The sequence below is a fragment of the Salmo salar genome, chromosome ssa05 (genome assembly GCF_905237065.1).
Source record: "Salmo salar chromosome ssa05, Ssal_v3.1, whole genome shotgun sequence".
In the NCBI taxonomy this organism is placed as follows: Eukaryota; Metazoa; Chordata; class Actinopteri; order Salmoniformes; family Salmonidae; genus Salmo; species Salmo salar.
The window spans coordinates 35,801,486-35,937,935 of NC_059446.1; the positions used below are offsets into that span (position 1 = coordinate 35,801,486).

Consider the following 136,450-nt stretch of genomic DNA (forward strand, 5'->3'; position numbering starts at 1 on the left):
AGGGCCAGAAGTATACAGAATGGTATCGTCTCCGTAGAGGTGGATCAGAGAATCACCCGCAGCAAGAGCGACATCATTGATATATACAGAGAATAGAGTCGGCCCGAGAATTGAACCCTGTGGCACCCCCATAGAGACTGCCAGAGGTCTGGACAATGGGCCCTCCGATTTGACACACTGAACTCTATCGGAGAAGTAGTTGGTGTACCAGGCGAGGCAATCATTTAAGAAACCAAGGCTGTTGAGTTTGCCGATAAGAATGTGGTGATTGACGGAGTCGTGTATATTGGTTCCTAACTTCCCTGAAAAGTTGCATATCACGGGGGCTATTTGATGCTAATGCAGAATGCCACAGGATGTTATATCTGTTCCTGGTTCAACATTTTTTGAATGGGGCATGCTTATTTAAGATGGTGAGGAAGGCACTTTTAAAGAATAACCAGGCATCCTCTACTGACGGGATGAGGTCAATATCCTTCCAGGATACCCGGGCCAGGTTGATTAGAAAGGCCTGCTTGCTGAAGTGTTTTAGGGAGCGTTTGACAGTGATGAGGGGTGGTCGTTTGATCGCAGACCAATTACGGATGCAGGCAATGAGGCAGTGATCGCTGAGATCTTGGTTGAAAACAGCAGAGGTGTATTTGGAGGGCAAGTTGGTTAGGATGATATCTATGAGGGTGCCCGTGTTTACGGATTTGGGGTTGACCCTGGTGGGTTCATTGATAATTTGTGTGAGATTGAGGGCATCAAGCTTAGATTGTAGGATGGCCGGGGTGTTAAGCATGTCCCAGTTTAAGTCACCTAACAGCACAAGCTCTGAAGATACATGGGGTGCAATCAATTCACATATGGTGTCCAGGGCACAGCAAGCGGCAACGGTGAGAGACTTGTTTCTGGAAAGGTGGATTTTTAAAAGTAGAAGCTCACATTGTTTGGGTACAGACCTGGATAGTAAGACAGAACTCTGCAGGCTATCTCTGCAGTAGATTGCAACACCGCCCCCTTTGGCAGTTCTATCTTGTCGGAAGATGTTATAGTTAGGGATGGACATTTCAGGGTTTTTGGTGGTCTTCCTAAGGCAGGATTCAGACACGGTTAGGACATCCGGGTTGGCAGAGTGTGCTAAAGCAGTGAATAAAACAAACTTAGGGAGGAGGCTTCTAATGTCAACATGCATGAAACCAAGGCTTTTACGGTTACAGAAGTCAGCAAATGAGAGCACCTGGGGAGTAGGAGTGGAGCTAGGCACTGCAGGGCCTGGATTAATCTCTACATCATCAGAGAAACAGAGGAGGAGTAGGCTAAGGGTACGGCTAAAGGCTATCAGAACTGGTCGTCTAGTACGTTCGGAACAGAGAGTAAAAGGAGCAGGTTTCTGGGCGCGATGGAATAGATTCAAGGAATAATGTACAGACAAAGGTATGGTAGGATGTGAGTACATTGGAGGTAAACCTAGGCATTGAGTAATGATGAGAGAGATATTGTCTCTAGAGATGTTTAAACCAGGTGATGTCACCGCATATGTGGGAGGTGGAACTAAATGGTTGGTTAAGGCATATTGAGCAGGACTAGAGGCTCTACAGTGAAATAAGACAATAATCACTAACCCGGACAGTAATGGACAAGGCATATTGATATTGGAGAGGAATGCGTAGCTGAGTGATCATAGGGGTCCAGTGAGTGGTTGGGCTGGCTGGAGACACGGCGATTCAGACAGCTAGCAGGCCTGGGCTAGCAAGCAAGCAGAAGGACCTTAGAGGGACGTCACGACGGAGGAAAGTCTGTTTTAGCCTCGTGTGCAGTGACGTCGATAGACCAGTCATGATGGATTAGTAGGGTTCCGAGTAGCAGAGGGGTCCAAGTCCAATTGGCAAAATAGGTATAGTGGCCCAAGAAATTGGCCAATGGGTCTATTCAGCTAACAGTCCAATTGTTCTAGACAGCTAGCGGGCCGCGGCTAGCAGGCCAGCAGATGGGCATTCAGGGGACGTCGCAACGGAGGGGCCTGTTGGAAAAAAACCCTTGTGCAGATTACGTTGGTAGTCCAGTCGTGATGGATAAGCAGGGCTTTGTTGAGTAAAAGGGGCCCAGGCCAATTGGCAAAATTGGTATAGTGGTCTGAGAAATTGGCTGATGGGCCTATTAGCTAACAGTCCGATATGCTCTAGACAGCTAGCAGGCTAGCAGATGGGCATTCAGGGGAAGTCACGACGTAGGAGCCAGTTGAGTACCCCCTTGAGCAGATTACGTCGGTAGTCCAGTCATAAAGGATCGGCGGGGTTCTGTGCCCGGTACCAACAGTAGAAGGGGTCCGGGTATTGTAGCCCAGGAGTGGCTGATGGGCCGCTTCAGCTAGCCGGGAGAATGGGCCTAGAATGGGTTAGCTCCAGGCTAATTGGTGCTTTCTTCGGGACAGACGTTAGCCAAGAGTAGTCACTCGGATTGCAGCTAGCTAGCTGCGATGATCCAGGTGAAAAGGTTCAGAGCTTGCGGTAGGAATCCGGGGATATGGAGAGAAAATAGGTCCGTTATGCTCTGGTTTGAATCGCGTTGTACAAACTGGCAAGAGCTTTCCGAGATAAAGGTTAGCTGATGACCGCTAGCAGTGGTTAGCTGACTACTAGCTAGTAGCTAGTGAGCTGGCTAGCTTCTGTTGGGGGATTCAGGTTCAGAGGTAAATAAAAATACTTTAGACAAACAGATCTACACCACATTGGGTGAGGCGGGTTGCAGGAGAGGATTTTGAAGTTGAGGTTTAGAAAAATATAAAAAAGATATGCGAAGAAAAATATATATACATGGGACACGACAAGACGAAGGACAAAGACATCTGACTGCTACGCCATCTTGGATTAGTACAATGAGGGCTGCGGGGTGTGTCCTGAACATTTCATTAGGAAGTGGAAGGTAATAGGATCTAGAATTGAATACAATCTCCAAGCCTCTTTCAGTTATTATTTTCATCATGATCACTTTGATTGAATATGAAATATACACTGAATGTACAAAACATTATGAAAACTTGCTCTTTCCATGACATAGACTGGTGAATACAGGTGAAAGCTATGATCCCTTATGGATGTCACCTGTTAAATCCACTTCAATCAGTGTAGATGAAGGGGATGAGACAGGTTAAAGAATACTTTTCCAGCCTTGAGACATGGATTGTGTACAGTACTGTATGTAAACGATTTAAGTGCCTTTGAATGGGGTATGGTAGATGCCATGCGTACCAGTTTGAGAGTGTCAAGAACTGCAACACTGCTGGGTTTTTCCACAATTAGCAGTTTCCGTAGAAAAAATAAATACTGAAATATCACATTTACATAAGTATTCAGACCCTTTACTCAATACTTTGTTAAGGAATCCTTGGCAGCGATTACAACATTGAGTCTTCTTGGGTATGACACTACAAGCTTGGCACACCTGTATTTGGGGAGTTTCTCCCATTCTTCTCTGCAGATCCTCTCAAGTTCCTTCAGGTTTAATGGGGAGCATTGCTGCACAGCTATTTTCAGGTCTCTCCAGAGACGTTAGATCGGATTCAAGTCCGGGCTCTGGCTGGGCCACTTCAGGATATTCAGAGACTTGACCGCTGCCCCAGTCGGAGGTCCTGAGCACTCTGGAGCAGGTTTTCATCAAGAATCTGTCTGTACTTTGCTCTGTCCATCTTTCCCTCAAACCTGACTAGTCTCCCAGTCCCTGCCGTTGAAAAACATCCCCACAGCAAGATGCTCCCACCACCATGCCAGGTTTCCTCCAGACGTGACGTTTGGCATTCAGGCCAAAGAGTTCAGTCTTGGTTTCATCAGACCAGAGAATCTTGTTTCCCATGGTCTGAGAGTCCTTTAGGTGACTTTTGGCAAACGGCTGTCATATGCCTTTTTCCTGAGGACTGGCTTCCGTCTGGCCACTACCATAAAGGCCTACTTGGTGGAGTGCTGCAGAGATGGTTTTCCTTCTGGAAGGTTCTCCCATCTCCACAGAGGAACTCTGGAGCTCTGTCAGAGTAACCATCGTGTTCTTGGTCACCTCCCTGACAAAGGCCCTTCCCCGATTGCTCAGTTTGGCCAGGCAGCCATCTCTAGGAAGAGTCTTGGTGTTTCCAAACTTTTTCCATTTCAGAATGATGGAGGCCACTGTGTTCTTGGGGACCTTCAGTGCTGCAGAATTGTTTTGTTACCCTTCCCCAGGCCTGTTGTCCGGGCCTCTGGCAGTCTCTATGGGGGTGCCACAGGGTTCAATTCTTGGGCCGACTCTCTTCTCTGTATATACTCATGCTGCCAAACATACCCTCGTAAAACTGACCATCTTACCGATCCTCGACTTTGGCGATGTCATTTACAAAATAGCCTCCAACACCCTACTCAACAAATTAGATGCAGTCTATCACAGTGCCATCCGTTTTGTCACCAAAGCCCCATATACTACCCACCACTGCGACCTGTATGCTCTCGTTGGCTGGCCCTCGCTTCATACTTGTCGCCAAACCCACTGGGCCCAGGTCATCTACAAGACCCTGCTAGGTAAAGTCCCGCCTGATCTCTGCTCGCTGGTCACCATAGCTGCACCCACCCGTAGCACACGTTCCAGCAGGTATATCTCACTTGTCACCCCCAAAGCCAATTCCTCCTTTGGCCGCCTCTCCTTCCAGTTCTCTGCTGCCAATGACTGGAATGAACTACAAAAATCTCTGAAACTGGAAACACTTATCTCCCTCACTAGCTTTAAGCACCAGCTGTCAGAGCAGCTCACAGATCACTGCACCTGTACATAGCCCATCTATAAATAGCCTAAACAACTACCTCTTCTCCTACTGTATTTATTTATTTATTTATAACCTTTGCACCCCAGTATCTCTACTTTGCACACTCATCTACTGTCAAATGTAACATTCCAGTGTTTTAATTGCTATATTGTATTTACTTCGCCACCATGGCCTATTTATTGCCTTTACCTCCCTTATCTCACCTCATTTGCTCACATTGTATATAGACTTATTTTTATACTGTATTATTGACTGTATGTTTGTTTTACTCCATGTGTAACTCTGTGTTGGTATATGTGTCGAACTGCCTTGCTTTCTTGGCCAGGTCGCAGTTGTAAATGAGAACTTGTTCTCCACTTGCCTACCTGGTTAAATAAAGGTTAAATAAAAAATATATATAAAAAAAATCTGTGCCTCGACCTAATTCTGTCTCTGAGCTCTACGGACAATTCCTTCAATCTCATGGCTTGGTTTTTGCTCTGACATGCACTGTCAACGGTAGGACCCTATATAGACAGGTGTGTACCTTTCCAAATCATGTCCAATCAACTGAATTTACCACAGGTTGACTCCAATCAAGTTGTATGAACATCTCAAGGATGATCAATGGAAACAGGATGCACCTGAGCTCAATTTTGAGTCTCATAGCAAAGGGTCTGAATACTTATGTAAATAAGGTATTTGTTTTAATTTGTAATATATTTGCTCACGTTTCTAAAAACCTGTTTTCACTTTGTCATTATGGTGTATTGTGTGTAGATTGATGAGGATTGTTTGTATTATATCCATTTTAGAATAAAGCTGTAATGTAACAAAACGTGGAAAAGGGGAAGGGGTCTGAATACTTTCCGAATGCACTGTATGTAATAATGTAATTTTTTATATATAAAAAGTGACCCATCTTTATTGTTGACACTGGTATAGGATAGACCAGACTGTAAAAAAAAAAGAAGTAGCTAATGTCGTTCCCCAACAGGCCTATAATGACAACAAATCCCAGCGCAACACCTCCTATGCCATGTTCATGACAACTGGGATCTCGGAAAAAATACCAAGTAAAATCATGACATCAGCGATCTTCAGGTCGGAAAGTTGGAGCTCTAGAAAGAGGCTCGAGTTCCAGAGTTAGAATTCCTAGTTGGATGACTATTCAAATAGTTTTTTCCCCAGTCGGAGCTCGTTTTTTTCAGAGTTCCCAGTTATTTTGAACGCTCGGATGTCGGAAATGTCTGGGTACCGAGTTCCCAGTTGTTTGGAACCCGGCAATAATCACTGCATCTTCAACGGGCGGAGTTTATAAACGTGGGAGCGTTGAGGGGATTAAGATTAGTTTCACGGCAGTAACACCAGCTGGATCATATCCACATTAAGACATCCGGTTTTCGGATTTTGCTTTCAAAATAAAGGTCTGTGGTAAAACACTGATATGAAATCAATATTTTTTGCATCTTTGCAAGTGCATAATGTTTAAATTATGTAAATCTAAGAATATTATAAAGAAATATTATAAAGAAATATAAAGAATATTATAAAATGGAGCACATTGAGAAATGATTGGAGCTTAAGTTAATGAATGTCACGAACATAATTAAAGCCTACTTATAAGAAGTATACAATGAAAAAGAAAAAATAAACATTTATTTTTCTCTATACTATGATTTGAATTGTGACCAGTGTAATAGGTGGAGTAAAAGTCCAGCAACACCCCGTATTACTCAGAGACCCATGAATTGACACCATACATACTTTCTACAGACCCTAGTGAGTATTCTCTACAACAATTTTCCTGAGGCACCTAGAATATGTTTTGCTCTATAAACCAATATGAATTCCCATACACAATGATTTACATTGTGGCCGATGGAATGGGTGGAGTAAAAGTCCAGCAACAGTCTATATTATTCAGAGCCACATGAAATGACACCATATATACATTCTACAGACCCTACTGACTATTCCCTACAATACTTTTACCTCGGCACCTAGAATAGTTTTTGCTCCATAAGCCAATAGATATTTAATATACAGTGATTTGCATTGAGGTCATTTATTTGAACTTGGAACATGTTTTAATACCCAAATATGAATCATTGTTCATGTTTAGATAATTGTTTTTTTTACCATATTATCATGAATGAATACAGGTTGTTGACACTTTTCTTCTATTACGTAGAGAACTCTTATTTAAAACATTTCCGAAATTCCATGACCCGGAAGTTCATTTTTAGTGCTGCTGACGAGTCGTTCATATTATACCGTCAATGTACGAGACGCTGATGACGCTAGTGGGGGCGGGGCGGGGGCGGGGGGGTTGGAGTAGAAAATATATATTTGACAGGGGTTTGACTGACGGAAGATAAGGGGGCAGTAGTAGGCGAGAAAGACCTGCGTATGAATCGAAATTGAAGTTACTTTTTGTATGTCGGTCACATTTTTTTTTTGTGACTGGTGCCGCGAGTGGAATCGTATGTGATGATTAATTCGGAAAGACACAGCAACAGGGCATAGAACTACAGGATGTCGCGGACAGTTTCAGTTTTTTGGATGGGGAAGCACGACTAGAACAGTAAAACGCAACGCGGAAAATATTTAAAAGGGATAATGCGAATGGTTAGAAGAGATCGAATTCAAACAAAATGGAAACAATGTAGCATCGCTGCGGCATTCCATATAGCTATAAGCACTACTAGAGTAGAAAATAGAGAGCTAGTTAACAAATATAAAGGCAACGTTACTTATTTATCAGAAAAGCTCAAACAGAGTATAGTAAACTGGTTTAAATAAAAATAGTTCGTTGGTGTCCCCAGCTACCAAAGAAGAAAAAACTCAAATATGCTACGGAGAAGACTGAACCGTTTGGTATGTATGCAATACACATGGCTAGCCTGCCACCCGGCACTCAAGTTTAAGCAGCATTTGATAGCTATAGCCAGGGGTATATTCACTAGGAACGAAACGGGGAGGGTCCTACCTGAATTTGTCCAGTAGAAACGTTTTTCGTTTGGAGTAAACGGTTTCCGTTGCAAAACGTTTTGGACTAATGATTATACCCCTTCCAACGTTAGCGGATTATCGCTAGTTGAGTATATAGACAGTCTCATTTTGTTCATCTGTCAAGCAATTATCAAGATAGCTGAAAGCACATTGGCTATGAGAGATGCCACTTGCTACCAATGAAACCATGCTTGCTGGCAGTATTACCAACGTGCTAACTATCATTTGTGTAACTAGACTGTTAAAGGTACAGTAGCTTATTGGCTACACTTACTATCATGGCATTGACACTATCATCATGTTTTACATATCATTGTAACAAAATTTAACCTTTTTTAGCTGAACAACACAAGCATTCTTTGTAGCCTACAGGATTTGTAGTTATGAGTCACTGTTGTCAATTGAAGTAAAACATTGCCTGATTTGAGCAATTTTTGCATTTAGTGGAAATTGAAAGCTGAAGTTTTCAATGCCTTGTATTGAAGCTGGATCTGCAAAGTTTCCCTCTTTGCATGGACCTTTCTCACCCAGAGTGAACAGTAGTTCACTCTGGGCACAAGCTATCAACTTTCTGGTAAATTAGTCTTCTCAGATGGTCAGTTAAAAACAATTGATCTTGGAGAACAGGTTGTCATTGCCTTTCCACTTGAATGTGATATTAAATGTTAATTTACAGTAATTCAATTACTGTTACTCTGTTTATTTTGGTCCTGTATTTAAAGTAGCCAATCCATCATTGGTTTCTGTTTAACTAAAAGCTGCTCTTCTGTCTTGGTTGAATTTCAGTTGTCAGTGAATTTCAACCATATGTTTCATTCTGCACATTACGGGTTTTATAGTCCTTAAATTATCGGTGGTTGATGGTCCTCATCAAAGATGAAGCATGGATCAAGTCCTTATCCACAGGCACAGTCACAAGCTTCAGTCAATGAACACATTTTTACTGCCTTTTTATAGTCCTACCCTCCAATAACCTGTTGTCACTATTAGGTTTTATCCCCCAGATTCAATGTGAGCAGTATAGATACTGGCGGTGAAGGAAGAAAAGCAATATTATAATTATGCAGCCTGACCCTCTTCCCAGCCTTTTTAAGTGTTGCCAGGTCAGCTTATTTTTTTTCTGCCTCCTGAGCTGTGTGCTCCTGTAATTTCATTTTTGTGTGAGCTGTAAATAACGTTTTGTGTGGAGCTGCCAGCCACGCTGTCATTGATGCGCATTGTTCTGTTATATCAAGCTCTGGTTTTCTGCCTCCTAATTCACTCCTCACTCCCGTTCGCTCAGGGGGAGGGAGGACTGGAAAAATACATTTTGAATGGTCATCCAACTTGGAATTCCAAGACGGAACTTGGGCCTCTTTCTAGAGCTCCGACCTGAAGATCACTGACGTTGTGATTCGACCTTGTTTTTTTCCCGAGTTCCCAGTTGACTTGAAAGCACCATAAATCCAGAGAATGCCAGACTTTGACAAAGTTTGACAAAATGTGCCCACAAGAAGGCCACCTTCCTGTTCAAGTGAGCACAGCACAAGGTAAATCCCCAAATGTCTGCTGCATAAATTATGTAATATGCCAGGGAGATACGTTTTCTTTAGCTAAGAGAGTAATACTAAGTGTAGGTTGTGTAGTAAGCTGTTAGTAGTCCATGTGCCTCACCTTAATAATTTGGTCCCTTTCCCTCATAACTTAGCCTACTGTTCTGACTTGGTGGTGCGCATGTAGCCTAAAGCCTGTTTTAGAGAAATGTAGTAATCTAATATTGTAAGTAGTGATCGACCGATTAATCAGCGTTTTTGGATGCCGATTACGTTGCAATCCACGAGGAGACTGCATGGCAGGCTGACCACCTGTTACACGAGTGCAGCATCAAAAGGACCTTGTGGCTGCAAAGAGCCAAGGTAAGTTGCTAGATAGCATTAAACTTAGTTTTTTTTTTTTAATAAGATATCTTCACATAATCACTAGTTAACTACACATGGTCAATGATATTACTAGGTTAACTAGCTTGTTCGTCGTTGCATGTAATCAATGCGGTGCCTGTAAATTTATCATCGAATCACAGCCTACTTCAACTTCGCCAAACAGGTGATGATTTAACAAAAGCGCATTCGTGAAAAAAGCACAATGGTTGCAATGTACCTAACCATAAACATCAATACCTTTTCTTAAAATCAATACACAAGTATATTTTTTAAACCTGCATATGTAGTTAAAAAAGAAATTCATGTTAGCAGGCAATATTAACTAGGGAAATTGTCACTTCTCTTGCGTTCAGTGCAAGCAGAGTCAGGGTATATGTAGCAGTTTGGGCCGCCCGGCTCGTTGCGAATTGTGTGAAGACCATTTCTTCCTAACAAAGATCGTAATTAATTTGCCAGAGTTTTACATAATGATGACATAACATTGAAGGTTGTGCAATGTAACAGCAATATTTACACTTAGGGTTGCCACCCGTTCGATAAAATACGGAACGGTTCTGTATTTCACTGAAAGAATAAACGTTTTTTTTTTCAAAATGATAGTTTCCGGATTTGACCACATAAATGACCATAGGCTCGTATTTCTGTGTGTTTTATTATAATTAAGTATATGATTAGATAGAGAAGTCTGACTGAGTGGTGGAAGGCAGCAGCAGGCTCGTAAGCATTCATTCAAACAGCAGCTCTTATAAACAGCGCTGTGCTTCAAGCATTGTAACTTCAAGCCTATCAACTCCCGAGATTAGGCTGGCAATACTAAAGTGCCTTTAAGAACATCCAATAGTCAAAGGTATATGAAATACAAATGGTATAGAGAGAAATAGTCCTATAATTCTTATAACTATACCCTAAAACTTCGTAACTGGGAATATTGAAGACTCATGTTAAAAGGAACCACTATTTTTCATATGTTCTGAGCAAGGAACTTAAATGTTTTTACATGGCACATTTCCTTTTCCAACACTGTTTTCCATTATTTAAACCAAAATGAACATGTTTCATTATTTATTTGAGACTAACTAATATAATACATAAATTAAATCTAAGTTAAAATAAGTGTTCATTTTTCACTCAGTATTGTTGTAATTGTCAATATTACAACATTTTTATTTTATATAAATTGCAGATTTTAATCGCTATCTGGTTTTTTTGGTCCTCCAATAATAGGTATTGTTAACGGCGTTAAAATCATAATCGGTCAACGTCTAATTATAAGAGCTTTCATTGTCTGCTTATATGCCTCCTTTATTTATCCTACGGTTCTGACTTGGTGTACAGGGAGAATACTGTAAGAACGGCCCATGTTCTGAATTCTGTCGCTGTACATTTAAAAAATGCTGAACAAATAGTTATATTGACTACGTCCATCCTAGCTCGCGCATTGTCTTAATAGAAATTACGCATTGCCTCTTATCCGCTCGTCGTCCCCTTATGCCATAGTTTGTAGATCAATTGTCAGTAGAAACTACATTTGTTTAAGCAAGTCAGCCATATCAGCTATGTTTGTAAAAAAAAAAAAAAAGGCAGTAAATAAGGCTGAATGAACTGTTTCGCTGACAGACAAGGCTCCGCTGATAGCCTGGTGTAGCAGTGGTAAGAATTCACTTTATGGTGGCAAAAAAAATAAACTGCTGTTGGAACAGCTTTATGTAGGCCATAACAAATTGTGGTCACCTTTTTTATAGTGGAATTCATGTGTTGTGTCGTGGCTTTGCTGGCATGCATCTAAAACATATTTTTTGTTTACCCCACCAAGATTTACATACTAAAATCGCCACTGTCGTCAAGGTATTCCATCACCCAGTCTCTGTTCCCAAGTACTTTAGCTAGCAATCCTCAGTAGTCAGTGCTACTAACCACCACCAGGGTAACTGGAGCGGACAATGATGCTGTCTACGCAGTCAGGTCTCTCAATTCAAGTACATACAGTTGAAGTCGGAAGTTTACATACACCTTAGCCAAATAATTTAAACTCAGTTTCACAATTCCTGACACTTAATCCTAGTAGTGGGTCAGGAGTTTACATGTACTCAATTAGTATTTGGTAGCATTGCCTTTAAATTGTTAAACTTGGGGTGAACGTTTTGGGTAGCCTTCCACAAGCTTCCCATAATAAGTTGGTTGAATTTTGGCCCATTCCTCCTGACAGAGCTGGTGTAACTGAGTCAGGTTTGTAGGCCTCCTTGCTCGCACACGCTTTTTCAGTTCTGACCACTAATTTTCAAGCCTCCCTGTTTTTCCTCCAAACATAACGAGGGTAATTATGGCCAAACAGTTCTATTTTTGTTTCATCAGACTAGAGGACATTTCACCAAAAAGAACTATCTTTGTCCCCATGTGCAGTTGCAAACCGTAGTCTGGATTTTTTATGGCGGTTGTGGAGCAGTGGCTTCTTCCTTGCTGAGCGGCCTTTCAGGTTATGTCAATATAGGACTCATTTTACTGTGGATATAGATAGTTTTGTACCTGTTTCCTCCAGCATCTTCACAAGGTCCTTTGCTGCTGTTCTGGGATTGATTTGCACTTTTTGCACCCAAGTACGTTCATCTCTAGGAGACAGAACGTGTCTCCTTCCTGAGCGGTGTGAAGGCTGCGTGGTCCCATGGTGTTTATATTTGCGTTCTATTGTTTATACAGATGAACGTGGTACCTTCAGGCGTTTGGAAATTGCTCCCAAGGATGAACCAGACTTGTGGAGGTCTACAATATTTTTTTCTGAGGTCTTGGCTGATTTCTTTTGATTTTCCCATGATGTCAAGCAAAAGAGGCACTGAGTGTGAAGGTAGGTCTTGAAATACATCCACAGGTACACCTCCAATTGACTCAAATGATGTAAATTAGCCTATCAGAAGCTTCTAAAGCCATGGCATCATTTTCTGGAATTTTCCAAGCGGTTTAAAGGCACAATCAACTTAGTGTATGTAAACTTCTGACCCACTGGAATTGTGATACAGTGAAATAATCTGTCTAAACAATTGTTTGAAAAATTACTTGTAATGCAGAAAGTAGATGTCCTAACCGACTTGCCAAAGCTATAGTTTAACAAGAAATTTGTGGAGTGGTTGAAAAACGAGTTTTAATGACCCCAACCTAAGTGTATGTAAACTTCCGACTTCAACTGTAGCTTACATAAGGACATCTGTTTTGCTGTTTATTTGTACAAGGACTTCAAAGGACAGCACAGCAGAAGTGCGTTCAGGATAATGTGCAGGCTTTTGTCACAATGGTGCTTTCAAAAGGCATTATCCTTCATGCCCTCGGCTGATTTTCATTTTCTATTTGTAAAACACATATTTCTAGCAATTATGAAATGAAGTGCTTGTTATTCTGGAGAATTCTATGCTTTCATTCTGGACTTTTTTTTAAATGTATTTTTTTTCTGTCCTTCATTCCTTCCAGATGTGAGAACTTTAATACTTTCTACCCTAGATGCAGTATGACAATTTCCCCCCCCAAATAGTTCAAAATAGAAAATGGACTTAAGCTTGTGTTCATCATGCTTCCTTAGAAAATGTCAGGTGACGCAGACCTCTGCGATCTAGTAGTGGAGATGGTGGGGCTCACTGAGTGGTTGTTTCAACCAACAGTGGTTCCTGAAGTGTGAGGGCCTGGGCATTTTGTCAGTTTTGTTCCCCCTGCTGCGCATCTCTCTCTCTGTTGTGGTGTGAGGTCCATCTAACTGGCTGGGCTGCTGCAGTATCAGGTTTTTTCAGCAGGCTTGGCTGCCCATCCTGCTGTAGGTGGACATACTGACTGTTCTTGGGCCTGGCCCATCTCGGCCCTGCTGCCTCCACGCTGCTGGGACCCAAGCGCTAATAAGCAGGCCCTTGCCTGGCAGGGGATGTTGTCTTGTATCAGGGCTTTCCAGGCGTGCATGTCAAACAGAATGTGGGAGCCTCTACTGGGATGCATTTTACACAGCCAGTTAGAAGCTGCACATGTTCCTCACTGATGCATAGTTTCTCGGCTGAGGAGGAGCCTGACTGGATGATTCCAGATGCTCACTTTCTTGCACAGCCAGCCAACTCAATGTTTACTGTTCACTACACTATTTAGCAGTCTCTTTTCCAACTTTTTCATTGGACTATGTGTTGTGGCATTTAGACATTACTCATGGTCCACACAGACACAGTGTATACCATTTAGCATAAGCTTTTATCCAGTCTTGCAGTCATGCGTGCATACATTTTAGGTATGGATGGTTCGGGAATCCAATCCACTATCCTCTATACCACATCACTTGTTGGGAAAGAGGGGGATAGTTGGTCCAGTGATGAGTGAGAACTGGCTGTTGTGACTGGGGCCAGCCTTGGGAGGAGTTCTGGGGGGGTAATGGAAGGAGTGCTCAAGGAGGGTAAGAGTGCACAGAGAGGCCAAAGGCCTGGGCAGCCGTGGTGTGATTTAAAAAAAAAAAAAGTTCTGGCCTTTTTTCATCAGGAGAGCGTATTGAATAGAGCTGTGCTTTGTTTTGCCGCCATCAGTCTTGGGCTCCAAACTTGCTGATGGACAGAAGTGCTTACGCCAGATGTATTTTTCTCTGTTCTCCCTGCTCCGTTCTCCACCCTGTAATGAAAACCCAGCCACTGGAGCTCGTCTGCACCACACAGCAGAATAAAAAAAGTATATTTAGGTTGATGGAGCACAGAGAGCCTGGCCCTGCGTGACTGAACCTGAGGAAATGAAGGGGAATACAGTGGGTTTTCCTGTTGTAACCCCTGCACTCCCTGTCTCACTGCACCTAATGGACAGGCTTTCAGGGGGCTGAGGGCAACAGGGGGAGATAAGGGAGCTACGGGTGCACCGTTGCTTTTTGTGGCGGTTTTCCATCTGCAGTCTAAAAGCAAGTTTCAATTCTCAGTTTGTACCTTTAAATAATTCACTCCACTTCATTTATTTTAAATTATCCTCAACTCTCCTCTCCTGGCCTGCGTATCGTCGTCGGGGTAGCGACACTTAAAATGCATTCTCGTCATCCATATATTTATGAAGGTTCATCCAGAGAATCCCTCTGTCGTGCTGCAGCGCCATCATTACCCCAGAGAGCGTTCGCAGTGCCATGCGAAGAATATTCTGAAATATGTGTGTGGGGCAGGGTTTCCAGACATTTGACCGGCAACATTTTAATTTACCGGATCCATATGCATTGGTTGCGTAATGTGATTAGGACAACGACCAACGGTTCTTAGAATGTGAAATCGCATTGTTTATGGTTAATCTTAACAGAACATCCAACTCGGATGCAACGGCTTGCATCATTCTTATAGAATTTTGAAAACGTTAAAATGCATAGTCCATAAGGCTAGGGGAAGCTTTCCCTAAAGTCAATTAAATTGCCAAAATTATACAGGCTAATTAGCTTACTCGTTTCTATAAATAAAATCATTCTAAATAGGATACTACACCAGAAAGAATAATTTGGCCACAGAGGATCTTTAGCTTCATTTAACACTTTTTTTTTTTGGGGGGGGGGGGGGGTTTAGTTCCGACTCAGTGAAAAGCAGAGACACCCAGCCAGAAATAGCGCAATATTTCAACACACAATCGTGGAAAAAGTTAGGAAAACAAATGGCTATTGCTGTAAAGAAAAGACAATGAACAATTCTCAACTTAATTGAGCGAAAAGTAGCCCATCTTATTGGCACCAGTGGGGAACATCGGCCATATCTCTGAGTGTGCATATTAACTGTCTTAAGCATTGGGTCAGTACCATTTTTATTTTTGGACGACAATTTCCTCCTCCAGGTTAGATGGACGTCATTTTGTCTCCCCTTCTCGTAGGTCTACTATATGGATAAGACGACGTAGTTTTTAATGATTTCTGTGTCAGCAGAGTAGGCTACTGTATAATTTGTCAAATAAAAAAAATATTCTGCTAATGTCTGTGTAGTATAATTGCATGAAATGTGCTTATAAAAGGCCAACATTTTCCTGTACAAAGAGAGCCTACACGCTGCATTAAAGTATTGTTTTTGCGAAGAGTGATTGCATTTATATTAGCCTAAACTATAACTATCCAATCTAAGCCTACTATTCCAAATGTGATCTTTTACATAAGTCTGCAAATGCAAGGATGCATGGAATGATGTATTATAAAGTTGAATTTTTATGGTGAAAATTAGCTTCCCCAAACGTAAAACCCACATGCCGCCTATGTTAGAATAACCGCCAACATGTATTTTCCTCAGCCAACAACACGATTAACGAACAGAAAAATCCCTACCCTATGTCAATCTACTATCCCCCGTAGTAGAAAAGTTTACCTATTCTATTGGTCAGTTAGGCCATTTATTTCTCGCAAATGAATGGACTATTCCAAACACTCTGGGACAGTTGTGGGATAGACCCCACATTTATACAACCAGTTGGCCTAGGCTACATCATTGTTTTTTTTCAAGCTATGAGGCTCATGACAGATCAGAACGTTTAGGCGTAAAATGTTGCCAAACTATTTCTTGACACTATAAGCGCAACACTGCCTGTTGGGAGATGTAAATATGCTCCAACTAGCATGGGTTACTAATATGACTAGGATTGTGCCTTTTGGCTACTGGACAAAGAAAGTTGATTTGAAAACCAATAGAACATGAGATTTAAAAGGCTACTGGTTTCAATGGCATATGGGAAGTCTTTATAAAATAATTGCCTGTACGTTGGCTAGGCAGCTTTGAAGCAAGGTAAGACATGCCTACATAAATGTCGTAAAACGTCCAGGTTTCAAACAATTAAGTGTGTTTTCAAAATGCATACCGCCTCCAGCTCATTGCAAAGTGGTGTGACGTGCTGAAGCCTGCTTAGTTGCCTATGCACTTGCGTGCTTCAATGACCAGCCATTTGAGAACTAAAAATAGTACCTCTTTTTAATCGTGGCCATTCGTTTTATTTCTTCTTTCACGATTGCCTTTGGAATTGTTGCTCAATGATTGGTCTTATTAAAGCACATGTTTCACTCCAGCAGCAACAGACAGCTGTTTGAGCTGCGTTAGCAACTCTCGCGCTACGTCCACTGGTATTTTGAATCGATGAACAGGCTCAAATGCATTATTTTACAAAGGGATTTTTTTTTTTTAGGTGGCGCCAATTTCTTATTTATCGGCTTTTAAAATGTATGGCCCAAAAGCGGGAACCGTGGTGTGTGAATACACTACCTGGACAAAAGTATATCTGGACACCTGCTCCTCGAACATATCATTCCCGAAATCATGGGCATTAATATGGAGTTGGTCCCACCCCTTTGCTGCTATAACAGCCTCCACTCTTCTGGGAAGGATTTCCACTAGATGTTGGAATATTGCTGCAGGGACTCGCTTCCATTCAGCCACAAAAGCATTAGTGATGTTGGGCGATTAGGCCTGGCTCGCAGTCTGCGGTCCAATTCATCCCAAAGGTGTTTGATGGGGCGGAGATCAGTGCTCTATGCAGGCCAGTCAAGTTCTTCCACACCGATCTTGACAAACCATTTCTGTATGGACCTTGCTTTGTGCACGGGGGCATTGTCATGCTGAAACAGGAAAGGGCCTTCCCCAAACTGTTGCCCCAAATTTGGAAGCACAGAATCGTCTAGAATGTCATTGTATGCTGTAGTGTTTTCTCTTCAATTGAACTAAGGGGCCTAGCACAAACCATGAAAAACAGGCTCAGACCATTATTCCTCCTCCACCAAACTTTACAGTTGGCACTATGCATTCGGGCAGGTAGCGTTCTCGTGGCATTCACCAAACCCAGATTCGTCCGTTGGACTGCCAGATGGCGACGCGTGATTCATCACTCCAGAGATCCAATGGTGAGGAGCTTTACATCACTCCAGCCGACACTTGGCATTGCACATGGTGATCTTAGGCTTGTGTTCAGCTGCTCGGCCATGGAAACCCATTTCATGATGCTCCTGACGAACAGTTCTTCTGCTGACGTTGCATCCAGAAGCAGTTTGGAACTCGGTAGGGAGTGTTGCAACCGAGGACAGACGATTTTTACATGATACATTTCAGCACTCGACGGTCCCGTTCTGTGAGCTTGTGTGGCCTACCACTTCGTGGCTGAGCGCAGCCCCCCAGTTCTATAACCGCACAATGATTTACTTTCAGAGCAAACTCTCATGCCGACACAGCCAGCATCATTCGGCCACAGGGAGAAAAACGAGTCTTTGGTCATGAAGGAGTGGAAGGAGCGGCCCCACTAAAAGCATGGCCTGTAGTACAGAGAAAGGAAGGAGCCACATACAGTACCTGTCAGAAGTTTGGACACCAACTCATTCCAAGGTTTTTTTTTTCTTCTTTTGACTATTTTCTACATTGTAGACTTTTATAGGGAAGACATTAAAACTATGAAATAACACATGGAATCATGTAGTTACCAAAAAGTGTTGAACAAATCAAAATATATTTATATATGAGATTCTTCGAGGTACCCACCCTTTGCCTTGATGGCAGATTTGCAGGCTCTTGGCATTCTCTCAACCAGCTTCACCTGGAATGCATTTTAATTAACATGTGTGCCTTGTTAAATGTTAATTTGTGGAATTTCTTTCCTCAATGCGTTTCAGCCAATCAATTGTGTTGTGACAAGGTATGGGTGGTATACAGGGCCATCTTCTATTTGGTAAAAGACCAAGTCAATATTATGGCAAGAACAGCTCAAATAAGCAAAGACAAACAACAGTCTATTACTTTAAGACATTAAGGTGTCAGTCAATGCGGGACATTTTAAGAACTTCTGCAGTCGCAAAATCCATCAAGCTCTGTGATGAAACTGGCTCTCATGAGGACTGCCACAGGAAAGGAAGACCCAGAGTTACCTCTGCTGCAGAGGATAAGTTCATTAGAGTTCCCGGCCTCAGAAATTGCAGCCCAAATAAATGCTTCATAGAGTTCAAGTAACAGACAGATCTCAACATCAACTGTTCAAAGGAGACTGTGTTAATCAGGCCTATATGGTCAGGTTGCTTTAAAGAAACCACTACTAAAGGACACCAATAAGAAGAGACTTGCTTTGGCCAAGAAACACGAGCAATGGACCTTAGACCGGTGGAAATCTGTCCTTTGGTCTGAGTCCAAATTTGAGCCTTTTGGTTCCAACCGCCGTGTCTGTGTGAGATGCAGAGTAGGTGACCGGATGATCTCTTCATGGTGGGAACCACACATGCAGCATGGAGGAGATGTGGGGGTACTTTGCTGGTGACACTGTCTGATTTATTTAGAATTCAAGGCACACTTAACCAGCATGGCTACCACAAGCAGCAATACGCCATTCCCGTCTGGGTTGCGGCACTATCATTTGTTTTTCAAAATGACAATGATCGAACACAACTCCAGGCTGTGTAAGTGATATTTGACCATGAAGGAGAGGGATGGAGTGCTGCATCAGATGACCTGGCCTCCACAATCACCCAACCGCAATCCAATTGATATGGTTTGGGATGAGTTGGACCGCAGAGTGAAGGAAAAGCAGCCAACAAGTGCTAAGCATATGTGGGAACTCATGACTGTTGGAAAAGCATTCCAGGTGAAGCTGGTTGAGAGAATGCCAAGAGTGCATTTCTTTCATCAAGGCAAAGGTTGGCTACTTTAAAGAATATCTTTCTCTTTTTTTTGGTTATAACATGATTCCATATTTGTTACTATATAGTTTTGATTATTCTACAATGTAACAAAAATAAACCTTGAATGAGTACAGTTGAAGTCGGAAGTTGACATACACCTTAGCCAAATACATTTTAAACTCAGGTTTTCACAATTCCTGACAGTTAATCCTAGTAAAAATTCACTGTCTTAGGTCAGTTAGGATCACCACTTTACTTTAAGAATGTGAAATGCCAGAATAATAGAGTGATTTATTTCAGCTTTTATTTCTTTCATCACATTCCCAGTGGGTCAGAAGTTTACATACACTCAATTAGTATTTGGCAGCATTGCATTTAAATTTAACTTGGGTCAAACGTTTTGGGTAGCATTCCACAATCTTTCCACAATAAGTTGGGTGAATTTTGGCCCATTCCTCCTGACAGAGTTGGTGTAACTGAGTCAGGTTTGTAGGCCTCCTTGCTCGCACACGCTTTTTCAATTCTGCCGACACATTTTCTATAGGATTGAGGTCAGGGCTTTGTGATGGCCACTCCAATACCTTGACCTTGTTGTCCTTAAGCCATTTTGCCACAACTTTGGAAGTATGCTTGGGGTCATTGTCCATTTGGAAGACCCATTTGCGACCAAGCTTTAACTTCCTGACTGATGTCTTGAGATGTTGCTTGAATATATCCACAATTTTCCTCCCTCATGATGCCATCTATTTTGAAGTGCACCAGTCCCTCCTGCAGCAAAGCACCCCCACAACATGATGCTGCCACCCCCGTGCTTCACGGTTGGTCATTATGGCCAAACGGTTCTATTTTTGTTTCATCAGACCAGTGGACATTTCTTCAAAAAGTACCGTCTTTGTTCCCATGTGCAGTTGCAAACCGTAGTCTGGCTTTATGGTGGTTTTGGAGCAGTGGCTTCTTCCTTGTTGAGCGGCCTTTCAGGTTATGTCGATACAGGACTCGTTTTACTGTGGATATGGATACTTTTGTACCTGCTTCCTCCAGCATCTTCACAAGTTCCTTTGCTGCTGTTCTGGGATTGATTTGCACTTTTCGCACCATAGTACGTTCATCTCTAGGAGACAGAACCCGTCTCCTTCCTGAGCGGTATGTCGGCTGCGTGGTCCCATGGTGTCTATACTTGCGTACTATTGTTTATACAGATGAACGTGGTACCTTCAGGCGTTTGGAAATTGCTCCCAAGGATGAACCAGACTTGTGGAGGTCTACAATATTTTTTCTGAGGTCTTGGCTGATTTCATTTGATTTTTCCCATGATGTCAAGCAAAAGAGGCACCGAGTGTGAAGGTAGGCCTTGAAATACATCCACAGGTACACCTCCAATTGACTCAAATGATGTAAATTAGCCCATCAGAAGCTTCTAAAGCCAATGCATCATTTTCTGTAATTTTCCAAGCTGTTTAAAGGCACAGTCAACTTAGTGTATGTAAACTTCTGACCCACTGGAATTGTGATACAGTGAAATAATCTGTCTAAACAATTGTTGGGAAAATGACTTGTAATGCAGAAAGTAGATGTCCTAACCGACTTGCCAAAGCTATAGTTTGTTAACAAGAAATTTGTGGAGTGGTTGAAAAACGAGTTTTAATGACCCCAACGTAAGTGTATGTAAACTTCCGACTTCACCTGTAGGTGTGTCTAAACTTTTGACTGGTACTGTTGATGTTTGCTGTTTTTGGCTGCATGATGAAGTAAGCTGACCCCACTCACTTCAAGTACATAGCTTACATAAGGATATTTGTTTTGCTGTTGTACAAGCGTTTCAAAGGACAGCACAGCAGAAGTGAATTCAGGATAAGATCACTTTTTTTTGGTTTTTTTATATTACTTTTTTTTTTGTATTTGTTTTTTACAATGGTCCATTCAGTAGCCAATATCCTTTGTGCGCTCGCTGTCTGGTTTCAGTTTCTATTCATTAAACATGCATTTCTAGCAATGATGTAATGAAGTGCTTTTTATTATGGAGATTTCTATGCTTCCATTCTGGAGAGTTGTCTCCTTCATTCCTTCCAGAGTATGTGAAAACTGTAATACTTATGGTTCTCCCGAGTGGCACAGCTGTCCGAGGCACTGCATCGCAGTGCTTGAGGCGTCACTACAGACCCGGGTTCGATCCCAGGCTGTGTTACAGCTGGTCATGACCGTGAGACGCATGAGGCGATTCACTATTGGGTTAGGGGAGGGTTTGGCCAGCCGGGATTTCCTTGTCCCATCGCGCTTTAGCGACGCCAAAATGGCGGCCAAGGCGGCTGCAAGCTGACCCTGTCGCCAGCTGGATAGCGTTTTTTTTCTGACACATTGGTGCGGCTGGCTTCTGAGTTAAGTGAGCAGTGCGGCTTGGCAGGGTCGTGTTTTGGAGGACGCATGGCTCGCGACTTTCACCTCTCCCGAGACTGTAGGGGAGTTGCGGCAATGGGACAAGACTGTAACTACCAATTGTATACCACGAAATTGGGGAGAAAAAGGGGTCAAAATAAAAACGTTAATACTTTCTACCCTAGATATACAGTGTGACCCCCCCCCCCTTCCCCCAAATGCAACTTAGGATAATTGCGCTTGGTGCATTATAAAAGATGGACATCTGAATTGCTTTAGCTGAGATGCAGATTTTTTATTTTTTTTTTAAGCTCGTCAGCATTAAGATGCAAATATCTCCCGCCATATCAGATGGCTCCCTGCGCCTGACGTGGCGACGGGATGAAAGCCACCGCGCAGCACATTCGAGTCAGCCTATACAATACGCTTACGGCAACAGCATCAGACACCTTAACCAGGCATTTTAATGTCTGCTGCTCCTAACCCCCCCCCACTCTCCTTGTACGCACTTGGTTGAGGGAAAATCATATTCCAGTAATGGCTGTGCTACTCTAAATTCACACTTTTTAATTATAGATTAGTGTGACTGGTGCTGCTTGAAATATGCTTCAGTTTTCCCGGTCTTTAAATATGAAGTGCAGAGAATTTCATCCAAGACCCTGGAGAATAATTCATTAGTCACCCCTTCCAGTACTGACTGAGTCAGGCTACAGCAGGGCTGGGAGACCAGAAAGTTGTGGACTCGGGTTCAAGCTGAATAAAGGTTGAGTCATTTTCCTCTTCTAAACAGGACGGTCTTGTGAATAACAGTGGAGATCTGTAAACTAGGCCTAGTTACAGAATAAATTGACGCTCAAAATTGAACTGGACAGCTGAACGAACACACCTGCACTAGAAAAGGCGGACTTGGAGCCATCCCATTCTGAGCCAATGTTGCTGTAGGCTAGATGTAAAAAATAAAAAGAGGGAAAACCACGAACGCCACAATTCGAGTGTTAAATCATCAGAGAAATCCATTCTTTCGTTTTGGCAGGTCTTAAACATTTATGAATCCAAGATAATTTTTTTCTCAAAAGAACATTGCATATTTTCAGTTTTATATTTCTAATCTGTAATTAGTAGCCTATGCTGTGGAACCACGGTTATCCTTGGAAAAAGTGATATTTTTAAGCAGAGCCCATCCGCTAAGTGTCTGTGTGTTGGCTATATGTAGTCTGTGCTGCATACTAGGATTGGGCTATATACAGGGATACTTAGACATACCAATGGTTTTGGGTTGGGGGCCACCCCACCTTGTGACTGTGTGTGTGCTACGCCACTGCTTAGAACTATCTAAGATGTTCCAAATTATATTCAGCATTTGGTTTGATAACATGCTGGCTAAGTGGCTAGATGGCAGACTCAAGCTTCTTGGTTATAAAATACACAATTAATCCCCTCCTGGGTCAAGATCCATGTTACCTAAATATTAAATATTTTTATAACTAAAAATAGTGCCCCTTGTGTGCACTTCTGGTAATACCGTATGGTTTCGAAACGGTTTGAAAAACTTGATACCGCCCAACCCTACTGCATGCTCTTGGACACATTTTTGAGGAACAATATGTCCCGAGTGCAGACTGGACTACAACAGCCTTTGGTCAGCATTGTACAAAAGCGCTTATGCATTTCCTGCTTTTTTTTAAATAAAAACAAATGTAACACTTGTCCCTAGTTTTTCCCTAAACATTTTCATGTCCCTCCTTATTCAGTTTCATCAGGAGTAGCGCTCGAGGCAGGAGACTGCATTGCTTTTATACAGTGGCACTTGAATTTCTCAGCTTCTCATTAGTATTTACTAGGGATGTGCGTCTCTCCCTTTTTTCAAGACGATTCGATACGTATGTAGATGCATGGGTGCCGATATGATACTGGAATGATATGTTTTTGTATGAAACGCTTCGGTTTGATTAGAGGAGCGAATCGATTTGGGTTCGACGCGATACAAGTTGATGCACTAACATTTTGTTGCATGAGCACATTCATAATCCGTGTGTGTGTGTGTGTGTGTGTGTGTGTGTGTGTGTGTGTGTGTGTGTGTGTGTGTGTGTGTGTGTGTGTGTGTAGGCACCTGAACTGAGCCATAAAGGAACCTGGGCATGTACCACCCCACTATCGGTTAGGGGGGTGATGGTGCTCTGAGCATCGCCCACTAATACATTTGTACAGATTTAAAAGTATTACAGCTAGTGATGTATCAATATTTATCTTAAATTAGCTATGACATTAGCCAATGAATATGTAGCTCAACTTTCCATTTCAGCTTTACTCTGTGTATAAAAAAATGACCATTTATGGCTACTGATTGTTTCAAGCAAAACTATTGCTGACGCTGAACCTGAACAAACGAAGTAAGATGTAGTGTTGGCTAAGCCCTGATCAGCATGTATAGCCAGATGAGTTGTCTGGCTGTAGCTTAGGGTACATTTTTATTCCATTAAAGCCTAATATTGCCCAAGCCATTTTATGAACATTTGAATGCTGACGGTGACGTGCAGATGTGGACAGATCAGGAATAGGCCTACCTCTCGTTGGTCAGCACAGTTTGACTAGGCTATTGATTGCCTAGGATTGTTCGGCATGCAAAATTACTTGTAGATCAATTACATGCTTAGTTAAACACTAAAGGAGAGGACGCAGTTGTCACTCAAGTTTTAGAGTGTAAAAATAAATGAATTTTGGCAACAACAAAAAATTGGAACTGGCGATTCGTCACGTCTTGAATCGATTTCCTGAGTATGCATGCTACATTTGGATTGGTTTTGGGTCCCATAGACCGACGCACTCATACCTTATGCATACAGTTGAAGTCGGAAGTTTACAAACACCTTAGCCAAATACATTTAAACACAGTTTTTCACAATTCCTGACAATTTAATCCTAGTAAAAATTTCCCTGTATTAGGTCAGTTAGGATCACCACTTTATTTTAAGAATGCGAAATGTCAGAATAATAGGAGAGTGATTTTATTTCAGCTTTATTTCATTCATCACATTCCCAGTGGGTCAGAGGTTTACATACACTCAATTAGTATTTGGTAGCATTGCCTTTAAATTGTTTAACTTGGGTCAAATGTTTCGGGTAGCCTTCCACAAGCTTCCCACAATAAGTTGGGTGAATTTTGGCCAATTCCTCCTGACAGAGCTGGTGTAACTGAGTCAGGTTTGTAGGCCTCCTTGCTCGCACATGCTTTTTCAGTTCTGCCCACACATTTTCTATAGGATTGTTGTCACAGGGCTTTGTGATGGCCACTCAATACCTTGACCTTGTTGTCCTTAAGCCATTTTGCCACAACTTTGGAAGTATGCTTGGGGTCATTGTCCATTTGGAAGACCCATTTGCGACCAAGCTTGAACTTCCTGACTGATGTCTTGATGTTGCTTCAATATTTCCACATAATTTTCCTCCCTCATGATGCCATCTATTTTGTGAAGTGCACCAGTCCCTCCTGCAGCAAAGCACCCCCACAACATGATGCTGTCAACCCCGTGCTTCACGGATGGGATGGTGTTCTTTGGCTTGCAAGCCTCCCCCTTTTTCCTCCAAACATAACGATGGTCATTATTGCCAAACAGTTCTATTTTTGTTTCATCAGACCAGAGGACATTTCTCCAAAAAGTACGATCTTTGTCCCCATGTGTAGTTGCAAACCATAGTCTGGCTTTATGGTAGTTTTGGAGCAGTGGCTTCTTTCTTGCTGAGCGGCCTTTCAGCTTATGTCGATATAGGACACATTTTACTGTGGATATAGAGACTTTTGTACCGGTTTCCTCCAGCATCTTCACAAGGTTCTTTGCCGTTGTTCTGGAATTGATTTGCACTTTTCGCACCGTAGTACGTTCATCTCTAGGAGACAGAACCCGTCTCCTTCCTGAGCTGTATGGCGGCTGCGTGGTCCCATGGTGATTATACTTGCGTACTATTGTTTATACAGATGAACGTGGTAACTTCAGGCGTTTGGAAATTGCTCCCAAGGATGAACCAGACTTGTGGATGTCTACAATATTTTTTCTGAGGTCTTGGCTGAGTTCTTTTGATTTTCCCATGATGTCAAGCAAAGAGGCACCGAGTTTGAAGGTAGGCCTTGAAATACATCCACAGGTACACCTCCAATTGACTCAAATGATGTCAATTAGTATATCAGAAATTTCTAAAGCCATGGCATAATTTTCTGGAATTTTCCAAGCTGTTTAAAGGCAGTCAACTTAGTGTATGTAAACTTCTGACCCACTGGAATTGTGATACAGTGAAATAATCTGTCTAAGCAATTGTTGGAAAATTGACTTGTCATGCAGAAAGTAGATGTCTTAACCGACTTGCCAAAACTATAGTTTGTTAACAAGCAATTTGTGGGGTGTTTGAAAAACTAGTTTTAATGACTCCAACGTAAGTGTATGTAAACTTCCGACTTCAACTGTAGGTCCCCAGTTAAAATGGTTCTGTGAATCTTTACACCCCTAGTACGCACATCCTGTGTGATTCACTTGTCAATCTCCCTTTTCAAGAAAAATCATTTATTTCTTATGGCCAGCTGTTAGGCCTATTGTCTCACAACAGGGATGTCTAAGGTCTTGGAAAAACATTCCCCCCCATAGTCAGCAGCACAACATCTGTCAATAGCTTACTAGACTGCTCTAGGTGGATCCCAAAGTGATGTCTTGCATAGTTTCCTTCCCCTCCGGTGTAATGCAGGCCAGTCCACAATACACGTACAGTTCACTGTCCGCTTGCTGCAGTTTGCTGTGACGCTACTGGAACAATGGGCCTTTTCCATTCAACAGCAGCTCCTTAGGACGAACCGGTCCTTCAATTTCAAATTTCCATTGTCCTAATAATAAACTGTGGTGCTACTCAGCACTGTCTGCGAATGGCAGTCAGGAGAGGCATAGGAACTACAATGGCCCTTTTGTGGGTGAACCAGTGATGCCGGTGACACCATAGTGTCATGATGGTACGACGTCTCTAAGCCACATAGTCTAAACTGTAGGCTAATCATAGACGCAAGGTTTGAAGTCTGTTGGAAACCATTGGCTGGAGCCTGTAAAGGAATCAAATCCAATGTTTATTTGTCACATGCGCCCAATACAACAGGTGTAGACCTTACAGTGAAATGCTCTTAACATATTTTTCTTAACTGCATTGTTGGTTAATTTGTTAACTTTAGTTTAGTAAATACTATAAAGAAAATAACTAAGGACCAGATGAGTAGGTGAATGTGTGATTTTTGAAACTGATTGAATAGGTGAAAGCAAGTGCAAGAGGTAGTCAGATGGTGAAGGTGGAAGTGCGTGAGAGAGGAGTGCCAGCACAAGTACTGCAGTGAATAGCAGCGTTGGTGCCTCGTGTTGCCTGTTTTCAAACATTATGCACTCACTGTTACCTAGCAGATTTGCTTTATAATTGAGCAGATTTGCTTTATAATTGAGCAGTTTTCGCACTTACAGTGAGGGGGAAAAAAGTATTTGATCCCCTGCTGATTTTGTATGTTTGCCCACTGACAAAGAAATGATCAGTCTATAATTTTAATGGTAGGTTTATTTGAACAGTGAGAGACAGAATAACAACAAAAACATCCAGAAAAACGCATGTCAAATATGTTATAAATTGATTTGCATTTTAATGAGGGGAAATAACTATTTGACCCCTCTGCAAGACATGACTTAGTACTTGGTGGCAAAACCCTTGTTGGCAATCAGAGGTCAGACGTTTCTTGTAGTTGGCCACCAGGTTTGCACACATCTCAGGAGGGATTTTGTCCCACTCCTCTTTGCAGATCTTCTCCAAGTCATTAAGGTTTTGAGGCTGACGTTTGGCAACTCGAACCTTCAGCTCCCTCCACAGATTTTCTATGGGATTAAGGTCTGGAGACTGGCTAGGCCACTCCGGGATCTTAATGTGCTTCTTCTTGAGCCACTCCTTTGTTGCCTTGGCCGTGTGTTTTGGGTCATTGTCATGCTGGAATACCCATTTTCAATGCCCTGGCTGAGGGAAGGAGGTTCTCACCCAAGATTTGACGGTACATGGCCCCGTCCATCGTCCCTTTGATGCGGTGAAGTTGTCCTGTCCCCTTAGCAGAAAAACATCCCCAAAGCATAATGTTTCCATCTCCATGTTTGACGGTGGGGGTGGTGTTCTTGGGGTCATAGGCAGCATTCCTCCTCCTCCAAACACGGCGAGTTGAGTTGATACCAAAGAGCTCCATTTTGGTCTCATCTGACCACAACACTTTCACCCAGTTGTCATTTGAGTCATTCAGATGTTCATTGGCAAACTTCAGACGGGCATGTATATGTGCTTTCTTGAGCAGGGGGCCCTTGCGGGCGCTGCAGGATTTCAGTCGTTCATGCGTAGTGTGTTACCAATTGTTTTCTTGGTGACTATGGTCCCAGCTGCCTTGAGATCATTGACAAGATCCTTCCGTGTAGTTCTGGGCTGATTACTCACCGTTCTCATGATCATTGCAACTCCACGAGGTGAGATCTTGCATGGAGCCCCAGGCCGAGGGAGATTTACAGTTCTTTTGTGTTTCTTCCATTTGCGAATAATCGCACCAACTGTTGTCACCTTCTCACCAAGCTGCTTAGCGATGGTCTTGTAGCCCATTCCAGCCTTTTGTGGGCCTACAATCTTGTCCCTGACATCCTTGGAGAGCTCTTTGGTCTTGGCCATGGTGGAGAGTTTGGAATCTGATTGCTTCTGTGGACAGGTCTTTTATACAGGTAACAAGCTGAGATTAGGCGCACTCCCTTTTAAGAGTGTGCTCCTAATCTCAGCTCGTTACCTGTATAAAAGACACCTGGGAGCCAGAAATCTTTCTGATTGAGAGGGGGTCAAATACTTATTCCCTCATTAAAATGCAAATGAATTTATAACATTTCTGACATGCGTTTTTCTGGATTTTTTTATTGTTGTTATTCTGTCTCTCACTATTAAAATAAACCTACAATTAAATTTATAGACTGATCATTTCTTTGTCAGTGGGCAAACGTACAAAATCAGCAGGGGATCGAATACTTTTTTTCCCTCACTGTAGTCATCCCCATCTCTTGATGAATTCCGTTTGCATTACAGCCGCCACATTTGAAATGGGCTACTTGTGTTTTGACTATGTATTGTTCACTAAACACGGTTGTTAAGCAAAACGTAGTTCAGTCAGTTTGTATATTCTTGGCTGTCTGTTTTTTTTTTTTTTTTTTCCTTCATGTTATCCTTGTGTACTCATTGCACCATTTCAATCTGCTTTCTTGTTCCGGGGTTTCCTCTCTCCCGTTTCCCTGTGGCTGATGGCAAGTTGTGTACTAGCCTAAATGGCAGGTGAGCTAGCCTTGTAGTGACCTAGTCTCCTACTCCCTTGGAAGTAACCGCTGTAATATAGAGTAGGACACCTTGTCTAGATAAGTGGCTGTTTAGTCAGACCAGGCCTAAACAAGTTAATCATAAATCGAGACCTGGTGACGCCCTACACACACACACACACACACACACACACACACACACACACACACACACAGGCCTACGTGAGTGTTGTTTCCTGTGGGGCTAACAATGAAGCTGCTGTACTGGTGTTTACATTGGCGGTCCTCTATTTCCTCTGTATGAGGAAGTTGCTTCCTTTAATCTACTTTTTTTTTGTTCCGTCTGGAACTATTTGAAATAGATGCTCTGATTTTAAATATTAACACTGCTATGGTTCAGCGCTGCTACCTTTGCACTCCGAGTAGTCAAACGCGGGTGTCGTTGGGGCACGTGCAGGACATAAAGAAGTACACTAGTTGGTCTCCAGTGTTCCCTCTCTCCATGGCCTGCACTTCACACGTCATTAGACGTGCAAGTAAGAGATTGTGACATTCCTTATGAGGCTTATACAGTATCAGCAACAAGCTTATGATTGCATTTTACAATAGAGGGCTTTGAGGGGACTGGCCATGTTTTGTTCTCTTGTATTTAGTTTACACAACCAACAAGGAATACATCCTAGACTACATTTAAATCCTGATGTTTTTTACCTTAAACATTAAGTGTCATTGCTAACTTTTTTTAAAATTGACTTTGTCTTAGAATTCTTATTTCTTAATTTTTTGAATTGCTGCAACAGACCTGTTTATGTAGCAACCAACAGCTGATTTGCTCACAATCATTCACCATATCCAGGCAAATAACATGCAAAACAAATCCAGAGACGCCCTCTGTTCTACAGAATATACACTGCTCAAAAAAATAAAGGGAACACTAAAATAACACATCCTAGATCTGAATGAATGAATGAAATAATCTTATTGAATTATTTTTTCTTTACTTAGTTGAATGTGCTGACAACAAAATCACACAAAAATAATCAATGGAAATTCAATTTATCAACCCATGGAGGTCTGGATTTGGAGTCCCACTCAAAATTAAAGTGGAAAACCACACTACAGGCTGATCCAACTTTGATGTAATGTCCTTAAAACAAGTCAAAATGAGGCTCAGTTGTGTGTGTGTGGCCTCCACGTGCCTGTATGACCTCCCTACAACGCCTGGGCATGCTCCTGATGAGGTGGCGGATGGTCTCCTGAGGGATCTCCTCCCAGACCTGGACTAAAGCATCCCCCAACTCCTGGACAGTCTGTGGTGCAACGTGGCGTTGGTGGATGGAGCGAGACATGATGTGCTCAATTGGATTCAGCTCTGGGGAACGGGCGGGCCAGTCCATAGCATCAATGCCTTCCTCTTGCAGGAACTGCTGACACACTCCAGCCACATGAGGTCTAGCATTGTCTTGCATTAGGAGGAACCCAGGGCCAACCGCACCAGCATATGGTCTCACAAGGGGTCTGAGGATCTCATCTCGGTACCTAATGGCAGTCAGGCTACCTCTGGCGAGCACATGGAGGGCTGTCGCCCCCCAAGAAATGCCACCCCACACCATGACTGACCCACCGCCAAACCGGTCATGCTGGAGGATGTTGCAGGCAGCAGAACGTTCTCCACGGCGTCTCCAGACTGTCACGTGCTCAGTGTGAACCTGCTTTCATCTGTGAAGAGCACAGGGCGCCAGTGGCGAATTTGCCAATCTTGGTGTTCTCTGGCAAATGCCAAACGTCCTGCACGGTGTTGGGCTGTAAGCACAACCCCCACCTGTGGATGTCGGGCCCTCATACCACCCTCATGGAGTCTGTTTCTGACCGTTTGAGCAGACACATGCACATTTGTGGCCTGCTGGAGGTCATTTTGCAGGGCTCTGGCAGTGCTCCTCCTTGCACAAAGGCGGAGGTAGCGGTCCTGCTGCTGGGTTGTTGCCCTCCTACGGCCTCCTCCACGTCTCCTGATGTACTGGCCTGTCTCCTGGTAGTGCCTCCATGCTCTGGACACTATGCTGACAGACACAGCAAACCTTGCCACAGCTCGCATTGATGTGCCATCCTGGATGAGCTGCACTACCTGAGCCACTTGTGTGGGTTGTAGACTCCGTCTCATGCTACCACTAGAGTGAAAGCACCGCCAGCATTCAAAAGTGACCAAAACATCAGCCAGGAAGCATAGGAACTGAGAAGTGGTCTGTGGTCCCCACCTGCAGAACCACTCCTTTATTGGGGGTGTCTTGCTAATTGCCTATAATTTCCACCTGTTGTCTATTCCATTTGCACAACAGCATGTGAAATGTATTGTCAATCAGTGTTGCTTCCTAAGTGGACAGTTTGATTTCACAGAAGTGTGATTGACTTGGAGTTACATTGTGTTGTTTAAGTGTTCCCTTTATTTTTTTGAGCAGTATAATTTTTTCTGACCTCCAATAGCACCTGCAGTCACAGGCTTTTTATACTGTTAGAGTACATCATGATATCAGGGCCCACTCTTCCTAGGTCTCCACAAGCCACTTGTCATGTGCACTCACTCACAGAGACCAAGTGACAACAGCCTGTATCCACTTTAGGAATGTGTTCAGGAGCTCATAGCTGCTGCTGCTCTCTCTTCCCCCTACTTGACCTGAGCAACCCCGCACCCCCAGCTAGCCTTCTGTCAATTTCACTTGGACATTCAGGCGTCGGAAGCAGCAAGCCCGTCTATTTCTCTGGGCAGCTGATTACATCATTTTAAAGTGTGTCCTAACGCGCTTGTTTTTTTTTTTTTTTTTTTTTGTGTGAGAGAGGGTAACTGTGTGCCTGTGTGTTTGTGTTGTAAGTTGGCCATAAAGAGTGCTACTCTTCTCCTTCGCTGAGTGGACCCAGGTTAGTTTTGTCTGTGTGGATTGCAGTGTGGCTGTGATAAAAGCACCATGCTGTTGTCATCTGCTGGTCTCCAGGAGTAGTTATCTGCTGTGCGTTTCGCATCGTGGTGGCCGACTGCCAAGCAGGCATGGCTTTTCAGGAAGGGGAGGAGCGCTCTGCTCAAAGTTAAACCATGCACACTACACTGCCAGAAGCATAATCAGTAGAGGCTTATCTTGAGTGCAGACAATGTACTATATTATACACCTATAGGCTAAGCAGCAATATGAAGGTCAAGGAAATTCAGACGAAACGCTTGATGCAAGCCATTAGGCTGTGCTTGAATTTGTCTTGGTTGCAGCACCATAACCGCACTGCATTTAATGACAGCAGAGTCAGAAACAAGTTAGTCTCGGAACCCAGGCCAGAACCAAATCTCGCATGTAAATAATATTAAGTTTATCACGGGTGACTAGACGCGTTGGTACGTTAGTGAGGCATCAAAACAACTCAAGCTGCCCTTGTACACTATCTCGCCAGTTCATGTATTGAGAAATTAATTAACCAAAATTCGAAACTAGTCTGTAAAGACATTTAACCTATTCTAGGTATTTGGGGGGGGGGAGAAAGGCCTTTATGTATTTTTTTTTGTTGTTGTCCGTAACAGGAACGTTGTGATTTCACTGGTCAGTTACTGGTGAGATGTTGTGACAGGGCACGGTGTTGTCAGACTGAAGACATCATCCGGGGTTTGGCAACGGCTGAATACAGCATTCTGTTGCCTCTGTTTAGAATGGCTTGCGTTTTTCTTTCCGTACCAGCCCGTGCCCGTTTTACAATGTGTCCCTAATTTCCTTTTTAAAGCATCATCTAATGATGTTAAATTGGGAGCTCTACCCAATCCTCTAATGCACTGTTTATTTCCCAGCAGTTGTGTCTCGGCTCAATTGAACGTTCCATGCTTGTTTTATTGATCTCGTCTACATATTGTAACTAATGCGTTTTCATCTACTGTCGAACATTGACGCCCTGGCAAATTTTACTATAGGCTTGCTTTTGCAGCCTTGCATTATTGGCTTTGAACTGCCTTGTCTGCCTATAATTCCATCAATTTGTCTTTTTCCTTACATTAGCCGTCCCATATGCAGTTGAACTTTACATACACCTTAGCCAAATACTTTTAAACTCAGTTTTTCACAATTCCTGACATTTAATCTTAGAAAAAAAATCCTTGTCTTAGGTCAGTTAGGATCACCACTTTATTTTAAGAATGTGAAATATCAGAATAATAGTAGAGAATAATTTATTTCCGCTTTTATTTCTTTCATCACATTCCCAGTGGGTCAGAAGTTTACATACACTCAATTAGTATTTGGTAGCATTCATTCCCTTTAAATTGTTTAACTTGCGTCAAACGTTTCGGGAGCCTTCATCAAGCTTCCCACAATAAGTTGGGTGAATTTTGGCCCATTCCTCCTGACAGAGCGGGTGAAAGAATCTGTCTGTAAACAATTGTTGGAAAAATTACTTGTGTCGTGCACAAAGTAGTTGTACTAACCAACTTGCCAAAACTACAGTTTGTTAACAAGACATTTGTGGAGTGTTTGAAAAACGAGTTTTAATGACTCCGACTTCAACTGTATGTATGTATAAGGAATAGATATATAGATAGCGTGGCCTCAGGTGCACTGTTTTTTGGAGATGAGTATTGCGATCACATAACAATGCAAAAATGTATTTGGCCCCATGGTCATTGACTTAATTTCAGTTAAAACATTCAAAGCAGCTGTCCTTATCTAGCAGACCCTTGGGGCTTCTCACTGGACCTGTCCTTTTTATAAGAATCCATTTCATTTTATTAAGACATGATTTGTATTCTCTGAAGTGTCTTTATGTGTTGGTCTACGTCCAGGAAATCCAGTTTGGCTGTTTCAGTAACTTCTTCATTTGAACTTTAAATCCCCAGTCTGTGTTTACATACTGTGGCCGTAACCTTGGGGCAGCGTTTGCAACAACTTTGCTCTCGTGGTTAATTACTCCCAGAGAGACGGATGCAGATAGAAACATTTTTTTTTTTTAAATAGGATATCGATAACTAACCCACAGAGGTCTCTGGCTGACTGGCTCAGTGGCTCTACAATCGAAGCTGAGCTCACTGGGATTCTCCGCTTCAAGGCTAATTTGTTTTGTAAATTGTTCCTTTTATTTGCAGCGAGACATTTGCATTGTCCAGGGAGGGTAGTTGTGTGTGTGTGTGTGTGTGTGTGTGTGATTTAGTTTCTGTGCTGCCCTTTACCCCAGTGTTCTGTCTATAGGGATATGTTGTCTTCACTTGTGTTGTCAATCTTTAGTGGTGTTATTAGGATGGAAGAAGCCATTTTGAAGTGTACTTCACTGAGTAACTGGAGGATCCCTCAGAGGGGGAACTGTTAAGAATAAGATGAGCTTTGGCTCCCTAATCCGTAGTGTGGTCTACATAAGGTTTGAGTTACTAGGCCTATTTCCTGTTTACTAAAAAACCTGGATGTGTTTTTGTCCCTGGATCCGGTTGTGCTTCCTCCCTCCCTCCCCTCATTTCCCTGCCACCCGGGTCTGTCCTGGTGGCTGTTGGAGGAGCGGTATGCTATGCCTGTTGTGCAGTGGATTACAGGTTTGACGGACACACTGGGGTGCGAACAACACTGCCTGTCTCTCATGCCTGACAGAGCATTATGTAATCTCTTGGTTCTTCCCGGACTGGGAAGCAGAAGTAATGTCTGCATCAGAATTTCTCCACAGGGAGAGATTTGCTTTGGGGAATTTCACTCAACTTTTTAATGAGAAGCAAGTGACTGCATAAGCGTCTGTCTTAGGTAGGCTATTTTTCCTCATATGCATAGCTAATGAGGCTCCACAGACTCAAGTCTGTGCTTTGATCTAACCTGCCCCCAGTATAGTCGGTGGACGGCTCTGTATCCAGATGGCCTTTGTTCACACTTCCAAGGTACCGTGGCACTGGTCCAGGATGAGATCAGCTGTCTGTCAGTGGCGGCTGTGAACAGCACACATGGCCCTGGCCCCAGTGCATTAGAGATCCTGGAGCTGGATAGCCTTAATAATTCCCTCCATCTGGAATAGCTGTGGAGCTCGTGCTTTTAGCCACCACAATGTATGGTCTGGGGCTTTGGGTGGGTGGGGGGGGGGCTGTTGTTGAGTGGAGGTGCTATAAGAGTCAGTGGTTGGGAAATCATTGGCCAGAGGTAAAGACGGGGTGTCGTCTCCAGTTAAGTGGAGAAAGGAGGGTGGATGGAGGAGTACTAGCACACCCTGTCTCATCTGTTCCCCTGAGAAGGAGGTGGCTGCTCAGCCCAAGCCCATGGTAAAGAGAGCGAACGAATGCCCTTGATAAGTTGGTTCTCCCACGTGGCCTGCCTGCATAGTCCCTGGTTGGCTGGGGGGGAGAAGAGTTTTCCTTACACTCTCGCTCTTGCCTTGTTTTTCACCCAGGCTGTCATTTTAAGGAAGATGAATTACCGGTTTACCAGTGACCTTGTGCTGGGGGAAACGGGAAGGCTGGTGTTCTGCCTGCTGACCCTGTGTACCGAGGTCTCCCACCCTGACTCTGTCTTCTCTCTGACATGTGAGCAGTCATGTGGCCTTGGTCAACAGAGCACAGTGGGTTGGTGTCATGGCTCATCCTACATAACTACTGCTGTACACCTTTTCTATTCACATACTGTCCATAGTGTGTGTGTGTGAGCTAATTTGACACAATTCTTAAAATTTTGCCGTGGGGTTTTGTACTGTGTATTTAAATGCTGTATTCGCCACATCTCATTCTAATATCTATACTACTGTACATCACATTTCAGTACATAAAATAAAAAAATGTATGCATTCACGACTAAGTCGCTCTGGATAAGAGTGTCTGCTAAATGACTAAAATGTAAATGTAAGTTACTGTTTATAGATATACAGTTGAAGTCGGACGTTTACATGCACTTAGGTTGGAGTTATTAAAACACCTTTTTCAACCACTCCACAAATTTCTTGTTAACAAACTATAGTTTTGGCAAGTCGGTTAAGACCTCTACTTTGTGCATGACACAAGTCATTTTTCCAACAATTGTTTGGACAGATTATTTCACTTAATTCACTGTATCACAATTCTAGTGGGTCAGAAGTTTACATACACTAAGTTGACTGAGCCTTTAAAGAGCTTGGAAAATTCCAGAAAATGATGTTATGGCTTTAGAAGCTTCTGATAGGTCAATTGGAGGTGTACCTAATGGATACATTTTCAAGGCCTACCTTCAAACTCGGTGCCTCTTTGCTTGACATGGAAAAATCAAAAGAAATCAGCCAAGACCTCAAAGAAATTGTAGACCTCCACAAGTCTGGTTCATTCTTGGGAGAAATTTCCAAACGCCTGAAGGTACCACATTCATCTGTACAAACAATAGTATGCAAGTATAAACACCATGGGACCATGCAGCCGTCGTACCGCTCAGGAAGGAGACGCGTTCTGTCAACTAGAGATGAACGTACTACGGTGCGAAAAGTGCAAATCAATCCCACAACAGCGGCAAAGGACCTTGTGAAGATGCTGGCGGAAACAGGTACAAAAGTCTCTATATCCCCAGTAAAACGTGTCCTATATCGACATAACCTGAAAGGTCGCTCAGCAAGGAAGAAGCCACTGCTCCAAAACCGCCATTAAAAAAGCAAGACTACGGTTTGCAACTTCACATGGGGACAAAGATTGTACTTTTTGGAGAAATGTCCTCTGGTCTGATGAAATAAAAATAGAACTGTTTGGCCATAATGACCATCGTTATATTTTGGAGGAAAAAGGGGGAGGCTTGCAAGCCGAAAAACACCATCCCAACCGTGAAGCACCGGGGGTGGCAGCATCATGTTGTGGGGGTGCTTTGCTGCAGGAGGGACTGGTGCACTTCACAAACTAGATGGCATCATGAGGGAGGAAAATTGGATATGTTGAAGCAACATCTCAAGACATCAGTCAGGAAGTTAAAGCTTGGTTACAAATGGATCTTCCAAATGGACAATGACTCCAAGCATACTTCCAAAGTTGTGGCAAAATGGCTTAAGGACAACAAGGTCAAGGCATTGGAGTGGCCATCACAAAGCCTTGACCTCAATCCCATAGACAATTTGTGGGCCGAACTGAAAAGCATGTACGAGCAAGGAGTCCTACAAACCTGACTCAGTTACACCAGCTCTGTCAGGAGGAATGGGCCAAAAATTCACCCAACTTATTGTGGGAAGCTTGTGGAAGGCTACCTGAAACGTTTGACACAATTTAAAGGCAATGCAACCAAATACTAATTGAGTGTATGTAAACTTCTGACCAACTGGGAATTTGATGAATGAAATAAAAGCTGAAATTATTCTCTCTTATTTTGACATTTTTAAAATAAAGTGGTGATCCTAACTGATCTAAGACAGGGGATTTTTACTACGATTAAATGTCAGGAATTGTGAAAAACTGAGTTAACTTATTTGGCTAAGGTGTATGTAAACGTCCGACTTCAACTGTATTTATATACTGAATTCTTGGCAAAGCTCTGTCTAATACAGTGCATTGGGAAAGTATGCAGACCCCTTGACTTTTTCCACGTTTTGTTATGTTAGTGCCTTATTCAAAAATATAGTAAATAAAATGTTTTCCTCATCAATCTACACCAATACCCCACAATGACAAATCTAAAATGGGTTTTTGTACATTTTTGCAAATGTTTATTTTTTTAGTATTTATATATATATATATATATATTTTTTTTTACATAAGTATTCAGACCCTTTGCTATGAAACTCGAAATTGAGCTCAGGAGCATCCTGTTTCCATTGATCATCCTTGATGTTTCTACAACTTGATTGGCATCCAACTGTGGTAAATTCAATTGATTGGACATGATTTGGAAAGGCACACACCTGTCTATACACTGTCAACTGTGGGACCTTATATGTCAGCAGAAAATATTGTGGACCTGGGTCCTTCCCTGTGGCTCAGTTGGTAGAGCATGGTGTTTGCAACGCCAGCATGGTGTGTGCAACGCCAGGGTTGTGGGTTCGATTCCCATGGGGGGGCAGTACAAAGAAATGCATGAAATGAAATGTATGCATTCACTACTGTAAGTCGCTCTGGATAAGAGCATCTGCTAACTGACTTAAATGTAAAAATAAATAAATGTAAAAGAGCAAAAACCAAGCCATGAGGTCGAGGGAATTGTCTGTAGTGCTCTGAGAAAGGATTGTGTCAAGGCACAGATCTGGGGAAAGTTACCAAAATATTTATGTATTGAAGGTCCCCAAGAGCGCAGTGGCATCCATCATTCTTAAGTGGAAGAAGTTTAGAACCACTAAGACTGTTCTTAGAGCTGGCTGCCTGGCCAAACTGAGCAATCTGGGGAGAAGGGCCTTGGTCAGGGAGGTGACCAAGAACCCGATGGGCACTCTGACAGAGCTCCACAGAGGAACTCTGAAGATGGTTGTCCTTCTGGAAGGTTCTCCCATCTCTGCAGCACTCCACCAAGTAGGTCTTTATGGTAGTGGCCAGTCGGAAGCCACTCCTCAGTAAGAGGCACATGACAGCCCGCTTGGAGTTTGCCAAAAAGCACCTAAAGGACTCCCAGACCATGAGAAACAAGATTCTCTGGTCTGATGAATCCAAGATTGAACTCTTTGACCTGAATGCCAAGCGTCATGTCTGGAGGAAACCAGGCACCACTCATCACCTGGCCAATACCATCCCTACTGTGAAGCGCGGTGGCAGCCTAATGCTGTGGGTATGTTTTTTTCAGCGGCAGGGACTGGGAGACTAGTCAGGATCAAGGGATGGATGAACGAAGCAAAGTACATAGATCCTTGATGAAAACCTTCTCCAGAGCACACAGGACCTCAGACTGGGGTGATGGTTCACCTTCAAAGAGGACAAGGACCCTAAGCACACAGCAAAGACAATGTAGGAGTGGCTTTGGAACAAGTCTGAATGTCCTTGAGTTGCCCATCTCAAGGACATTGCTTATGTAAATGTGATATTTGAGTTTTATTTTTTTTTAATACATTTTCAGATGTCTAAACCTTTTTTTTTTTTGCTTTGTCATTATGGGGTATTGTGTATAGATTTGTGTGGGGGAGGAAACAATGGTATCCATTTTAGAGTAAGGCTGTAACGTAACAAAATGTGGAAAAAGTCACGGGGGCTGAATCCTTCCGAATTCGCTGTACAAAATGTATGTGGATTTGGCTATTTCAGCCAAACCCTTGGCTGACAAGTGTATACAATCGAGGATGCCACCTTTCCAACAATACAGTTAGTAAAATGTCTGCCCAACTAGAGCTGCACCAGTCAACTAAGTGCTGTTATTGTTATTTGGAATCGTCTAGGAGAAACAACGGCTCAGCCGTGAAGTGGTAGGTCACACAAGATCACAGAACAGGACCGCAGAGTGCCGTAGCATGTAAAAATTGTCAGTCCTTGGTTGAAACACTCACTACCAAGTTCCAAACTGTCTCTGGAAGTAACATCCTCACAACTGTTTGTTGGGCACTTCATGAAATGGGTTTCCGTGGCCGAGCAGCAGCAGATGAGCCTAACATCACCATGCGCAATGCCAAGTGTCGGCAGGAGTGGTGTTAAGCTCACCGCCATTGGACTCCGGAGCAGTGGAAACGCGTTCTCAGGAGTGATGAATCACGCTTAACCATCTGGCAGTCCAACGGCTGAATCTGAGTTTGGCGGGTGCCAGGAGAACACTTCCTGCCCGAATGCGTAGTGCCAACTGTATAGTCATGGTTCGGGCTAGGCCCTCTAGCTCCATTGAAGAGATCTTGACGCTACAGCATACAATGACATTCTAGACGATTCTGTGCTTCCAAGTTTGGGGAACAGTTTGGAGAATGCCCTTGTGCAAAAAGCTAGGTCCATACAGAAATGGTTTGGGGAGATCGGTGAAAGAACTTGACTGGCCTGCACAGAGCCCTGACCTCAACTCCACCGAACAACTTTGGGATTAATTTGAATGCCAGCTGTGAGCCAGGCCTAATCGCCCAACATCAGTGCCCATCACTAATGCTTGTGGCTGAATGGAAGCAATTCCCCGGAGTAATGTTCCAAAATCTAGTGGAAAGCCTTCCCAGAAGAGTGGAGGGTGTTATAGCAGCAATGCAGGGACTAACTCATATTAATGCCCATGATTTTGGAATGAGAAGTTTGACGAGCAGGTGTAATTTCTACTGCACCGTTCTTAGTATATCTTGTGTAAATTCATCCTGTATTTATTTATTTATTTTATATATACGTGTGTAGATTGCATTTGGATTACTGTTATTTGGGTTGTTAATTGGATTTGTTTCCTGACATTTCTTCATTATTATTATTTTTTTTTAATGTAATTTATTTATTTTTTTTACCTCCTTTTCTCCCCAATTTCATGATTTACGATCTTGTCTCATCGCTGCAGCTCCCCAGCGGGCTCAGGAGAGGCAACGGTCGAGTCGTGGGTCTTCTGAAACATGACCCACCAAACCACGCTTTTTAACACGCGCTCGCTTAACCCGGAAAGCCAGCTGCACCGACGTGTTGGAGGAAACACCGTTCGACTGACAACCAAAGTCAGCCTGCAGCCAACCGGCCCGAACCCCAGGCTGTAGTGACGCTGCAACTGCGATGCAGTGCCTTTAGAACGACGCCTCACTCGGGAGGCTGATCTTATTTTTTGTTTGTTAATGAAATGTTTGATTATTTGTGTACAGTTTGATGTTTTACTGTATTGTTAGGTGCTAGTGACATAAGCTTTTCGCTGCACCCGCTATAACATCTGCTGAAATGTGTACATGACCAATAGTTTGATTTTGAAATGAGGCACCGCCTCCTCCTCAGTCTATATCTGCGCTGGAGATGACTGCGCTCATAAATCTGGTGTGAGCAGTCGCTTCTCCCCAGGGGGCAGCGCTTTATAACTGGCTAATCATCAATAACTCTCCACCTTAGAGGGAAGAAATGAAACTCATTACAGGACTAGTGCACCCTCCATTTTGGCCAATTGACCCATGTCATACTTGCCGTTGTCCCCTGTGAGACCTTGGCTTGTGTTAAACAGCCTTTTTGGTGCTCCACTGCATTTTGAAGTTTGGAAAGAGCCTTTGTAATTATTTCTGCACCTCCGTCTGGTTAATATTATATTTTGGTTCATGGCCTTGATTTGAATTTATATTAAAGACTAGAAAGACTAAGCAAGACTTGCATGTTAAGGAAAGAAATTCTTCCTGGTTTGTGGTATCGTAGAGGTGAGCGCGGTATCACTGTTTTCATTTTTGTTTTGTTTTCCTCCCCATGTGTTAATGTGGACTACATCTTCATTTACCAACCTTGGAAGTGATGCGCAAGACCTCTTTGTGTTGAACTTGATGCACATTTCCCCCAGTGTTTAGTCTACTGGCTCATTGTATTAGGAGACTGTATACAATATACATTTCTAGCCTCTATGTTCCAGTGTTGAGTCTAAATATCTGCTGAAGCAATATATTTACTGTGTGTGTGTGGCTTTGAATTTGTCTTCTAATTCTGTCTCTCCATCTCTGTACAGTTTGGTAGGGACGAGAGGAGGGTAGACAGCAGGACCATCTACGTAGGCCACCGGCCCTGTCCCGCCACCGACGCTTTCATCCCCCCAAAGTTCTGTGACAACAGGATTGTCTCTTCCAAGGTAAGATATACTTACACCATCGACCTGCGGTCTGCACAACACCGTAAAACGGACAAGTAGATGCTTGTCTGCGTTTTGACGTTTCGGCACATGCTTGAATATTTTCACCTGTCCCACTCTCACCTATGCACCACCGACTCTCCCTCCACGTCATGAATTCCAATGGCAGTCTTCTCTAGCTCCCTCTCCACATGCTCGTCTTCCTCCCCAAATGGAAGGCCGTTATTTGTCTCGGGAGAGCTCTGTCTGTGGCCGTGAAATGCACTGCTACTATTTAATGTACCAGGAGGCAGGGTGGGCGATTCAATATGAGCCCCCCCTCCCCCCAAATCAGGGCTAGGGGTGTGAGTCGGAGGAGGGCTGGCTGGGGGTTTAGAATCATGTAGAGGAGGGGGAGGAAGGACTGGGGGGAGAGTGGGATTTATAGTAGCGCAGAGGGTCCCACTGGGAATGGGCCAATCAATGTCTCTCGTCCTCCTGTGTTACCCTGGCTGTAGTGTTTACACTTCTACCATGCGCCTGCCTTTCATCATTCTGTTCCTTACAGCTCCTTCTTTCTCCTTTCCCCTCCTCTACTCACTCTGCGCCATCTCTCGCTCGCTTTATATTCTCTCCCTCCCTGCCCTCTCACTCATGCCCCCCCTCTGATTACTTTCCCCTCACTCTTTTCTCTCTGGCAAAATGAGATGGTCTCTTTCTGCTACTGCTGCATTTAAGCACTGTCTCTATGCAAAGACATTCCTCTACATTCCCCTCTCAACACTGTGTGTGTGTGTGTGTGTGTGTGTGCACATGTTTTAGTCCGGCGTGTTAGTTACTACCGGGGCATTGTTGGGCCGTCTCATGGATTTGGCAAGATAAGTGTTGCGTCAGCTTCTGTGTTGAATATCAACTGTTATGCCCACTTAAAAAATGTTTTTTTTTAAAAACCATCTGCCACCAACTCGATAAGGTAATCTGCTCTCTATTCAGCGCTGGGTGAATTAAGGAGATAAATCTCTAATCCGAATCAACGGAATACCTGCAGGCCCCCGAGGGCTGAGAGGAGGACTGGGTCACAGGCAGTTTAGAAAGGCAGCACTAGCGCCGTCTCACTGAGTACAGAGACCGAGCCGGAGTGGAAGGAACTGATGAATATTGAATGCCGCTAATCCTTTTCCTAGCTTAGCCTTTCTTCCTATAGCCTACTAGTCCTCTACCCTGACAAGAGGTTGATGTCAAAGAACAGAAAAGTATTGGTTTGCAGAGACCGGGGATTCACCGGGTAGGCCTATGTTGTGTTTGGAACTTGTGCTTTTCATTCTCATGTCATTTCACTGGTGCACTCTCTCACTCCCTCCTTGTCTTTCCAGTACACGGTGTGGAACTTCCTGCCAAAGAATCTGTTTGAACAGTTCAGAAGAATCGCCAATTTCTACTTCCTCATCATCTTTTTGGTGCAGGTGAGTTGTGCGTGTCTGGGACTTCCAGTCAACTATGTGTGAGTTGACTGGAAGTGTCTCTGTGTGGCAAGTGTGAAATGGTTCCAATGTGTGCGTGCTATCTGGGTGTAACTGACTGTTTATGGCATGTGGGGAAACAGTCAGCCTGTGGTCAGGCCTGTGTGTGCTTTGAGAGTGAGCCTCTGTTTGCCTGTGTAACCTATTTGTGGCAGTTGTGAAACGGGGACTGCGTGTGTCTGTGTGGCCAGAGCTGTACATGGTTTGTGTGTATCTAGCCCTCTTCTCCTCTGCTGAGTGGAAAGTGAGAGTGGGCTGAGCTAAAGCACTGGGTGACGTGTTTATCCCTCGGCTTGGCGCTCACGGCCGCTCCACTCTGTTCCTCCACCTCTGCGCTATCAGGCCCAGAGATCTGCCCAGCGATGTTCCTCCCCCTCATCAATCTGCTCTTCCTCCCCCCCTCGCTTTCTTTTTCTTTCTCTCTCTCTCGCTCTCTTTCTCTTCCCCCTCCTGACCTGAGGAGATGGAAACTAACCACCTCTCTCTCTAGCAGCTGTAACTTAAACTAAAGGTCTAAACAGCCCATCCCCAGTGTAAACAGGCTCAGCATACAGAGGGCTGGCTGGTATAAATACAGTAGCCTACCGGTAGTCACTGATGTTCCTGTCAGACAACTGGCATGGCAATTCCACTGGAACCCCCATGGGGACTGTTTTGGCTCAATTCCACTGGACGAACCAGAAGGAACTAGGACTAATGGGATCTGGGAAGCAGCAGGCACAGGGTTGGCGAGATGCTGTAGTCCTGAAGTCTGAGCTTGTTAGTCAGTTGACAACAGTTCATCGCCTCTGCTGTCTTTAGCGGAATCATCAAATTTTATGATTTATATACAACAACTTACAGTGAAATGCTTACTTACGAGCCCCTAACCATTAATGCAGTAAAAAAAAAAAAAAATACAGATAAGAATAAGAAATAAAAGTAAGAAGTAATTAAAGAGCAGCAGTAAAATACCAATAGCGAGACTATATACAGGGGGGTACGGGTACAGAGTCAATGTGCGGGGGCACCGGTTAGTTGAGGTAATATTTACATGTAGGTAAAGTTATTAAAGTGACTATGCATAGATGGTAACAACAGAGAGTAGCAGCAGTGTAAAGGGGGGGGTCTCAATACATAGTCTGGGTAGCCATTTGATTAGATGTTCAGGAGTCTTATGGCTTGGGGGTTGAAGCTGTTTAGAAGCCTCTTGGACCTAGAACTCTCTGCTACCGCTAGCAGAGAGAACAGTCTATGACTAAGGTGGCTGGAGTCTTTGACAATTTTTAGGGCCTTCCTCTGACACCGCCTGGTATAGAGGTCCTGGATGGCAGGAACCAGTCAGGATGCTCTCGATGGTGCAGCTGTAGAACCTTTTGAGGATCTGAGGACCCATGCCAAATCTTTTCAGTCTCCTGAGGGGGGAAATAGGTTTTGTCGTGCCCTCTCCACGACTGTCTTGCTGTGCTTGGACCATGTTAGTTTGTTGGTGATGTGGACACCAAGGAACTTGAAGCTCTCAACCTGCTCCACTACAGCCCCGTCGATGAGAATGGGGGTGTGCTCGGTCCTCTTTTTCCTGTAGTCCACAATCATCATCTCCTCCTCAGCCGCTTCCTGCTCTTTTATTCACTGACCTTTACCTGTTTGAGTAGTGTATCAGAGGGTTCATCTCGGTGTGCAGTAGATGTACTGGAGTGTGTGGTAAATCAGTGTAGTGTGTACACGTTAGATTTGAAGGAGCATTTGCAACGTAAATGTGCAAACGCGTGAGTCATGATTTTGTAAGAAGTTGTTTGCATGTGTATGTGGCCGTCTATGTGTGTGTGTGTGTGTGTGTGTGCGCGCACTCGCGTTGTTTACGCAGCCTGGTATGTGGTTGTCTTCTACTAATCCAGCCTTATCCTTACCGTCCAGTTCCCCCCCACACACAGCCTACCATTGTCACTTGGGGGGGAAAAAGGGAGACGCACACATACGATACATGCACGCACACACACTTTCACACCTGCGCCTTTCAATTCCCCAGAGGCTTCATGCAAATGAGCCAACAGAATCCAAACACACAACCCCCCCCCCCCTTTCCTTTTATCTCTATCTAACATGCTGACCAGACCGCTCGCGCCCAACCAACTATACTAATTTGGGGACAGGATGAAAATCATAAATGTATGGCAATTTAGCTAGCTTGCTTTTGCTAGCTAATTTATCCTGGGATATAAACATTGGGTTGTTATTTTACCTGAAATGCACAAGGTCCTCTACTAACAATTAATCCACAGAAAAAAAGGGTAAACGAAGTTAGTTTCTAGTAAACTCTCCTCCTTCAGGCAACTTCGTCTTCTCTGGACTTTATATGGTGGTTGGTAACCAACTTTAAAGTACGTTACCACCACCAACTAGACTGGAGTGTGGACCTCAGTTCATCATTCAATCACCCACGTGGGCACATGCTCGTAAAGAAACGAGGAGATGGGAGAGGCAGCACTTGCAGCAAGTCTCTGACTCGTTGAAACGCTTGCGCACGCGTCAAGAGCGATGTGGTCAGCATGTTAGTGAGTCGCTCTTCTCTCTGTGCGTGCCTGCGTGCGCGCAAGTCTCTCTCCATTAGCAAGTGTCTCTCTCTCTCTCCATTAGCAAGTGTCTCTCTCTCTCGGCCCCTCGGCAAGTGTCGGGGTTTTCTCCTCGTGGCAGTGTTTCGCTGTCAGCGCAGACTGCAAGTGGACGAGGGAGAAACCTGCCCCGGTCGCGAGTGTGTGAGTGTCTCTCGCTCTCGGCAAGTCTCTCTCCTTTGGCAAGAAGTCTCTCACTCTCTCCACGTTACTGATTGTCTATCTCTCTGCGCTGCTGACTTAAGCAGCCAGGAAGCCCTCCTGTAAGCCCTCCTGTACTTATGAGAGCCTCAAATAGACTCTGGCTCCCTGATTTAAAAATAAATGTTTAAAAAAATTAAAAAAGCACCACTGTCCTATAAATAGCTCTGCATGCCTTTGCTGCCTGCCTCCTGATGGAATGGGAGCGGGGTTGGAGAGATGGATGGAGAGAAGGCCCCTGCCTCCCCTGCCCTGGGACCTGAGGGACTGTCACTCACTCTGACACACTTCTTCCCTGTTCAGATGTAGGGCTCTTTATCAGTGTCAGAGATCTAACCGACCCGTCAGTTCGGTGGAGGTGTCCTCCTATAGCAGAATGCTTGTTCCTATTAAATGACTAGGTTTTGGTGCTGTGTGTGTGTGTGTGTGTATATGGAGGTACGGGTGTATCAACATTTGAGGAATGGGCCTGTTATTTAGTGGTTATTTGCAGGAGTATGGTCTGTAGTTGTGATTAATGTGTGACATTCAAGTTTGGTGGAGTGTAGAAAATGTACGAGGGAGGGGAAGGGAACAACGCTCAGGTGGTGGGGGGGCTATGGGTGTGGAGTGTTTGTGTGATATAGTGCACTCTGTAGTGGCCACTCTGCAGTATTGTGGCGCGACCTAAATCATGCCTTGCGGTCGGGTGGGACTGACCCTGTCGGACGTACATCCCCCGGCACTTTCAGCTGCAATACAGCCAGTCACACTTTTAATATCATTAATTGGCCTGGACTGGCCACGTCTAGCCCACTCCCAGCCCACTCCCTACCTCCAGATGGGCTTTTATTACATCGAAAAACGACATGCGCTTTCGACCGCTCCCACCATCTATCACCTGCCTGGGGGGGCAGCATTAGTTACAGCTGCATAGTCTTGCTGATGGTGGAGAGGGTCCGGGCTGGGCCTGGAGAGGCGAGAGGGGAGAAGTATTCAATAAAACTCCTGCATCACACGAGGGAACCGGCTGGTCCACTGAGGAGTCTCTAACACTGAGACCTGCCACCTGGGTCAACCCAGCTCCACACATTATATTAAAGTCTTCTCGCTGCCTCTATTTCTGGCTGGGAACACCTGGAGCCACAGAAGAAGAGGAGAGGACGGTTTCACTCTCACATTCTCCCTCCTTTCTTTGACTGACTCCCAGGGAAAGAAACAATGGAGAGTCTGTTCCCTGATTCTGCATTCTGGCTGAAGGTTCAATGTGCACCAGTCCATTTCGGCCTTCTAATTGAATTATTAACTGTAATCACAGCAGTCGGCACTCAAGTGTGTGTGTGTGTGTGGAAAGATGTGTTGCTGAGGGAGCAGCGAGTTCTCTTTCACTTCCTCATTGTCAGTCCGCTCACAGGCTCACAGGGAAACACCTGAGAGAGGGGCTCACATCACATCTCCTGCCTCAGCTGATACCCATCTGACATCTTGTACAGCTCATGCTCTGAATGCCAAATACGCGTGTGTGTGCACAACTCTGTGTGTGTGTTTCGTAACAAGCGCCACTTGCTCAGTGGGAGCCGCTGTCGCCTGCTGAAAGCCTCTGGCGTGCTGCAGGATCAGGGGAGCGGGGGTAAATCCGCCTTGTGACAGCATTAAGCGGGAACTTACACAATGGCTGTGTGTTGTTGGGGGCTGTTTTTGCAAGGTCAAGCTTTTCTCTGTGCTCCTGAGCTGCTAGTTGTTTGGGATTACCTGAGTGGCCCTGTTCAGGCACCCTCTCTCTCTCTCTCTCGGCTCCAGGCTCATTAGTGGCCAGATTCCTGTACGTGAGCGCACACACACACAAGATTTCTGTAGTGCCCCTGGCCTGCTGTCCAGCACGGCTCTCAGCAGCCCAGCAGGACAGGGCCTGCTCCGTGTTCTGTTGGCACCAGGCAGGCAGCAGGAACCAGCCCCCGTGTGGTTTTAGATTAAAGACCACTGTTGCCCTGGCCCACTTAATTAGGTGTCCTGCAGGTCCAAGCTGCTTGGGTTCTTCTCCTACTCTGTCTCGGTACAAAATGTCTCTCTGTTGGACGGAGAGAGGAGAGATTAGGTGCTGTGGAGCCGAGACTGGCACACACACACACACACACACACACACACACACACACACACACACACGTGCGCGCGCATGCGTATACTCAGGCCGACATGCACTACAACCTGTATTTATGTGGGAGTGCCCCGCCCGTGTGCTCGACGCATCTGTTGTAACCTGTCCAATGTTATTCTTTTTCCATACAATGTATTCTCGTCTAAGAAATGGCCTTGGAAATGACTCTTTCACTGCACCACTCCTGAGACATCTCCTCTCTCTTTTTTAAAAAACAAAGCGTTATTAGACCTATTAGTAGAAAAGTATCTTGTCTTATCATAAGGCTTTATTATCTGAATGGTATAGTCCATAATGAGTCTGTTATTCTTTTCTACAGGTGATTGTAGACACCCCCACCAGCCCAGTCACTAGTGGCCTGCCATTGTTCTTCGTCATCACAGTAACAGCCATTAAACAGGTAAGACATGACACTGTCGCCATTTTGAATTCACTACCCCCGACCCCACTTAGAAATATAACAATTACTAGAATGAACATACCCATTCTAAACGGGCTTTTCACATTCTACAAATTACATTTCTATGGTCCCTTTTATAGCCCCTCTATGCATCTCTCCGCCGCCTCTCTCCCACGGTTTTAATTAAATACCTTTCCCTTTAAATGCGTATATTTTGGCGGGGTGAAATATTGAATCATTTCAAATGCTTTGTTCTTTTTTTCTGTCACAGCCAAAGTAATGCTGGCTGTGCAGGTCAATGCCAGTTGTCTGGAGAACATGACCAAATGGTGTGACAGTCTCTAGTATATTGTCTCTTTGTCTGCTGCAGCTGTGTTCCAGCTTTTTAGATGTATTGTTTTAGGGATTGGCTTTTCTGGTGGCCTGCTGCTAGGGCTTTTTGAAATGCACAATGGAGGGTGGACTTCCTATATGGGACACATTGATGGCAGCTAGCGATGCTGCTACCTTTATCCAGGCTTTGAAGTGGGACACCAGGGGAGGCTCTCTGTAGACTGGGCGAGGTGAACACAGACCTGCAGTCAGTTCCGTACTAAAAAGACGTGTGTGTGTGTGTGTCGCTCTCCCTCCCGTCCTCCATCTCTCTCAGGGTTATGAGGACTGGCTGCGGCACAAGGCAGACAATGAGGTGAATAAGTACCCGGTGACGGTGCTGGAGGACGGCCGGAGAGCACGCAAGGAGAGCGAGAAGATCAAGGTACCTTTTCAGCAAGTCCCCTGGAAATAAATATCCCCTTGGGGACGCGGGACGGGGTGGAGGGGAAGGAGAGGTAGTTGGCATCTTGGCATGTTCCAGTGTTTTTCATAGTGTTGCTGCACTGTACCATATGGTAACCTTAAGTAGGTAATTGTGAATGAAGGAAGGTGGATGGTATTTCAGTCATGTATAGATTTACAATGCTCTTATGCCCCAGGTATTTCAGTCGTTTAGATTTACAATGCTTTTATGGCCCAATCCCAAATTGACCTCTAGACCTCCCTATGCACATTGGAACTGTGTAGATCTGTGTGGATTTGACAGGTATAAGCAATTTGGAAACGGCTCCACCTTTCCCTCGTAGGCTAGGACGGTGGAAGTTTCACCATTGCGTATACCAAGCCAATCCTCTCAGACCTTCACATGTGCATAGGGGACTATTGGTGGATTTGGGATGGGCCTCGCCTCTACGTGTTCTATGTTCCACTAGGTCGGGGATGTGGTGGAGGTGGTGGAGGATGAGACCTTTCCCTGTGACCTCATCCTGCTGCAGTCCAGCCGGGAGGACGACACCTGCTTTGTCACCACGGCCAGTCTGGACGGGGAGTCCAACCATAAGGTGGAGTGCTGCTGCAGGAACACCAGTGTCATGGTGCTGTTGAGACGTGTGGTCTGTAGGGGCATGACATCGCTTTCAGTCTGCCATCACTCCGTTCCTCTCCTCTTCCAAATCCAGGCATTTGTCACGTGCTTCGTAAACAACAGGTGTAGACGAACAGTGACATTTTTACTTATGGTACATTGCCAACAATGCAGAGTAAAAAATAGATTATAGACAGTGTATGTCTCAGCATATGTGAAAGTGTATGTTGGCGCGTCGGTGTCAGTATGTGTGGTGTTACGAAATGGCTCGTAGCCTGTAACAAAGAGGGAGGCAATGCGGAGATAAAGAAATAACAAACATATTTAGGAAATAAAGTGAACTATATCCAAGTAAAAATATGTGTGTGTAGTCAGTAGTGTAAGTGAGTGGATGTGTGCGTAGATGGTGATAATGAGGGGTGTTGAGGTACCAAAACAAATTAACACAAAAGCCCCAAAATGCCACAACCAAAAAACGGTGTGTCTGGGTGGAGAGAGTCCCAGGTGTGTCCCATTTTACTGATGACCCTCCCAGTTCCGCCCACCGACATCCTATTAAGCAAAACAAGAGCAGAGAGAAAGAATACGGCCGTCACTGTGGGAGGGCCGTCACTGTGGGAGGGCCGTCACTGTGGGAGGGCCGTCACTGTGGGTAGAGTCCAGTGTGTGTGTGTGTGTACATAGTCAGTGCAGAACAAGGTCAATGCAGGTCATCTGGGTAGACCTCTGATTAGCAGTCTTGTTCAGAGCAGTCTTATGGCTTGGTGGTAGAAACTGATCAGGGTCCTGCTACTTCCAGACTTGGTGCACTGGTACCGCTTGTCGTGCAGTAGCAGAGAGAATGGTCTGTGGCTGTAGTCTTTAACAGTTTTTAGGGCATTCCTCTGACACCGCCTGGTATAGACGTTCTGGATGGCAGGGAGCTCGGACCCCAGTGATGTACTGGGCCGTACGCACTACCCTCTGCACTGCCTTGCGGTCGGATGCCAGTTGCCGTACCAACCGGTGACACGGCCGGTAAAGATGCTCTCGAAGGTGTAGCTGTAGAACGTTTTGAGGATCTGAGGGCCCATGCCAAATCTTTGCAGCCTCCTGAGGGGGAAGAGGTGTCGTTGTGCCCTCGTCACAACTGTGTGGGTGTGTGTGGACCATGATAATTCCTTAGTGATGTGGACACCGAGAAACTTGAAGCTCTCGACCCACTCCACTACAGCCCCGTCGATGTGTGTTAGTGTGCGTGACTGTGTGTGTGTGTGTGTGTGTGTTGCAATGATGACCTGAAATAGTCAGCACTCACTCTCTCTCTCTCGGTCTCTCTCTCTCTCGGTCTCTCTCAGACACACTACACAGTGCCAGACACAGAGAAGGGCCTGGAGTCTCTCAGCGCCACCGTGGAGTGCGAGCAGCCGCAGCCTGACCTCTACAAGTAGGCTCTGTCCTCCTCGCGTGTTCCTCACGCAGAGCTCTGAGTAGCAGTGCTGATATCGGATCAGTTCTCCCCCCAGTCTATACAATGATCTGAAAGCCAATACTGATCATAGATCAGCACTTCTACTCCGAGAGGCTTTGTGAAAACTGTCCCTGGACTGTAAAAACATGTGCACACTGATTTGTTAGGTGTAGGGTTTTAATCAACTGTCAATCGGGAATGTCCCGATGACATTTTAATAGCAACAGTGTCATTAGGTAGAGTGTTGGCACGCTATACGCTTTCTAGCTCTCTGACAGGTTCTTATTAGCGGTGTTGGACTGTTAGTAAACCTGATTTGTGGAAGAGACTGGCCAGGAATTGAAGGGAAAGTTCAGTTAGATTTGGCCCGTGCTGCATAGAGGAACAGACCCAGTCATTTGAACAGCTGTAGTCTCTCCAGAGACTTAGTGGTTTGGCGCCACCTATGGCCAAGGAGCGGCCGTTACAGTACAATTTTGGCGCCATAAATACATCAGTGACGTTTCAGACAGCCTAAGGAACTGAAGACACCAGATGCTGCTCCTTTTCACAATCAATAAAACAGAGTTGCAGTCCCAGCGTGCTGTCGGACAAACCACCCATCATATTAGCTCGCTCTTAATTGGTGCAGTCTATGCAAAGTCCTGGTGATCAGCATATGGCGTTGTGATAGTTTTACATCTGACTAGTCCCTGTGCTGCAGATAGTATTAGTTATCAGTGTGTTTCTTTCTGATAACAGAAAATATTCAAATTGACCATTTCTAGCCCATTACACAGTTGCTTCAGTTCAGGTCCATCGTGAGATGAGATCAAATAGAGCATCTGCCATTGGGTAGTGCATTAATGAGGGTCTGTGTTTCTACAGGTTTGTGGGGCGTATGCACATCTACAAGAATGACCAGGAGCCTGCTGTGAGGTAAGCGTGCTGGCCAGTCCCCTCCCTAGTTACCCCCTCCTCCCTAGTTACCCCCTCCTCCGGTACCGCAGTCCAAAAAAAAAGGAATGAAAGCGTAGTCGTTTAAGCACTCTTGTCTTTTCCCTTTTGTATAACCACCAAATCATTATTTCATTACATTTACATTTTACATTTTAGTCATTTAGCAGACGCTCTTATCCAGAGCGACTTACAGTAGTGAATGCATACATTTCATACAATTTCATACATTTTTTTTTTTTTTTTCTGTGCTGGCCCCCCGTGGGATCCATAACTCCAAACGAGCATGAAAGTAATATTGGACCTGGCCCAGACTCAGGGCAGCGCTTCCAAAGTGCTCTCTGAAGCGTTTGTCAACGGGCCGCTTTGTAATGATCTTATAAAAGATGTCGTTCTGTGTCCTTCACAAGAACATTTGGGGCAGAGTAGACGTCAACTCAAGACTGCACTTATCCATTGATAGTATTAGGCAAGGGCAAGGGAGGGGTCTTGGTATTTTTGGAGAAGGTTTGCGACTTTCTCTTTGTGTGGTGTTCCTCAGGTCTTTGGGTCCTGAGAATCTCCTCCTGAAAGGCGCTACCTTGAAGAATACTCAGAAGATTTATGGTGACTCAATTGTTTAATGCAAATGAGGGTCTGAATGATGGTCACCGTGTGAGCCTGTCCTGACCAACTCTCCTTCTTCTTCTAGGAGTTGCAGTGTACTCTGGCATGGAAACCAAAATGGCTCTGAACTACCAGGGGAAGTCCCAGAAGCGATCTGTGGTGGAGAAGTAAGGGCGGGCAAAGATAATTAGAGAAAAGGACAATCGGATGTATCAATGAGGGGCTATAATTGGGGTTTAACCACAGGGGAACAAAGCCGTGTTGTAATACTCTAGACCGGTCTCAAGACCACATGTTGAGTGTCTCGGTCTTGTGTCGGATACGTTTGTACTTGGTTTTAACTCGATCTCGGACAGTGAGGACTCTTAATTTCTTCCTGAGACCAGCTGAGTAAAAAAATTATCAGCTTCCATTCAGTCAGCGCATAAAACTGCTTTGCCAGGCCAAATATATATATTATATACTCCTTTCTTGAAACATGAATACAGTGTCTTAACAGCTTTTATATCTATTATAGACATGTTACAGCAGTGGTGAACTTATAGGCTTTCAGTGTGTGACGACAGGTTAGTACAGTGGAGAACCTATAGACCGTGATTCTGAAAGGACATCGAGCGTAATACTAGCTCACTCATGTAGGAGAGTGCACTTTTTGTAAAACACAAAAGGCCAGCCGTGTAGTGGAGGGTATACTCCGGTATAAGCTGTCTACCCACAGTTCAATGCAACTATTACTTCCCTTTTTTTTCAGTGGGTATTGCGTATACTCACTTCTTAATCCCTGCTGATGCGTAACAAAGTAGTGGATGTATACGGCTTATCGCTTATGTAGTACAATAGAGAAATCCTGCACAAAGTAGCCTAAACAATCGCAAAGCACGTGACATATATTCACACGCGTGCCGCATATCATCTGCAGGCAGCAAGTGTGCAGCTCTCAACTGGTTTTGGCACGGAGCAGTTCACAGAAGAATGATGCGAGTAGGGAAGACGTTTCAACTTTATATCGACCAGTAAATGCTAATTAAGGCAACAATGGGTATGCGAACCAGGTTTTTAAAAAGTTTAGTCCGAAGTGTTGATTAGAAGACTATTTGTAATGTGCATTTGTCATCATGCGCTGTTTGCATCAGGGGCGTAGACATGGATGGGCCTGGGTGGACAGAGGCCCACCCATTTGGGAGCCAGGCCCTGACAAGCCCACCCAATCAGATTGATGTGGTTCAAGCATTGTTGTGGACTTAGACCGTTAAAGTTTAGTATTTTTCTATTAAAACAAATTGTGATTTTTGAGAGTGAAAATCTGAAAAATTGATAGGAAAACTCATTAAAAAAACAGAACACAGGATATTTCACACAAGGTGTCTTTCCTTCGTTAGGTGGGCCGTTTGAGAACATTTTTGGCAAGATCTGAGTGTACCTGGCACCACTATACCACTGCATAGGGCCGATGGAATGAGAGCAGTCACATATAGCATGATGTTAAAGGATAAGCAGTCCATAAACTCTGACATAGTAGGTCCCAATCAGAATACAAAAACACAACCATTAAGCATTTCCCAATTGAATTGTACAACTATTACTTCACGTAAAGCACACAAAGTAACGTTTTAACTACTTTGCAGATATGAAAAGGACAATCATATTATCAGCCACAAATATCAAATTCCCAGTTTATGCTACAAAATCAACTTTATAAGCGTTTTTAAAAATAGGTTCTATTTGATTCAGCGTTCCATAACGTACACTAAGGCATTGTTGGCAGAATACATGGATGCAGTTCAAGGCACGATTGATATAATTCACCATTAGTTGATCTTGTTGTTGATGTGCATAACTGATGGGGAGAGGGCCTACCTTTTTTCATGGTTGTTTGATCAACGGGACTGTAAAGTTCTCAATTGAAAGAGGACTCCCGTGGTGTTTACATATTTACACGAATCCATTCAGATGCTTTTTGTGGCTTTTGGCGAATGCGTTCTAATGGTCTGAAGTCGCGCTGTTGTAACGGCCTGTAAATACACAGTCCTGTTCCAAGTGAATGATGGCAGCCCGTGTGGCTTGTTTGTATAAAGGCCTACTGTAGTTCTGATTGGCTATAGCGCACTGGTCTGTGTAGACTGCAGTGTCTATTAATTGTCCAAACGCACGGCCACTTTCCCGCTCTATATTGCTATAGAATTTTCACAAATGCCTTTAGTACACGTAATTCCCAAACGTTATAAGAATTTATGAAAATTACCATATCTACAGTGATTTGGTCGCTTGTCAGAAAATGTAATTAAAAAAATAATAATAATAGTCATTCTTCCTAAAATGTCATGTTGCTAAAATGCTGTTAGTTCCACTGTAAATGCAACGATGTTTCTTTCACACAAGTTATTTTCAAAGAGATGGCTGACAACAGCAGGCTGCAATAAACACAGTTCCACTCACTAGATGATCATTTGAAACTTAACTTCTTGTTGAAAGTTATTCTTGAAAAGGGAGAAGCTAATAAACTAAAAAACAACATCCTCCTTTGATAACACCTGCTGCAGCCGCTGCACACTAAACTGTTGGATTTCAAGGCAGACGTTTTTGTAAAAACGGTCCCGCGCATTAAGTCAAAATGTGATAGGTTGATTCCACTGTCACTCCAAAATGTTGTCCTAATACAGTTGAATGGCAGATGCCTTTATCTAGCTTCTGATAGCTGACTTAGCTAGATTTATCTCTCCCCGGAGACCAACAAAGAAAAATCCTGATTCAATCTTTTTTTCCTCTTCAGTGTTAACTCTTTCCTTTACAACAAAATCTCACAAGATTAAATCAGAACATCATTGAAAATAATAATATAATTGTCATTATATGAATAATTATTTTATAAATCCTTAGGCCTTCTCTGAAGGCGTAGGAGGGCTTGTTCCCCACTGTGTTTAGGTTAGTAATCATTTGTGACTGTTTTCCATCAGCATGCATTTTTTCACTATTTTGAATGTCTAAAGAATCTGTATGTTCTGAAAGATGAACACAGAAATACTGGACATTTTGAACTTTATGGTGGTGATTTGACAAAGTTTACTCGTGGTCTTGAATTGGACTTATATTTTTCTGGTCTTGACTCGGTCTCGGACCCCTTGTGTCCCCCCTCCGCCAGTCTTGGTTTCGACCCACCAGACTTGATTTGCTCCGGTCTTGGTCTTGAATTGGTCTCGCTTTAGGTGGTCTCAAACACAACACTGGAACAAAGATCAATTGAAGGAAGCTGGGGCAGTTAGAAAGTTGATTAGGTGTCCCTTCACACAAATATCAGAGGTGTGTGTGTGTATATATATCTACATATATAGATATAGATATAGATATAGATAGATATATGGAGTAGATATATATGGAGTAGATGTTTCACAAAGTGGATGTATATTTTCAGGTTGTTAATACTCGTGTTTCAGATCTATCAATGCCTTCCTGCTGGTGTACCTGTGTATCCTGGTGAGCAAGGCCCTGGTGTGCACCACGCTCAAATACGTGTGGCAGAGCCAACCAGGCCAGGAAGAGCCCTGGTACAACCAGAAGACGCAGAAGGAGAAAGATGCCAACCTGGTGAGGCCTTCACGCAGCTAAAAATACTTTACACAGACAAATATAGTTTAATACCGAATAATGCACTCTGCTGACTGTAGTCAGTCTCAAATGCAACTTAATGCCTTATGGTGAGCCTTTTAGGCACATTTCATTGACCCAGAGTCACATTACACCGATGGCTTCTAGCACTGCATTATACGAGTGTGTTTTTTTCTACAAAGGGCACTTCAGTTTGTGGAAGTGTTTTAACACTGTTCCCTGTGTTCACCCCTCTCTCCCCCAGTACCTGAATATGTTTACTGACTTCCTGTCGTTCATGGTGCTGTTCAACTTCATCATCCCCGTGTCCATGTACGTGACGGTGGAGATGCAAAAGTTCCTGGGCTCCTTCTTCATCTCCTGGGACAAGGACTTCTTCGACCCCGAGATCCAGGAAGGGGCTCTGGTCAACACCTCTGACCTCAACGAGGAGCTAGGACAGGTCAGGAGTTAAAGATATGGAACCAATTTAGCGTTGATAAGACCCAAAACCACTCTTCCAAAGGAGGTAGTTATCATTGCAGATTCCCACCAAATTTCTGTAGCTAGTTGGCCAGATATCCACCCTGTTTGAATACTTTGATGCATCATTCCTTTCTCCTTTTCTTGAAGTAATCACTTATCTTAAATGACTGGATTTGTGAAAAGCTAGCTATATACTGCAATGGAACTCTCAGTTACCCAGTCATGTTAGATCAGTGATTACCTCAAAGGGAAGAGGGTAAGTGGAGATGCATTTCAGTATTCAAACGAGACCGTAGGTTTATTAGAGATCTAGGGCCTCTCTGCTCTCGGCCCCAGTCTTTGGTGGAATGATGACCCTAAACCCACATGAACAACATTCTTCAAATGGTCTAACTGGTCTTAATATGCCTTGATTGGCTGTGCCTTCCCAACTCCAACCTCCGACTCAAACAGGGGTGTTGCAGATCAGTCACGGTTGGTTTGCCCGATGATTACTTCAATTAAAGATGATGCTTGGTCAACGAGATTTATGCGGTGTAACTCTCAGGGATTAATTGCCCATTCTTATTGTTCACAGCCGTTAATTGCGCAAAGTTTTATTGAATTTTTTTATTAATTTTTTTACAACCCTGGAAGAGTCTCACATGCCTGTCCATTACGCCAATTCTGTTGCAAAATTGTTTTTTCCCCAATAGAAACCCTCGTTTTAGTTACAAAACGTTCTGTTTTGCAACTGTTTGGACTAATGAGTACACCCCTGATTCTCACTATAGGTCCGAACCTGAAATGTACTGTGCTGGTGCAGATATTTTCTATTCACATTGTCCTCTCCAGCATGGTTCCAGGAACTATGGTAGATGCCTATCCAAGCCAGCCCAGTACAGATTGACTTGGCTTGGTTTGGCTCCGTAGTGTGGCTCTCTGAAAAGCCAACTTACATTTACTCCTGAGACGCTGACCTGTTGCACCCACTGTGATTATTATTTGACCCTGCTGGTCATCTATGAACCTCTAGAAGAACGATCTGGCCTTAATGGCCATGAACTCTTATCTCCACCCGGCACAGCCAGAAGAGGACTGGGCACCCCTCAGAGCCTGGTTTCTTCCTAGCTTCCTGACTTTCTAGAGTATTTCCTAACCACCTTGCTTCTACATCTTGCTGTTTGGGGTTTTAGGCTGGGTTTCTGTATAAGCACTTTGTGACATCTGATGTAGAAAGGGCTTGATTAAAACATTTTGATTGTGTGAAAATGGTATTTGTCTGACCCTGCAGTTTCCCATTGTGTCCTCTAGGTGGAGTATGTGTTCACGGACAAGACGGGCACTCTGACCCAGAACAGCATGGAGTTCATCGAGTGCTGCATCGACGGCTTCCAGTACAAGAATCGTGACTCGAGTACCGAGCTGGACGGCTTCTGTGTCACAGATGGACCCGTGAGCATGCTGCAGCAGAAGGCTGGCAGGGTGGGTGAAGGACTAGTTATCTGCCCTCCCCCTCATCACTGTGCCAGTCAGGCATGCCAACATAGGGGCATCAAATGGCCCAGTGTGCTGGTGGAATCACAGAGGTCACCTGACAGAATAACAAGCATCACATGTGACCTAACATAACCTGTGACAGATCCAGTGTGATTAATGGCCAGTAGTTTGAACTCTGCAGCCCATAGACACAGAAGTTGTTAGGTCGTGAAATAATGTAAACTGTTACTGTGCCATATAAAAGTACATACCAAATGGTGTATTCATTCTAACATTCATTTGCACACTGTAGAAAAAAAACGTTTTGCAACAAAAACAATAGTTTCTTATTGGACAAGTTCAGCCCATTTTGCGTTTTGGTTCTTAATGAATGCACCTCTGGTAAATGGCACACAGTACAATAAGTAACGTGCGTCTGTGTGTTTTCAGGAGGAGGAGGAGCTGTTCCTGCGGGCTCTGTGTTTGTGCCACACGGTGCAGGTCAAGGAGTCTACGGGTCAGGAGGACGGCGTTGGGGACCGGGTGGACGGCGTGCTGGACGGAGAGATGGTCCACCCTGCAGAGCTCAGGGGCTTCATCGCCTCCTCACCCGACGAGGTGGCACTGGTCAAGGGAGCCATGAAGTAAGGGACAGGGCCTGTGCCACTGTTATTCATCAATCAATCCATCACACAAATGAACTTCCATGTGGATTTGGTTTGATTAGTGTGTTGTGTAATCAGTGCGGCTCACTTTCTTGTCTTTGTCGCCATCTATAGGTATGGTTTCACGTTCTTAGGTATGGAGAGCAAGAACATGAGAGTGATGAACAGAGAGAAAGATGTTGAAACGTAAGTCAACAAGTGATGAGTTTTGATTCATGTTATTAACGGATTTAATTTATCATTCAACATTCTCCTTTTGATTGACATGGCCATCTGATTTCCCCTCGCAGGTACGAGCTGCTTCATGTGTTGAACTTTGACCCCGTGAGAAGGCGTATGAGCGTAATAGTCCGATCCAAATGCGGTGAGATTGAAATGAACCGACAGCTTTTTTAGTCTATTAGCTTTTAGTTTTGTGTGTTGTAACCCCAGTCCTGACGTGTCCTGGCTGTGTTGGTTGCTCAGGGGACATCATGCTGTTCTGTAAGGGGGCCGACTCCTCCATCTTCCCCCGTGTCAGGCAGGAGGAGGTGGACAGGATACACATGCACGTGGAGCGCAACGCTACGGTGGGTCTCTGCCCCATTCGCTTCACTAACTTCATGTTTATACAGTGACTTTGTACGTCTGTGCATTTGTCTAAGGTCTCCCAGGAAGGCTACCATTTTTTGTTTGTGTACATTGATTTAAGACGAACGTTTTACGGTCCTAATTTATTTACCAGATGCAACAGGTACATTGAAAGTCTAGATTTCGCACATTTATAAAACGCACAGCTAGAGTGTTTGCTCGTGTTGACTGGTAACTTACGACTTGTGTGTGTGTGTTTGTGCCATATCTCAGGAAGGCTACCGGACGCTGTGTGTGGCCTACAAGCTGCTGAGTTCTGAAGAGTACGCCCAGGCAGACGCAGGGCTGAGGGAAGCCAGGCTGGCCCTGGATGACCGAGAGGAGAAACTCATGGCTGTCTACAACCAGGTGGAGACTGGGATGAGCCTGATCGGAGCTACCGCTGTGGAGGACAGGTGGGTGGACACAGTCAGCTCAGGGTTAACTCTCAGGCTGTGTCCCAGATGGCACCCTATGGGCCCTGGTCACAAGTAGTGCACTAAATGTGTGGCTCAGTTGGTAGAGCATGGTGTTTGCAACGCCAGGGTTGTGGGTTCGATTCCCACGGGGGACCAGTATGAAAAAAATGAATGAAATGTATGCATTCACTACTGTAAGTCGCTCTGGATAAGAGCGTCTGCTAAATGACTAAAATGTAAATGTAAATAGGGGAATAGGAGCCATTTTGGACACAGCCATTCTTTAGAGGCAAACGGATCATTCATGTGCGGAGGTAAAATTGTGGGTGCGGTGGGAGTTGGGTGCATTTGTTTTCTGTTCTATATGTATTCAGTCATTCTGTCAGACAGACACGTGCATTCACTGACTGTCTCACACACCGGCTCTCACACTGCCTCATATTTCAGTCTCACTTAGTCATCACTCATTCTCTCTGACGCACCCCTTCTGTTATCTTTTCACTGCAAACTGCCACTCATCATTCACGCTCCCTCTTCCTCTTCCTCCCTCTGTGGCCAGGTTGCAGGAGGAGGCAGCAGAGACAATGGAGGCCCTGCAGAGGGCTGGCATGAAGGTGTGGGTTCTTACGGGGGACAAGATGGAGACGGCCAAGTCCACGTGCTACGCCTGCCGGCTGTTCCAGAGGGGCACGGAGCTGCTGGAACTGACGGTGCGAACCCTGGAGGACGGCGGGAGGAGGAGAGAAGAGCGCCTGCATGAGGTGCTGTTAGACTACCACAAGAGGGCAGTGCAGGACGCTCCACCGGTTAAGACTGGGGTCACCAGGTCAGTGCCAAGTCTAGGGTTGGAGGTTTTGAAGGAGGGTCGTTGGAGTTACTTACAGTTCAATGTTACTACTTTTGATCATTTTATTGGTAGTAAATTGATAATCATTGGTAGTAAATTGATGATAATTTGGCGTAAAATGATAACAATTGGGAGCAAATGATGTCTTGGAACTATTAAATAGTTTTGCTCTCATTTCGATTAGTCACAAGAAAGCTCTGCGTTCTCTTTCCCTCCCAGGAGCTGGTCTTCAGCTAAGCAGGACTACGGCTTCATCATAGACGGAGCCACTCTGTCCTTAGTGTTCAACGCCTCTCCTGACTCCAGCCACTACAAGAGTCTGTTACTCCAGATCTGTCAGAACTGTACCACTGTTCTGTGCTGCCGTATGGCTCCCCTACAGAAGGCCCAGGTGAGGCGTTGTCATGGGCGCTTGCTGATAGATTAAGTAGATTTAACTCTATATGGCTACAGTAGTTAAAGGTAAACCAGTTTGAAGTCTCACAACAACAAAAAATCTGTATTTACCCACATTACACCTGGTAATGATATTACAAATGGCTGAATACGTTTGCATCTAGGCGTCTTGTTCTGAATGCAGAACCAAGTGGGATTTAATCAACTTTTTTTCCTCACTCTCTTTCCGCTCTGTTGTTCCTATATAGATCGTGAACATGGTGAAGAACTCTAAAGGCAGCCCTATTACCCTCTCCATCGGAGATGGAGCCAACGATGTCAGTATGATCCTGGAGGCACACATTGGCATCGGTGAGACGCTGTGATATCGCCATAGATTCAAATTATGAGTTGTTTAATATTGGAATGGTTTCCAATTAAATTCAGTGAGATGTAAAAGTGTGTATTTTCCCTGGTCTTCCGTGTCTCAGGTATAAAAGGTAAAGAGGGTCGCCAGGCAGTGAGGAACAGTGACTATGCCATCCCTAAACTCAAGCACCTGAAGAAACTGTTACTAGGACACGGGCACCTCTACTACGTTCGGATCGCCCACCTGGTGCAATACTTCTTCTACAAGGTAGGGGGCAGCACCGACATGTAGGCACCATAACTTACTGTGCTTATGTTAACTGAGGATCATGACTATTGGTCACATCAGATGAGGTACAGGTTCGGTCATTGTTTGGAGCTATAAAACCTAATCCTGTGTTGCCGCCAAAAGAAAAAGCATTAGATATGAGGATTATGTGGGAGTAATATGCAGTGATTTGTCTGCCATTTAAATCCTTGGGCGGGCCGCCTAAGCGTTTTTTTCGGTAAGCCTAAATCCAGAGTGTAAAATAAAAAATGTTAATTTTCAGGATGGAAAAACACTTTGTCAAATGAAACAACTAAAACAGATATAAAGTATGTATAAAAGATAATGGAACTATATATTTTTGAATAATATAATCTTTGAGAACAAACAATTACCAAAATAAAAGCTAGACAGTCAGGGTGAATTGCAAATTCCATAAACAATGAATTTAGCAGTACTGATTTTATTATCTTTGAGCAAAAGAACACAGAATTAGCCATGGCGAATTGCAGAAAGTAGCTTTAAAACGGCAATATCTTCTCTCCGCTCCATGGAGAACTGTGTAGAATTGCATGACATTGGCTTAAACATGCTAATATTTTTCTACTCTACCATGATGGGGGCCTCTAAAATGTTATCTTAAATTCAGCTGAATAGAGGATGTGAGCAGAGTGGAGTGTGTAATTTGAATGGAGCAGATTTAAAAAATATTGGCGCGTCAGTCTTCTTTCTTGCTCCAATTTCACCATGGTACTACTCAGCCACGAACTCGGGGCATGCTCTGCCCAGCATTTTCCATTTCCTTCATCACTGTTTTTAATTAGGTCTATTCTGTTGTATTTATTTATCCTACCCCACCGCTAATGTGTAGAGATGAGTCGACCGAGAAATAGATCACACAGTCTGTGTAATTTGATAGCAAGGCAACGAATGAGCCCAGCAGCAGCACCGGACACGTTTAGATCTTTATATAGGCTATTGTAAAAAATAAAGAGTAGGTTTTTGTAACTGTGCCAAAGTTGTCTATCAACTGTAAAATGTTAGCTCAACAGAGCCACAGTTGTACAGAGTAAATCTTCTGATGTTGATAAAGGACACTGCTCAAGCCCACGTGGTTTAGATGACACCCAAGTTCTCCACCACCAAAGAACATGTCCATTACCTTTTGTGTCTAACCTCAGGCTCCTTTACCCCTCTCACTTGCTTACAGAACCTCTGCTTCATCTTACCTCAGTTCTTGTACCAGTTTTTCTGTGGATCTTCCCAGCAAGTGAGTACTGCACCGCGTCCTGCTGAGGCCCCTCTCCCATCTCTGAGATTCAAAGATGCTCTAAACATGAAATAGCAGAGTGTCCCATTTGAATCCCCGCACCTTCTCCAGTCTATGCCCATATTCTTTCCCTCTGGTTGACCTGACACTCCCTCTCTCCTGGATTGCCTGCAGTCTTGTGTGTGTGTGTGTGTGTACAGTACCAGTCAAAGGTTTGGACCCACCTACTCATTCCAGGGTTTTTCTTTTTTACTATTTTCTACATTGTAGAATAATAGTGAATACATCAAAAATATGGAATCATGTAGTAACCAAAAAAGTTTGAAACATTATTTATTCTTCAATGTAGCCACCCTTTGCCTTGATGACAGCTTTGCATAATCTTGGCATTCTCTCAACCAGCTTCATGAGGTAGTCACATGGAATGCATTTCAATTAACTCTCTTGTTAGGTTGTGGAATGTGTTTGAGCCAATCAGTTGTGTTGTGACAAGGTAGGGGTGGTATATAGAAGATAGCTCTATTTGGTAAAAGTCCAAGTCCATGTTATGGCAAGAACAGCTCAAATAAGCAAAGAGAAACTACAGTCCATCATTACTTTAAGACATGAAGGTCAGTCAATCCGGAAAATGTGAAGAACTTTTAAAGTTTCTTCAAATGCAGTCGCAAAAACCATCAAGTGCTACCAGCCTCAGAAATTCAGACACATCTCAACATCAACTGTTTAGAGGAGACTGCGTGAATCAGGCCATCATGGTCGAATTGCTGCAAGGAAACCACTACTGAAGGACACAATAAGAAGTAGAGACTTTCTTGAGCCAAGAAAACGAGCAATGGACATTAGACCGGTGGAAATCTGTCCTTTGGTCTGATGAGTCCAAATTTTGGATTCTAACCGCCGTGTCTTTGTGAGACGCAGAGTAGGTGAACTGATGATCTCCGCATGTGTGGTTCCCACTGTGAAGCATGGAGGAGGAGTTGTGATGGTATGAAGGTGCTTTGCTGGTGACACTGTCTGTAATTTATTTCGAATTCAAGGCACACTTAACCAGCGTGGCTACCACAGCATTCTGCAGCGATACACCATCCCATCTGGTTTGCGCTTAGTGGGACTATCAATTGTTTTTCTACAGGAAATTTACCCAACACACCTCCAGGCTGTGGTAGTACTATTTGACCAAGAAGGAGAGTGATGGAGTGCTGCATCAGATGACCTGGCCTCCACAATCACCCAACTTCAACACAATCGTAATGGTTTGGGATAAGTTGGACCGCGGAGTGAAGGAAAAGCAGCCAACAAGTATATGTGGGAACTCCTTTAAGACTGTTGGAAAAGCATTCCAGGTGAAGCTGGTTGAGGGAATGCAAAGCTGTCATCAAGGCAAAGGGTTGCTACTTTGAAGAATCTAAAATATATTTGGATTTGTTTAACACTTTTTTTTGGTTACTACATGAAACCCTTGAATGTGTGTGAGAATATATGGCGTTCATATTACATGCACGTTATGTATACAATATGACTAGTACATTACATAGTACATCCCTTGGTTACATCAAGTAAGTCTTCGCCATTTTAGGCAATGTATTCATTCCTTTGGCACATGTTTAGGTCTCGCAGGAGAGGGTACACATCTCTTAGTATACACGGCTAACTTCTGATATGTAAACTCGGTCTAAGCATCTCCGTTTAAAAGATGCCCCCCAGCTTAGACCTGCTCTCTCAGAACCATCTGTGTGCATATATCAAAGGATGTCTTCGACATGTAGCCACACAGCAACAGGCTCGACGCTATAGAGCCCTCTTCCTGTGTTAGGTGTTTGTGTGTTTGTCAACGCGTGTGCGCGAGAGTGAGCTCTCTCTCTCTCCTCTCCGTGTAATTAACCCCTGGGTTCCCAATCCCTCCTGTCCCCCCCCTTCCTTCCCCCGTCCTCCCCAGCCCCTCTACGACGCAGCCTATCTGACGATGTACAACATCTGTTTCACCTCAATGCCTATCCTGGCCTACAGCCTCTTGGAGCAGCACATCTGCATGGAGGTCCTGATGAGCAACGCCACCCTCTACAGGTAGATCCGGGAACTACACTATGTATTCTGCACCTACATAGAAAATGCACTAGCTATGCTTCTAGTGTGATAATGACGACACAAGCAAGTGGTTTCAACCCTCCGTCTTTGTGTTCTTGTGGTCCTCCCTTCCTACCCTCCTCTCTCTCTCTCTCTCTCTCCTTTTCTCTCCTTAGGGACGTAGCAAAGAACGCCATGTTGCGTTGGGGCCCCTTCCTGTACTGGACCCTACTTGGGGTCTACCAGGGCCTCCTGTTCTTCTTTGGGGTCCGCTTTCTCTTTAGTAACCCCGCCCTGCAGGACAATGGCCAGGTGTTTGGGAATTGGACGTATGGAACAATTGTTTTTACTGTCCTTGTCTTCACCGTTACGCTAAAGGTAAAGGACATTTGAACTTAATAGTGTTACTGAAATACATTTTCAGACCAGTGATACCACTTTTTCTTCTGTTTGTGGTTTTAGCTGGCTATGGACACGCGCCATTGGACGTGGATCAATCACTTTGTCATCTGGGGCTCGCTGGCGTTCTACATGGTCTTCAGCTTCTTCTGGGGTGGGATCATATGGTGAGGACGGGATCATCTGAAACATACGTCAATCAGTGTTCGTGGTGGGCTGGAGCAAAAGCCTGCTCGCCATGTAGTGCTCCAGAACCGTGGTCGGTGACCGCTCTATTTGGACTGACCTGTGTGAATGTTGTTAACTCTCTCCCTCCCGTCAGGCCCTTCCTTCGGCAGCAGCGTCTCTACTTTGTGTTTGCTAACATGCTGCGCTCTGTGTCGGCCTGGCTGGTCATCATCCTCCTCATCCTGCTCAGCCTGCTGCCTGAGATCCTGCTGCTGGTCCTCCGCAAGCCGCGCTGGCCCCGTTCACGACAGGTACTATACACACACACACACACACACACACATCTAGCTCTCGATCTGTATATCGTTTTGATGTTCAAGGGAAAAACAACTGTTCAAAACACTTCATAGTAGTTTTCCTGTGTTCGTGTCCTTCATCATTTCTATGGGCTATGTGTGTCTGATGCTTAGATATTTCTGTTTATGCATTATAAGAGTCTCATAATAGACATTTTGTCCTTGCAAGTAGCCGTTTGTGTCTTCTTGAAGATTCGGGCATGCTTGACGGAGCCCGTCGCTCGAAACGTACATTAAAGAGCTCCTCCATAGAGGTCTGATTTGTGTTGTTGATATGGATGGAGATCAGAGGAATGATCTCATTTTCCCCTCTTCTCCCCTGGTATAATGTGTCCCTTAACTCCCCAAGAGGTAAATTAGTTTCCATTCAAAGTATTAGTAATGGTGTGATGACTCATAATTTGGTTATTCATTTCACAAGTTATATGATATTATCACTCGATAGATTTTCAAACCCACATATCCTCATACAAATCCTTTTTTTTTGTATGGCCGATTTATATGTAAATGTTTTACATTTACCAATGAACGATACTGAACAAAAATGTAAGCTTTACATGCGACAATTTCAAAGTTTTTGCTGAGTGACATTTTATATAAGGAAATAAGTCAATTGAAATGTATTCATTATGCCCTAATCTATAGATGTCACATAACAGGGCAGGGGCACAGCCATGGGTGAGCCTGGAAGGGTTTAGGCCCACCCACTGGGGAGCCAGGCCCAGCCAATCAGAATACATTTTTCTCCACAAAAGGGATTTATTACAGACAGACATTTCTGGGATCTTTTTATTTCAGCTCATGAAACATGGGACCAACTATATATATATGCTGGGTGCTCTGTTATTTGTGCTGGTTTTTGCTAGCAAGTAAAATAAGTTAACATTTCATTTAATTCAGACCAAGAAAAGTTACATTTAACCCACTATACCAATACACGTCTAACAGCAAGAGTCTAACCTGATACCAATGAGGAACAGTGTTGAAAGTTCTAGGGCCTCGGCAGAAAAGGCCAACCCTCTTGCCCCACTTATCTCCAATGCTCTGTTTTAATACATTCGTTCTACTCTTTCTCCCTCCCATTTTTTTATCGCCTCTTCTGTTTCTCTCTTTCTATCCTGCCTGCTTTGCCGCAGATCAAGCAACGACTTCCTTCGTCGGGAACGTCCACTATCTTCATGCTGTCGCAGACCGCCAGCACTCACAGCTACTCCTGGAGTGACTGAGGTCTCTCTCTCTGTATGCTCTTTACCTCCTTTCTCTCCTCCTATCTATCCTGTCCTGCTTGTCAGATTCCTCCCTCTTCCTGCCTGACTCAGGTGGCATCCTATAACATCCAGCTTCCACCCTCCCTTGACAGGTTAGGCCTGATCCTCACACTGATGCCCATTCTAGAGGTTCCCAGTTTAGATCATAGTGATGTTGAAGGTTCTAACCACTGTGACCGAGTGCATCGGTCATTGTCTTAGCTGCCTGTGTTGCCCCTGTGCCTGCTGTCTCTGCATGCCTGTCCAGTTGAATGCGGCACGCCAACACATGAGGTTAACCTGCATGCCAGTGTGCCCCAGACAACCCCATACCCTGGACCCCCCCCCACAACGGGCCACTACAGAGATGCGTGTTGCTCTAAATGTGTGTCAGAAGTATTTGGAAGGCTGTACCAATAATGTGTATAAGTCCGTTAAGATAGCTTAGTTTGGCCTTTATAGAATAGAGATTAACAACACTTAAACAGTGAGATCTTCCTAAACATTGACTTGTCCCTCCTGACAAACATTGGGTTGTGGAGAGCGTATTCGCCAGGGAGAGTATGTGTGTTTTAAACTACATTACATTGTCCACTTGCTGTCTTGTAAGTCTCTGTCAGCACCGAGGTGTCATTAGTGTGTCTTGCCTGATCCTTCCAGAAGAAGCCGTTGGTTCAGTCCGGCGAGGGGGAAACCCGCTCTTCAGCCAGGCCCTTGCTAATGAGAACCTTTTCAGACGAGTCCAATACTATCCTATGAACAGGTACCAGCCCCAACTCTGCGGCCTAGTTAAACCAATCAGATAACCCCCAAAACACACCCTTTAGCAGCCTATATCTGCCGGGGACCATTACCCCTTAACTGTAACCAAAATCCAGTATTCTACTCCAAATCCTGCTTTCTGTGCCTTCAAGATGGAAGATCCTTTTTTAAGAGCTCGGTTCAGCCCTCTATCACTTACCATAACACATACTTCCTGTGTGGTGAACTCTTATTGGTTGGCTGAAAAGTGTGTTCGTCATAATGTCTGCTTCATATTTTGCTTGTGATATGTGTACATACAGGTAACTGCCAAAATAAAGGAATCACTTGAGTAAATGAGGGATACAAAGTATATTGAAAGCAGGTGCTTCCGCACAGGTGTGGTTCCTGAGTTAATTAAGCAATTAACATCCCATCATGCTTAGGGTCAGGTATATCAATTCCCAGTTATCCATTATTTTTGCTACCATGGCCAGGAGAGATCTCAGTGACTTTTTAAAGATGGGTCTCAAAGGAGCGTAGGGGGTTTACACACAGGTCTCGTTAGATTAAATCATTTCGGTTTCAATCATTTTATTTTTCCCTGAAATGCATTGTGGGTTGAATGCTTTAACAACACAGAAGAAAACAATTAATCAATGTCCCATGATGGTAGTGACTGTCCATTACAGTTTTAACCATTTATTCACATTACTTTAATATACAACAGAAATATTTTATTTGACTTTATTATTTCATTCCAAGTCATCTTATCTCCAAAGAGCTACTGCCTATGCTGTCTGACAAAATCACTATTTTAGTAGTTCTTCAAAGTAAATAAGGCAAACTTATATGACTGCTGAATACCAACTTATCACACTTGAATCATATATTTTCAGGTAGACACCTCGCAAAGCAACTGCTCTCAATCCCTCTCAATCAAACATTCTTCTATCTCTTCTCAATGTCTGCCCCTCACTATTTTAATTTTACCTTTATTTAACTAGGCAAGTCAGCTAAGAACAAATTTGTTATTTTCAATGACGGCCTAGGAACAGTGGGTTAACTGCCTTATTCAGGGGCAGAACGACATGTTTTTACCTTGTCAGCTTGGGGATTTGATCTTACAACCTTTCGGTTACTAGTCCAATGCTCTAACCACTAGCCTACCTGCCGCCCCTAACCTAATGTAGCAGGTGTAAAATAAACACAGACCGGACAAATGGATTGTGGTCATTGTAGTTAATTATCACGTTTTTTTGCTCTAAACTATTTAGAATATTGGCTTGTTGGAAACTACAACTCCCTACTACGTCACACAGTTTGGGCTTGATCTGATTCATCTCTAGAGAAACTGCAAAATCTGGACATTGAGCTCACTGGAATATCATCATTTAACTGGCATTAGTCAATTAGTTTGAAAACCCAAAAATAACCAACATTTCAGATAATCGCTCAGCATGTCTGTCACCATATCTCAACCCAATTGAACATTTCTGGAAGATTCAGGAGTGGCGCCTGAGACAGTGTTTTCCACCATCAACAAAACCTCAAATTATAGAGTTTCTCATGGAAGAATGGTGTCCCATCCCTCCAATCGATTCTAAAGTGTCTGGAACTCTATGCCAGGGGTGGAACTGTGTCGGGGTCTCAGCTTACTGTTGCGAGTTAGAATAGTAGAAAACACAAGGTGCAATTTCAAAATGTGGTTGCGCATCAGCAGTAAGTCCCTGATTAGTCAGTCAATTAGCCCATGTCAGCAATTTTGGGGGGGATTGCTAAATTGGTTTTGTGGCCAGCTACCTAAACTTGTTATCGTGGTTGAATTACCTGCTGGGGGGGACCCCATTTGATTTTGTTAGTCAGTCTCACTCAGATATAATATTAAAAACTGCAAACATTTCTCACTAAAATGTTTTGCTCACAGTGGGGGTGTATGGATTTGAGGTCACAGACCCACGAGCAACCGCGACCCCTCTTGATGAGTTTATATTTTTTGGTGTCCCCCGCCCCATGAAAGTTGCCCATCCCTGATCTGTATCAAGGCCCATTGAAGCTGTTCTGATGGCTCGTAGTGGCCCAATGCCATATGATGACAGTATGGTGTATCCTTTATTGCATGTGTACACGCTGTACGTCCTTATGGACAAAGTTAAGTCAAAAGATTTCGATAAACATTCAACTGACTGAATGTTGAAATTGGTGTCAGAAGTTGGCGCTTTTTCAATATGACCCACTAAAGGCGTCGCCAGGACAATGATGAATGCTCCTTTCAGCCTCCAAGTAGACCAACTGCTCATTGTGTCCTTGCATGTGCTCTTTTTAATGATTTCATGTTACCTTTTTGAAAAGAATACTCTCCCGTGGCTGGGGATTCGTCTGTCATCAGTTTGTGTGCATGTTAAAAGGGTGAATGTGAGTAAGTCTGTTTTGGTGTTTCTTTCGGCTCAATATATGTAATTAAACATTGCAGACCTCGTCATCTGCCACTTTTTGTTAAAAATGTTTTACCCCTGGTTGCATGTGCAATAACATGCTTGTGTGTCATTGGCGCCTCGTGTTTATTCATTTGCAAGTACTTCATTTTAAGTGGCGACTATCGAGCTTAGCTGACTGCATGTTATGCCGTTGCTTTGCCAGGTATATTAAATGTTGAGCTTTACTACGTCAACGAACTGACCGTCATCTGAGGGGTTGGGTTCCATTTATTGGAATGGCAGTGAAGTGTTAACACCAGGCTTTACGCTCCCATCCCTCATCTTCGTTTAACCTGTTTTATCTGTTCTTCCCAGCCTTCAGAGGACGGACTCCTACAGACATCCAGGTAAAGCAAGGGGCTAATCTCGCATGTCTAACCCCTCGGTTATTGCTCATGGTCATGGGTTTCTTGGGCTCCACACACTTCTCTAGAATCCTGGTTGATGATCACGTTCAATCAGAGCAATAGACATTCAATGATAGATTCCAGCTGATCTCTGTTTTCAGGGGAGGTGTCCAATCGATTTTGTCTGGGGGTATGTTGTCAATTCTACCCGGAGGGGGGGGGCTGCATCCTATCCTTTTAATGCTGTCGGTGTCATGGTGTGGCTGGGTCTTGCCACCATCCAGTGGTTGGCAATTGGCAGGAGCAGGTTTCCGTTTATAGAGGTGGACTGACTTCTGTGTGTGTGTTTTGTATGTCCTCTCCAGATCGCTGCCGTCACGCCCTTGTCCTACAAGCATCTGAAGGAGCGGGAGTAAAGGGCACAAAGGAGGATCAACTACCCTGCGGCCAGCGTCTTTCAGGAGCCCATGGCACTCTGGCTGCCTGAACTTTTGCCTGATCTTAAATGGAAAACAACTCAAAGAAAACAACATAATAGAAATGATAAAAGACCCAGGGATGACTCCAGCAGTGTTTTGAGTACCTCTGTTCCACTGCTCCCTCCGTCCTTCCCCCTCTTCCTGTTTCCCTCTGCATGTCTGCAGTGCAGATTGCTGCACCAACGGCCCACGCAGCACAAGCCATTTTTACCACGTTTTTACTGGACTGTTCAAACATGAGAGGCATGAGTTTCCGGAGTTTATTTTTCTTTCCTTTTTTGAATACCACGATAGCGGGGGGAAAAAATGCGTACACGGCTGCCTTGTCAGAAGTACTCCTACGGTCGGCTGTGTTCTAACATGCAGCCACACCTCCACTGTCCCAGAATGATTCATCTGCATGAAACTAAGAAGGCTTCATGAATGCCACATTCCACTTGTTATTTGTATTTTTCTGGCAGCTTTGTATTATTTTTTTTTTTCAAGCAAATGTCACTAACTTTCTGAAACAAAAATTCCAGTGCACCAGATCCAAATCATAGTTTATAAGTTACATGATTCCAATCCAGTCAAGTCCAACGCAAAGAGAGCATATTCACTCAGTGCAGACTGCACTGAACACAGGTTACTGGATATCTTCAAAGTGTCTTTGCCTTGAATACTGAGTGTTTAGAGCACAACCCCCTACTGGGTTAAGTCTCTATTTTCCCATCTCCCCAAAGTGTGTGATGAATCAAAATGACTGGTAATGAGTTGTGCTTGCCAACATTTCTACCTGGTTCGAAGTTTGTAGCATGACTTGAATCTTCCCACCTTAAGGCCGGTGATCGTTTAAGAAAATCCCAATTGTATTGAAAGGTAATATATGTGCCGTATATCGCTTAACCTGTTTGAATATCTAAAGCTTGATGCCAAAAATGTGTCTGAGCTGGGGAGATGCAAGTGTCATGCCCAGCGCCGTCCAAATGATTGCAAGCTATGTTGCTGAGAGTGTGTGTGTGTGTATCTGTGCCCAACAGCACAATTGTACTGGATGGGAATCATGGCCTCAAAGCAGCCTGTGTGTGTGTTACATTGAGACACTTACAGCGTTTAACCAGAATACCTGGGTCTACCTTGTACATTTAGCATCTGGTTGTCATGACCTGTCCTCTAAAGGACTTCAGGAGTTCTGTGGACTTTCCTTTGGGCAGGTGGTCACAAAGGCACATTGGTATATGCCCACACACACACACACACACACACACACACACACACACGAATGTGCACACACCTATGGATCCAAACATGCACTAAAAGCCTAAAATGAGTGATATATGTCCCATTACCAGTTAGTGTTGTTTGTCAAAGGTGTGCTGATGTTGGTGGGTAAAGATCCCAACTTCAGACTTCCTCTTTCTTGTCACCATAGGTAATGCCACTGTGAGGCTTTCTACCCACCTGCTACCATAGATGTTCATGTATCTCCATTTACGATATCTGAGATGGGTTTCAGAAAGTAGGTTCTGACTTCTAGCGTTAGTGCTTCATACATTCCATTTCTACATGCCATGATTTGAATCACTTTTAGACACTATATGGGAAGATGTTTTGGAACATGTAAAAATCTATTTGACATATTTATTATTCTGTGTAATTTCTCACAAATTTCTATATTTTTATTACATGAATCTTTTTTGTTGTTGTAGCGAATGATCAGCTTTGTGCTTCTTCAGTATGCCTGTGTTACTTCAGACCAGATGTGTGCCCAGTGCTATCCCATATCATCTGTATCTCACACACACACACACACACACACACACCCTGCAGGTATATCCTACCTTACACCTCTACTATACCCTCTCCCTCCACCGGTCTGGTCGCAGGTCAGATCACAGAGCACTGGTTAGATCAGTTCAGTCATATCCAGGCTTGGAATGGAGCTTCTTCTATGTTTGCCACAGAGGGATATGCCTGGGAGTAGGTGCTCTATTGGCACCTCTTTAGTCTCTTTTTTTTTTTTTAAATGCCATAACAGGTCATGTACAGCCCTCATGTAGCTACTATTACAGTATCTCCTCATATGATTAGCATCACTGATGGTTGTAGTTCTTAAGTTGTAGTTCCTTAGTCCAGATGGGCTCCATTCCAGCTCCTTAGTGGTTGGAGATGCTGTAATAGCTACATGAGGGCTGTTCATGACCTGTGACATACTGAGCATGTGCAGCCTGGTGCCCCCTCCCCTCTATCACACTTGGCAGAATTCAAGACATGGCTCCCATGCCAAATGTTATGTACTGTACTTCCATCAGCCTCATATTTTTTTTAATCTTTACCTTTTATTTAACTAGGCAAGTCAGTTAAGGACAAATTCTTATTTTCAATAACTGCCTGCATCACATACTGTACCATCTTGTGGAGGAGAAAATGATATATTTACCTTGACTTCAAGGGTCTAGAGTTTCCAGAGGGTTGTCTACACCAGATAGCTGTAATCCAGGGAACTCCTTGTAACGTTTCCTTTTGAAACACTAAAGCTATGAGGAGTATGGACTGTGCTCAGACCAACGTGAAGACGCCGTTGGACTTTCGCCTACCTGGGCTCTGTGTCCTAGGTCAGCGGGTAGGAGGAGGACTTTCTGTATGTTTTAAAAAAACAAAAACAAACCTTTAACATTTACATCAGAGATGCTATTTTAAAATGCTTTAAAGTATTGGATACTCATGTTTTGCCTCACAAAATAAGTAAAATAATTGATTGTATTTTAAATGCAACCTTTTTCCAGCCACTTTTGTAAGAATAATCAAAACGTCCCAAAAAAGCACGAGGCTGGGTGAATGTGGGGAATGACCCTGTCCGCGGGTGACTGCTGTGGTGGGGTGCCTTAGTTTCAGACAGGCACAAAATGGGCACTTCACATCTGGCCCCTCAGTCTCCAGCCTCGGCACTCTGAACCTCCGATCTGAATGTACCACTTTAAGACCAGTATGTTCAACACAGTTTTTCTGCAATAAAACACTGTTTTGAAGAAAACTTGTTCTGTTTTTATTAATGAATTTGTGGTATGTTAGTCAGCTTGTATCAGCAAGCATACTAAGCTAGGTCTGTTGGTGGGTGGGGGGGGGGTGCATGGCCAGATTAAGCAGATGCTCTGTGGTAATGAGGTAGATGAGAGGCTTAACTGGAACAACCGTGGTGCGGCTGAAGGCTAGAGCTCCACGGTAGAGTTCAGACCACCGCCAACTGCAACCTGCCACCACAGCACCACCCGGCACACCACAGCCTCTGTGAGTGACCTACTCTGTGGGTTTGTTTTGTATAATTGTGTGTACTCTCTGGAGTGACCTCCTCTGTGGGTTTGTTTTGTATAATTGTGTGTACTGTACTCCCTCTGTGTACATTGTGTGCCTGAGTCCTGATCGGTTGAGGGGAGATGGAGGGATGAGTGAAGCGCTGTCATTATGTGCACAATGACACCTGTTCATGTTCCTCTGTCTTTGGTTTGAATGTGTCTGTTGTGTGCACTTGCATGAGCAGAACAATTTGTTGGCCTAGAGCAATGGAGAATAATGTGCTGTTTACAATGCCTCGATTGACGCGTCAACGTGTGTGTGTGTGTGTGTCAGAAGGTTAAGTAGGAGGTTCCACATCAAAAGCAGGAGAGGATTTGACATCTGCCATCTCGGATTGTTCTGAAATCGTTTGTTTAACATTCCTGCAACATTATTTTGTTGAAATACAGCATTATTTAATTTATGATAAATTAAGCTAATTGACTGCATCCAAATTGGCCATTTACATTTATAGGAATTGTATAATAGTCAATAAGTATACAGTTGAAGTCGGATGTTTACATACACCTTAGCCAAATACATTTCAACTCCGTTTTTCACAATTCATGAAATTTAATCATAGTAAAAATTCCCTGTCTTAGGTCAATTAGGATCACCACTTTATTTTAAGAATGTGAAATGTCAGAATAATAGTAGTGATTTATTTCAACTTTTATTTCTTTCATCACATTCCCAGTGGGTCAGAAGTGGACATACTAATTTAGTGTATTTGTTAGCATTGCCTTTAAATTGTTTAACTTGGGTCAAATGTTTCGGGTAGCCTTCCACAAGCTTCCCACAATAAGTTGGGTGAATTTTGGCCCATTCCTCCTGACAGAGCTGATGTAACTGAGTCAGGTTTGTAGGCCTCCTTGCTCGCACATGCTTCTTCAGTTCTGCACACAAGTTTTATATAGGATTGAGGTCAGGGCTTTATGATGGCCACCCCAAGCCGTTGACTTTGTTGTCCTTAAACAATTTTGTCACAACTTTGGAAGTATGCTTGGGGTCATTGTCCATTTGGAAGACACATTTGCAACCAAGCTTTAACTTCCTGACTGATGTCTTGATGTTGCTTCAATATTTCCACATAATTTTCATACCTCATGATGCCATCTATTTTGTGAAGTGCACCAGTCCCTCCTGCAGCAAAGCACCCCCACAACATGATGCTGTCACCCCCGTGCTTCACGGATGGGATGGTGTTCTTTGGCTTGCAAGCATCCCCCTTTTTTCCTCCAAACATAACGATGGTCATTATGGCCAAACAGTTCTATTTTTGTTTCATCAGACCAGAGGACATTTCTCCAAAAAGTACAATCTTTGTCCCCATGTGTAGTTGCAAACCGTAGTCTGGCTTTTTATGGTGGTTTTGGAGCAATGGCTTCTTCCTTGTCTAGCGGCCTTTCAGGTTTTGTCGATATAGGACTCGTTTTACTGTGTATATAGATACCTTTGTACCCGTTTCCTCCAGCATCTTTACAAGGTCCTTTGCTGCTGTTCTGGGATTGATTTGCACCGAAGTACATTAATCTCTAGGAGACAGAACCCGTCTCCTTCCTGAGCAGTATGATGGCTGCGTGGTCCCATGGTGTTTATACTTGCATACTATTTTTTTGTTCAGATGAACGTGGTACCTTCAGGCATTTGGAAATTGCTCCCAAGGATGTGGACTTGTGGAGGTTTTTCTGAGGTCTTGGCTGATTTCTTTTGATTTTCCCATGATATCAAGCGAAGAGGCACTGAGTTTGAAGGTAGGCCTTGAAATACATCCACAGGTACACCTCCAATTGACTCAAATGATGTCAATTAGTCTATCAGAAGCTTCTAAAGCCATGATATCTTCTGGAATTTTCCAAGCTGTTTAAAGGCCCAGTCAACTTAGTGTATCCAAACTTCTGATCCACTGGAATTGTGATATAGTGAATTATAAGTGAAATAATCTCTAAACAATTGTTGGAAAAATTACTTGCGTCATGCACAAAGTAGATGTCCTAACTGACTTGCCAAAACTATAGTTCGTTAACAAGAAAGTTGTGGAGTGGTTGAAAAACGAGTTTTAATGACTCCAACCTAAGTGGATGTAAACTTCCGACTTCAACTGTAGTACTTGACATCAGATATGGGACCAAACTTTTTACTAACAATGAGTTAGACATGAGGAATTCAAAGGAATGGTCAAAAGCCACCAACGAACCCCCCCCCCCAACATCCCACCCCAACAATGAGTTTATTTCATATCAGTTCTCTGTCTGACAAGTAGTATTTATTTAACTAGGCAAGTCAGTTAAGAACAATGATGGCCTACTTGTGAAGCCCCCCCTCCAAACCCTCCCATAACCCAGACGATGCTGGGCCAATTGTGCGCCGCCCTATGGAGCGTGGAGCTGTTCAGAGTATTGCTTTTTCATCCTATGTAATGTATTCCCAGTGAATTTGGTAAAAAAAAAGTTAGATTTGCTGTCATATCTTGCCAATAGACTGTTTACATGGTAAGAGAACCAATATGTAATTTGGGTGACTTATCCCTTTAACATTGAGGGGGGATTCTTAAAATGTATCACTTAATAGCAAGAACACTACCATCTAGTGGTCAGAACCTGGTATGATCAGGATGTAGGATGGGACATAAACCTAACAGCAATGACTAATTTCTCTGAACAGTGGGGAGGGAAAAACATCACCGAGAATACATTGCATAGGATGAAGAAACAATGCTCTGAGCCGCAGCTCCATACTACTTGTCAACCAGAGAGAACAGATACTGTATACTCGTTGTTGGGATGGGTGTGGGGGGTACGGACCACCCACGGGGGTGGTGTTTGACCATTTGTTTTGGATTCCTCATGTCTTACTCATTGTTAGGAAAAAGTTCAGTGAAAATCGGATGTAAGGTACTATATTTATTCAATAAATGAGTCAATTACATTTAAAATTGCCAATTTGGTTACAATCAATTAGCTTGATGTTTCAGAGATCAAATTATATTTGAACAAAATAATGTTGCAGAAATGCTAATGTTTCTAACCATAGAAGACAATTTCAGAACAATCTGGGATGGTGGGTGTCATGGCTTGCTGAAATGACATGGAATGACCTAGTGTCCGATAGCCCAGCATGATACTGTATGCATTAAGTCAGCTATTCAGTGTTGTGCGGCATCAGCCCGCAATCTGCTTCAGGAATCTAATGGCCACTAAGATGAGGAAAACAGAAAGGATGAGTCTTAAGTGAGTGAGGAAGTTGGGAGGGAGTTGGCAGTGTGTCAGGACTGGAGCCACTGTGCCTCCGCAGCGGCAGAGCTGACGCACTAAAACCCAGGCGGAGAGGGATAAGGGGAGGGCACACGGAGAGAGCGGGCGAGAAACCCCAGTGGCCATACAGATGGGGCAGTGTTTATTTTGACGTGGCAGACTGGATTTCACTACGGGTTAGTGGCTGCAGTTTAGAACAAGGCACTCCCCCACTGGACTGGATGTGAGTGTGTATTTCTCTCTCTCTCTCTCTCTCTCTCTCTGTGTGTGTGTGTGAGGGAGAAGTGCTTCATTGCAGCAGGAGTCTGCCATGTACACAGTAGCCAGAAAACCTACCATAGATTTGTCTGTGTGGTCTTCCCCACTTCCTTCTCTGTGCGGTTCTGTGGATGCGCTCGATGCGGCTCAAGGTGACTCAGGATTCCCGAGCCAGCCCCAGGGAGCATCCGGACTGGATCCCTAGATCTCCAGGGACAAGTGGGCTGAAGCTTCCTCTCTACCTCCACCTGGAAGTGGAGTTGGACTGCGGAGAGGACCGTAGGATAGTCGGGAGGATGTGAGGCCTTGACACAAGCCGTTATCCACCACCAGACCTACTAGTGTCCAGTCCAGCCCTGTGGGGGGGGCGCAAGGGAATGGGCCCAGTTTCACTGCAGGTGGAGACTGAACAGGAGCAGAAGCCAGAGGGAGAAATGGAGTGCTACCATAGCCTTCTGCAGGCTGGCTCTCAGCTGGAGAACACACTGCAGCGTGAGTACCTGTACTGCCCTTACATCACCCCCTCTCACTGGCATACATATCGTGGTATATGGAAACATATAATGCAATGTTAAGTATGGTATATGGAGACATAACGGCGTCATAATAGAAACTATTTCAAGCATAATGGCAGTTTAAGGTCTATATTGTGTGTTATTGATTGGATGGTTTCTGCTGCATTCCAGCAGTGGGTCCCAACGTAGCTATGCAGGGATTAATGTGCTGTTTTTAAACCCTGGGGGGATAGTTTTCATCCATAGCGATCATACGTAGAGGAGATATTTGGAAGTACACTCCACATCTGGGTGTGTTTGGAGAAATGCCAAACAAACCGTTCCGTCAGTGAAATGTAATAAAAAAATAGATGTATTGTGTGACTGAATTGATTAGGGAAACTATCAAGGTAGAGTTCTGTATGGTTGCTCACAGCTTTTTGAAGTCTAGTCATGAACAATACATTCCTCTATTGGGGGATGAATCCTGTAAGGGCAGCCAGATTGACAGATTGGAAAATGAAATCATGAAAACGAGTGGCACTGCATCTCTGCCATGGCCCAGATTCTACAGAAGACAGACAAGGTGATAAACAGTGCCCAGGGAACCATGTCTTTTACACCATTCTCTATCCTTTAGTTTCTATTGGAATCAAGTACATTTATTTTATTTCACCTTTATTTAACCAGGTAGGCTAGTTGAGAACAAGTTCTCATTTGCAACTGCGACCTGGCTAAGATAAAGCATAGCAATTCGACACATACAACAACACAGAGTTACACATGGAATAAACAAAACATACAGTCAATAATACAGTAGAACAAAAGAAAACAAAAAGTCTATATACAGTGAGTGCAAATGAGGTAAGTTAAGGCAATAAATAGACCATGGTGGCGAAGTAATTACAATATAGCAATTAAACACTGGAATGGTAGATGTGCAAAAGATGAATCTGCAAGTAGAGATACTGGGGTGCAAAGGAGCAAGATAAATAAATAAATACAGTATGGGGATGAGGTAGTTGGATAGATGGGCTGTCTACAGATGGGCTATGTGCAGTGATCTGTGAGCTGCTCTGACAGCTGGTGCTTAAAGCTAGTGAGGGAGATATGAGCTTCAGAGATTTTTGCAGTTCGTTCCAGTCATTGGCAGCAGAGAACTGGAAGGAAAGATGACCAAAGGAGGTATTGGCTTTGGGGGTGACCAGTGAGATATACCTGCTGGAGCGCGTGCTACGGGTGGGTGCTGCTATGGTGACCAGTGAGCTGAGATAAGGCAGGGCTTTACCTAGCAAAGACTTGCAGATGACCTGGAGCCAGTGGGTTTGGCGACGAGTATGAAGCGAGGGCCAACCAACGAAAGCGTACAGGTCACAATGGTGGGTAGTGTATGGGGCTTTGGTGACAAAACGGATGGCACTGTGATAGACTGCATCCAGTTTGTTGAGTAGAGCGTTGGAGGCTATTTTATAGATGACTTCATCAAAGTCGAGGATCGGTACGATGGTCAGTTTTACGAGGGTATGTTTGGCAGCATGAGTGAAGGATGCTTTGTTGCGATATAGGAAGCCAATTCAAGATTTTATTTTGGATTGGAGATGCTTAATGTGAGTCTAGAAGGAGAGTTTACAGTCTAACCAGACACCTAGGTATTTGTAGTTGTCCACGTATTCTAAGTCAGAGCCATCCAGACTAGTGATGCTGGACGGGCGGGCAGGTGCGGGCAGTGATTGATTGAATAGCATGCATTTCGTTTTACTTGCGTTTAAGAGCAGTTGGACGCCATGGAAGGAGAGTTGTATGACATTGAAGCTCGTCTGGACGTTAGTTAACAGTGTCCAAAGAGGTGCCAGAAGTATACAGAATGGTGTCGTCTGCATAGAGGTGGATCAGAGAATCACCAGCAGCAAGAGCAACATCATTGATGTTTACAGAGAAGAGAGTCGGCCTGAGAATTGAACCCTGTGGCACACGCCAGAGACTGCCAGAGGTCCGGACAACAGGCCCTCCGATTTGACACACTGAACTCTATCAGAGAAGTAGTTGGTAAACCAGGCGAGGCAATCATTTGAGAAACCAAGGCTGTCGAATCTGCCAATAAGAATGTGGTGATTGACAGTCGAAAGCCTTGGCCAGGTTAATGGATACGGCTGCACAGTAATGTCTCTTATCGATGGCGGTTATGATGTTGTTTAGGACCTTGAGCGTGGCTGAGGTGCACCCATGACCAGCTCTGAAACCAGATTGCATAGCAGAGAAGGTACGGTGGGATTCGAAATGGTCGGTAATCTGTTTGTTAACTTGGCTTTCGAAGACTTTAGAAAGACAGGGTAGGATAGATATAGGTCTGTAGCAGTTTGGGTCTAGAGTGTCACCCCCTTTGAAGAGGGGGGATGACCGCGGCAGCTTTCAATCTTTGGGAATCTCAGACGATACGAAAGAGAGGTTGAACAGGCTAGTAATAGGGGTTGCAACAATTTCGGCAGATAATTTTAGAAAGAGAGGGTCCAGATTGTCTAGCCCAGCTGATTTGTATGGGTCCAGGTTTGCAGCTCTTTCAGAACATCAGCTATCTGGATTTGGGTGAAGGAGAAATGATGGGGGGCTTTGGCGGGTTGCTGTGGAGTGTGCCGGGCAGTTGACCGGGGTAGGGGTAGTGTTAAAGTTGCGTCAATTCGTTTCTGGTATCAGAACAAAATAGTCAGCACATAGTAACTTCAGATTTATGTGTACTTTAATTAATGCAAACACGTGTGTGGTAAATGGGTGGTTCGTATATATACGGTCTCACTGTTATACCTCGCAGGGCAAACAGAGAAGAGAACGACACATCCTATTGTTCTCGCTTTTACACTCTGACAGAGATAGTTCCCGCTCAATGCTGGCCTGTCAGAGGGAGGAGGAGCGTGGTTTAAACTTGCTCCTCCTAACGTCGGCGTGCAGGCAGGTCCCAGCCTAGTGACGCACTTCCTGTTGCCGGGTGTCGTTCTTCCTGTCTTCAGCAGTTGATTTATCCGTAGTTTATATACTTAATATTGTAGCATAGCTTCCCCGGTATATTATAAAGTTATGCAAACAAATAGCCAGTTCAACCCTAACAGTAGCCAGGTGGAAAGCATGGCCAGCCGTAGAGAGATGCTTATTGAAATTCTCAATTATAGTGGATTTATCGGTGGTAACATTGTTTCCTAGCCTCAGAGCAGTGGGCAGCTGGGAGGAGGTGCTCTTATTCTCCATGGACTTCAGTGTCCCAGAACATTTTTGAGTTAGTACTACAGGATGCAAATTTCTGTTTGAAAAAGCTAGCCTTAGCTTTTCTAACTGCCTGTGTATATTTGTTCCGAACTTCCCTGAAAAGTTGCATATCATGGGGGCTATTCGATGCTAATGCAGAACGCCACAGGATGTTTTTGTGCTGGTCAAGGGCAGACGGGTCTGGAGTGAACCAAGGACCAAATCTATTCCTAGTTCTACATTTTTTTTGCGTGGGGCATGCTTATTTAAGATGGTGAGGAAGGCACTTTTAAAGAATAGCCAGGCGGAGGAAAGGGCTATTTTCTTTGGAGATGTAGTGACAGTTTGTTGGACTCAGTCTGGAGACTGCTCCTGGATGGTGGTGATTTGTAGCTGTAGTAAACTGGATTCTCTACTCTGTAGAGGACTAGTAGGATTGTGTTGGTAAACCCTCTTTGGCACTGCTTTGTTGTTGTGGAGCCCTGCTAGCTTGTTTACTGACCCTGTACTTCCCCTGGGAAGCGGGGCTGTCCCCGACCCTGTCCCTGTACTTTCCCTGTGTGGTGGTGTTGTCCCTGTGTAGTGGTGGTGTTGTCCCTGTCCCCCGTGGGAGTGTTGGCTGTGTGTGAAGGTAATGGGGGCATTGGGGGGAAAAGGCCATCCTCCAGAGGTTCTATTTTTACCAGGTGGAGTTTGCTGGAGGCACTGCAGTACATTTTATATCTGACCATGGAAAAACCTGCAGACGGACACAATCTCACTCTCACACACAGACACACACACAACTGATCAGTTACCTGTAAGTTTAAATCTTCACCTCCCTCCACCTGGTGGTATTTTAACCTGTCTAATTTACTTCTCTGTGTGTGTGTGTGAAGAAACAAGGCATACAAGGTTTCCTATGAGTTGTGTGAAAAATGTGTACTTTTAAAGACCTAGAATGCTTCCTGCAGTTAATCCTGAACCTTCACAGTGAGTCATGTGGTCTTCAGGCTGAGAGACTGAGGTCCATAGCAACGCAATAACACACCGCTTCAACGATACCTGTCGGCACATGATAAACAGACTGCAGTTGGTAAGAGGTATGTTTCATATAAAAAGTAAGCTCTATCTGTGCAGATGTTGAGCTATAAAAATTTATCTGTCCAAGTTCACAGCAGAATATTACATTTCATTTCCACCCACATTAGCTTTGCTGCATATTGATGCTAGGGCAAAAAGAGCAGCTTGAAACCTAAATGATAAGTCAGACAAATCATGTTCACATGAGCCCAGATGGTCGTGTGAGGAATTTCCTTCAAAGTTTTCCCTCTCCCTAACCCACCACTAAGATCCCCTTAAACGCTGAAAGCCCTGGTTGGTTAAAAATATCTGCTGACTTCAAAACAGCCCTTGTAAATATGTGTGCGGTGTGTGTGAACCTGAGAGAGTTCAATGTGTGTGCCGGTCTCCCTGTGTCTCAAGAGCTGTGGACAGTGTATGCAGTATATTGCGCTCTCTCTCTCTCTCTCTCTCTCTCTCTCTGTCTCTCTCTCTCTGTGTCTGTCTCTCTCTCTCTGTGTCTGTCTCTCTCTCTCTGTGTCTGTCTCTCTCTCTCTGTGTCTGTCTCTCTCTCTCTGTGTCTGTCTCTCTCTCTCTGTGTCTCTCTCTCTCTCTCTCTCTCTCTCTCTCTCTCTCTCTCTCTCTCTCTCTCTCTGTCTCTCTCTCTCTGTCTGTATATAGAATGTAGCCTCTGAGACATCAGTGACTGTTGGCTGAAGGAGGAAGTCTATGCCCGCCCAGTATGCCCACAACCTGGCCTCATGGCATGAGCAGTGCCAGTCATGTGTGATGGCACTGAAATTGACTGGCTGTGTGGCACCCTTCTTGTCAGGGTCTTACCTAGGCAAAATGTGTCCCATTCACGTCTAAATGACTCAATCCTTTTGCAGAGAACAACTATTTAAATTCTGTTGAGGATCATCTATTTGGGGGGGGTTCTTGAGTAAATGAGCACGGGAATAGAGGGAGGAAAAGAACCACAATCTTGTTGGGCAACTACAAGCAAGTTGTGCCAGCTACCGCAGGTTGGCTAATTCTCAGCAAACGACACAGGACTATCACAGATCAACCACCACAGTATGTCATCAGGACGGACAGGATGCCTGGCCACAGCCTGGCCAGCCCTGCTTTACTCTGGGCCTTTAATCTGTCTGGATGTCTGTCTCAGGACCCACTTATGCTTAATGGGGAATATCATTTTCTGGGCCAGGGCAGAACAAACACAGGTTGTTTGCGTTTTGAAGCAGCAAACACTACTCAGTCTGACTAGGCTTTGGTGCTTGGATGCTTTGATGAATCAAGGCAGCGGGAATAATTATTTACTAGCTGTGTGGCTGCAAAATAGAAGGCGTGATTTGGAGGCTGGGTGTGTTGTGCAGACATCTTGTTTAGCATGCCAGGCAGAGACCGAGTGGTTTACACCATGTGATGAGTGGTGCAGAGTGCTGATTGGAGAGGGGCCGTGGCGGAGTCTCATCCTGGGATCACAGACTAGCATGCATATTAAAAACACTGCAGCCATCCTGCCTGCAGCACAAGCATTCTCCCGCGGCTCTTCTGTATAGTATGTCTACAGTAAGGAGCAGGCAAGGTGGCTGCAGTGTGTGTGCTGTTAAGTCTCTCAGTATTGTTTTGGTTGCCTATTATCATAAAGTATTCAGACCCCATGACATTTTCCACATTTTGTTACGTTACAGCCTTATTCTAAAATTGATTAAATTGTCAATCTACAAACAATAGCCCATAATGACAAAGCAAAACCAGTAAAAAAAAAATAAAAAAATGAAATATGACATTTGCATAAGTATTCAGACCCTTTACTCAGAACTTTGTTGGCAGCGATTACAACCTCAAGTCTTCTTGGGTATGATGCTACAAGCTTGGCACACCTGTATTTGGGGAGTTTCTCCCATTCTTCTCTGCAGATCCTCTCAAGCTCTGTCAGATTGGATGGGGAGCGTTGCTACACAGCTATTTTCAGGTCTCTCCAGAGATGTTCGATTAGGTTCAGGTCTGGGCTCTGGCTGGGCCACTCAAGGACATTCAGAGACTTGTCCTGAAGCCACTCCTGTGTTCTTGGCTGTGTGCTTAGGGTCGTTGTCCTGTTGGAAGGTAAACTTTCACCTCAGTCTGAGGTCCTGAGCACTCTGGAGCAGGTTTTCATCAAGGACCTCTCTGTACTATGCTCCGTTCATCTTTCCCCCAATCCTGCCTAGTCTCCCAGTCCCTGCCACTGAAAAACATCCCCAAAGCATGATGCTGCCACCATCATGCTTCACCGTAGGGATGGTGCCAGGTTTCCTCCAGACGTGACACTTGGCATTCAGGCCATAGAGTTCAATCTTGGTTTCATCAGATTTAATTCCGCTGCTCTATCGATTGCTACATACATTGTCTAAATCTGCCTTCCTGGAACTAATTTGTGTGACGTCAAAATGAGGGGCGATGTACAAAACAAATTCATCAGCGATTGGATCGTCTCCAACGAATCTAACCAATCAAAGTTGATAACGTCATCATGTAGGCTGGCTCTGGCCCAACCCATCGCTTTCAGGGACCAATCAGAACGTTCAGAATGTGTTTGCGTTCCAAAAGACGTTGGGGAAGGGGGGCAAATCCAGACTCATCGTGGAGAAGAATCTTGAGTGGGCGTGGCGTTTTGCCGGAGTGATATGGATGGGTTGCCAGACAAGGATATTTCACCTTTTTCTCATTAAATTGCGTCTTCATTACAGTCACAAATCGTATCTTCTGTCATATGCTGTGGCGCAGTAAGGGATGACAAAATGATTGGTTGTGAAGCTGCATAGTAGACATTGTTGACGTCCGCTGTACAGGAGATGCAGTGTGTCCAGTAGTACATTCACTATCTACCCCCCATGAACTATTTAGAAACTGCCTGTGAGTACTACATGTGGCCTTAGTAAGCTCTCTGATACACTCGAGCCATGGAAACATGAACTATTACAGAACCAGTCAAGGATATCCATCTTCAACCTGTCACTAACCAGTACCTGGCAGTCACCCTATACGCCATGGCTGTGTGTGAATGGCCCAGCCCAGTACAGCCCATGGCTGTGTGTGAATGGCCCAGCCCAGTACAGCCCATGGCTGTGTGTGAATGGCCCAGCCCAGTACAGCCCATGGCTGTGTGTGTGTCAAGTCACACTCATTAAATGTTCACCATCTGCGGAGCTCATTACCCCTCCACTCGCTGACTCCCCGCCAGACACTGTTACCCTCGACGACATCGGTGTGGAAAAGGACACTCTCTCCCTCTCTCGACACGGTCTCCCCCCTCTTTCTCTCTCTCTCTCTACCCTGCATATCTCTCTCTTTCTCACTCTCCCTACACAACTCTCTCTCTCTCTCTCTCCTTACACTGCATCTCTGCGTGTATGAAATCCTATTCATATTTACTAATACTGTGTATTATTCACAAGGAAGACTGAGTGTATGTGAATCAAGTGATCGGTTGCATAAACTAGTCGACCACAGAGCATTATACATGACTATATACGACTTTTACTTTAGAGTTATATAATGCCTTGATAGTGGAGTTTAAACTCAATCTTCAGTGTGGCTTCCATCATCCCACTATATCATTGTATATTTATGTTACATGCAGTGTAGAGTCCTTTCAACATTGTTGAATGTGGAATGAGGAGTGAGTCAGTGCTGCCTGCCACCACAGCTTGGTGTACACCACAGGAGGCTGGTGAGGGGAGGACAGCTCATACCATGTGTTTGACGTATTCGATACCATTCCACTCCAGCCGTTACCACGAGCCTGTCCTCCCCAATTTAGGTGCCATCAGCCTCCTGTGGTGTAAACAGTATATACAGTATATTATATATGTAACTCCCTGCTGCCTCACCTGGTGATGGGTGGCTCCCGCGTGGCTCAGTTGGTAGAGCATGGTGTTTGCAACGCCAGGGTTGTGGGTTCGATTCCCACGGGGGGCCAGTACGGAGAAAAAATGTATGAAATGTATGTATTCACTACTGTAAGTTGCTTTGGATAAGAGCGTCTGCTAAATGACTAAAATGTAAAAATGTAAGGGCCTGGCGAGGTATAGTGACTACCTCCTGCTGTGCTAGCCTGGGTGACACAGTGGATAGAAGGGCTCCAGACCCACCTCAGAACGATTGACTGACTTGAACCAAACAGCTGACAGTCTGATACCTTTCTTACCACTGTAATGTTGTTTTACATATGACCACGAGAGGTAGTAATTCTGTCTGCTATTTCATCATTCTTATGGGACAAGTTATGAATGATAACCGCTGTGTGACAGGTTGAAAGAGGCCTCATTGGGACCTGTTATTCTAATCGCTCTCTCTCTCTCTCTCTCTCTCTCCCCCACCCCCCTTCCCACAGAAGTGTCAGTCTCTATGAGTATGAAGGAGGTGGACGGCTACATTGAGAAGCAGGTGGCCTACCTGTCAGGTGGGGGCTCTTTACTTAGTTTTGTCCCACTACTAAGGGTTCATAACCTCTGACCTGTGTTTACATTGGTTGTGTAGCTTTAGGTGGCGTCTACGAGCTGTAAAAGTACTAGTGACATGTTGAAACGGACACGGCTGTGCTCAGTTAATCCAACGTGTGTAGACTGTTTGAATGAGCCATCCGCAAAGAACATGATGTCATTGTTTAATACATTGTCGAGTGCGATTTGTTCATATGAAAAATCATTTTTCTTCGCAGGGGGGCGTGGTGAGGACTCTAGCGTGATCGTCACCCTCCCAGAATACTCTGCTTTCAGCGACATTCCGGAGGAATCTTTAGCCAAGGTCTTAACGTACCTCACCCTCATACCTCGGTGGGTGAACCACCATATTACACTCCCTCCTAAAATGAATCTCTGTAACCCTCCCTCTCTCTTCTCACAACGCTCTCTTTCTCTGCAGTGCAGTGTGTGCCTGCTTTAGTCCAGAGTTAGCATTCTTTGCACAGATGACACTAGATGATCCCTGTCCCTCATCTATTTCGATGCCCTAGTGATGTCCTCTGTGCCAGCTCAGAGCAGGTATACCCTAGGGAGGAGGGATCATATCATTGGATGAGTACAGGTCACAAGAGTTGATGAATGTCCCTGTAAACATATCTAATGTATTCACTCTGCAGTCCTTCTTTCTATACCCCCAAAAATATAATTTGTTGTCAAATGAACTTTTCGGTACTATGCCTGTACATTTTACCAGTAAAAGTATACATTTGTTCAGTGAAAGGTACATATGTGAAATGTACATGTGTTCAAATACGTTTGGTGCTTGTGTTTGCAGAGCAAGACAGCCAGGTGTAAAATTCATCATCATTTTAGACAGAAGACTGGATACATGGACCTCTATCAAAACAGCACTTGCCAGAATTGCGGTGAGCCAGTTAAGTCATGGCATTTTCTCGCGTGCATACATGCGCATGTGGAAATGAAATCAAACGTTATTGGTCGCATACACAGTTTAGCAGATGTTATAGTAGGGTGCTGCGAAATTCCTGTGTTACTAGCTCTTAATAATGCCAAACATGTCAAACAAGTACACTGAATAATCTTTTTTTTTTTTAAACACAAGAAATCAAGAAAGGTCGGAACGAAACCAAATCTACTGTGGAAGTACGGTAACGATACTAGTTTAGGCCTGGCCCTATCCTACTAAAGAACGGGTGATTTGCTGCTGTGGAAAAAAACAAAAAACTGTTCAGGATATCAGTACTGTCAGACGACGTCAGTGGGGAGCTGTCCATGGTGCTGAATTATCCCCACTCAGTTCCTGCTGTTTTGGGGATGGTCTCTTGTGCGGTTTTGTTCATTAAAATACTTGATCGTGCCAATATCTGTCAAATACTGCAGTTGTTTTGTCACCGTTTATTATTGCGCATACCTAATTTTCTAATAAATTGTTCTGTATTCACTGTATGAAAATAAAGTCCCGTTGTGAGGGAATCGAAATGCATGGGCCAGCACTCCGCTACATGGATATTTACCTGATGACGCTATACTTCGGCGGAAAATGAGGTAGAGCGGGAAGTCGAGAAGGCTAGAGGAAGGGAGAGCTTGCAGACAGCGCTGCCACCCTCCTCGTGGCAGCAACGTTGATGCAGCGGAGTAGAGGGGCCAATAAATAACTTGGCACCAATTTGTTAGCTACGGGACGGGCGAGATTTGAGCGTTATCGCATAAATGGCTGTTAACACGATGGCTGAGAGTTACCAGCGCCGAGGATTGCACAGGACATGGAAGAGCCCGGTAACGCGATTATTACATAGTTTGATTTCGTGCTAAAATAGTTGTGCTAGAGTTTGGGTGGGCAGAGTGAATGCGGCATCGCTAACTGACAGCAGCTTGCTGAGCGTAGCACTGCAGTGCAGAGCCTGATTTGAGTTTAGAATTACAATTGAGGCAGTGAGACCGAGAAAGATAACTTGCTTATATGAATGCAAACCGGGCAGTGATATTTTTTTTAGCATGTTGAGCTTGAAGGGCAGAGTTTGTTGGCGGTAGTCTGAAGCTAGATTTAGATAGTGAGGACAAATGAATGTCAAAGAGCTATATAAGCGAATGCATCGGTCTTTTTGGGATAATCCATTTCCCACTGTTTTATGTCGATGTTCTGTGGTGCACATGTTCACGCTTTAACAGCTGGCAACTTCAATTGAACCAAACCCATTTGTTAGTTAGCAGACCTTCACCACCGCAGTCGTGTGATTTTAAAAATGGTTGTGAGCATTATTTTTCAGATTTAGCTAATGAGATTGTCATCCTTAGCCTACTGCTTTACTTGTGATCTGATGCTGGGAATCACTCTGAAAATCACCTCATCCCTAAATAAAATAGACTACCTACGATCTGTTCTTGTTTAGTGAATCCATTTGATATTGACTGCAACTTAAATACACCTGTGATCGGCACCAGCTAGCAGGATATGTCTGCCTTTCCTTATCTGATTGACAGTGGGTGAGCCTGAGGCTTTGTCTGACTGCGGATGATTGCTTGTTAATGCAGTCAATATGTCCTGTCAGTGACAGATGCTGGCTAGTGCCTATCCCTCTATGCATCCAGAAGTGTGAACAGACTCTGGCCTAGTGTTGGGTAAAGACATGGTCCAGGAATTGTCAAAGGTAAGAGCTCACTGTCCAACCCCAGGGGTGTGATTGTGTCTCTCCCCGTCTCCAGGCCTCCTTCCCTGGGAACCTCCACCTGGTGCTGGTGCTGAGACCCACCAGCTTCTTCCAGCGCACCGTCACAGACCTGGGCTTCCGTTTCAGCCAGGAGGACTTCATGCTCAAGATGCCAGTAAGGCAGATCAGAGGCCAAATCCAACACTTCATCCACACGGCATCGGCATCTCATGTTTGAAGAAGCGTGCGTAGTACTACACACAGTCGATTATGTGCAGCTTATTCTAGCTCTCCTTTATTAGGTGGTGATGCTGAGCTCTGTGACAGACCTACTGAGATACATTGATGAGAACCAACTGACCTCTGAGTTTGGTGGAACCCTGGACTACTGCCACAGTGACTGGATCGTCCTAAGAACAGTACATACTTTACACTTACGTAACATCAACCATGCAGCCACTCAGAACCCCCAACACTTATATTACAACATATCGGATGCAGAGAGACACATTCAAACTTGGCCTGTATGTTTGCACAGTTCTGAATGATGACATCAGAGTATACATTTAGAAACACTGTGACGACTTCCCTGTGTTGTGTGTGTGTGTGTGTGTGTGTGTGCGCTCTCTGGCTCCCCTCCAGGCCATAGAGAGCTTTGCGGTGACAGTTAAGGACATAGCTCAGATGCTGCAGGGGTTTGGCACAGAGCTGGCTGAGACCAAACTGCCAGACGAGGGCACCGCCATCATGCGCCTCCTCTCAGCCCACACTGACAAGTACAGGAAACTCAAGGTATACTGCAACCCTTTTACACCATAGAGTAGATAGATAGAGGACTCATATTTGTATCTGTGCTGTTTTAGCGTCTGTGGGCAGTGCCATCGAAGTAATAGATTTTCCTCTTCTTCATTGGCTGATTTGCTCCCAACTAATAGAAATCCCCACCCAGTTGACTACCTTAAAATGGAGGAAGCCCTCAATGGCCATGCTAAAATGGGTTATATCTATGATGAGGCCTCTATCACTATGTTTTACACTAGACTCTATCATAATGTGTTACAATTCTATATCAGTGGCAGACTAACTGACAGCTTGTCTACATGTTCACCCTGATATGTTATAACCATTTTGTCTGTCTTGTACAGGAGGCGATACGGTCAATATCAAAGGAGGGTCGTCACCTGCTGGCTAGCCTGGAGGCCTCGGGGAGAGAGGAGGATTCACTTTGGGATGTCAGGCTGGACTGGGAGACTGTGCAGAGGTGTGTGTGTGTGTGTGTGTATATAACCTCAGAGATAATCATGCTAAGGTCTGCCTAAAGAGTGGCCACGGGGCTCCTGAGTGGCGCAGTGGTCTGAGGCACTGCATCTCAGTGCTAGAGGCGTCACTACAGACCCTGGTTCAAACCCGGGCTGTATCACAACTGGCCGTGATCGGGAGTCCCATAGGGCGGCGCACAATTTGCACAGCATCGTCCGGGTTAGGGGAAGGTTTGGCTGGGGTAGGCCATCATTGTAAAATAAGAATTTGTTCTTAACTAACTTGCCTAGTTAAATAAAGGTACATTTTTCATTATAACCTCTCTCACTGGTCTTCAGGCTACTAGCCCAGCTGAGGGGCATGGAGTCAGCCTTTGACGGCTTCTTTGAGAAGCATCATCTAAAACTGCAACAGTACTTACAGCTGCTCAGATACGAACATCGCTTCAAGGAGGTGAGACTGATCAATTGCATAGTTGATGATGGTTGATTTGTTGTCGAGAGGCAACTCTTAGAACAGGGAGGACACGAGGCGTACAGTTCAATTTGAGATCGGATGGGACGTTTTGAAGTTGGGAGGGGTATATGTCTCTCTCTAATGTCTCTCTCTCTTTTCGTCAGATGGAGTTGTCTCTGGAGCGTCTGGCGTCCCAGGAGAGGGAGGTGTCGTCGTCAGGGGAGACGCTGACTCAGACAGAGCAGACTCTCAGAGACCTGGACAGCCTGGAGGCTCACGCACAGGTCAGTGTTTACTAGGGGACACTTCCCTCATCAGATCAACGGACCAGGGTTACACATACTGTATAGTGTGGTTGGCAGAGATTGTCTTCTCTGGGACTCGTGCTTTTGGTAATAGCATAGGTTGTGTAGCTAGGATTGAAGTGTATTTGCCATTGTGGTGTTGTGTGTATGTAGGCCTCCTGCATGCCGTGTCTTGTTGCGGTGTTGTGTGTATGTAGGCCTCCTGCATGCCGTGTCTTGTTGTATGTAACTGACTGTGGTGTCCTGGTTGTGTTGCTAGGAGGAGATGGGCCATGCCCAGATCATCATCCTCCATGGGCACCAGCTGGCAGCCAGTCACCACTATGCCATGGCCCTGATCGTGCAGCGCGGCAACGAGCTACGTCACCGCTGTGACACGCTCAGTAATGCTCTGAGGGTGAAGCGCACACACCTCTCCCAGGCCCACCGGCTGCTGCTACGCCTCGGCCAGGTAGAGGACACACACACACACACTGTTTACACTATTGCACACAGATGAGTACAAATCTAACATCATACACAAACAACCAGGCTAATACTCTGTCAAGTGCTACCGTATATCCGAATATGACTGGTCAGTGTGACACCGTTGTCTTGTCCCCTCCATAGGCCCAGAGTTGGTGTGACGACGGGGCCTACCTGTTGGCCCAGCAGCTGGTGGGTAAGTTCCAGTCTAAGGAGGGGGCCCAGGCTGCTCTGAAGGACATAGACAGATTCCTGGAAGGGGCTCCGTCTCTCCTCAGCTCAGGACATGACCTCCTGGCCGTGGAGTTTGAGTCTGTCCTCACCCCAGAGATACAGGTCCAACACCAAGCCAGTGTCTCCCATTGACAAACAGCCTTATGGTTTAAAGAGTAACCCCCTCTGTAATGCTTCTCATGACCCATCTGTGTCTAATCCATTCTCTATGTTTTCTCTCACCCCCGTAATATAGTTAATATTACAGGACTTATACAAGCATTCATTTCTGGTTATGGTACCTTCAGGCAACCTTCAAGACTGCATAAAGGCTATAAACAGCTGTTTAACTAACACTCCATACAGGTTTTGGGTCGATATAAATGTCCTAAGCTCCTCTTCCATCCTCCACAGGTCCAGATAGGGAAGACGTTTGAGAAGCACACGGTGGTGCAGGAGATGATCCACAACAGGCAGGTCTGTCTGAGGAAGCTGGCTGATAAACATGTCCGTCCCATCCAACTAGTGGCCCCCAGGGCAGAGAGCCCGCCCCGCTCCAAGTCCCCACTCTTTTCCCCCAAACATGGTAAGAGGAGGCAGTGGAGTATATACACACACACACACACACACACACACACACACACACACAATCACACACTTATTCAATCACACTTGATACAGTACATTAGCATTTATCACAGTAGATTAAAGAACATCAGACTACAGTTGACTGTTTGTAATGCGGTTATAGAGGCTTACAGCACACTTTAATTATCCAGCTCCGCTAGGCCTCCACCCAGGGCTCTGCTGTTTCCCAGACCCTGTGAATGCAGCCCTCCTCTGGCCTGACAGCCGCCCCTCTCCCCTGGGTACTGGGTGTCGTCCGTGTCCTCAGCCTAGGGCTTCACACACCTTCCTCCAGGCCACAAAGCAGCGATCAAAACAGCAAACCACAGGCTCCAGTAATGAGGAAGGCCCAGGGTCTTTGCGCTCGACCTGAGTTAGAGGTCCACCTTTACCGATGAGCTAGCTGTTCGGGCCCAGCACTATAATCAGTCCTTAGGGGATACTCTGTTAGCCGTGATGCTAGCTGGGTACTGTATGGTAATAATGTATATGAACCACGTACGGCAAAGACCCTTTCATCTCCCACTCGCCTCCAGGCAGGGCTGAACAAAGCTAGCCATACCGCACCCAATTAATAATGAGGTGCGACGTGTGGGTGTGTTTCTCACACACAGAAGGAAACCCCTTTTTTAAGAGGGGAGATGAAGATAAATGTGCTGGCTCTGATTTAGTGTGATCATGCGGACGCGCGCACACACGCTGATCTTAGGGTATGTGAGGAGCGCATGATCAAACGGATACAGTCAGTCTTTTACACCAGACAGTGCTTTGGGTGACATGTTCTTGGAGTATATAGTAGTACTGGAGTTCCACTGCAAGCTGCTTATTACCAATGATTAACTAGCCGTCCGTCAGAAGAGAAGTATCAAGTGTAAACCCAGGACCAACAGTCATCCCAGGGTCAAAGACCGGACAACCTGGTCCCACAGGACATTTCAAACATACTGTCATCGTCAAATCGCCGCAAGCAGCTACTCATTGTAATGATGGCTCTATCAGGTGATGTTAGTGTTAACTACGGTGCCGTAATCCACGTCACGGCTTCATCAAAGCATTGTTAACATGTTGTCCAGACAGGTCTTGTGTTTCATCAAACGCATAGAAACCTACAGTGTCATCGAGTTCAGCTGAGAGGTCGTGTGTTGCAGGTGTCGACAGTTTGAAGTTCTCCTTCGATCTGTCACTCCCTGGGAAGAGGACGTCCCGGAAAAGCCCCGCCTCCAGAAAGGTGAGATGGTCAGAGAAGGACGTGAAAGATGAAAGTCCAGTATAGCGCAGAACAGTTCACACACGTCACTGTGGCTGTGATGATGTACGGTAGGAATGCTATGGCAACTGAAAATGCTTGAGGTGGATTCCCTCCATGTAGGGGCGGCAAGTAGCCTAGTGGTTAGAGCGTTTGTCCACTAACCGAAAGGTTGCTAGATCGAATCCCCGAGCTGGCAAGGTAAAAATCTGTCGTTCTGCCCCTGAACAAGGCAGTTAACCCACTGTTCCTAGGCCATCATTGTAAATAAGAATTTGTTCTCAACTGAATTGCCTAGTTAAATAAAGGTTAAATAAAATGTAAATCCTGGTTGTCTGTGTGTCCTGGCCGTCTCAGATCGAGGTGATGCATGACTACCAGGAGAATAGGAGCTCCCTGCGCTCCAGCCTGGAGGGAGAGGACAGCCCAGACCTTCTCAAACGGTCTGTCTTCTCACCCTCTACATATTCCTGCTGTGGTCTTCCTGATTCCTTATGTTCAGACAGAAGACTAATGAGGCCCTCTGGCCCTGTGTCTCCACAGTCATGTGATGAGGGAGCTTATTGAGACAGAGAGGGTCTATGTGGAGGAGCTGCTGTCAGTGCTGCTGGTGAGAACACAGCAGTGTTTTCCTCAGCTATTACTGGATTACTACAGTGAGTTTTGTATACTGATTATGTGTGTATTGTGTAGGGTTACAGGGGAGAGATGGAGAACCCGGCCCTCGCGGGGCTCTTGCCCCCCACCCTGCGCAGTAAGAGGAACGTCCTGTTTGGCAACATGCCTGAAATCTACAACTTCCACAGCAGGCAAGGAAACATCAGTTGGCAAGGGCAAACATGCATGCTTACACACATACATGCATGCTTACACACATACATGCATGCTTACACACATACATGCATGCTTACACACATACATGCATGCTTACACACATACATGCATGCTTACACACTTGCATGCATGCTTACATGCATGCTTACATGCATACATACAGTGCATTTGGAAAGTATTCAGACCCCTTGACTTTACTACATTTTGTTAACGTTACGGCCTTATTCTAAAATGGATTCAATTGTTTTTCTTCCTCATCAATCTACAAAGTACTCCATAATGAGTATTTACTCCATAAAATCATAATGATTTTTTTGCTAATTTATTAAAATTAAAAAACTGGGCCTCCCGAGTGGTGCAGCGGTCTAAGGCACTGCGTCACAGTACTAGAGACGTCACTACAGACCCGGGTTTGATCCCAGGCTGTGTCGCAGCCGGGATGTCCTTGTCCCATTGCGCTCTAGTGACTCCTTGTGGCGGGCCAGGCGCATGCACGCTGGCTTTGGTCGCCAGCTGTACGGTGTTTCCTCCGACACATTGGTGCGACTGGCTTCGGTGTTAAGCGAGCAGTGTGTCAAAAAGCAGTGCTGCTTTTTGTTTCATAGGACGCGTGGCTCTTGACCTCTGCCTCTCCCGAGTCTGCACAGCAGTTGCAGCAATGGGACAAGACTAACTACCAATTGGATATCACAAAATTGGGAAGAAATGGGGGTAACCCCCCCACCCAAAAGGCAGAAATACCATGCTTCACCATTGGGATGGTGACAGGTTTCCTCCAGAAATGATGCTTGGCATTCAGGCCAAAGAGTTCTATCTTGGTTTCATCAGACCAGAGAATCTTGTTTCTCGTGGTCTGAGAGTCTTTCTAGGTGCCTTTTGGCAAACTCCAAGTGGGCTGTCATGTACCTTTTACTGAGGAGTGGCTTCCGTATGGCCACTCTACCATAAAGGCCTGATTGGTGGAGTGCTGCAGAGATTGTTGTCCTTCTGGAAGGTTCTCCCATCTCCACAGAGGAACACTGGAGCTCTGTCAGAATGATCATTGGGTTCTTGGTCACCTCCCTGACCAAGGCAATTCTCCCCCTGATTGCTCAGTTTGGCCGGGCGGCCAGCTCTAGGAAGTGTCTTGGTGGTTTCACACTTCTTCCATTTAAGAGTTATGGATCAAATCAAATTGTAGCAACATCTTAAGGATGATCAATGGAAACAGGATGCACCTGAGCTCAAGGGTGTGAATACTTATGTAAATAAGGTAATTCTGTTTTTTATTTTTAATAAATTTGCTGACATTTCTAAAAACCTGTTTTCACTTTGTCATTATGGGGTGTTGTGTGTAGATTGAGGATACATTTTTTATTTTTTTATTTTTTTTAGAATAGAGCTGAAATGTGGAAAAAGTCAAGGGGTCTGAATCCTTTCTGAAGGCACTCTCTGTGTGTGTGTGTGTGTGTGTGTGTGTGTGTGTGTGTGTGTGTATTGCGCAAAAAAATAAAGGGAACACTTAAACAACACAATGTAACTCCAAGTCAATCACACTTCTGTGAAATCAAACTGTCCACTTAGGAAGCAACACTGATTGACAATAAATTTCACATGCTGTTGTGCAAATGGAATAGACAACAGGTGGAAATTATAGGCAATTAGCAAGACACCCCCAATAAAGGAGTGGTTCTGCAGGTGGTGACCACAGACCACTTCTCAGTTCCTATGCTTCCTGGCTGATGTTTTGGTCACTTTTGAATGCTGGCAGTGCTTTCACTCTAGTGGTAGCATGAGACGGAGTCTACAACCCACACAAGTGGCTCAGGTAGTGCAGCTCATCCAGGATGGCACATCAATGCGAGCTGTGGCAAGAAGGTTTGCTGTGTCTGTCAGCGTAGTGTCCAGAGCATGGAGGCGCTACCAGGAGACAGACCAGTACATCAGGAGATGTGGAGGAGGCCGTAGGAGGGAAACAACCCAGCAGCAGGACCGCTACCTCCGCCTTTGTGCAAGGAGGAGCAGGAGGAGCACTGCCAGAGCCCTGCAAAATGACCTCCAGCAGGCCACAAATGTGCATGTTTGCTCAAACGGTCAGAAACAGACTCCATGAGGGTGGTATGAGAGCCCGACGTCCACAGGTGGGGGTTGTGCTTACAGCCCAACACCGTGCAGGACGTTTGGCATTTGCCAGAGAACACCAAGATTGGCAAATTCGCCACTGGCGCCCTGTGCTCTTCACAGATGAAAGCAGGTTCACACTGAGCACATGTGACAGACGTGACAGAGTCTGGAGACGCCGTGGAGAACTTTCTGCTGCCTGCAACATCCTCCAGCATGACCGGTTTGGCGGTGGGTCAGTCATGGTGTGGGGTGGCATTTCTTTGGGGGGCCGCACAGCCCTCCATGTGCTCGCCAGAGGTAGCCTGACTGCTATTAGGTACCGAGATGAGATCCTCAGACCCATTGTGAGACCATATGCTGGTGCAGTTGGCCCTGGGGTCCTCCTAATACAAGACAATGCTAGACCTCATGTGGCTGGAGTGTGTCAGCAGTTCCTGCAAGAGGAAGGCATTGATGCTATGGACTGGCCCGCCCGTTCCCCAGACCTGAATCCAATTGAGCACATCTGGGACATCATGTCTCGCTCCATCCACCAACGCCACGTTGCACCACAGACTGTCCAGGAGTTGGCGGATGCTTTAGTCCAGGTCTGGGAGGAGATCCCTCAGGAGACCATCCGCCACCTCATCAGGAGCATGCCTAGGCGTTGTAGGGAGGTCATACAGGCATGTGGAGGCCACACACACTACTGAGCCTCATTTTGACTTGTTTTAAGGACATTACATCAAAGTTGGATCAGCCTGTAGTGTGGTTTTCCACTTTAATTTTGAGTGTGACTCCAAATCCAGACCTCCATGGGTTGATAAATTGGATTTCCATTGATTATTTTTGTGTGATTTTGTTGTCAGCACATTCAACTATGTAAAGAAAAAAGTATTTAATAAGAATATTTCATTCATTCAGATCTAGGATGTGTTATTTTAGTGTTGCCTTTATTTTTTTTGAGCAGTGTATGTGTATATATATAGAGATATCTATCTATCTATCTCCTGTAGTTTAAAGGAAAGATCAGCACTGTCATTGACTTGTGAGAAGTCAGTCATGTTTTCTGTAGGCATTTGGAGTCTCAAAGAACTGTACGATTAAAGCAGTAATTGCATCATCATAACCTCTTTGAACTACTGCTCCATCTTAAAAACAACCTTCTCTCCAGTACTGTAGCTACTAGGCTGTTTCCTCTAGCCAGCTGTGTGACTTAATGTACAACTGTTTGAGTGGCTCTGCCTGCATCCTATATCTCCTGCCTGCTGGGATTGCTCCCCTGCTGAGCTGAAAGGCAAAACTGGATGACTGCATGAGGCCCTAAGCCAATTAGAGCCTCTCTAACTAGTGTTAAATGCCAGTTGCTCTAACAAGCGTTTGATTATGCCAACGAGAGAGGAGACTGGCAGACACTGGGGGCTCAGTGGCATGGCTGTGTGGGTGGCTAGTCATTAACTATGGAGGAGTGCTGGATAGGGGCCTGTGTGGGGATGGTGTTTGCTGCTCTGTGTGGTTAGGGTGTGACCTATTGACCTTATCTGTCTTTGACCCCTGACTCATGACCTCATGGGTTCTACAGGGTGTTCCTCCATGACCTGGAGGGCTGCCTAGAGACCCCAGAGGGAGTAGGGGCCTGTTTTCTGGAGCGGGTGAGGAACGTCTACATGCCCTCAAACTCATCTCTGGACCTCGAAGCCAGTTCCACTGCATTTTTTCCATTGTTCCCCTCTAATCAGGTACTGATTTAGACCTGGGACACCAGGTGGGTGCAATGAATTATCAGGTTGAACAGAACCAGCAGGATCCGGACCAAGTAGGGTGAGAGTTAAATACCCCTGGTAGTTTGTCTGTGGTTGTTTCTGAAGAATGTCTTTACCTATATCAGCTGAGAATTCTCAACTCCACGATACTCAAGAGTTCTGTGGCGATGAGTTTTGGCGGAGTGTACCTCCGACAACATCGAGTCGGTGTCAGGTGATACTTCAGCATAAAATGTCCATTTAAGGTGTACCTTTTACCTACGTTTGTCCTGTGTAAAGGCAGTATTTTCTTTGTGTGCCGCAATCCGTAATTTTTTATACCAACGTGCTTCTATGTAATCCAATCCTATGTAATTCTTCCGAGTAATCCACTGTTTTCCAAAGGAGTATGAAGTTAACGGCTTCAAAGATGCACTACCACGCTATACTTTTATAAATATCAGTTGTTTAATGTTACCTGTCCTGATTGTTAGAGAGTTGCTAGGGGGAGTTGGAATCGATAGTTTTTTTCAATAAAAAATTGCATTCTATGTGTCACCTGCCAAAACAAAAAGCTCTGCCGTTAACAAACACTGCTAACCTTGGCAGAGGCTGCGTAAAATGCTATGTTTTATAAAAAAAACAACGGATTGTAGCACCCAAAGAAAACAACGGCTTTACACAGGACAGACATAGGTACAAGGTACGCATTAAAGGATTTGGGAAAGTTACGCTGATTCTAGATCTGTGGCTAAGGGGAACTTCTACCTGGAACATGTCTGAGGTTAGGGAGTACAGAGTTAATTCATTGTGTCGTGTTGTCGCTCTCCACGTGGAAATCGTTCTGACACCGAGTCGAAGTAATCGGCATAGCACATGTGTTTCACAGCCTTGCATGGGTGGTGTGTCATTGGAAATGTATGTGTGTATTTCCAGAAGGAGAATTTCAAGGTGTATGCGTGCTACTGTCAGAATAAGCCTCGCTCCGAGTCCCTATGGAGGCAGTACTCAGACTGTGCCTTTTTCCAGGTCATGCTTATTTTTTCTATTCGTGCCCAATGTTTGTACTCAGCGATACTACTACGCCACAATACCAGACATATTCGTTATTTTAATCGCACAAAATGATAGATTATTTATGTTAGATTCACTGTTGTTATAACCGTAACAAACGCGTCCCAATATCTCCTTGCCATATTCTACAGGAGTGTCAGAAGAAGCTGGAACACAAACTGGGCCTGGACTCTTACCTGCTGAAACCAGTACAACGCCTTACCAAGTACCAGCTACTACTGAAGGTCAGGCTTTAGTGAAACCAGCCGACGTACACGCCTCTACGCAGCATTCATATTAGCTTTACCTGTGCTGAAACTTTATCATAATTCAACGTCCCCAAAGTCCTGTCAGTGCTAACAGCACTATGACATAACCTTGCCTTACCTAGGGACATTTATTTCAACGAGTTGAATGTAAGGACGTGAAGGATTACAGATGAAACTACACAGAAATCCTGTCTGATTTAATAGGGATTGCTCCCCCTTTTCTGTCCCCCGATTGTCTGTTGTTATATGACAAAATAAGGAACATCTTACATGCAACACAAGGACTATTATTTTATAGTACAGCTGGAGAATTTCAGGATTTCTTTGTTACCAGACATGAATTGGTGTGTTGTGTGCTTGCGTGCTGTAGGAGCTACTGAAGTACAGTGCAGGAGGCTGTGAGGGGACCTCCGAGCTACAGGCGGCGCTAGCAGCCATGCTCCACCTCCTCAAGTCAGTCAACGACTCCATGCATCAGATAGCCATCACAGGCTACCAGGTGACTTGTCCTGTGTGTGTGATTGGTTGTGTGTGACACAGTGTGCTGTCCTATGTGTGACAGCGTGCCACCCTGTATCTCTGACCCTGTGTGTTGTCCGTCCGTCCGTCCGTCCCCCCGTCCGTCCCCCCCCAGGGAGAGTTGTGTGACCTGGGCCGGGTGCTGATGCAGGGTTCCTTCAGTGTGTGGATCAGCCATAAGAAAGGCCCCACCCGTGTGAAGGAGCTGGCACGCTTCCAGCCCACGCAGAGACACCTGTTCCTGTACGAGAGAGCCCTGCTTTTCTGCAAGCGCAGGGAGGAGCATGGAGAGGGAGCAGACAAGACCCCCTCCTACAGCTTCAAGCACTGTCTGAAGGTGTGTGTGTGTGTAGGCGGCACACTGACACATGCTCCCTGTCGCAAGGATGCTTGTTTTGGTTTGCGTGTCAAGGCGTCAGTGGGTGTGTGTGTCAGGGTGTGTGTCTGTGTATGTTTATGGAGCGTGACGGATGGCGTCACCACCCGCTGCTCCTCTTGATGTACGCTTGAGCTTCCTGCCTTCACACAGCGGAGGAGTGTGTGTCGGCGGGCCGGCCATGTGGAATGAAGCTGAAGTGTCCCCGACGTGACGCGTGGCATTTCCTTGTAGGCCCCAGGTGCAGACTGTGTGTGTGTGTGTGTGTGTCCTGGCAGATGAGTGCGGTGGGGATTACAGAGAACGTCAAGGGAGATGTGAAGAAGTTTGAGATCTGGTACAGTGGCAGGGAGGAGGTGTACGTCGTTCAGGTAAGGATCATCCCTGCTGTGAAGTGACTGTTGATGCTGTTCATGCAGCATTATGTCCTCCGAACAAGGACCAGGACAATAACTACCACCCACTGGCTTGTTCATTGTCTGTGCGTTGTTCTGTTCATTGTTGTGACAACTTCATGCCATGTAATGTATTTCTACAGTACAGTATGTGTTAAGCAACTGTAGTGCCATTTTGAAATCATGCCTGGAAGATGCAAAGAAAAGTGTGTTTCCTACTCTACGTTGACTGCGTTCTGATCTTGTCCGTCTCCCAGGCTCCCACAGTGGAGGTTAAGACGGCTTGGCTCGGGGAGCTGCGGAGGATCCTCACCAACCAGCAGAAACTCCTCAAAGGTTTGGACGTCGCTCACATCACTCTCCAAAGCGCACTCCGCAAAGAGCTGGTTTAATTCATCTCATGTCAGATCAATAGTCCTAGCCTGCACCTAACCTGCACCTAACAGTTGGACAACTGACTAGGTATCTCCCTTTCCCTCTCTTGTTTCAAACGATCCTTTTGCCTCTTCCTCTTCTGCCCTTTTTCTCAGATGAGCGTTGTGTGGACATCCAGATGCCAGACCACATCCGACGGTCTCCGCCCGTGTCTGAGAGGTCAGTCTCGTTGGGTGTTGTAGGACACCCCTCAGTTGTCACAGCAGCTCCCCACTTGATGGTGTGAGTGTGGCAGGCAGTTCAGTGAGCTGTTCAGGTGGTTATGATATGTGGTGTTGGGGGAGCATATCAACAAGCAGGTATAAAGCTGGGAAATGAGAAGGAGGAGTAGGAGGTTGAGGAGGAGAAGGTGGTGTGTGTGTGAAGAGAAGATGTGTGAGTGAAGGCCCCGCTTTCTCCTTTGCTGTCTGGTTGCTGTCCTCCCCTCCCTCCCCCCTGCAGGGGTGTGCGGCCGTCCGGAGGGGCTCCTACGGGCTGTCTTTCGGGGCTGGACTTTGTCTCGCTGTCCTCCGATGTCTTTATGTGTCTGCGTTCCCGGAGTCCCCGCCCTCGAAGCCCCCGGCAACGCCCCCGGCCACGCCCCCCCAACAGACCCCGCCCCCAGCGCCACTGACCCGTCCTGACGCTCAGTGGTAAACTCAGCCCAGCTCCGCATGCCCCGGCCCGGCTTGGCACGGCTCAGCTGACCTAAACCACCCACAAGGCTGCTGTGTTTGCATACTGACCGTCATCTGCAACTCCTTTACTTGGCGACTCCATTCGGCTCATACATTCTCCAGACGCACTTTTCATCATCTCTTTTGATGTCCCAGCAGACCTTCCATCTCAGACATGCTACCCAAAATGACTACACCCATCTTTGCATGGGATTGGCAATTTTGCATGGAATGCCCCAAAAAAATCAAAAAAGGTTTGGATGTTTTTAACATATATATTTTTTAAATCTTGATTTCCTCATGCTTTCAGCACGACAACTGCTTCTTAAATGGGGCTCGCTTTTTGAGAGGTTATTAAATTAAAATGATCCTAAGTTATTTGGCTTGTAAAATGTAGACAAAGTAATACATTGATGAACCAGGAACTTGATAAATCGAGACCATATCTTTCCATGCGCCGGCACGTGTCTGCTGTGTACCAGGCCAGAGCCCACACTGTCTTTGTGTCAGCTTGGTTTGCACTTGGTCACGTTGTTGCTTGGTGTGGGGCCTTTTGGCTGGCGTCTGAAAGATCAACATTGTGGTGCGAGATGAGTTTGAGGTCGAAATTGTCCTTAACCACAGATCTAAGGTCAGTTTTGCAGTTCCCCTTTAAATGGTTAAAGGTTAGAATGTGGGAACGTTAAGCTGATCTGTGGCTATGGGCAGCTTCTACTTGGAGCATGTCTGATGAGGTTGGGGAGTACAGAGTTAGTTTGTTCATTGTGTCGCTCCCCACAGCAAACAGCAGAGGGCGTCGTTCAGCTCAGAGGACACAGTCAGGGAGGAGCAGTACAGACCCACAGTCCCTCTCCCCAAATCACCAGTGCAACCAACACAGTGAGTACACCACTCCCTCATACATATACCCATAAAATAATCATGTAGGTACCTGGTAACTACATGTTATAATGGTGACCGGGTCATGAGAGATGGTACATGAAACTCCCTTGACTTGATATTGGATTTATTTTGGTATATATTGCGATCCCTATTCCCTAAAGACTCAGTTCACATGAAAGAGCACCGGGTGTATGGAGGAGTATTTACCTTGGTTATTTCTGGCACCATATAAGAGGAACAAGACCCAAAAAAATGTGACTCTAAACAAACGTGTGTTTTTGTCCATCTCCAGGCTGGCCCGGCACGCCTCACTCAATGGCCATCTGTCTGGGTCTGGAGGAGTGGGGTGGAGGTCAGGTCCCCTCTCACCCGTCAGACACCGAGGAGGAGGACACTGCTCAGCTGGTGCGACGGGTTCTCCACAACACCAGTACAACCACTCTCTCTTAGTGCACACTGTGTGGCCTCGTTCCTCACCCACAGCCTTTTAGATATGCTTATCAGAATATCGAATGGAACCTCTTGAGGCTCCAAAATGTTTTAAAGGCGTCCTCTGGTAGGATACAGCGCTACAACATCCTTCGTCCAGTCTGACAGAGGTGTTTCTGTCCTCCCAGGCTTCAGGCAGATATAAGGCCTTGGCTGAATGTCCACGAGACGGCCCAGATGACCTCGCCATCGAGAGCGGTGACGTCATCCAGCTGCAGCACGTGGACAGCGAAGGCCACTGGTGAGTGTGTCGTCTCATATGCCTGGTGGTAAAGTTGGTTGCCGATGGCAGAACCCTATTTGACATGGCTTTTATATGGGCTCTGTGCCGATTTTGTAAACTTAGGGAACCTAATATTGCCGGTGTAAAGACATAAGGACAAAATTGACCGTGCAGGAAAATCCTATCGGCTGTCATTGTCTTTTAATTTCTAAGCAATTCTGCATGTTGAATCACCAATGTTCATTAACACCCAGCAGGTAATCTGCCACACAAAGCCGCCGTGAACGGCCAATGTTCATTAGTGTGTCCCGTCCTTCACCTTAACCTCTTTTATACCCTCCCTCACACCATCTCCAGGCTGGTGAAGAACCTGAGTCGCAGGCAGAAGAGCCTCATCCCAGTCCCCATCCTGCATGTGGTTCTGGGACACAGCAGACTAGGCGGTATGGTTACAGTACAGGGGAAGAGGTTTCTAAAGCCATTTGTACTCTCGATCCTCCTCTCTGACATGTAGCTCATTTGATGGGTTTGCTTGAATAATTTGTCTCCTCTCTCATGCAGATCCAGGGAATCTGAAGGCCAGAAAGCTCTGCTCCCCTTAGAGGACAAATGCTGCCTTCAATGCTTGTGGGAACTGGGAAACTTTACAGAATGAAGTTGTAACTCTGGAACAATTCTTCAACCAATGGCAAGCTAGAGGATCTATCTAATGATCCAGTTAGCTAGCGTGATTAAAGTTGACAAGATGGTAAAACTATCTACATTATACACATTGATACATTTGACAATGTCAAAAATGGATTTGCTTTAACATCTTTTGGTTGAAAAGGTGAAAGGTCAGTGATGAAAAGTCACAACTTGGAAACTCTGGTATCAAACCCTATCTCTGACTTTCCCACTTGGAATTCCGACTTGGGAGGGTCATTCAAGTGGTAATTTCCCAGTCGGGTATTTCCCACTACAGAGGAGCATTTGAAGGCAGCAATAGAACAACTTTTGTGGGACCTTTGCACAGATTCACAGTCTGACCAGACGGACTGTTATACATTAGACACTGTGAGGTCATGACTGATAGAATATCTTAAAATCTGCTTTCTCAAAGTCCTCTGATTGGCCATGATGAGAGACAACTATCCAATTGAAGAAGGACACAGGAGCTTACATTTTGGATTATTGATTAACATTTTTCTGGGCCAATAACATGAAGACCTGCTTTTGCCCACCGCGATGGACAGTGGACAAACTTAATGAATGTTACCTTACCTTTGGACAGCACAGGGCTCCACCAGCACACATGCACAAGGTTTTGAGGAAGGACAAGGGACATGTGAAAAGATTTGGCACTTAAAGTTCATTCACTCACTTCCTCTTCGAACCAGCCAATGGCCTTTTCTGTTAGGTTGCTGTAGCTGGTTTGGGACTGTTATACACCCTTGGACTCTGCCTCTCGACTGAGGGATTCTTAACCATTATTGCTATTCAGTGGGAATGCAGTTGGTGGGTGTTTGTGTGTGTGTGTTTTTATGGATCATTATAATCCAGGTTTCGCCTGAAACATTTCTTTAAAATATACTTTTTTTACATTTTTGATGTGTATACTTGAATGTTGGCCTATTGTTTGGTTACATGTTCATTTATTCTACATGCTCATGTTGTTTAGGAATCCATGCTGTCTTGTTCCTTAAGGCACCCTTCTCTTACGCTCTCCAAGAGTTGAAATGCCAGAACGTGCCGTGCCATAATGCCTTTTTATTCCTGCTATTTTGGAATCGGTCTCTTCAATAAATGTTTGCTCAGCAATAACAAAACACAGTTTTGCTTCTACCTCACCTCAGACCTATACACAACTGTCACTTTATTGGGGTGGAAGGTCTACAAGAGAAAATGCATGCTGAAAGAAAACACAACGCTTTACTATATTTTCAAAGGCTCTATAGAAATTGAGCTATCTGTGAACGCAATACCTGCTTCATATTTTCCTGCTTCATACCTATGATTCATTTCCCATTTTATTTCCTAAACTCATTGTTTGTCAGTGGAGGTAAGATGGCTGTTGAGATCCCAGTGAATGATGTAAGTGTGTTAACCAGGTCTTCAGATGTGTCTTTGGAGGTATGGGGAGGAGCTGCTGCCAGCATGGAGCCAGCAAATAGAGACTGCTGTAATTCTCCCCAGGATTTCACGCTCTCTGTCTCCCTCAGCCCTCTTTGAGAGAGTTCCTCTCCTCCATCGCCTCACACTTAATCTTGGGTTTCCCATTAAACAGGATCATACAGGATCATACAGCGAACATGAAATATACCCACTGTGTCGAACACTTAATTAAATATTGATTGCGGACTTATATGAATTTACCACGTCAAGTCGGAGGCCTGCGTTTGATGTGGAAATTAGCTTGGAAAGCAGCACATTTCTTGTGTTATTTAAGTTCCATCTCTGTGTGAGGCAGCTATGCATCACCATGAAATGATGTCTATATACCCTTAGAGTCCTGTTTGACTGCCGTGCATTGCATCAAGGGGGTTCTTTCATCTTAATATGGCAAAATTTTACTTTTTTTTCTTTTGAGCTATTTCAGTCTAAAACGCTACACATTTTGCACTCTGATGTAAAAAAAATATATATACACTGAACAAAAATATAAACGCAACATGTAAATTGTTGGTTTCATGAGCTGAAATAAAAGATCCCCGAAATTTTCCATAAGCACAAATTTGTTTACATCCCTGTTATTGAGCATTTCTCCTTTGAAAAGATAATCCATCCACCTGACAGGTGTGGCATATTAAGGTGATTAAAGAGCATGATCATTACACAGGTGCACCTTGTGCTGGGGGCAATTAAAGGCCACTCTAAAATGTGCAGTTTTGTCACACAATTCCACAGATGTCTCAAGTTTTGAGGGAGCATGCAATTGGCATGCTGACTGCAGGAATGTCCACCAGAACTGTTGCCAGAGAATTGAATGTTAATTTCTCTTCCATAAGCCGCCTCCAACGTCGTTTTAGAGAATTTGTCAGTACGTCCAACTGGCCTCTGAACCATAGATCACGTGAATTGGAACTTGTGGGAGAGCGGTTTGCTGATGTCAATGTTGTGAACAGAGTGCCACATGGTGTCAGTGGAGTTATGGTATGGGCAGGCATAACCTACGGACCACAAACACAATTGCACTTTATCGATGGCAAATTGAATGCCCAGAAATACCGCAATGAGATCCTGAGGCCCATTGTGAGGCCCATTTTTTTTTTTTATGCATCTGTGACCAACTGATGCATATCTGAATTCCCAGTCATGTGAAATTCATAGATTAGGCCCTAATAAATATATTTAAATTGACTGATTTCCTTATATGAACTGTAACACAGTAAAACCTTGAAATTGTTGCATGTTGAATTTATTTTTGTTTAGTATATGCTTAAATGCTGTGCGTCTTTGACAAGCGCTGTAAGCTTGTTGCTGAATGTTTCTCAATAGAGAAATTGCATGGCAAACTGAATATTGACTGAACATGGCAGGTTTCAGGTTGTTTTACAGTCATTGTTATTGTTTGGCTGCATTTTGTATATAGACCAAATAAAGTATTTATTAAAATAATACATTTGTTCTGCACCTTGTTTTAATCTGTGCTACTCTATAGCAAAATACCATAAAGCAATTGTTGTTTGCAGACAGCCATTTGCCTTCATCCGTCAGTAAATTACTCTTATTGTTTTATGAATAACCATGATGTGCAGTAGGCACCTGTTGGACATACAGGTATCTGTCTTGTAAAACGTGTTCTCACCAGCATATTGGAGGAAGACGATGCAAGAATACAAAATTGACATTTTATGAATTGAACCCTGAAAATGAGACCTGAAACAAGACAGAGGACCCTGAGGGTCAAAGGTCAAGCGTTAGTTGTCCAGGTCATCATGCAGCATGTCCTTGGTCACCGCCATAACGTGACGTATCCATCTATAGTAATGCTAGTCTGGTGTACACTCTGGTGTACACCCCATACTTCCCCTCCTTGGCACACTCCTCCCCCCAGTTCACAATCCCAGTCAGGAACCAGGTGTCATGGTAACGGTTGGTATGGGGACCTCCGCTCTCCCCCGGCGCAAGTCTTTGGCCACGTCAGCATAGCCGGCACGGAAATACGTACTTGGTGATGCGGGCACTACTGCTATCCTTACACTGCGTCCTCTCTGTAAATGGCACCTCTACCTTCTGTAATGTGTGCGACCCCAGCCGCTGATTGTAGCCGGGGACTCATCCTTCACCAAGTCTTCGGTGAATACCTTGGGCCCCAGGAAGATGGGTCTGGCGTGGGAGGAGAAGAGGATGGGGGTGTGGAGGCGCAGCAGGGCGATTATCATGATTGTACAGACTCCGCTAAGAGTTGTAGAGGGTGTTTTGTACTGCTTCAAAACCTTATGGTCCTGCTCCGTGCCCTCTTTGGCATAGATGTTATGCTCCCCTGGAGGGGTACAATAAATGAAACAATCTAGTAATCCATCTGTAATCAATCAAAATGTATCATCCTAGAATTTAGTTGTCGATTAGGGATTTGTCATGAATACAATTTACAAATTCTACACAAAGAACATTTTGTAAAAGTAGTGACAACTTAGCTGAGAAAATAAATAAAATAAAAACACGCTGCAGCAGAGGTAAGTCTAGGTCTTCCTTTCCTGTGGCGCTCCTCATGAGAGGCACTTTCATCATAGCGCTTGGTTTAAGGAAACTCATTAAGGAAAGAAAGCCCACAAATTAACTTTTAAGAAGGCACACCTGTTAATTGAAATGCATTCCAGGTGACTACCTCATGAAGCTGGTTGAGAGAATGCCAAGAGTGTGCAAAGCTGTCATCGAGGCAATGGGTGGCTACTTTGAAGAATCTGAAATATAAAATATATTCAGATTTGTTTAACACTTTTTTGGGGTGATTCCATATGTATTATTTCATAGTTGTGATGTATTCACTATTATTCTACAATGTAGAAATAAAGAAAAAACCCTGGAATGAGTAGGTGTGTCCAAACTGATGATTGGTACTGTATGTATACATGCAAATCCGAAGTTAGAAAGGATGGTGGTTGCTAACACTTGACATCAAGTTCCTCTATACACTAATGTAGTAACATTGTAGTCACACTACTGTAATAACATGTTGCTACACAGTACTTCAGTAAGATTCTGGTAAATGTGCATCCAGATGTGTCGATATTGTGGTTACCTTCAGGTTTAAAGTTGACTCCATTCTGAGGCAGCTTGTAGCCCCTCTGCACAGCTACATTGTGCCCCATAGGTGCCACAGAATACATTCTCCGTTATTCACCTTACACTGCCTGGCTGTTACTGCGAAGAGAAACATGCGTCCTCAACCCACGTCTAAAGAGACATGTTAATATGTGATGAGACATGTTAATATGTGATGGGTTCAAATTGTTATGATTGACATCCTGGTTTCCCAACAGTGTTATTACAATGTTATAGGAGAAACGTCCAGGCAGAGATGGCAGAGCGACCTTAACTGCTGTGACCTGGAAAAACTTGCCCTGAACCAAGTGAAACGGAGGACATTCGTCAAGGCCTGTGCTCCTTATAAGGGCTTAAGTCAAGTAAGTGTGCGGTGTGTTTAGGACTCTCCTACCTCCCAGTTCATCCCCGTGAAGCCTGATAGACCGGTACAAGTGTAGGAGCCCAGCTAGTCATCACAGGACGACTGGTTCAGACGGGGGCGACTTACACTGGTCCTCATCTGAGACATGACACTCATCATTATTGACATATTACACAATTGAGATGGTATACCAAGATTCATAGTGCTAAACGCTACAGTTTGTTGCCCACAAAGCACACACACACACACACACACACACACACAGCTCTGTGTCACATCTTAGTCCTCTCTGTTCGCGCCAACACGACAGTTAATCATTAAGCAAAGACTTGCCATCATAACCGACCCAAAACTCAATCTGAAAAATCCATACAGAATCTTTAAAATATCATAAATATCATACACAATCATAACACACTACCGTATTCAAGGAGGACTCTAACCCCCATAGGCCCACCCCCACCACACACACACACACACACACACATGTCCACACACACACTCACTGTTTTCTCATCGTTCTCGAATGCCTCCCTGGCCTCCTCCAGGTCACAGCTTTCCTCCAGACACACACTCTCCAGGTTCACCAATAACATATCCTGGAACACCCCAGTGTTGTGGCGCCGCTGTCTCTTCAGCACACTGTCTGTTGCCTGGCCCGACAGGAACACTGGGGCTGGAGGGCCAGAGAGAGAGATGGTAAGACTGCAGCAGATACTGCTGGTGTATAACTGTGAGAGTGGTATGCTTGTTACTAGTGAGAAACCTACTAAAACCATCAGCAGAGAGAGCAGGACTTACCTCCCTAACACAGCCGGCAGTCCAGCAGCATCACGCACCATAGAAGAGATGGGTAAACTGTTGCCATCCCTGTCTGATTCTCTGGTATCACTATCACTAAAAAAACGACACTCTTCTACCATGGACACGCACCCACATTCCAAAGTACAGCGGTCTGTTTACTTTTCAACGACAGAGACGCAGAGTAGATATGCTACTTGTTATTTTAAAGGCAAAGCTTGAGGTACTCTGGTGGAAGTTCCCATGTGTGTAAATAATTTTGTAACTGATTGTTTTAAGGTTTTTTTCTTTGAGGACTGTTATTTTTGAATCTCTGTCTTCCTCTAAGTTTGGAATGGAATCAGAAACACACACTTTAGCAGAGAGCTCCACCGTCTACAAAAAAACCCAACATGCATTTTAAATAATATACCACTAGATGGCGCACACGTCTATAAAACTATGTCTACCAATGCTTTGACCGAACATCACATAATTCTCTCTCACCCACACACACACACCGATGAAATGGCTAAGGCCCAGAGTTTTCACTGATCAGCTCACATGGCCAATACACACTCCTGGTCCTAAGGTTAACCATAGACTCACAACAGGGTAATGCAGCTTTCCTGGGTTCTGTGAGGATATTGCGGATTAGGGTTGTAAAATTCCATGAGCGTTCAATAAATTCCCTAGTTTTCAATAAATTCTGGTTGGAGGATTCTGGATTTTCCTGCTTATTCCTTATTGAAAGTTCCTGGAATTTTGCAACTTTAATGAGGACAAATATCCAATGGTAGAGCGTGGCACGAAATACAAAAACCTTAAATGCTATAACGTCAATTTCTCAAACATATGACTATTTTACACCATTTGAAAGATAAGACTCTCGTTAATCCAACCACATTGTCCGATTTCAAAAAGGCTTTACAGCGAAAGCAAAACATTAGATTATGTCAGGAGAGTACCCAGCCAAAAATAATCACACAGCCATTTTCAAAGCAAGCATATATGTCACAAAAACCAAAACCACAGCTAAATGCAGCACTAACCTTTGATCTTCATCAGATGACACTCCTAGGACATTGTTATACAATACATGCATGTTTTGTTCAATCAAGTTCATATTTATATCAAAAACCAGCTTTTTACATTAGCATGTGATGTTCAGAACTAGCATACCCACCGAAAACTTCCGGTGAATTTACTAAATTACTCATCATAAACGTTGACAAAATACATAACAATTATTTTAAGAATTATAGATACAGAACTCTTTTATGCAAACGCTATGTCAGATTTAAAAATAGCTTTTCGGCAAAAGCACATTTCGCAATATTCTGAGTACATAGCTCAGCCAACCTAAACTCAGAATTACTATTACAAAAATTGGATTACCTTTGCTGTTCTTCATCAGAATGCACAAAACATGTCAAAATATTCCATTACCGTACTTAGAAGCATGTCAAACGCTGTTTAAAATCGTAAAATAGCGATAATATTCCAACCGGTCAACGTTGTATTCATTCAAAGAGGGAAAGAAAAAAATGGCGAGGTCTCGTGAACGCGCATCTCCAGTCTCTCTGTCCCCAGGCAGACCACTTACAAACTCTGCTCCTGTTATCTGCCCAGATTCAGGAGACGCGTCATTCCGCTTTCTGAAGGCTTTAGAGAGCCAATGGAAGCCTTAGAAAGTGTCACGTAACAGCACAGATGCTGTAATTTTGATAGAGATGCAACAGAAGGACTACAAATTGTCATACAGGCCACTTCCTGCATGGAATCTTCTCAGGTTTTTGCCTGCCATATGAGTTCTGTTATACTCACAGACACCATTCAAACAGTTTTAGAATCTATTGAGGGTTTTCTATCCAAATCTACTAATTATATGCATATTCTGGGCAAGAGTAGTAACCAGATTAAATCGGGTACGTTTTTTATCCGGCCGTGAAAATACTGCCCCCTATCCACAACAGGTTAATGCCGATGCAGCGTATTGCTGAGGGTCAGTGTCTGTGGAGCCCCAGTGTCATTATGTGGCCTGGTCTGGAAAATACAAGCCCTGCCCTGGCCCCATCTCCCTCTCCCCATGGGAGTCCCCAGGCCGCTCTGATGGAGTGCTGTATTGACCCAGACCATTTATATTTCATTGAGTCGTTAAAATGCTAAATAATTCATACTTAAGTAATTAACACTGGGCCTTTTTAATATACAGTCGATTCATCTCATGTCATAAAATCAAAATACAGTGTTTAGGGCTTTATAAGAGAGGTTAGGGTAGTTCAAACATGATGACTTTTTGATAGCCATCAAAACTCAACACAGCTGCTGTTGCTGCAGCTACACCTTCTTGAGTTGTTTGCGTTCTTTTGACAATGTTATTCAAATGCAACATGCACTGGGGGGTTGCGCTCTTGCATTTATCCATGTAATCGCCTCAGACCTGTGAGAGAACAGGCATTTCCGGGCCAACGACAGCATTTAAATCAAACCCATAATGTACATTCTCAACAGTGAATATGCCTACTCCCTCTGTCCTAGCCGTCTGATTCACAGCCCTGTTGGTCACACTCAGTTGAGTATGAATGGTCTGGGGGAGACATCCAAACAAGGCTGTGTTAGATCAGTGGTTCCCAACCAGAGGTACTAGGCCCCCGGGGGGGACTTGGCCTATCCACATGGGGGACTTGAGAAAACTCATGAGACCTTACTGGTGATATGCACATGAGGGGGTATTCCAGAGCAAAATTCAGCTGGTGGTACAGTGACAGACAAAGGTTGGGAAACACTGTGTTAGATGGGGCAGCAGGGATGGAGGAGGGGAGGACAGAGAAGCAGTGTGATTTATAAAGCCAGGACATTGATTTCCTTGACGTGCCTCTCTCGGCGTCCAGGGCACAGTTGGGAAATGGTTGCCTGCTCCAATTAGATTGTTCACTACAATTGGGGATCAGAGCCGGGCCTAGCAGATAATACAAACTGATGCCTGAGCAGTGTCATCGATTGTACAGTAGCTCTTGGGGAAGGCAAGGTTGGTTGGGAGGGAGGGATGGTGTGGCAGATTGAGGTCCTGTGTTTATAGATCACACACGCACAGCCTTTTCATCTCTTGGTGACTGTCAATACACTCAGAATGCTTTCCAAGGAATTCAACCATGTACAAACATGGGATCAGATAATGCTTGGAGTTTGAACGTTTACACTCTCCTCCAGCTCTGTTAGTCAATAGATCAAATCAAAAAACATCAAATCAAAGTGTATTGATCGGGTACACAACGCTGTCAAATGTCAAACAAGTACACAAATAATAAATACAATTCATAAAAAAAAATAGAAATCAAGAAATGGCGCAACTAATCCAATTAACAACCCAAATATCCTTGTAACAGTAATCCTAATGTGTTACTAACAGGTAATGAGTGTGGATCACCTAGTAGACGGCTAATGATCGCTGTTCAACAGTCTGATGGCCTGGTGATCAAGTTGTCTCTCGGTCCCGGCTCTGATGCACCTGTACTGTCTCTGTCTGCTAGACGGTAGTGGTGTAAACAGTCAGCGGCTCGGGTGACTGAGGTCCTTAATGATCTTCTTGGCCTTTGACAGAGTGCTGTAAATGTCCTGTAGGGCAGGCAGCTGGCCCCTGGTGATGCGTTGGGCTGACCGTCCCACCCTCTAGAGTGCAATGCGGTTGAGGGAGGTGCAGTTGCCGTACCAGGCGTTGATGCAGCCCCTCTCTGCCAAACCCCAAACAGCAAGCAATGCAGGTGTAGAAGCACGGTGGCTAGGAAAAACTCCCTAGAAAGGCCAAAACCTAGGAAGAAACCTAGAGAGGAACCAGGCTATGAGGGATGGCCAGTCCTCTTCTGGCAGTGCCGGGTGGAGATTATAACAGAACATGGCCAAGATGTTCAAATGTTCATAAATGACCAGCATGGTCAAATAATAATAATCACAGTAGTTGTCGAGGGTGCAACAAGTCAGCACCTCAGGAGTAAATGTCAGTTGGCTTTTCATAGCCGATCAGTGAGAGTATCTCTATTGCTCCTGCTGTCTCTAGAGAGTTGAAAACAGCAGGTCTGGGACATGTAGCACGTCCGTGAACAGGTCAGGGTTCCATAGCCGCAGGCAGAACAGTTGAAACTGGAGCAGCAGCATGGCCAGGTGGACTGGGGACAGCAAGGAGTCATCATGCCAGGTAGTCCTGAGGCATGGTCCTAGGGCTCAGGTCCTCCGAGAGAGAGAAAGAAAGAAAGAGAAAATTAGAGAGAGCATACTTAAATTAACTAAGGACACCGGATAAGGCAGGAGAAATACTCCAGATATAACAGACTGACCTTAGCCCCCTGACACATAAACTACTGCAGCATAAATACTGGAGGCTGAGACAGGAGGGGTCAGGAGACACTGTGGCCCCATCCGATGATACCCCCGGACAGGGCCAAACAGGCAGGATATAACCCCACCCACTTTGCCAAAGCACAGCCCCCACAACACTAGAGGGATATCTTCAACCACCAACATACCATCCTGAGACAAGGCCGAGTATAGCCCACAAAGATCTCCGCCACGGCACAACCCAAAGGGGGGCGCCAACCCAGACAGGAAGACCACGTCAATGACTCAACCCACTCAAGTGATGCACCCCTCCTAGGGACGGCATGGGAGAGCACCAGTAAGTCAGTGATTCAGCCCCTGTAATAGGGTTAGAGGCAGAGAATCCCAGTGGAGAGAGGGGAACCGGCCAGGCAGAGACAGCAAGGGTGGTTCGTTGCTCCAGAGCCTTTCCATTCACCTTCACACTCCTGGGCCAGACTACACTCAATCATATGACCTACTGAAGAGATGAGTCTTCAGTAAAGACTTAAAGGTTGAGACCGAGTCTGCGTCTCTCACATGGGTAGGCAGATCATTCCATAAAAATGGAGCTCTATAGGAGACCTGCCTCCAGCTGTTTGCTTAGAAATTCTAGGGACAATTAGGAGGCCTGCGTCTTGAGACCGTAGCGTACGTGTAGGTATGTACAGCAGGACCAAATTGGAAAGATAGGTAGGAGCAAGCCCATGTAATGCTTTGTAGGTTAGCAGTAAAACCTTTAAATCAGCCCTTGCCTTAACAGGAATCCAGTGTAGGGAGGCTAGAACTGGAGTAATATGATCAAATATTTTGGTTCTAGTCAGGATTCTAGCAGCCGTATGTAGCACTAACTGAAGTTAATTTAGTGCTTTATCCGGGTAGCTGGAAAGTAGAGCATTGCAGTAGTCTTGACCTTGATAATTTATTGTTAAAACGAGAGGCTGCCTGGATCTTTAATTTAAAGACCCTTGCTCCCTTCGGTCTCAACATAGACTTTGATCTAAAGCCATTCTTGTGATTATTGTGATTTTGCCATTGTAATTCTTTGTTAGATACATTTTAGACTACAAATGCTATGATCGTATGCTATCCATTTGTTTGTCTTTTTGTATGTTCTTTGTATGCCATTTTTTTAAATATTTGAGTTAAGCAATGATATTAGACCACACTTGGCCATGATTACAAACACCTGTGTGTTTCTTGACACTATATAAATGACTCATCTCGCAGTGTTTGTGATGATACCCTGATGAAGACAGCTTTGCTGTCGAAACGTTGGTTATTACATTTTTGCATCTGAGCTCTTAGAGTGTGCGGCTTTCCCTTATTTTCCATTGCAGTAGTCTAACCTAGAAGTAACAAAAGCAGGATACATTTTTCTACATCATTTTTGGACAAAGTTTCTGATTTTTGCAATGTTACGTAGATGGAAAAAAGCTGTCCTTGAAACAGTCTTGATATGTTCGTCAAAAGAGAGATCAGGGTCCAGAGTAACACCGAGGTCCTTCACAGTTTTATTTGAGACAACTGTACAACCATCAAGATTAATTGTCAGATTCAACAGAAGATCTCTTTGTTTCTTGGGACCTAGAACAAGCATCTCTGTTTTGTCCGAGTTTAAAAGTAGAAAGTTTGCAGCCATCCACTTCCTTATGTCTGAAACACAGGCTTCTAGAGAGGGCAATTTTGGGGCTTCACCATGTTTCATTGAAATGTACAGCTGTGTGTCATCCGCATAGCAGTGAAAGTTAACATTATGTTTTCGAATGATATTCCCAAGAGGTAAAATATATAGTGAAAACAATAGTGGTCCTAAAACGGAACCTTGAGGAACACCGAAATTTACAGTTGATTTGTCAGAGGACAAACCATTCACAGAGACAAACTGATATCTTTCCGACAGATAAGATCTAAACCAGGCCAGAACTTGTCCGTGTAGACCAATTTGGGTTTCCAATCTCTCCAAAAGAATGTGGTGATCGATGGTATCAAAAGCAGCACTAAGGTCTAGGAGCACGAGGACAGATGCAGAGCCTCGGTCTGACGCCATTTAAAGGTCATTTACCACCTTCACAAGTGCAGTCTCAGTGCTATGATGGGGTCTAAAACCAGACTGAAGCATTTCGTATACATTGTGTGTCTTCAGGAAGGCAGTGAGTTGCTGCGCAACAGCTTTTTCTAAAATGTTTGAGAGGAATGGAAGATTCGATATAGGGCGATTCGTTTTTTATATTTTCTGGGTCAAGGTTTGGCTTTTTCAAGAGAGGCTTTATTACTGCCACTTTTAGTGAGTTTGGTACACATCCGGTGGATAGAGAGCCGTTTATTATGTTCAACATAGGAGGGCCAAGCACAGGAAGCAGCTCCTTCAGTAGTTTAGTTGGAATAGGATCCAGTATGCAGCTTGAAGGTTTAGAGGCCATGATTATTTTCATAATTGTGTCGAGATATAGTACTAAAACACTTGAGTGTCTCCCTTGATCCTAGGTCCTGGCAGAGTTGTGCAGACTCAGGACAACAGAGCTTTGGAGGAATACGCAGATTTAAAGAGGAGTCCGTAATTTGCTTTCTAATGATCATGATCTTTTCCTCAAAGAAGTTCATGAATTTATTACTGCTGAAGTGAAAGCCATACTCTCTTGGGGAATGCTGCTTTTTAGTTAGCTTTGCGACAGTATCAATTAAGTTGGAAAAATTGGATGATCGAGCAGCAGTGAGGGCTTTCGATACTGCACGGTACTCTTTCCAAGCTAGTCGGAAGACTTCCAGTTTGGTGTGGTGCCATTTCCGTTCCAATTTTCTGGAAGCTTGCTTCAGAGCTCGGGTATTTTCTGTATACCAGGGAGCTAGTTTCTTATGACAAATGTTTTTAGTTTTTAGGGGTGCAACTGCATCTAGGGTATTGCACAAGGTTAAATTGAGTTCCTCAGTTAGGCGGTTAACTGATTTTTGTCCTTGGGTAGGCAGAGGGAGTCTGGAAAGGCATCAAGGAATCTTTGTGTTGTCTGAGAATTTATAGCACGACTTTTGATGCTCCTTGTTTGGGGTCTGAGCAGATTATTTGTTGCGATTGCAAACGTAATAGAATGGTGGTCCGATAGTCCAGGATTATGAGGAAAAACATTTATTCCAAAACTAGGTCCAGAGTATGACTGTGGCAGTGAGTAGGTCCAAAGACATGTTGGACAAAACCCACTGAGTCGATGATGGCTCCGAAAGCCTTTTGGAGTGGGTCTGTGGACTTTTCCATGTGAATATTAAAGTCACCAAACATTGGAATATTATCTGCTATGACTACAAGGTCCGATAGGAATTCAGGGAACTGTATATGTCCCAGGAGGCCTGTAAACAGTAGCTATAAAAAGTGATTGAGTAGGCTGCATAGATTTCATGACTAGAAGCTCAAAAGATGAAAACGTTGTTTTATTTTTTGTAAATTGAAATTTGCTATCGTAAATGTTAGCAACACCTCCGCCTTTGCGGGATGCACGGGGGATATGGTCACTACTGTAACCAGGAGGTGAGGCCTCATTTAACACAGTAAATTCATCAGGCTTAAGCCATGTTTCAGTCAGGCCAATCACATCAAGATTATGATCAGTGATTAGTTCATTGACTATAATTGCCTTTGAACTGAGGGATCTAACATTAAGTAGCCCTATTTTGAGATGTGAGGTATCACAATCTCTTTCAATAATGGCAGGAATGGAGGAGGTCTTTATTCTAGTGAGATTGCTACACTGCACTGCCATGTTTAGTTTTGCCCAACCTAGGTTGAGGCACAGACACGGTCTCAATGGGGATAGCTGAGCTGACTGCACTGACTGTGCTAGTGGTAGACTCCACTAAGCTGGCAGGCTGGCTAACAGCCTGATGCCTGGCCTGCACCCTATTTCATTGTGGAGCTAGGGGAGTTAGAGCCCTGTCTATGTTCGTAGATAAGATGAGAGCACCCCTCCAGCTAGGATGGAGTCCGTCACTCCTCAACAGGCCAGGCTTGGTCCTGTTTGTGGGTGAGTCCCAGAAAGAGGGCCAATTATCTACAAATTCTATCTTTTGGGAGGGGCAGAAAACAGTTTTCAACCAGCGATTGAGTTGTGAGACTCTGCTGTAGAGCACATCACTCCCCCTAACTGGGAGGGGGCCAGAGACAATTACTCGATGCCGACACATCTTTCTAGCTGATTTACATGCTGAAGCTATGTTGCGCTTGGTGACCTCTGACTGTTTCATCCTAACATCGTTAGGATAGTCATAGGTAATAGGTGAACAGGAAATACAAGAGGGGGCTGAGCACACAACCCTGGGGGGCCCACTTGTTGAGGATCAGCGTGGAGGAGGTGTTGTTGCCTTCCCTCACCAACTGGTGTCGGCCCATCAGGAAATGTAGGACCCAGTTGCACAGGGAGTAGTTCAGACCTAAGAGAGGTTGAAAATGTCCATAAACACTCCTGCCGAACTGCGCATGCTTTGAGAACATGGCTTGGGATGTTGTCCAGGCTGGCAGCCTTGCGGGCGTTAACACGCTTGAAGGTCCTACTCACATCGGCGACAGAGATCTGGAGCCTGCAGTCCTCAGGAGCAGCAGGGGTTTACGACTGCGGCTCTGTGTTTTCCTCGAAGCGGGCGAAAAAGGGATTTAGCTTGTCTGGGAGGTAGGCATCTGTGTCTTCAACGTGGCTGGTTTTCGTTTTATAATCCGTGATTGTCTGAAATCCCTGCCACATGCGTCTCGTGTCTGAGCTGTTGAATTACAACTCCACTTTGTCCCTGTATTGTCTTTTTGCCTCTTCGATTATCTTGCTTAGGTTATAGGTGTTCTGTTTGTACTCATCCATGTTTCCAGTCACCTTTCCCTTGTGGTGGTTTGTGCTTTCAGTTTTGAGAAAATGCTGACATCTATCCATGTTTTTGGTTTATGTATGTTCTAAATGTCACTGTAGGAACAACATCCTCTATGCACGTCCTGATGAACCCAGAGACAGTCAGTGTATTCATTGATGTTATGTCCAAAGGCGGCCTCGAACATATTCCAAGTCCGCGTGTTCAAAACAGCCCTGTAGCATGCATTCCGATTGGTCGGACCAGCGATGAACAGACCTTACCACAGGTGCATCCTGTTTTAATGTCTGCCTGTAGGTGGGGAGGACCAGAATGGCGGCGTGATCTGATTTGCCAAAGGGGCAGCCAAGTAGGGCTTTGTATCCGTCTCGGAACGGAGAATAAAAATGGTCTAACGTATTTTTTCCACGAGTGGGGCAAGAGATTTGTTGGTGGAATTTCGGGAGAATTTTCCTTATTTCCTTTGTTAATGCCAATGAATGTGGCCTCTGCTGTTTCCAATTTGATCAAAGTCCTGTGTAATTCCTTGAGTACCAGCGTGGTGTCGTCTTGTGGAGGGATGTGCACAGCCGTCATACGAACACCTGTGATTTCTATCGGGAGATAATGGGGTCGGCATTTGATCGTGAGGTATTCCAGGTCAGGGGAACAGATTCTTAAGGGTTTATACAGTCCTTCAATCACACCATAAGTTGTTCATCATGAAACATACTCCTCCGCCTTTGTTTTTCCCGTAAAGTAATTTTTGCCTGTACGTGCAATGTATGGAAAACCCCCTAGGCTGTATAGCCTGGTCAAGCACCTCCCCCCAGTCAGCCAGAGTCTCTCTGTAAGGCAGATTATCTTAGTCTCTCATATCTCTCTGGTGGGAAATCTGCTCTCTGTTCTCGCAAAGTTTATTGTCCAGACACTGTAAATTAGCAAGTAATATACTAGGAAGCAGAGGGTGGTTTGCCCTTTTCCTTGTTTAGATTGGAACGCCAGCTCACACTCCCGTTCTCTAGTGGCTTCTTTTTGGAAAATTGGCTCCCATGATGAATGGAACTGCTTCTGGTAATTCAAGGATCCAGCTCCTGAAAACCCAGTTTGTGGTGATTCATCTCCGATCTGATGTCCAGAAGTGCTTGTCGGTCATAGGAAATAATACTAGAAACTTTCTGAGCAAATAAAGTAGAAAATAACAAAAAAATAACAAAAGACTGCAAAGTTGGCTGGGAGCTAGCAACAGGGCGACCATCATCCATGCCATCTTGTTCTTCCACCATCTTGTTCTTAGATGTAAAATAGTTATAGAGTGACCAAAGCCAAGGGACTAAATTACAAGTAACATCAATGAGTATTAATTGTATTTAATTGCATTTCCTTAGTTCAATTATCAGTATCTGATCAGTAACTGAGTACCACCACCAGGGGGGAGTACTAACGACCGTTCCTGTCAGAGGCGGCAGTCTGTCTAGGGGAGATCTCAATTGCGTACTCCTCACGTCCTCTTTCCTCGCCTCCTTCTCAAAATCCATTGGAAGAGAAGGTCTGAGGTGAGGGACCTCTGGCTTTCTCATCCTATGGGTTTTGAGAAGGCGACGGAGAGAGGAGTGCAATTGAGATCTCCCCTAGTAGTGTCTACCCTCCTATCGAGCCATATCACCCAGGAGAGGGGAGCCGACTTGGGGAAGCCAGGAGTCATCGGGTTGGAGACCATTGGTACTTGCCCACGAAGCAGCAAGAGGAACTGCCCCTCCCTACCTTCAGACTATGCTCAAACCCTACACCCCAACCCGAGCACTCTGTTCTGCTACCTCTGGTCTCTTGGCCCTCCCGCTCAGCCCAGGCCAAGTTCTTCTCTGTCCTGACACCCCAATGGAGGAATCAGGAACCAGCTTCCCCTGAAGCTAGGACAGCAGAGTCCCTGCCCATCTTCTGAAAAAATCTGAAACCCTACCTCTTCAAAGAGTATCTTAAGTAATCCCACAGCACCCCCATTCGCACCCCGAGCAACTGTTAAATGATTCAAATGTCAATGTAAAATGTTGGAGCCTCTGCTGTCCTGTACAATCCAATATGTTTGCCTGTTTGCGCTGTGTCGATTAGAGTATAGACTTCTGAAACTGAATTACGCTTCTCAAGGCTCCTCTCCAGACTCTCTGTTCAGTGTAAAGGTCTTAGGTCTGGCAGAGCTTTGTTGCTATCACTTTGTCTGTCTGGGAGTAACTTCTCCTCTCTGTAAATCCTCTCCCCGAGTCCTCAAAGCGCCCACATCTCTCTTTGTGTTAAAGTATTAATCTGAGCAGGCTCTGTATCTGAGGTACTGCTTCCGTCTACAATCTCATTCATACCATAGAATTATATATGATTTCTAAACGTGACTTATCTGTCCTCATCTGACTGGTGTAGGAGGAATCAGAGCTTTGTGTTGGTGCCAAAGTAATGGACTTGAGGGCAAGAGGAAACATTTTTATTTCAAAGAGTTGAGGAACGTGTTGACATTGGACAAGGGTGGCATTTGATGGCTTTCTGGTTGGCATTGTGACATTGAATAGGACAGAGATTCCCTGGAGGGAAATAGCCAGGACTTAACATTAGGGGCATCTCTGATTCATAATACCTGACATTGCTCTGCCTGGGTCTCTTAAAATATAGTAACTCACAAGCATACAGCCTATTTAGGTTAGTTTCCACTGCTGATCCTCCGTCCTCCTCCGCAAGACAGACAGGCCTTACATAATCAGCCCAGGAGGACAGCCAAGATGACAAGGTTATGCCTGTCAGTGTGTATTATAGCAAATGTCTGAGTGGGGAGAGTACTCTGCTGTGCTGTGCTTCTTAGTGATTAGATCAGATTTTTCTGATCTAATCAATGCCAAGAGTGTCCAAAGCTGTCATGAAGGCAAAGGGTGGCTACTTTGAAGAATCTGAATTATAAAATATATTTTGATTTGTTTAACACTTTTATGGTTATTATGTGATTTAATATGTTATTTCAGAGTTGTGATGCCTTCACTGTTATTCTACAATGTAGAAAATAGTAAAAAATTAAGAAAAACCCTTGAATGAGTAGGTGTGTCCAAACTTTTGACGTGTGTGTGTGTGTGTGTCTGTGTGTGTGTGTGTGTATACTCAGCAAAAACAAGAAATGTCCTCTCACTGTCAACTGCGTTTATTTATCCGACCATCGCCCCTGGCGAGACAAAACTGCGACTCGTCAGTGAAGAGCACTTTTTGCCAGTCCTGTCTGGTCCAGCGACGGTGGGTTTGTGCCCATTGGCAACGTTGTTGCCGGTGATGTCTAGTGAGGACCTGCCTTAAAACAGGCCTACAAGCCCTCAATCCAGCCTCTCTCAGCCTGTTGCGGACAGTCTGAGCACTGATGGAGGGATTGTGCGTTCCTGGTGTAACTCTGGCAGTTGTTGCCATCCTGTACCTGTCCCGCAGGTGTGATGTTCGGATGTACCGATCCTGTGCCGGTGTTGTTACACGTGGTCTGCCACTGCGAGGACGATCATTTTAGCAAAATCTTTATAAACTAAAAATCAAATCTCTTAAAGGTTTCATTCATTTTGGTTCTATTGTCTATACAATAAGCTATCATTGATTTTGGCCCAACAGGCCTGACATATTATCTCTTTCATGGAGCTTGCTGTTTTGATAGGGTTATTTTTCCTAAAAACCTTTAGGCCTACCTATAGAAAAATAAAAATCAACTCCACATCCCTGCCCAGCCTGGCAGGAGTGGCCCAAAGGGTGTTTAGCATCCCCAGTGGCTCTGCAAGCGCAGAGAGGATATTCTCCATTGCTGGCCTGCTCCCCATCACATGAGCCTGAAGACATAGACTCTGGCCAAATGTTTAAAAGTGAATTCAAAGGCACTGTAGACTAAGCTAATAAGGTATTTTTCATTTAATTGTTATTGAATTCTAGGTGAGTCACAGCCTATATGCACAATTTATAGAATATACTGTAATGATTTAATACAACTAAATGTTGTTTAAATGTTGAGTGCTTAATGTCCCTGCCAGCCTAGTGTCACACTCGCAAATGCTTCCAAATTAATTTATTTGTAGGCTATAGCCTTGAAATACCTGAAATAATAGGCTTAGAAATATGTAGCGTATTTGAAATTTTAAGCACTTATTACAGTAACCTTTTCATGTTGTTTATTAAAATACCTTTGATTAAAATCATATGGCTTGGTTTCAATACTTCAATAGGTCCAAGTACTCACAAAAAATAGATTGGTGTTGGTTAAATTGTGATTTTAATGAATGGAGTAAATTTGGAGCTTCAATTTTTTACATTTTTGTGAGCGAGGAGTGGTTTTTAGCAGAGCGGTTGGAAAGGAAGTGGAGCGCTCCGGGGCAATGGGCGGGATTTTCTGAACTTTTTGACCGCCTCCATGGTGGCCCATTGATGAGGATGGAGCGTGCTCAGCCTAATTCTTTCTGAAGTCCAAAATCAGCTCTTTTGTTTTGCAGATGTTGAGGGAGCAGCTGTTTACCTGGCGCCACGCCGTCAGAGTGCATACCTCCTCTCTGTAGGCCGTCTCGTCGTTGTTGGTAATCAGGCCTAATACTGTTGTGTCATTAGTGAACTTGATGATGGAGTTGGAACTGTGTGAGACCCCCCCCAGTCATGGGAATACTTGAAGTACAGGAGGGGACTGAGGACACACCCTTGTGGGGCCCCCATGTTGAGGATCAGTGTGGAGAAGGTAATGTTGCCTTCCTTCACCACCTGGAGGTCCAGGGCTCAGTTGCATGGAGATGAGTTCAGTCCCAGGGCCGTGAGCTTTGTGGTGAGCTTAGAGGGCACTATGGTATTGTAGGTCAATGAACAGGATCTGTCAGGGCGGTAGGTGAATTGGAGAGGGTCGACTGTGTCAAGGAGGGAGGAGGTGATGTGGTATTTGACTAGCTTCTTGAAGCACTTCATGATAATGGAAGTGTGTGCCAAGTGTCGGTAGTTACTTTCTCTATTTGGGGCACGGGGATGATAGTGGACATCTTGAAGCAGGTGGGGATAACGGCCTGAGCTAGAGAGAGATTGAAAATGTCAGAAAAGACAACAGCTAGCTGGTCTGCAAATGCTCTGAGGGCACGACAAGGGATACCGTCTGGGCCGGCAGCCTTGTGAGCGTTAACGCGATTGGATGACTCACAAGCACATAGACCTCATTGTCCTCAGGGGCTCTCTTTGGGTCTTTCTTTAGTAGAACCTGGTAGCTGGAGAAGGACTATATCATGCCCATGTTGCTGAACAGAGGCATGGGTCTCTTCACCTCAACCTAGTCTCAGAGCATTTCATATTATTCTGTATGTAAATCTGAGACAATCCATTTAGTATGATGTTTCGTATGGTATATATTAATTTGTTGATGTCCATCACTCATTTTGTATGATTATGCTACAAATTATAATTCGTATTATATGTTACAAATATGCAAAATGTATATGTTACAAATTCTAGCTAGGTTGCTAACGTTAGCTAGCTTGTACAGTTAGCTAGGGGTTGGGGTTGGGGTTAGGGTTAAGTTTAGGAGTTAGGTTAAAGGGTTAAGGTTAGGTCAAGGTTTAGCTAAAAGGGTTAAGGTTAGGATTAGGGGAAGGGCTAAGTAGTTGCAAAGTAGATAAAAAGTAGTAAGTAGTTGAAAAGTTGCTAATTAGCTGCTGAACTCGCAACCTTAGATTGCTACTTAAGTCAACCCAATCTTATGTAACCATACCAAACATAACATACCATACTAATTTGAGTGTTCCGGATTTACTTTTACTATGTTACATCTAGTCTATGAGACCAGGCTGTTCACCCATATACACTCCTCCCTAGACACAACCGTTCAACACAGAATTAGCAATGAGTTAGTCTTGCAATGCCATCCTTCTAATTGTTGTTATTCACTCGGCTACTGGAGGAAACCTGGAAATCGAGGATAGCATTGAATTCAACACTTATTGTACAGTAGTAACAAGGGCAGATGAAACAGTGGATGCAATGCTACTCAGGCCTCACCACTCTTTCTCTGTGTAGCGGATGGAGTAGTAGGACTGTTTGTAGAAAGCCACAGAGCTGGGGCCCAGGAAGAGGTTACGATAGGGCAGAAGGGCAGCATAAAACTGAGATACAAAAACACAAATGCTGTTGAAAAAACACAACTTTATGCACTGTGAATTTATGAAAGATGTGCATTTAATTTTTTTTCATGTTTTCTACAGTGAATAGAATGATACGTTTTCACTGTTTATGGCTAATACAAGTTTAGAGAATAGAATAGAGTGTGTGGTAGCAGTCTCCATATTGGATCTCCATGGTACAGTATAGTTGAGTGGAGTGAGACAGCCTTTAAGCTGCAGGATCCTATGGGCTTCCTGGAGGAACCGCGTCTGGTCAAACCAGTGGAATGCAGACATGGCCGTCACTAGGTCCACTGAGCTGTCTGGGAAGGGCAGCTCCTCAGCCGGACACTGTCTATAGACCGAGACGAGCGACGCAATGATTGAGAGACACACAGATTGAGGCTACATAATACAGGCTATACTCAAGTTATTTGCTGGTGTCAGATCTGTAAAGATATTTTCTAGCTTGGTGCCAGATCTGTTTCTGCTCTCTTCCCAACTCCTATGGTAATTGACACTATAGGAGTTGGCAAAACCACTCTTTACCATATAACTGTCCCTGGTCTCCTTGCCGTGGTTTTAAGTAGCATCTCTCTCCTTCAGTTTCCAGACAAGGCTGCCATCAATCCACGTTTTTTGATTTGGGTATGTTTTAAAAGACACCATAGGTATCACATCATCTATGCATTTATTTTTTTTCCATTTGGTGACTGAGTCTGTGTATTCGTTGACGCTATCCCCAGAGGCGCCCCGGAACATATTCCAATCCATGTGATCTATACAGTCTTGGAGCATGGCTTCTAATTGGTCTGACCAGCATTGTACATACCTGACCACCGGAGCTTCCCTCTAGAAGTAGCTACTGTAGTGTATTTATCACGGGGGAGACAACGGTACGACACACTCCCGCTCTTAAGAAGGTAGAGGCAAATTAATCGAGAGAGATGCGGGAACACACTGCGACGTCAGTCATCAGAAGACTGCAGTCCTCTCACAGAGCTGGATGAAATGAAGATTAGAGTCAAGCGGGTGTTGAGGGAGATGCTATAATTATGTTCACTCATGTTTGAAAGTGAATATTTTGGGAGACAAGGTAAAGAGAGGAGTGTCAAAAAATAGAAGTCTACATCACTCAGTGAGAATAGCAAATAGTGTGAGAACGACCTTGAAGGAACTTTTGGATTATTTTGTTTCTCAGGTTTTAGGAGTGAAAAGTCATTGATCTTCCACAAAGTACTTTTTTTTTCCCTCCCTAAAACTACAAGGGAATTAACAGATGCTTTTCTGGTGGGGCCACGGTGTGTTCTGTCACCGCAAAACGATTCAAGGGTGGTAACAGTGTTATACTGCTCACTTGCTACCCTACATGACTGCAACACCAGGGCTGTGGTGGTATCAGGCGACACGGGTTTGGAACGTACTGTAAGGTACAGGCCAGCATATGCCTATGAATGAGCAATCTTCTATTGCAAGGACACACGACATAACCTTACAACTACTGAGCTTGTAATATCCACAGGGATACAGCTCTTCTGATCTCAAACTAGGGACTGTAGCCTTCAAAGCTTAGCCCCCTCCTTCCTGCCCGCTGGATATGGTCACTGACATTAATGTGATATTTGAGAAAGTATAGCTCTGTTAATTGGCTACAGTCATTCTTGAGTCTGAAAGGGTAATGTTTCACACCCACACCCCTTATATCCACCCCCTACCCACTTCTCTGCCAAAGCCAACACTCTGACATTTAAACAAGCTGCTTGTTATTTTAAGACAGAAAAAAAGGGAACGCTTGGCACACAACAGTGATCACAATCCATTTGACTTCAATAGACTCTGTTGGAAATGTTTTCAGAGGAAGTTCCACTTGCACAAATGCTCTCTTTATGCGACGGGTTACAGTCTTCATTAATGCTGAGATTCTCCATTAAGAAAGCTATTAGTTTGGTCTGGAAGATAAAAACCGGGGGTGTTCCTAATGTTTGGTGTTTAGTATACGCCGTGTAGTTCTTCACTGTTATGTGGCCAACTTTACATTATTGATGTGAAATGGCTAGTTAGTTAGTGGTGGTGCGCGCTAATAGCGTTTCAATCAGTGACGTCACTCGCTCTGAGACTTGAAGTAGGGTTTCCCCTTGCGTTGCAAGGGCCGCGGCTTTTGTGGCGCGATGGGTAACGATGCTTCGTGGGGTGTCAGTTGTTGATGTGTGCAGAGGGTCCCTGGTTCGAGCCCGGGTTGGGGCGAAGAGAGGGACGGAACCTACACTGTTACAGATGCACGGTGTTGAAGGGCTGTTTTGCTCCACTGACTCCTTTCTTGTGGTTCCTCAGCTGTTTCGCCGTGTTGCTGCAGCCCTACCTGGGATGGATAGCACACCAGAGAAGAGCAAAGAGGACAGTATTCTTTCACAAAGGGATTAGACCTGAGGCAGAATGGTTTGGAGCATGTTTGAGCTCAACATCTAATCAACACTTCAGAAATGCTTCAGTAGCTAGGTTTCCAACCAATTGGAGACCAATTTTCATGCGACTATGACAAAATCCAGATAAAAACAATATGCTCATTTTCCCACGAGATGTTTCCAGCAAATGGACTTGTTGCAGATAAAAAGATGTGCGTGATGATGTAGTAGTGCACAGAAAAATATATTTTGTGGTTAAATTCCCGTGTACCAAATAAAAAATACAAGTTAAATGGGTTTCCATCGCATTTTCAACTCTAGTGATGGTTTTGTCACAAATTGCGTTATATAGCGATTTTGCCCACTGGTCTTGGCACGTGCATTCTAGCCAACAGCTTGCAGATACTGTGCGGATAGCCTACTACATGATGAGATTATTATGGACAAAAGAGCAAGACTATTTTTATTTGTCAAACGGCAGCCAAGAATCATCATGTCACCAGAATAAGACCCTCAATAATTATTGGAAAGGATAAATTGGTTTATTTTGGAGGTAAAGGGACAAGAGCAGTTGTACAACTGAACGTCTTCAACTGAAATGTGTATTTGACCCAGTTGTGTTAGAAACATGAATACTTAAACACATTTTGTCAATCTGAATTGCTCAATTCAAGTAAATTAAGTAAATCTGTAATAATAATTTTCAATAAAAATAATCTGTTTCCATCAGGTGTAACTTCTGTTCAATGTTGAATTAAGTAGATCCCAATACTCTTTTGTTGTTGTGCATAAGCGCATCACCTTCCACTGTCACAAGGTTTCCCAAGTCATACTGGGAGGACCATATGCCATATCATCGCTTGGTTATTATATCAATATTTGTGCACAAAGGCGTTTCCACCACCATTTCTCACAAAATACATTTTACAGAGACAAAAAGATCTGACCATGTGGAACAAGCAAATGATCTGTCTGCATTTATAAAATTATACCAAAACTACCTGTTTCCATCACACCTGTAGTAATTTATTTTTTATTTTTTATACACATGACTTTACTAGCAAAGAAACTGTGGATGAAATACATGGTTACTGACAGACATTTATTAGATGTTTTGAAGAGTTTTATTGGCTCCTGACCTATCCTTCCATTTTGTGTGTTTTTTTTAACTGAACTTTTTTTGGTACCAAATGCTTCCGCCATGGTTTCCTATGGCCAAAAAGAGCTTCTGGACATCAGAACAGCGATCACTAACCCGGATTTGGATTCCTACTTCAACGAGTCGGAGGCGCAGGACATACTGCTCACCACAGGGGGAGAGAGAAATAAATAAATAAATAAATAAATAATGAAGTCCCCAACCAAGGAGGGCCTACAGCAGCACCTAGATCTTCTGCACAGATTCTGCCAGACCTGGGCCCTGACAGTAAATCTCATAAAGGCAAAAATAATGGTGTTCCAAAAAAGGTCCAGTTGCCAAGACTACAAATTCCATCTAGACACTGTTGCCCTACAGCACACAAAAAATTATACATACCTTGGCCTAAACATCAGCGCCACAGGTAACTTCCACAAAGCTGTGAACGAGCTAAGAGACGAGGCAAGAAGGGCCTTCTATGCCATCAAAAGGAACATAAAATTCGACATACCAATTAGGATTTGGCAAAAAAATACTTGAACCATTTAGAGAACCCATTGCCCTTTATGGTTGTGAGGTCTGGGTTCTTCTCATCAACCAAGAATTCACAAAATGTGACACACCAATTTAAGACTCCGCATGCAGAATTCTGCAAAAATATCCTCAGTGTACAACGTAAAATACCAAATAATGCATGCAGATCAGAATTAGTTTCAAAATCCAAAAAAGAGCAGTTAAATTCTACAACCACCAAAAAGGAAGCGATTTCAAAACTTTCCATAACAAAGCCATCCCCTATGGAGAGATGAACCTGGAGAACAGTCCCCTAAGCAAGCTGGTCCTGGGTCTCTGTTCACAAACACATACCGACCCCACAGAGCCCCAGGACAGCAACACAATTAGACCCAAACAAATCATGAGAAAACAAAAAGATAATTACATGACACATTGGAAAGAATTAAGAAAAAAGAGCAAACTAGAATGCTATTTGGCCCTAAACAGAGAGTACACAGTGGCAGAATACCTGACCACTGTGACTGACCCTAACTTAAGGAAAGCTTTGACTATGTACAGACTCAGTGAGCATAGCCTTGCTTTTGAGTAAGGCCGCCGTAGGCAGACCTGGCTCTCAAGAGAAGACCGTATATGTGCACACTGCCTACAAAATGAGATGGAAACTGAGCTGCTTCCTAACCTCCTGCCAAATGTATGACTATATTAGAGACACATGTTTCCCTCAGATTATACAGACCCACAAAGAATACGAAAACAAACCTAATTTTGATTAACGCCCATATCTACTGGGTGAAATACCATAGTGTGCCATCACAGCAGCAAGATTTGTGACCTGTTGTCAAAAGGGCAACCAGTGAAGAACAAACACCATTGTAAATACAACCCATATTTGTTTATTTTCCATTTTGTACTTTTTGCACATCGTTACAACACTGTAAATAGACATAATGACATTTTAAATGTCTCTATTATTTTGGAACTTTGTGAGTAATATTTACAGTTCACTTTTGATGTAACGGTTGTCGTCGGATAAAGCGGACCAAGACGCAGCGGGGAAATGTGCACTCATCTTTTTTATTTAGTTGGCAAAGAAGGTGAACCAAAAATAAACACGTACACAAAAAAAGAAACGACGAATAACAGTCCTGTAAGGCTTGGCGCTATACACAGAAACAATCTCCCACAAAACACAAACAAAACGCATACCTATATATAGGACTCTCAATCAAAGGCAACTACAAACACCTGCCTCCAATTGAGAGTCCAACACCCAATTACCTAACATAGAAATACTAAACTAGAGAGAACATAGAAATACAAAAAATAGTACATAACCCGGAAATAATAAATCCAACACCCTTCTGAACAAACCACCACCCCGAACCACATAAAACAAATACCCTCTGCCACGTCCTGACCAAACTACAATAACAAATAACCCCTATTACTGGTCAGGACGTGACATTTGATTGTTTATTTCACTTTTGTTTATCCATTTCACTTGCTTTGGCAATGTAAACATATGTTTCCCATGCCAATAAAGCCCATTGAATTGAGAGAGGAAAGGAAAGGCTGTGCAACCACTGCACAGCAGCAGAATCTGAGACAGAGCTGCATTCCCTGACAAAATGTAAAAAATATAAAACAATTAGTGTCATTTCCCCAAATTTGAAACCCTTATTCAAGGTTTCAAAGACCTCTCTGATGAGAATAGGCTACCCGTCCTGTTGGGGGAGGACGCAGAGAGTTTTGGGTTGGCAGCGCACTACATTGCTGCCTGCCATAAGATGAGGGACAGTGCCTGAAAGACAAACCAACCTGCACATGTCCTTTACTGTATGCTTATTGTTATTGTTCAATGTATGGCTATTATGACCCTTGGTCATTGTTGTTACTGTTGTCCCGTTGACAATTTTGATTCTTATTATTTTAATATTGTAAATATCCAAAGTAAGCTTTGGCAATATGTACATTGTTACGTCATGCCAATAAAACAAATTGAACAGAGAGAGAGAGACAGAGGGCAACACACAGAGAGAGAGGGCGCGCAACACACAGAGAGAGAGAGGGCGCGCAACACACAGAGAGAGAGAGAGCGCAACAGAGAGAGAGAGAGGGAGAGAGCAACAGAGAGAGTGAGCGCAACAGAGAGAGAGAGTGAGTGCGCGCTTGGAGATGTTCTTGATCTGTGTCACTGAGTGCCATCTTTCCCTGGAGACTAAATTCCAGGTTCACAAGTTTTGATCAAGGCAATTTAATCTTAAAACAATTAAGTGTAGTAAGCCAGGCCTAACGAAGACTTCATCACCAGAGGTAAACGGGAGCCTGTCATCCTCTGTGATTTCCATACACCAAATGCCTATAGATGACATTCCCTGGGGCCAGAGTATACCGCTTGTTCCCTGACACAGGAGGTATGCAAATGTCATTTAGAGCAGCTGCAGAGTCACTTGCGGTGACGCTGAAGGGGATGATGTGGCAGAAAGTGTCATTTCACGTGCTTTGACCCTGACCTCTACTGACAGAAACAACTGGCTGACCCAGCGTGACCTGTAGGACTGGGGTCATGTGCCCTGCTCATGTAACGAACGGGATTGTACAAAACATTAAGGACACTGTACTAATACTGAGTTGCCATCAGAACAGCCTTAATTCGTTTGGGGCATGGCCTTTACAAGGTGTCGAAAGCGTTCCAAATGGATGCTGGCCCATGTTGACTCCAATGCTTCCCACAGTTGTGTCAAGTCGGCAGGATGTCCTTCGGGTGGTGGACCATTCTTGATAAACACGGGGGAAACTGTTGAGCGTGAAAACACCCAGCCACGGCGCAGTTCTTGACACAAACTGATGCGCCGGGCACCTAATATCATACCCCGTTTAAAGGCACTTCAATATTTTGTCTTGCCCATTCACCCTCTGAATGGCCCATTCACCCTCTGAATGGCCCATTCACCCTCTGAATGGTGAATTCACCCTCTGAATGGCCCATTCACCCTCTGAATGGCCCATTCACCCTCATTCACCCTCTGAATGGCCCATTCACCCTCTGAATGGCGAATTCACCCTCTGAATGGTGAATTCACATGTCTTTTTTTGTATTTATTTTTTTAACATGTCTCTTCCCCTTCATCTACACTGATTGAAGGTGACATCAATAAGGGACCAAAACTTTCACCTGGATTCACCTGGTCAGTCTATGTCATGGAAAGAGCAGGTGTTTCTAATGTTTCGTGCATACTAGTGTATACTAGCAGGTGGAATAGTGTTACGTGTATGGGGAGTTCTGAATAGTACAGTGGTGAGACAACGATTTCTACACACTACACAACGACATACTTTCCTGGAGCTTATCTGAGCTCCATCCCTAGAGCACGGTAAACCTGATATAGCCTATGTCACCTGGCCACAAGGGATCGCTGCAACTTTATTACAATGGCTGCAAAAACAATAGCACGTGGCGTAGCCTAATTCTATCCTACCGTACGGTACAACAAAACACAATGTACCGGACACAGTTTTCTCTGGAACAAAAGCCCAACCAAAGTATATGCACAGATTGCGCACAGTCCCACGTAATATGTTGACATCATTAGCACCACTGTAGTGGAAGCGATGTTGTGGATTCTCTTAGCAGCCTTTCCCAGAGCACGGCTCAAGCCAACAGCAGTGAACAACGGCATCTGACTAAGAACTCCAGTGCAGTGCAACGCCGGGGCCACAAAACGCCATAAATCTCCCACCGTCGTCCCTCTCTCCCCCTCTCCCCTCCCATCCCTGACTGTCCCAGAAATGTATTTTAAGACTGATCCCTCATAGCTCTAATACTGTCTCCCCCAAACATCACGACGGGTGATTTTCAGTGCGCTGATTTTGAATTGATTGCCGTGGTAAATAAACACCACGGGGGTGGGTGCGCCGAAGGCAATAGGAACTCACGACTGCACGTACAGTATACACGCACACACATACACACACACACGGAATTGGAATGCCTTTATCGAAACGAGATAAGACCATGACATTTTAATATGATTACGGCGGTTTTCCTTTCATGTCAACACAACGATTTCCTGAATGGGACGTCACGGGACACTATGATCGTCAGGGAATAATGTCAGGGAATGTCATCCTGTGTCAGGTGGAGGCTGCTTTATATTAAAACACTTGGATAATAGTGGCTTACTGGAATACCGTCTGTCCATCCCGTTAACAAGGACTGGCGCTCGTGGACATACTGTAATAATAAACTGAGCAATCTAAGAGTTATCTTTCAATCTTCACCGACTCTAAATGCGTTCTAACCAGAACGTTCCCAGGTAGGACGGGTTCGTGGCATGACGGGGGGTGTGTGCAGGGGTGGATGTTTTGGGTCAGGATTGACAGTTCACATTCCGCCAAGCTGACTCATTGGAACAAAAAACCTGGTATGTCACTTGAGTATGGATAAACTTTGGGGGATAACACTGTGGCTTGCTGGATGGGGCAAGTGCCAGTCATATGAGTGAGTGTATATAATGTACAGTTTAATGGTGGTGTGTGTGATTCTGATTCAGCCTCTTCTCTACACAGGGATAGAGCGAGGAGAAAGAGAGAGGCGTTGTTCAGCTGAAAGGTCAGATGGCGTGCCGCTAGGCAGCACAGGCCGTGGACACAGCAGGAACGCCACCCAGTGACATTTAGGGTGACGGCTAGTACAGGCGGTAGGCTGGTAAATAAGCACTCCACGTAACATCCTATTTATTAACTTTACTATAGGGCTGGCTCACTATAGTTTCTCCAGGGTCATTAACTGGTTATGTGAATGTGATATGGTAGCAGCGTAGCTGGAATGGACCTGCAGAGAATGGCGCTAGGATGTAAAGCAGCCGTTTTACAGGTGTGTTTTTTTACGCTGGTCTTAACTTTTTTTCAACATAATGTTTCCGCCATGGTTTCCTATGACCGTAAAGAGCTTCTGGACATCAGAACAGCGATCCTTAACGGTTATATGGATGAAGAATTTTACTTCAGTGACCAGGCCGCGCAGGACATACTGCTCACCCAGGACAAGGCCCTAATCCCCGACCCTCAAAGAGAAAAATACGGCGAAATAGAAGCTGAACGAGGACATGGTTAATATAAATCTAGCTGGTTTTTCTATGCATCAGCAGGATAGAACGGCAGAATCTCGTCAACTCCAGGGCGGTGGTGTGTGTCTCTGTTAACAACAGCTGGTGGCGATCTCTAATATTAAGGAAGTCTCGAGGTTCTGCTCGCCTGAATTAGAATACCTCATGGTTAGCTGTAGACCATACTATTTACCAAGAGTTTTTTCATTTGTTTTTCTTAGCTGTGTATTTACTACCACCTACCGACTCTGGCACTAACACTGCACTCAACAAGCTATTTAGGTCCATAAACCAACAAGAAAATGCTCATCCAGAGGCAGCGCCCTTAGTGAAAACTGAAATCCATTTTACCTAATTTCTACCAGCATGTCACCTGTGCAACAAGCAGTGGCGACCTGTCATTCCCCAAAAATATATGTATGTTTATTTATTCAGTACCAGTCAAACGTTTGGACAAACCTACTCATTCAAGAACTTTACTTTATTTGTACTATTTTCTACATGGTAGAATAATATTGAAGACATTAAAACTATGAAATAACACATGGAATCATGTAGTAACCAAAAAAGTGTAAAACAAATCAACATATATTTGAGATTTGAGATTTTTCAATGTAGCCACCCTTTGCCTTGACAACGGCTTTGCACACTCTTGGCATTCTCTCAACCAACTTCACCTGGAATGCTTTTCCAACAGTCTTGAAAGAGTTCCCACATATACTGAGCACTTGTTGGCTGCTTTTCCTTCACTCTGCGGTCCAATTCCTCCCAAACCATCTCAATTGGGTTGAGGTCGGGTGATTGTGGAGGCCAGCTCATGTGATGCAGCACTCCATCACTCTCCTTATTGGTCAAATAGCCTTTACACAGCCTGGAGGTGTCATTGTCCTGTTGAAAAACAAATGATAGTCCCACTAAGCGTAAACCAGATG

At 44.5% G+C, this 136,450-nt stretch overlaps 2 protein-coding genes, 1 long non-coding RNA gene and 1 other non-coding gene across 11 annotated transcripts; 3 read left to right on the forward strand and 1 right to left on the reverse strand.

Annotated features, from left to right (window-relative positions):
* The first annotated feature begins 7,083 nt into the window (after positions 1-7,083).
* Positions 7,084-74,440, forward strand: LOC106604740 (phospholipid-transporting ATPase 11C). 6 transcript variants are annotated; one of them, XR_001328723.2, is made up of 30 exons: positions 7,085-7,627; positions 41,463-41,582; positions 42,935-43,024; positions 48,327-48,407; positions 49,057-49,164; positions 49,655-49,783; positions 51,144-51,232; positions 52,124-52,174; positions 52,734-52,798; positions 52,884-52,965; positions 56,230-56,380; positions 56,646-56,843; positions 58,160-58,330; positions 58,775-58,968; positions 59,104-59,175; positions 59,280-59,353; positions 59,455-59,558; positions 59,833-60,014; positions 60,577-60,843; positions 61,084-61,255; positions 61,509-61,611; positions 61,731-61,876; positions 63,087-63,146; positions 65,083-65,210; positions 65,387-65,588; positions 65,673-65,776; positions 65,932-66,088; positions 67,270-67,493; positions 70,914-70,945; positions 71,311-74,440. XR_001328723.2 is itself a non-coding variant. In XM_014199713.2 (30 exons), the coding sequence occupies exons 1-28, from the start codon at positions 7,601-7,603 to the stop codon at positions 67,357-67,359; spliced, it is 3,417 nt and encodes a 1,138-aa protein (XP_014055188.1). In that variant the 5' UTR covers positions 7,085-7,600; the 3' UTR covers position 67,360; positions 70,914-70,945; positions 71,311-74,440. The 6 variants fall into 6 exon arrangements, 5 of the variants coding, with proteins under 5 accessions (XP_014055191.1, XP_014055188.1, XP_014055185.1 ...); XM_014199713.2 differs by having other exon boundaries at positions 67,270-67,360; XM_014199710.2 differs by lacking the exon at positions 67,270-67,493 and adding an exon at positions 68,041-68,143.
* Positions 74,441-78,011: 3,571 nt separating this feature from the next.
* Positions 78,012-108,261, forward strand: LOC106604741 (proto-oncogene DBL). 3 transcript variants are annotated; one of them, XM_045718125.1, is made up of 30 exons: positions 78,017-78,740; positions 87,399-87,467; positions 87,726-87,840; positions 88,304-88,394; positions 90,193-90,312; positions 90,440-90,556; positions 90,780-90,929; positions 91,283-91,398; positions 91,736-91,850; positions 92,018-92,137; positions 92,418-92,609; positions 92,768-92,959; positions 93,251-93,422; positions 94,612-94,691; positions 95,067-95,152; positions 95,253-95,319; positions 95,403-95,518; positions 99,208-99,364; positions 100,304-100,396; positions 100,573-100,665; positions 101,060-101,188; positions 101,324-101,545; positions 101,863-101,955; positions 102,237-102,315; positions 102,510-102,573; positions 103,851-103,949; positions 104,245-104,357; positions 104,570-104,682; positions 105,022-105,107; positions 105,226-108,261. In XM_045718125.1, the coding sequence occupies exons 1-28, from the start codon at positions 78,626-78,628 to the stop codon at positions 104,584-104,586; spliced, it is 3,192 nt and encodes a 1,063-aa protein (XP_045574081.1). In that variant the 5' UTR covers positions 78,017-78,625; the 3' UTR covers positions 104,587-104,682; positions 105,022-105,107; positions 105,226-108,261. The 3 variants fall into 3 exon arrangements, with proteins under 3 accessions (XP_045574082.1, XP_045574081.1, XP_014055193.1); XM_014199718.2 differs by having other exon boundaries at positions 99,208-99,277; XM_045718126.1 differs by lacking the exons at positions 104,570-104,682; positions 105,022-105,107; positions 105,226-108,261 and adding an exon at positions 102,856-103,324 and having other exon boundaries at positions 78,012-78,740.
* Positions 86,908-86,984, forward strand: trnaa-ugc (transfer RNA alanine (anticodon UGC)). Its single transcript has one exon. It is a non-coding gene; the product is annotated as a tRNA-Ala (tRNA).
* A 338-nt stretch (positions 108,262-108,599) lies between the features above and the next one.
* Positions 108,600-111,196, reverse strand: LOC106604806 (uncharacterized). The gene is made up of 6 exons (XR_001328735.2): positions 111,077-111,196; positions 110,782-110,951; positions 110,306-110,413; positions 109,889-110,010; positions 109,444-109,550; positions 108,600-109,129 (listed from the first exon to the last, which is right to left on the reverse strand). It is a non-coding gene; the product is annotated as an uncharacterized lncRNA (long non-coding RNA).
* Positions 111,197-136,450: the final 25,254 nt, after the last annotated feature.

Bases quoted from the DNA above. Each gene is read 5' to 3' on its own strand.
- LOC106604740 (XM_014199710.2), top strand. From the start codon at position 7,601: ATGCTACGGAGAAGACTGAACCGTTTG. The intron at 52,175-52,733 runs GTAAGCGTGCTG...GGTGTTCCTCAG, and splicing joins GACCAGGAGCCTGCTGTGAG to GTCTTTGGGTCCTGAGAATC. The intron at 52,966-56,229 runs GTAAGGGCGGGC...CTCGTGTTTCAG, and splicing joins AAGCGATCTGTGGTGGAGAA to ATCTATCAATGCCTTCCTGC.
- LOC106604741 (XM_045718125.1), top strand. From the start codon at position 78,626: ATGGGCCCAGTTTCACTGCAGGTGGAGACTGAACAGGAGCAGAAGCCA. The intron at 100,397-100,572 runs GTCATGCTTATT...CATATTCTACAG, and splicing joins CAGACTGTGCCTTTTTCCAG to GAGTGTCAGAAGAAGCTGGA. The intron at 101,546-101,862 runs GTGTGTGTGTGT...GTGTCCTGGCAG, and splicing joins GCTTCAAGCACTGTCTGAAG to ATGAGTGCGGTGGGGATTAC.